The sequence below is a fragment of the Equus asinus genome, chromosome 15 (genome assembly GCF_041296235.1).
Source record: "Equus asinus isolate D_3611 breed Donkey chromosome 15, EquAss-T2T_v2, whole genome shotgun sequence".
Taxonomy (NCBI): Eukaryota; Metazoa; Chordata; class Mammalia; order Perissodactyla; family Equidae; genus Equus; species Equus asinus.
This window is the reverse complement of record NC_091804.1, coordinates 34,664,836-34,806,145: the sequence shown is the minus strand read 5'-3', so window position 1 is coordinate 34,806,145 and position 141,310 is coordinate 34,664,836. Positions and strand designations below refer to the sequence as shown.

Below are 141,310 nucleotides of genomic sequence, written 5' to 3'. Positions count from 1 at the left end.
GCAGATAGTGTGTGAATAATTGGGAGAAGGTGTGTATAGACCAGAGGGCAGGAGTCTTGGGGCCACCTGAGAATTCTGCCCACTACCCAACTCTAGTCCAAGCTGCCATTATCCCTCCCCTGGGGACTGCACAGACTGCCTCTGGGCTTCTCGGCTTCCACTCTTCTTCCATGTCATCTGGTCTCTATGCAGCAGAGAGTGACCTTTTAGGGACGTGAGTCAGATCGCATCACCTCCCTGTTCAGAAACTTCTAAGAGCTTTCCACTGCACCTAAAATAAAATGCAAGACCTTTCTCACGGCCTAGAGGGCCCCATCTGGTCCTGCCCCTGCCCACCTCTCAGAGGTCATCTCCATCCACTCTGCTCCAGCCACACTGACCTTTTTGCTCGTCCTCCCTTATGCTCAGCTTGTCCCCGCTCTGGGCTTTTACACTCGCCGGTCCCTCCACCTGGGTGCTTCCCCCAGAGCTCAGTGTGGCTGGCCTCCCTCATCCTCCAGATCTCAGCCTAAATCCACATCCTCAGGGAGGCCCTCCTTGACCCCCCAATCTGATGTTATCCCATCCCCAGTCCTCTCAAATTACCCCCTTTTCTTATTTTTATTTCACTCACACTTTCACGGTAACTTGTATTATTTGTAAAACACTTGACTGTTTGACAGCTTGACAGCACTTGACTATTTGAAATTACCTTTACTTCTTTACTCAAACATTGTCCGCCTGCTCTCTCCAGAAGATAAACTTCCTGAAGTCAGGGACTTTGTTTTGCTCACGTGTCCCCCCACGCCTTGAAAGGTGCACAGCACACGGTGGGCACCCTCCTAGTAGTTGCTGAGCGAGTGAACGAATGCATGTAAGTCTTTCGGATTGGTTCCCTCCGCTACACCTTTGCTGCCACCATCTCAGTATAGAGCTCACCACCTCTCACCTGGTCCAGCACTTGAGCATCTTCACGGGTCTCCCTACTTAAAGTCACACCCCTTTCAATCTGTCCTCCACGAAGCTACCAGAATGAGCCTTTAAACATACAGATCCGGCCATAGCCTTCCCCCGATCTCAAATCTCCTGTTGGTTCCTGTTTCCCCAGAAGAAATTCCAGTGGCTCAGTGTTTTGAGGCCCCCACCACTTGGCCCCAACCAACCACCATACTGTGCTTCCAGATGTGGGATAAGGACCTTCAGTGGCTGGCTGAATGATTTTAGAGATATAAAAGGATGGCATTAAGTGACACTACCCCTAAAGTCTGTCTCTTTACAGGTCTTACTTACTTCTGAAAACTCGAAGGAGAAAATCTCCACTACATAGCAGATGCCTTTAACATCTCTCTAAACACTTGTCAATACCCCATTTCAAAAAGACAGAGCAGAGTTTTTCCTGGACAATCCTATCCAGCTCCACCTTAAGAACATTGCTTTCTTTTCACTTTAATTTTGCAATTGCCTCATATTTACAGCAAATGGTACTGGTTTCTCATTTATGTCAGTGGTCCATGTAAAGAGAATGATTACAAATTGATTTAAAGAAAAATATTCAGTAAGGGAAGATACAGTGGTCCTCGGGTATGGAGAGGATCAAGGTGGCGTGTGCATGACTGCAGGCTGGGAAACTGGTGTCCGTCCTCCCTCCCATCCACGGGCTGTGCCTCCTGCTGCCTGCCAACTTGTGCTCCTTCTCTCTCCTCAGCCTCGAATGCACTTCTGTCTCTTCTTTGCTGTTCTCTGCATCCTTCTGAGGTGAGTGCACACCACTGCCTTTCCCAGACCGAAGGCTCTCTTCCTCCCTCACTCTACCATCTCACCAGCTGTCACTCTCATTCCTTTGGCTCTTAATGTTCAACTGCTTGTTATTTTTCCCTCTACAATTAAAAATTATAAGCTCCAAGAGGGAGGCACTGTGGGACTGGGTCTTTACCACCCCCGGGATGCTTGGCTCAGGGCTTTGCCCATGGACATTTGTCAAACGAGTAACTTTCCATGGCTCACACTACTTCTGTGCCCACCACGCAGTGGCTGAGTCCTCAGTGTCCTCCTCAATTCCACCATGGTGGCCCCTGGAGTCAGACATAGGCGTTTGAATCTTGGCTGTCACACCAGCTATGGATCTTTGGCAAGTCCCTTCCTCATTTGTAAAACAGAACAACAAGAATACGTGATTCAGGGGGTTGTTGTGGGGATTAAATTAGGTCCAGCCATGTTTGGTAAAGAGGAAGAGGTCCATAAATGTTGTCTTTGGCAACAGGATTTGGGTTTTAGCTCCACCATCATCAAACAGCTGCCTGGGATCCTCTGATTCAGGTCTCTTAGATCACGTCTTAGAATTTACAAATGACGCATCAATTGGAGAAATGTAGATCAAAGGCGATCTGGATCCTACAAAAGAGGAAGTAGGGCAATCCCACCAATTTGGGATGACAGGTCCTTCACACTGATGGAACTTCCTTTGGATCCTCAAGCAGCCTGTCACCCAGAGTCCCTTCCAGTTCTCATTCCCGTTCTTTGAGCAATGGGGCTCCATTTGGGATAATGCGGTAAGAAGCTTCCAGTATCACTGCTGGGGAAGCAACCTTTGTAGGGGGACTGAACTCCCAACGCTCAATGAGGCCACATGGGTTGGTAGAAGAAGTGTGGGTTCAAGTCCTGGTTCAACTGCTCATGAACTGTGTGCCTTGGACAAGTTCCTTCACCTCTCTGAACCTCGGTTTCATCACCTCTAAAATGGGGATAATGGGATTTGCTGTTTGTCACCCAAACTGATGTTGTTTTGCAACTGAAATGGAAATCAAACTTGAAGCTCTGGCCGCCCACGCTGAGATTTGAGATTAACTGGAGCAAAGGGCTGATGAGGTGGAGGAGCCAAGGGCAGAGGAATTTATGGCAGCCCAGGGTTTATGGTTTTGATATGGATTTATTAAGCACACTCTAGGACTGCAATAGCCTGCTCTGGCCCCCGCCCGCCATGTCCGTGCTGCCAGCGGCATGGACAGGCTTCTGTTGCAACGTTATGGAAACATTTCCTGGTGCTTGTGAGTGGAGGAAAGGGACAGGGGAAGGTGGGAGTGGCCTCAGGGACCAGGCAGGCAGCTAATGGGTGCTCTTAGGCTGGAGAACTTAATGGTTTCCTCTCCCTAGAAAGGGCCTGGCTGAAGAGTTCATACTCCAAGCCCCCAGAGGTGGGCACTGGGGATACCTTGTATACACAGCAGCTCTTACAGTTACTATTAGCTCATTCAGTTGAATCCTGACAAAGCCCCTGGAGGGAGGTATCATTCCCGTTTTACAGATGGTGCTCAGAGCGATGGAGTGATCTGACCAAGGTTACATTGATCACCAAGATCTGTGACTCCCAGACCAGAACTGTTGTCTCTTCCCTTTGGGAAGCTGAAGAGGTCACCCTGCTCCACCCCCATCCTTGACTGTCACCACACCTAGGCATCCCACAGTCCAGCCGTCAGTCTGCCCCGAACCACCCATTGCTGAATGCTGTGGTGTGCTGGTGAATGCTTAACAACTGGCTCTCCAGGGAAAAAGCCTTGATTTGCAGCGTTTGCCAGTTCTTGTGGTGTAAATACTCCCGCTGCCACTATCAATGTGACACTGTCCAACAGAGAGTTGGGAAAGGAGGGCAACAATCGGCTCTCACAGACCAGCTCCAGCACACCCCTGAGTGAACGTGAGGCTGTGGTCTGTGGCAGCCAAGGCACGAGGCCACCCACCTAGTTTATCAGGGGAAAGGACCAAGGTGGCTGCAGACCAGGCTGGAAATTCCCAAATGCATCCCTTGCTTTTATTCTTTCTTTAAACAACACTTGCTTTTATGAAATTTCCCTATGCCTACTTATCCCCCCTTGCTGGCAGGTTGACCCAGGTCCCTGGAAAGGACCTAGAACAGGGCTCTTGGACCCTGATGGTAGATGACAGACCTTTAGACCCTCTTACCAGTCTTCCAGATCTTCCCATCACCGCCTCTTATCCTCCTGCCTTCAAGAGGGAGGATTGACTTTCACTCTCACTACGTACTGAGTATTTATTTATTTTATTTTTTTGAGGAAGATTAGCTCTGAGCTAACATCTGCCACAAATCCTCCTCTTTTTGCTGAGGAAGACTGGCCTTGAGCTAACATCCATGCCCATCTTCCTCTACTTTATATGTGGGACGCCTGACACAGCATGGCCTGACAAGCGGTGCAGAGGTCCACACCCGGGATCTGGACTGGCGAACCCCAGGCCGCGGAAGCAGAACGTGCGAACTTAACTGATTTGCCACTGGGCTGGCCCCATACTGAGTATTTAGAATCAGGAGATCACAGTTAGATTCTCACCTCAGCCTCTCAAGGAAAAACCACCTCCTCTGAGCCTCAGTTTCATCTAGAAAGTGTGTGGGGGGGGGAATAATAATGTCTAAGCTGCTTACCTCTTGATGTGAAGACTAACACACAATAACGGATACGAAAGCATTTTGCACACTGTAAAGGCCCATCTGACTATTCTCATTCTTATTTCTATTACTCGAAAGGAAGAAAAGACACTCATCCAAGGACTTAGAAAACATAGGCGCCATTTATTTCGCTTTATAAACTTTTGTTAAAACACATAAGAGTAAGAAATGTTTTTTGCTTCTTTGCCCCATTAGGCAGCAGTGACGGGAGCTCAGGGGTCAGCAGAGGACCTAATGACATTCACACCTACAGGTAGAGGCTGACGGGATGCAGACCACTTCCAGAATTGCTTGACGTGAATTTCACAATTCATCCCAATCAGGGCAAATCACAGAGCAATTTGGCAGAAGTAATTGGGTTGGTCATCACAAGAAATCTAGGAGCATCCATTTCCAACCCTCCTTCTCCTCCGTCCACTCCCAGAAAAGCCACGTAGATTCTGGAAGCTTCTGAGAGCCGCCTAGAGAGGGGGTTGTCTCAGTGGAGGAATTTTAGGGCTTGTGCTTTTCAAGTCCATCAGATTTTATGTTTTAGGATCTCAACTCAGGTAGCAAAACAAAACAAAAAAAGATTTTCCAATGTGGTGTTCTCAGTTTAGAATCAGAAAAGTCAACTTCTCTTCATTTTGTTTCCTGCATTGCAACAAAATGATTAAAGTGGAATGGATGTCCTCCATGAAGGGTTGATTTGGGCAGAGGACTGACCCCCTGACCCAGAAGATTGCTATTGTTAAAGACACTGTTACCCTACTCCACCCCATGGGAAATTCTTATCTCAACACTGCTCCCATGACAGAGGCCTGAACGACACTGGGGCACGGAGTAGCAAAGATTGGGAAGGACCATGAGGACCAATTCCAGCTTGCCTACCTTGCTCCAGACCAGTTTGAGGCCCCTGGCTGGGATTTCTGGGGAACTGGAATGAGGTGTGGCTGAGGAAGGCTTGAGAGCTCTGAACAGGGGACAGTCTCTCCTGGGACTGGACTTGGCTTGGTGCGGTGGGAAGGCCCATCCTGACAGCACTGGAGATTTAGAGATTTCTCTTAGTCATACTGCCCAAATACCCTTCATGCCTCTTTGGTGAAAAAGAACACTCACCAATGATGGAATTTGGGGGCACTGGGGTGCTGCCCCCATCCACTCAGCAGGGTCAGCCCTGCATAGGAGGGGTAACCGGTCTAACTGTTCACCCTCCTATGTAGCACAGCTCTAGTCTCAGGACACATCCCTTTAATTCACACTGGCAAGTGGCATTTTCCAGAATTTCCCCAAAGCCACCAAGATTCTGCTTGGATGAGATGCTGGCTGTTCCATCCTGGGGTTTAATGGTTCCAGAATGTACTTTGAGTGTTCTCCCCAGAGCAGGTCTCAAACTTAGGCCTTCTTACCTCTCTCCTGCCCTCCCCCCCAAACTGTCCCACCCCAGAATGCCAGGCCACACTGGTGTGTCTCCCATGAACCAGACCCCTGATGCCCCTTCCCACAGACTTGGGGAGTAAAGAGAGAAAGGGGGTCCAAGGACTAGGAATTCTCCTTGTTTATCAGCACACAGGATTCTGGACCCTAACTGGACTTCAGCGCATCCTCAGGCCAATCTTTGTCCTAGGTGTGGGCAGGGCTCCTGAGAAGAATGAGGCTTTGGCTTCTGAGGTTGGTGAAGGGGGCGAGAAGTCCCTCAGCTTGATCACAGTGAGGACAGAGGGGTCCTTTCAGAGAAGATGTTCAGCCACCATGGTTAAGAGCTCTTGTTCTGATCCAGACAGACCTGGGATCAAGTCCTGACTTGGTCACTTACTACCTGTGTGACCTCCAGAAAAATCACTTAACCTCTTAGGTCTCAATTTCATCTTCTGTAACAAGCTTGGGGTAATAGGGAGGATGAAAGGAGATGACGCATGTCAAGTGCCTTAAGATAGTGCCGGGAATAAGGAAGAGCTTGAGACAGGCCCCGGGGGATAATTCTTCCTTGATGTCACTCCGACCTGAGGATTCTTCCACCCATCTTCTCCATGTCTAAGCCTCATCACTCTCACCTGGATTGCATCACTGGCCCCCATCTGATCTCCCTGCTCTCCCCCAACCTTCCAACCTCTGTCGCAATGCTGGCTTCAGCTTCTGAGGCTCGGCTCACTGCAAATCCCTCCTCTGCTTCTCACAGCCTTGGAGCCCAAATCTCAATGCCTCAGCTTGGCATTCAAGGCTCCCATGCTGCCCAGCGTGCCCACTCTGCTCCAGAAAACCCTGTCTTTCATCACCTCGCTCCTACACCCTTATTCTGACCTCTACACCTTGCCCAGGCTGTTTGCCCTCCTTGGCATGTCCTGTCTCACCTGCTCCACCAGTTGGAATCCAACCCATCCCTAAAGGCCTGGCGCATAGTCTGCCCCTTTCTGGATGCTTTCTCTGACCATGGCAGCTCCCTCCAAGCCCCTGCTGTCCACCTTGGATTGTTCTTGCATTGTTGAAGCCCTGCAGCTGCGTGAACTCCAACCTAAGGTCCCACCAAGGGTCCCTGAAGGGTTCCACCCCAGTCCCCAAAGAAGGGAAGAGCTGTGTGTCTTCCTTCTCAACAGTCAGTGCTTCAAAAATGTCCCTGGGATGACTGGGGGAATCGTTTCCAAGTCTTCCTCAGCCTCTGGGAGGCGGCTGTGGAGAAACTAGGACGGCTGAGCAAGGTGACAGGGGTGGGAGGAGAGGAGCACTGGAGGTCGGGGCAGCAGAACAGGGAGGGGTGAGGTGCCAAGATCTGACCCAGCCTTAAAGGGCTCTGCGTCTGGACACTGTGACAGCACTAGGAGAGAAGAAGTACTGGTCTGAGGGGAAGGGAGCTATGTTTAAGCAAGGTCCCACGTCGTCTCCAGGCAGCTGTCCTTTGGGGGTGAAGAAGTTGGGGGTAGATATGGAGGAAGGGGAAGGCAGTGGCTTCGGCAAGAGAAAGGTTGTCCAAGGCAGCAGAGGATTTTCCACCGGGGGTCTCTCCAAGTCAAAGCCCCGTCATCCAGAGCAGGGGATGCAGGGCGGCAATGGGATGCGACCCGCAGCCCAAGTTCTTGGGTTCTTTGCTATTTCCGTTCCTGCTCTGGGACTGCCCTGTTGTCACAGCTTCCTTCATTGGGACAAGTGACCACTGGGGCTCTCTGAGGGGGCTGGGGGCCCAGCAGAATCCCCGACCCCCAGCAGCTTGCTAGATGACTTCCTGCTTGGTGATGGTCGGCTGGGGAATGGCGGAGGGGGGCTTCACAATTGTGGTGATGGCTCCTGGCAAGAGCTTGTAGGGCTCAGACCCTGAGCCACCTGGCGGTGAGGGCTGTGGAGTCTCAGGGGTGGCTGGAGGGACAGAGAGACACACAGGAGTTGCTCAGAATTCCAGCCCCTTGGGGAGTAAACAAAGAGCCCTGGGGAAGCTCTTCCCCCTCTCTGAGACTTAGTTTCCTCTTCTATAAAATGAGAGCATTAAACTAGATGATGTCTAAGGTCTCTTACAGCTCAAACCTTCTGAGTCCTCAATCCTAAAGTCTAAGTTCCATGAGGTCTGGAAGGCTGCGGCTGGGCCAGGTTCTGTGGTTAGAGCCTTGTGCTCAGGTCCTATCAACTACCCCTCCTCCACTATTTGACGTGGAGATTGGGCGGCTTCTCCCAAACCAGAGTCCAAGTCTGACTCTCCCCAGTGATAACGGGACATGTGTCAGGAATACCCTTTCTTGGAGAGAAAGAGCAGCAGTTGATGAGACCCAAGAGTCTAGCTAACTGGCTCAAAAAATACCATTTCTTCCATATTTAAGAAGACAAGTAATGGAAACTCATCGGTCCCATTTCCACCACAGGTTTGGAAGGTAATTTTGACTATGACCCACTTAGCCAACTTTATTCAATGGCCACCTTTCCCAAAGAATAATCTGAATGAAATGCAATCTTATTTCGGTGGACCATCTCATCCCAATCATAATCTTACCCTTTGAAGAACTTTGCCCAATGACAAACATTCTTGTGAGATTTCACCTCAGAGGACAGTCTAGCCCATGCACATCCCCACCCAACGAATAGTCTCACCCAATCGTCTAATGGATAGTCTTACCCAGTGGGCAGCTTACTGCAACGACCAATTTTACCCAATGGACAACATCACCTAATGGAATTCTCACCCCAATGGACATCTTCACCCAGTGGGCGACCTCTTCCAGAGGACTGCCTCATCCCAAGGACAGCCTCATTCAGAGGAGGCTGTCAATCACCTCATTGAATAAACAGCCTTAACAAATGGACAGTCTCACCCCTCATTCCCTACCCTGGAGCACAGAGAACTGTGGTATCCCAGTTCCCATCTTCCAGACCCAACCTTCTCTTCACTCCCCTCTTAGGCCCCAACCTCACCCCTTCCTCCGTAGAGCCCACGTTGCCCACCTGCCTGCCCCCTAGGTCGGGGCCACTCACACATCTGTCCATTGCTGAGGTGAGAGGGCATTGTGTTGGCAACAATGACATTGGTGCCCATGTGTTCCTGCATCAGGTGAGGGTGCAGGGGGTGATGGGCATGAGGTGCATCACTGGAGGACCCTGCAGGTAGAGAGGGGACTCAGTCAGGATGGAGAGTTTGGAATAAGGACCATGGGGTCTTAGGGGACCATCTTCCTCAGGTGTGCCCAATCAAACTGCCCACGCAATATTGACAGTACCCATTGGGTACCTATTCCTAGGTTAGTAAACTGGGCTTACCATTCCTATCCATAGGCTTCATGAGGGTATTGAGAGGACCCAACAAACTAAGAGAACAAAAGTGATTTGAAAGAAACAAGGTACATATAAGGAAGCTCTGAGATCATTTAAATATTATAATGAGTAGTATATTGAGTGCATGTTAATATAATGGATTTAACCAATGGCTCTCAAAGCTCCTTGGCACACAAATCCTTCAACCATTTGGATGCAACTCACCTTTCAGTCTCGTCCCCGACATGGCAGCTTCAGCCAAATAGACCTACTTATATCATCTACTTTTCCTGTACTTCCCTCTCTCTATACTTCTGCTCGTGTGTTGCTTCCACTGGAGATGGCTTCTCTACCCTTCCCAGGTCCACAAGTCCAAATTCTGGCTCAGCTATTTCCTCCATCGGGAAGCCTCTCCTGATTCTCCCCACTCCAGTAAGAAGTAAACTTCTCCTTCCTGGTAATTGCCGTCGTAATTTATCTGTACCCCATCTTTTGGGAATAACCACTTGTGTCTGTGAGCATCACACTTACAGGCATATTTTTCTTCTCTTTTTGAGGGGCTAGCAATGTGTCTGGAGCACAGTCACTGCTTCAAAAAATGTGTCAGAGAGTGATAGTACCATATAGGATGTGGTTTCATAATAGGCCATGGTCACTAATATGAAGATGATGGAATCTTAGGGCTTGCCAGAAGCCTCTAAAGTACACCTGTTTCCATAATAGCTATCAATTATTGAGTACCTATTGTGTGTCAGATACTGTTTTATAGCACTTTTCATGTTTGACATGATTTAACCTTCACAACACTTCTATAGGGTGGGTACCATTATTATCCCAGTCTACAGATGAGATTACAGGGCCCAGAGAGACTAATTATTTTACCCAAGTTTACCTGCTAACAGAGCACAAGCTCCTTCCTGGTCCTGACCTCAATGACACCGGATTCATAATAACTCCATATTCATAGGGTCGAAGTGAGAATGAAATGAGTTACCATGTGACAGTGGTTCTCAACTGGGGATGATTTGGGCCCTTCTGGGGGACATTCGACAACATCTGAAGACACTTTTGGTTGTCACCACTGAAGAAGTGCTACTGGCATCCCGTGGTTAGAGGCCAGGGATATGGGTAAAGAACGCACACAAAAGCCCCCACAACAAAGAATTATCCAGTCCTAACTATCAAGTGCTGAGATGGAGAAACCTTGCCCTTGGCCATGACATCACCAGGAACTGCATCACCTCCAAAATCTCGAGTCCAAGCTTCCTCACTTAGATCCTCTCTCCTATTTTTCCAGCTCACTTCATCTAGTACCTTCCCTGCAAAACTTCTTCAACCCTCTCGAGGCTTCCAATTCACTGGCCCCCACCCCATATTTATTTCTCTTTTAGTCCAGCCAAGATTCCATCGCCCATCATTATAATCACGCCCTTGCAATCATCCTTCACTCCCTCATAGCTCCCCTTTGTAGTAAAACATTTTCAAAGGGTGGTCTACTCTCCCCACCTCTGCTTCTTCACTTTCCCACTCACTCAATATGTAACACCCCCCCCCCCCAAATCTGGTTTCTTTTCCCATGGCCTCTGACACTGGTCTCAACACAGTCACCAAGCGCCTCCATGTTGCCAAGCCGATGGACGCCTCCCTCATTGTCCTTTAGAATTTAATACCACTAAACGCTGTCCTTAAAACACACCCTTCTCTTGAATTTTGGCATTTCTCCGGCTTTTCTCCTTTTTCCCTGGCTAGTCTTTCTCCATCTCCTTCCGTGGTACCTAATCACTAGAGGACCATGGAGCTCCATTTCATCCTGAGCTTTGCGCTTGTGTTTCAGCAACAGACTCAAACATGCAACTGTCTCATTAATAACTCAACTTGGATATCTGACAGTCATCTCAACTTCATTGAGATCTCGTGGTTCATCCCTCACTACCATCGCCACACCCAGCCTCCAACTGTTTTTTCTCAGTCTTTCCCATCTCAGTAAATTACAGTCATGTGTCGTTTAATGACAGGGATACGTTCTGAGAAATGTGACGTTAGGTGATTTTGTCATTTGTGAACATCATAGAGTGTATTTACACAAACCTAGGTGGTATAGCCTACCACACACCTAGGCTACATGGTACCAGTCCTATGGGACCACATCGTATATGTGGTCCGTCGTTGACCAAAATGTTCTGTGTCACGTCACTATACTTCACCATCACTCTCGTTACTTAAAGCAAAAATTTCATCTTTGACTCAGCCCCTCCCTCTCACTCCCCACATATGATCAATCGGCAAATCCTGTGGGTTCCTCCTTCAAATAGAGGATCAAGTTTTTCTCTGCTGCTAAATTTCCAGTCATGCCCTGGTCCATGCTTCTATCATCCTCCCCCTAATTGGAGACAACAACATTCTCAGGGGTCTCCCGCCTCCACTTTGCTTGCCTGAAATTCACTTTCTACCCAACAATCAGAGTAGTTTGTTTAAAACATTAGTTTGATTTTCACTCTTCTCACAATAGTTGAAATGAGAATAAAATCCAAATTTCTGACCATGGCCTCCAAGACCAAATACTTACGATTTGGTTTCTGCCCAAAATGGTCTCTCCATCTTCATCTCATACAATGACCCCCATGTCACAACCTTATCCTTCTTTCTCAAACACACAAACCTCTCCTGTCTCAGGGCTTTTGCATTAGTTACTTCTGCCTAGAGTGTTTTTCTCTTGGCTTTTAAATGTTCTATTTCCTTTCATCCATCAGGTCTTAGCACAAAAGTCACCACTGCAGAGAGGTTTCCCTTGGCCAACCAATACACTCTATCTATTACCTGGTAATTTCAAAATCTGTAGTAACTCTCTTTATTTTCTACTTGATTACTGTCTGATCCCATGAGCCTTAATACACACACGCATGTACACACATGCACACACACTCACAGACAACCTCCAGGAGGGCAGAGATCTTGTTCTCTGCTGAATCTCCAGCACTTTTGATAGTGACTGGCACATGCTATGCTCTTGAATCAATGGACCATTGTCGCCATTTTCCTGATGAGGAAACTGAGGCTTGGCTAGATTAAGGGATTTGCCCAAAGCCATAGAGTGAGGAAGTGATGGAGCTGAGAGGTGAGCCTAGGTCTGTGTGAGGCTTGCCTCTTGAAGAGGCCCCCCCCCCAGCCCCCGCCCACCTCTCAGTCCCTCCTGGACCCGGCACGGACCTCCCAGCAGCATCTCCTGCAGCAGGTTGTCGATCTTGGCCATGCCGAAGAGCTTGATGAACTGGATCTGCTCAATCATCTGCCAGGTGATGCTCTGCAGGGTGGGCAGCAGCAGCAGGAGCTCGCCGAAGCGGCCGCGCGAGTCGTACTGGCGGTCGTTGATGTAGTCCTCCAGGCTCACCTGCACCTGGGAACGCAGCCGCTTGATCTTGCCCGGGTCGCTCAGCCCCTTGGCATCTGCAACAGGAAGGGGCGGCCAAGGGAGGGCAGCGGGGCCCAGCTGGAGCATCTGGGGAGTCAGGACCCAGATATCCCCTGACTCATGGGGCCCTGATAGGGGGCCTAGTGGTTCAAGGTCACACAAGGCATCCTCAGCAGTGTCGGGACAAGGATTCAGGGTCCTCAAGAACCAGAGTACACTAACGCAAATTGTAGCTTCCTGGTCTCAGGAAGAAAAGTGTTTCTGTCACATTTCCTACAATGCGGAACTGGGAGCGGGGAGTAGGGTACGGAAGGCAGGACTTTAGGAACATACCCCAGAGGGCACCTAGTAACCTCCTCAATACACATGGGGAAACTGAGGCACAGGGTAGGGAAAGGAGTTGGCCCAGGTCACACATCCAGTCGTTAGCAGATCCATGATGTGGACTTGGGGCTCCTGACTCATGGTTGAGGTCCCACTCTGCAGGCCTCGGCACATGCTGCTTCTGCTGCCCTAGAATAGCGTCTCCCCGCTTGCCTGCTCCCTTGCCTGTGTCATCTTGGGGTCTCAGCTTAGGCTTCACCTCTTCCAGGAAGCCTTCTCCATTCCGCCCTCCCAAGTCTGTATTATGAGTGTCCATCATGTCCCCAAATTTCTGTGGCTCTTTCATCACTACTGATCCCACAGGAGGTAAATGTCTCTTCCACTAGACTGTGAGCCGTGTGCGGGCAGGCGTATGTCTCTCTTGGTGTTTTAAATCCACCAGCTAGCACCACGCCTAATTAATATTTGTTGAATAGGTAACTAGATGAAGGGGTGGGTAGATGGATGGAAGGATGAATGAATGAAAAAAAAATCAATGGATAAATTCTAGATCCTTAACCTAGAAGGGGACGTAAGCGGTCACCCTGCACTTAATCTCAGCCTTTACGGAGGTTATGCATTAACTTCCTCTTTTATGGATAAAGTAAGTGGCAGAAAGAGAATTTCACCCACACTTCCATTCCAGGGTTCTCTCTACTGAGCCACATTTGTGCATTTTTTTATTCAGTCAACAAACATTTACTGAGCACCACTGACATGACAGGTGCTGTACTAGGTCACCCGCCCTCCAGGCCAGGTTGCTGACCTTGCCTCAGCATCACTAGTCCCGCCCATTTTACCTAGCAGCTACTATCTGTGCAGCCCTGTGCGGAGGACCACAGGGGATACGGGCCGGGCCAGGCTCTTGTGGAAACCAGAACTGCAAGTCTTAGCCTTCAGGAAATGAGAAATAGTGTGCGGTAGGTAAGAAGTGGGCTTGAGAGCTGGATTGCCTGAAGTTCAAACCCAAGCTCTGCCATTTCCTGGTTGTGTGACCTTGGCCCAGTTAATCAATATCCCTATGCCTCAGTTTTCTTATCTGCAACATGGGGATGATAACAATTCCTGTCTCACAGGTACCACGTTGCAAATAATAAGTGAGATAATCCCCATAAAATGTTCAGAATGGTGCCTTAGTGGAGCGCTCAGCTCCATAAATGGCGGTCATCTCCCTCTTCATTACTATTATTACTACAGGTGGTCTCCATGCAGGTGGGGCCTGGCACTAAGGACACTGCCTGGCACACAGTAGGTCCTCGCTAACATGTAAGGCGGGGAAGGAAGCAAGCAAGCCTTTAGAACCCAGGCATCTTGATATGGTGAAATGCAATCAGCTTTGCACAAAGACGTTGTGTAACATGCAGGTAGAGTCAGTAGATGGAAAGGAGAGAGGAGAGTTGAGAGCCGAAGGGAAAGATGGGGATGCAGTGTCTTCATCCTGCTAACGAAGGGTTAGGAGATACTGTCTACAGTGGATAGGACAAGAAATAAAGGCACAAGCGCATAACTCAGCGTTATAAAGGCAGTCCATAGAGACACCAAAGCAGCAATAAAAATATATGAAGAGGATGGGGGAGAAAAGATGGGATGGTGATAGAGAAGAGTGAAATCCTCAACTAGCAAAGGAGGGGAAATATGATCCAGGATGGATCAATCAAGAAAGAGAAGGCTTAGCATTTTATTTAGAGCTGTAGAGGTAACTGCCAGAAGAAACAGGTAAAGGAACCAGGAATGGTTCCCCTGGGGATGAGGTCTTAGCAGGAGCCTTGGGGTGGGGAGGACTGTCTGCATTTTAAGTAAGGGCAGGTATTATTTTGATAACATAAGGAAAAAAAGAAAAGATGAAAGGAAAGAAAAGAAGGAAGCTAGGAGGGAAGGAGAGGGAAGGAAGGAGGGAGGAAGGGAAAGAAGAAAAAGGAAGGGAAGAAAAAGGCCAAGCCTCCGGAGTCAGTGTGTCCTGTCCAGTCACATCAACCCTTTGAGCCTTGATTTTCCTTATCTGTTAAAGGGAGCTAATAAAAATGACCTCTCCAGGTTGTTGTCCTAAAGAGATGAGGTTGTGAACTCAGGGGACGTAACGCAGTAGGAGACATGTGACACAGGGTCTGGAGTCGTGGGGTGGGTGGGAGGTGTGGACTGTACCTGGGTCAAAGAAGATGATGGCTTTGAGGCAGGCGTACTCATTGTCATCGATCTGCAGCTCCTGGAAGGGTAGCACCAGCTCGTCGAGGATGCGCATGGACACCCGGCTCATCTCTGCCAGCTCCGGGCAGTGTCGAGGGACGATGTAGTCATTTCCTGCGTGGGTTGGGAAGGAGAGGGGATGGGGGAGCCACCTTGGGTGTACCCTCTCCCCTAGCTTTGGACAGACCCTGCCCTTTGCAGTTGCAGTGCAGCTGGTGCCCATGGGAGGAGGGCCCCACGGAGATTGTCATGCCCATTTTACAGACAAGGAAACTGAGGGCCAGATTAGAGGAATGAGTTGTTGAGAGTCATTGGACCGGGCCTGGAGCCTGGCTTTCTAGGACCCTTTCGCATCACCCAATCTCCATTCTCCAGCACGACCCACAAGAATGATGACACTCAAGGGCCATGGGGGAGGCACCGAAGCATCAAGGTGAAGGGCCAAGAGTCTGAAACTAGAAGGACCATGTTGAATTCCGGTTTTACCACTAACTAGCCAGATATATTTGGATAAGTTACTTTCTGTGCCTCAGTTATTTTGCCTGTAAAATGGAGATAATAGCGCTTACCTCAGGGTTGTTGCGTTAAAGGAGCTCATGTTTGCAAAGTACTCAGACTAACATCTGGCCCATAGAGTGATCTATATAAGTATTTACACAAATATTTAAATAAAATTAAAAAAATAAATTAATAAGATAAATAAATATTTAAATAAAAGTGCGTGAGGGCACGGGTGACGCAGGCTGGGGAGGCGCGCCATTCCTGGCTGCCTCTTGCTCCTACTACAGAAAGCACGGACTACACGGGCAATCCCGGGCATAACCCTGAATGTACTCTCACTTTCATGCTGGGAGCTTTAATCCCTTGTATCCATATTTCCTTGCACCTGAGTGGAAACTCCAAGGACAATGCCATTGTTCATCCGTCTCCCCCGCCCCTGCCTGCCACCATGGGAAGCCCCTGTGCCTGGGTGCGTTCCGCACTGTGCATGTTCTCCACAGAGCCCTGGCTGGGCAGGTGGCCTCCTCACCTAGAAGGAGAACATCCTTGAACACCATGGATCGCTTGGTGGCTCCGAGCAGCAGGTGCTCGCCGGCGTGGGCTCTGAGCAGGGCCACCTGAAAGAGAAGGGATGGTGTCTGGAGTCTGCACCCCTGGGAAGGCATCTGCACCCCAGAAAGGCTGCTCCCAGCCAACCCATGGACCCAGGCAAGGCAGCTTCATGCTTCCCTTGCCTTTACCTGCCCGGACTACAAAATGGGCACCAGAAAACTGCTGCCTCCCTCCCGTACGGATAAAACCAGGGACCTGGTAAAGATTCGGTAGGAACCTGGAAGGGGGGAAACACATGCTCAGAGCCAGGAAACCAAAGGCTGACTCTGTGCTTGAACTGCTGTGTCCTTGGGCAAGTTGTCGCTCCCCTCTGGACCTCGTTTGTGTGCCTGGAGAAACTAACAACATTCTGGCTGTGTTTTTTTCAGCAAAGGCTCAAAGGCTCTCATCAGACTATCAAGAGGATCTATGACCCAAAAAGTTCTGAAACTGTGGGCCCTGAATTCCTACCCATGGAACAGCTATAGAAGATTAGGAAGGGCATTTTATAAAAATGCAGATTCTTAGGCCCTATGACAAGAGATTCTGACTCTGTATGTATGGGGTGGGCCAAGGATCCGTATTTAACAAGCTCCCAAGTTGATTCTGATGTGCGGTTGTGTTTGCAAAATCACTGCTCCGGAAGATCCCCAGGGCATCTGCCCACCTAACATTGCAAGATTCTAGGATTCTGAGAGTGAGCGACAAGAATTTGGACTTGGATGTTGGTTCCCAAGGCAAAGGTATGAGCACTGGTTCTTGGCAGGGATGAGCTTGACAGACCCCTTCCCTCCAGAGAGGACAAAGCAGCCTTTGAAGACTGAAGCCCGAGGCAGGGACCCAGGCAGCTCACAGGAGGACATCACCTGCCCTTTCAGAACCGTCTGCTTTAGTGCTTGCATGAGGACCAAAGGACGGGCCAGTAAAAACAGCAGCAGGCTGGTGGCCTCAAGGATCTTATCTGCAAGGTCAGGTTAGGGAGTTTGGAGAGTTTTTAGCAGGCTAAACTAGGAAGTAAAATGCTTTTGTTCATTAATTCATTTGATTGTTCATTCTTTCAGCCATCAAATGTTAAGTGCCTACTAAGTGACAGATATTTTTTTAGACAGTGGGGACACAACAGTGAAAGAAAAGGAAAGAAGGGAGGGAGGAAGGGAAAGAAAGAGAGAGAGTGAGAGAGAAAGAGGCAAGGGGAGTGAGGGAGAGAGGGAGGAAGGAAGGAGGGAAGGGAGGGAGGGAGGGAGAGAGGAAGAAAGGAAGGTGAGGGTTATGTGACAAAGAGCGATGGGGCCAGAGCGACTGTATTAGATGGGAGGTCAGAGGAGGCCTCTCCAAGGAAGCGAACTTGTTCTAAGGCATGGAAGACACCTGGTACATAGTAAGCCCTCAATAAATATTCGTCTATTCCCCCGTGGTTAAACTTTGTGAGGACGACCAGGAAAGAGCAGAGATGGCCAACAGCCTTGGAAGTAAGGGTCGACTTTGCACGACCAGGACAGGAGAGGCCCAAGGATGCCTGTCACTGAGCACTTCCTGTACGCCAGGCACTGTGCAGGGCTTTCGTCACTTACCCCAGTGGCTCTCAAACCGAGAGGCAGAAGACCCGGAATCAAATCCCAACTCTGTGGCTGCCTTGCCCTGTGACCTTGGACAAATGGCTTTCCCTCTCTAGGTCTCAGTCCCCTTAGCCAATGCTACCCAGCCTTCCAGGTTTCACTGGATTGATGTCCAAAACAAATCAAGAAGCAAACAATCTTGGAGGGTGGTTGCTTGGGCAATGTCGGCAGATTTGGGGGTCCTCTGGAGGACCACGCTCCCACTTCTCCCAGGTGTGCCCCATGTGTCTCAGGCAAGAGGGGCTCCTTCTACACCATGAATGGGGAGCTGGCAACCCTCCTGGCCCCAGGTCCAGCCCCTTGACATGGTGGCTGTTCTGGGGGTGGGCAGGTGGGGGGTGTTAATGATTGTCCCGTGTTATTGGCCACCCATCACTGCTCTCTGAGAATGCTCTGAGCCCCAGCCAGGGAGGTTCAGGTGGGAAATCGAGGTTAACAATTGCTCAGCTTGGGGGTGTCTTGCTGCCCTGCTGAGCCCCTGAGAAGGAACAGAAGAGATTAAACATTAATGCAGACTCTCCAGGAGAGGGGACCAGGGCCAGAACATGAGGGGCAGGGGAGAAAGCGGGTGCAGCTCAGCCAAGGTCCCTGCCCCGTCATCCCTCCCAAAGTGGGGAGGCAGCCATGTGAGAGGGCGTCCCATCCAGTCCCGGGTGTGAGGGTGAGGACCAGCCGATCCAGTGGCTTCACAGCGTGTCCCACTGTGGCATACTGATTGGTATGGCTCCCAGAGAGTCTAGGCATCAGAGGAGTCTGAGGAGCCTGGGGTCCACAGAGTTCGAAGCTGCCTTGCCTGCGGGACTTCTCAGAAATTTTAACACGCTGACGTGCATTACCAGTCTTCTGCGCAAATGTGCAAAGCAGAGAAGCAAACGCACCAGGAGCTGATGTCAGGGGCATTGTCCGTTGGTGGCCCCGAGGCTCCCTCAGAGCTGAGAAGGTGGCCAGTCCAGCTCTCCTTTCCCAGACAGCAAAAATACCCGTGCCCTGGGCAGGAGCTGCCATTTGCAGTATGTAGACACTTGCCTGTCATCAGACCCCTCCGCCCAGCCCCTTTTCTCCCCTGGGACAATTTGGGTACTCCAAAGAAGGTACTTTAGGGAAAAAAAAATGCTAGGTTAAACCATCTTGCAGGGACACAAGGAAGAAACTGACATTCAGGGAGGCAGCAGTGGCCTGGCTCTGTGGAGCCACTCCATGACTCGATTTATGCTTTTCAAATGGTAATGTCCTCGGTTCTCCCAACAACTTCCTGAGGCTGATATTATAATTCCCACATTACAAATGAGAAAACTGAGGCTCAGCGAGAGGAAGGAATTTGTCCAAGATCACACAGAGAACCAGTCTTAGAGCCAGGGCTCAAGCCCAGAGCTCCTGATCCCTGGCCCTGGGCCCCTGTCAACATCCCCCCGGGAGAGCCGTCTGGTGCCGTGGTACAGAGGCCAGGAGCCTGGACTTTGGAGCATGCCTGCCTGGTTCTAATCCCAGTTGTTCTGGATACTAGCTGTGTGACCTTGAGCAAGTTACTTAACCTCTCTGTGCCCCAGTTTCCTCGCCTATAAGATGGGAATAATAATATATCTACCTGATAGGGTTGTTGGAGGGATTAAAGGAGTTAATACTTGTACAGTGATTTAAACAGCTGCAGGCACACATGAGCAGTATGTGTGTTTTGTTAAATAAAATCAAACCAGTCCAAGGCTATACCCCAGGTGGGCCAGCGGGACCCACCTGCCCAGGGCCCGCACTGCCCACAGCCCAGGTCCGCCCTCACCTGGTCGTCCAGGGGGAGCTCACAGAAAGCCGGGATGTACTTGGCCCACTCGACGAGCACCAGCAGCTGCTCCTTCATGGACTCGCACACGTCTGCGATGCTGGCGATCTTCTTGGCCCGAATGTCTCCGTTGATCCCTGAGACCGGGGAGGTGATCTGGGGGAGAGGAAGGAAAATGCTGGGGATGGCTGGGCCCTGCCTACACTCTCTGTCTCCTGCACAGAGCCCCCTCCCCAGAGAGCTTCCCTGTCTGGAGAAGGGGGGATGGGCTGTGAGTCCCTTCTCAGCTCTGGAGGAAGCTCAGCGGAAACAGACAGAAGGGAGGATGCTGAAGAAGGCAGATGTGAGGGAAGAGGGCTCATTTCCTCTGGGCCTTCACCTGCTCCCCACCTCCTCCTCCATCAATGCCTTAGAACCCCAAGGAACTCCTTGGCCCTCGAGGAGAAGCAGGGCAAAAATCATCATCCTCATCTGACAGGTGAAGAAAGCACAGCCCAGAGAGGTGTTGTGACTTGCCCAGGGTCACAAAGCAAGGGGTTGGCTGAGGCCCGTTTGCTACTCTGTCCACTACGCTGTTTCCTTGGGGCTAAGCTGATCTCAGGCCCTCGGTGAGAGCCAAGACTCTGCTTGGCCTGCAGAATGCAGGCAGCGGGATAAACTAGAAAGTGCCCCAGAGTGCCAGACCTGGATTCAAGTTCTGTCTTTGCTACTAAACTGGTTGCATGACACTGGACTCAGTTTCCCTTCTGTGATAGAGAAGGGTCCGTCTAGCTGCTGCTCCAAGGCCTGGCTGGGGAGGACAGGGGTGGAGGTGAGACTCCTCTTCGGCGTGAGGGTCCTCTTGCCCCAGGTGGGTGGGGTCACCCTGGTACCTGCTGGGACAGGACCTCGGCCTGTAGGAGCGCATTGATGGAGGGCAGGCTGCTGTCCTCATAGCTCGACCTGCGAGTGCTGATCCGGTCCCGCTCATTTTGGACGGCTGTGAGGAGGCAGAGAGAGGTGAGGAGAGAGGGCAGGGATGACGCGGGGGGAGGGCTGTCCTACAATGATGAGGAGTGGGTAAGGGGCCAGGGGAGAGCGTTCAACCCAGAAAGAGAGACGGCAGGCCTGTCCTGGAGCAAAAAACGCACTTGGAGGTGGGAGTAGGAGGGGGGTGGCCGGGGGCAGAGCCCAGATCAGCATGTGGGAATGAGGAAAGACGGATTCTAACCCAGCTTGTGGAACAACTTTCCAAGCAACAGAACTGCCCCCAACACAATGGGGTGGCTGCAGGAGTGGTCCACCTGTCACTGGAGGCATGCAAAGTGGTGATGACTTGGCAGAGGGCTTAGGGTGGGTCAATACTCATACCGAAGAGGGGATCTGTCCAGATGACAGATTTTCAAGCTCTGTTTTAGAAAAGGGTCCCTTTTCTTCCAGAAGAAAGTGTGTAAAGTAAGTAAAATGCATTGCTCTGGGTGACGTGGAGATGGCCCAGGGCTTCCCGCACTCTGAAGAAGAGGCCTGGACAAGGAGATCTGAAGGCCCCCACCCGCCCTGGTGGTCTCGTCCATCAGCAGGAGCTGCATGTTCCAGACTAACCTTCTCAGGACAGCAAGGGAAAGCTCTGTCTCCCTCTTGCCCCACTGCCGGGCTCTGTCCCAGGAACTCAGAGACCCGGGGCCTCTGTCCACCAGGGCCCCACACCCCGCTGTGTGTCGCCATCTGGGTGAGTCCTAGCCTAAGATGTGAGACGGACCTTCTGCTGCCCCAGCCTCGTCCCTTAAAATCCAAGAGGCCTCACTGTGGAATGAGGCTTTGCTGACGCTGGAAGGAGGGAGGACGAGGTGGCAGGAGAGCTGGGCTCCTCTCCGGAACTTGCTGCTCCCTGTCGGTGGTTGCTGGTAGGAATCACATCCTCTCTCTGGGCCTCAGTTTCCCCATCTCTAAGCTTTTCCCTCCCAAACCTGCTCCTTGGGAGCCTCTTGCATCTCAGGGACAGGAATCTGCTATCCTTCCCTTTCTCGCACCCCAAATGGTCAGGAATCCTTACAAAGTCGATCCATGGCTCCCACTCTGGTCTGGGCCCTGCTGTCTCTCCCCTGGAGTGGTCCGGGCCCTCCTCACTGGTCTCTGTCCTTCTGGCCTTGTCCGTACAGTTTGTGCGCCTCTCAGAGGACAAAGGGATTGGCTGAAACTGACCTCAGGTCAGACCCCTCCAGTGTCCCAAACCAGCGTTCCGTGGACGCACCCGGCCGCTCTCCCTCAGGGGCTTGGCCGCCACTGCTCCACTGCCTGGAATTGTCTCTCTCAAACGGCTTAGCTTCTCCTCCACCTCACTCCCATCTCCACCTTCTCAGAGACTCCCTCTCTGACCACCCTATCTGGTGTGGCATTTCCTCCCTAAGCTCTGCCTTTTATCCTGCTTTATTTTTCTTCTTGGCACTTACTGTAGAATTCTTTGTTCCTTCCTTAACTCTCTGTCTCTCTAGGAGAAGGAAAGATCCAGAGCCAGAACTTTGTTCCTCTGGTAGAACAGAGCCCAGCACACAGTCGGTGCTCAATAAATCCTTATCGAGTGAATGAAAGAAGGTGCTGGACGAGACGAGCACCGCTTCTTAGGAGGCGGAAGCTCTATGTCTCCATGGGACATTGACATCCCAGCCGTTCAACTTTCTCTTGATTTCACGCATTGTTGAAATCAGAGAATGAAAGTCAAATGATTGAAACAGAGCCCCGGAGTTGGTGGCATATAAAGAAGTCCCAGGCAAGCTGTCTCCTCTCCTGAGTCCCACCCCCTTGGACGGGCCAGCTCCCAGCCTCGCCCGCGGGCCCGCACCCTCCCCGCACCCTGCCGGCGCCGGCGGAGGCGGGCCGAATGAAAGGGCTGCTGTCAGCAGCTGCGGATTGGGCTCCTCAAGGTTAGGACGGCCTTATCAGCGCAGGGCGAGCTCAGTCACGGAATGATGTTTTCCAAATGTTTGCTCAGTATTAGCAGGGTCGGGGACCTAATGTAACTTCTATTGAACATTAACCGACCCGGGCAGAGGCGGAGAGGAGGATGAGCCTGTCTTCCCAGAGAACCCAGGATGGGGGCCTGCAGGGGGCTGGGCCAGATTCTGAGGAAGGGCCCATCAGGTGGGCGGCCCCTGGCCCCCCACCACCCCACACCTCCTGCACCCCGGCCCTGCTTCCTGGGCTGGGTTTCTGATGGCAGGAGCCGGACATTGGTCCTGGGTCTGGCTCTCTTCCTGGTCTCCTGTTATAGGAAGGAATTTGCGACCTACTTTTGGGCCGCTGACCCCCAGCTTTCTCTCCAGAGTCTTTGTCCCTTCAGGGAACCCACTTGTGGACACTATAGAGTATCCTGCGGCCAAGACTTAGAGGGCTGTGAGATCTGGAGCCCTTGCCTGTGGTCAAGAGGAAGTTTCAGGAATCTAGACCAGAGAGGATGCCTCCTAAGCTTATCAGTCCCGGGTTCAATCCAGGGAGCCTGGGGTCTGCTCAGCTCTGGGGAGTCTGAGTCTAGTCCTGATTCCACCCCTGACCCAATCGTGTTCCCTCTCTGGCTTCAATTTCCCCATCTGTAAAGTAGGGAGGGGTGGATTTGATGACCTCGTATACACCCGGCTGGTCTGCAAAGCCTACATTTGTAGCCCATGACTTCCTGTCCTCAGGGGCAACTTTTGGGTTTCAATTCTCAAATCCTCCTAAGGCCATTGAGGACGAGAAATGAAAAATTCCTTCCAACTCTCCTGATCACCGAAGCTTCCATGAGCATCTCTCTTGGCTTTGGGAACTTCCCGCCAGGCTGAGGAGGGTGCTGGGACTGCAAGACTCAGGGAGAACTAGCCAGACCCTTGCTTCCCAAGCCTTGACCACAGTGGCAATTGCTCCCCTGGCCTACCCTCAAAGCAACCAGGTGACTGCACGTGTCACGAACTTCCGGTTAACCCAGGCATGGAAATAAGCACCAACATTTACCAGCCCACACTCGCCCGCCCTCAGCCAGATCTCCTATCCTCCTGGCATAATGCCACCTTCCCCGAGCCAAGAAGCAATGGCTATTTTCAAAGCTGAGCTGAGGCAGAAGGGCCTGGGACTCTCTCTCCCCTCCCAGGAGCCGGGGTACGGGCCTGCTGCCTCCTTGGCAGCTCAGGAGAAGGACCAGGGGACAAACACACGTGTCCTGCTGGGCAGCGTGTACTCGTGAAGGGAGACCAGAGAGTACATAGCTAGACTCGCAGCGCTGGAAGGGCTCATTATCAACCCCCTCATTTTATGGATGGGAAAACTGGAGTCCAGAAGTGGCAGAAACTTCCCTGAAGTGACACACGTGAAAATGACTCTCGGTGTTTAACGAGAAACATTACAAAGACTGACCAGGTGCAGGATCAGGCCGCATACAGCCCCAGAAGGCAGCCAACTGCTCAGGGGGGTGCTGCCAACCCTTCTCCCACCCGCCTGTCACAAGGCCTGAGAGATTCATTGTCTCGAACCTAAAGTCACAGGCTGTTGGGGTAACAGAGTGACTGACTATTAGAACCATCGACTGTCAGGGCCTCGGACCGCAGGTCTCAATCTTTGTCTTGCCTCCCGTGTTCATGCAAATGTCACACTGCCATTCCTAACATTTCTCCCAACTTGGAGGTGAGAAGGGGTAAGAGAGGCCCCAGCCCACTGAAAACTGGGTCGGGGAGAGGTGGGGACACTTGCCCTTTGAGAAAGCCCCTCCCCACTTTGAGAACCACTGAGGTCTGGATGCTGGAATTGTGCCGAGAGCAGGAGAGGGCCTTGCAGAGCACTCCCTGCTTCATCCAGATCAGCGGGCCCAGGTCTCCCATCAGGCCTCATGAGCTCAAACCCAGGCCCCATAGGGACCAGACACAGAAGACATTCCCTAGGGAGGGGGCAGAGAAAATGGGGGCTCAGAGGCAGAGACAGGGGAGCAGAGGCTGCCCAAGGCGAGTTCCTCCTCCGGCGGCTAGGGGGCTGGGTCCCAGGTTCCTGCTGTGGGGTGGAGTAGGGAGTGTGTGTGTGTGTTTGTACAGTAGCAGACCAAGGGTTTGGCTGGTGTGCCACAGCTGCGGGCGAGAAGTGAAGGTCTGGGGGCGAGACCTGCCCAGAGCTGGGCAGGCTGTGTTTAGGGGAGAGGGAGATGAAGAGATCTGAGAATGAAATCAAGTTACTCGAGTAGCAGTTGAAGGATTTTTGCTTCCTGAGCTTGGACTGGGAAAACTTTAAGTGTTCCTCAGGTTTGCAGGGTGTAACGTAGGCAGCGTTGAGGTATCATCTACACAGCACTGAACTCAAGTGCACAGCTCTGGGTTCAAACCTCAGATCTTGCGTTGACCAGCTGTGCGGCCTTAGGCAAGTTGCTGAACCATTCTGGGCCTCAGTTCTCCCATCCATGAAAAGAGGAATAATACCGTACTGCCAGCCACATAGGGTTGTCATGGGGATGAAAGGAGCTATCAGTGGTGGAAAAGCCCAGCCCAATGACTGTTATCTGCTGGCAGCAGGAGGCCGCGCCAGACCTCAGTGTGTGCTGTGCTCCAGTCTTCCCCTTGTGCTCCCCTCAGGATGAGGCTGATGCCTTGTTCCCATTCCCTAGGACATGAACACTTTGGATCACCTCATACTGGAGAATAAAGACTGAGGAAGTGGGCACTTGCCCCAGGACAGGAAGCTCAGGAATAGGACTGCCCCCCTCCAACCACGTTTGCTGAGCCTTGGGGGGCGGGTACATGGACATTTGTAATGTCATTTTCCACACTCTTTCTAAGGTTTGAAATATATGCTAAGAAAAAAAACCCCGCCTTGGCTGCCTCGTAGTGGCGAAGGCAGGCGGGGGTGGTGGTTGCTGGGAACCCGAGTAGCTGAGAGTGGGAGCTTATCTCTTTGAATCTTTCTCAAGACCAAGCCCAGCCCCTCCCTATGGTCAGATTTCCAGGCCCTCCCTCCTCTCAGCCATTAGCCAGTCACCAAGTCATAAAGTCGTGGCCACAGTTGTAAATGACTGCCTGTCGGGGAGCCGTGGGTGCAGGTGGGGCCACGGGGCGGTGGGGGTGGGGGCGGAGGCTCACCTTCCTTCTTCATGCCAGCCCGGAAGCACTTCTTGAGCCTGCAGTAGCGGCACTGGTTCCTTTTGTCTTTGTCCACCACGCACTGCCGACTAAATCTGGGGAGGGCTTGGGATGGTTAGATGGAGAAGGGACAGCCCTCCCCGTCCCAGGACCGGACTAGAACCCCTGCCATCTGGCTGGTCACCAGCTTCCTTGCTCTAATGCTTCATCCCAGGAGTTTTCATGCTAACCATGAGAAAGGCGCCACGGACTCTCCAAGAGTCCAACTCAGTCCTGATAAACAGGCTCGGAGAGGCGACATGCAGCCCCAGATCACTCAGCCTGGTGGGAGAGCTGAATTGGGAATCCTTGCCCCTTGAGTCCCAGGGCCCTGCTGTTTCCACCAGGTCCTATAAAAGCTCAGAGCCCACAGTGGGCATTGGGTTATGGCCTGGAGTCAGTACTTGGTCCACATAAGCCACTCTCTAGAGGTGGATATAAGTAGAGGTAGTGCTCCTTAGTGGTTATGGGTGGAGCCCTGAGTGTCAGCTTGGGCTCTGCCATTGATTCAAGCTGCGTGACCTTGGGCAAATTCCTAGCCCTCTCCAAGCCACAGCTTCCTCATCTATAAAACAGGAATAATAGTAACCACCTCAAGGGGGGTTGACAGGTGAAAACGAGCTGACACACGATGGGGCTGGGCACAGTGTCTGCGCACAGCAAGTCCTCATAACTGACAACTGCTGCTTTTTTATTATTGTTGTTACTCAGAAAGGGAGATGCTCTCGAAGGAGGGATCCCAAGGCCGCGGGAAGCTCTTAGAATAGGTGAAGGGCCTGGAGCCAATCTTCTATTTGCCCCAGAAAAAGCACCAGGTTGGGGTGTGGGCCCCATCCTCTGAGGCTTCAGAGGAGGTTTGGTCCTATGCCTCATGGATCCTCATTTGCTTAATGGGAAGAATAATGATGGGCTTGTAGGAACAGTGAAATATACGTGAAGACTTCGTATGGTGCCTGGCATATAGTAAGTGCTCAATAAAGAGCAGCCAATAGTTTTATGATCAGTCAATGAGGTTCCTAGAATAACTGCTCCCATCTGAATCCACATGGCCCAAGAAACCAGAGGAGGCTTGAAGGCCTTGAAGGGCAGATGCCTCTGGGACCCAGTCAGGGAGAAGACAGATCCTGGGGAACATTAGCTTAAGCGGACCCATTTCCCAGCTGGAGAAATCAAGGCCCCCAGCAGGGGCTCCTCACCTGCAGGAGTACATGTGGTTCTTTCTCACGCTCCTCCGGAAGAAACCCTTGCAGCCATCACAGCTCGAGGCGCCATAGTGTTTGCCTGTGGCCCGGTCCCCACAGATGGCACACAGGGCGCTGACACCCAGGCTGTTGGGTGCATTGAGGTTGGTACCTTCTGATGGTGATGTGTCTGCACCAGAAGGAAAAAGAGTGAGGACTCGGGAGGGGTGGGAAGTCACCTCCCAGAAGCCCCCCTCTCCTGGTGGTTTAGATTCAGGAACCAATATGAGTGTTTTGGGGATCTCCCCAGGGCTTCAGCCTCAGCCAGACCTGGGTGCCATTCCCACTCCCTCAGTGACCTTGGGCAGGTCCCTTGGCATGTTGGAACCTCCATTCTGCATCTATATCTTAGGGATGGTTGTGATACTGACTTCACAGAGTCACTGGTGAAGGTCTGCTTCTCCCTGTGGTGGAGACTGCTAGCCCCAGCTTTCTCTGGGAAGTGATGAAAACCTGATCACCTCCTAGAATTCATCCAACCCTTATAGACCCTGATTGAGTGGGCAGAGGGGGCATGGAAGGGAGGAATACTCTCCCAGTGTCTGCCCAGAACCAGGTCCCGTCTCCCATTTCTCACGGAGTGACCAGGGCTAAATGGGTCTCAGCTTGGTACCCAGGGGTTCTGCAAACTCTCCCAGGGAATGCGAAGACTGCACCAAGGACAGTGGCCATTTGCCCTCCTAGGAGGGTCATGGTAAGGGCACTTCTCAAACACTTCCTGTACCAGAGGCAAAAGCTACCGCATGTATATATACCTGAGGAGGGAGACAAGAGGCAGGTGGCAAAGATCTGGAACCGGGAGCTGGGGGTCCTGGGTGCTATTCACTCGCCTGTGACTTTGGGCAAGTTCCTTTTCCTACTTCAATTTTCCCTGGGCCTCGGTTTCTCTAACTATGAAACTGGGGAGTTCAACTGGTCGGGTTCTTTTTAATTTTTTTGTTTTTAATCTCAGCAGCTGAACCCATTCTTGGATGCAAATCTTGCACGACCTCATGGAGAAGATGATAACCACTTTGGACCATCTCCCCAGAAAAATGCATGCCTATGCACACTGCACAAAGTCATCCACACACACGTTTTTTCACGGACACCCTGAATCTGACCTTGAATTCTTAGGGAACATCCAGCTAAGAACTGGAGAGGGGCTAGCGCTGTACTTAAGAGCACACGCTCTGTAGCCTTTCTGTCAGGGTTAAAGCCCGGCTTGTCCACTTCTTCGCCACGTGACACTGGCTGGGTTAGTTTACTTCGCCACTCCTTCATTCCCTCACTTGTCAAACGGGGAGCATAATGATTCCCTAGGACTGTTATGAGGATTCAGTGAGTCAATATGTGTGAGGTGCCTGGCACAGAATAAGCACTATATCAGCGTTTGTGAAATAAAAACTTTTCTGCAGAAGAAAGCTCTTGGAGCAGGTGACTTCCAGCCTCCACGCACACGTGGACACCTCCACATCTCATTTCTGCCATCACCTGGCTGAACATCTCCTAGACTCCCCAGGGCGCGCAGGAGCATGGCCCCCTCCACTTGGTGAATTATTCCTGGAGACGAGGATAATTGTTAAGCTGCATTGGTGCCCTTTCTCCCTCAGCCTCGCCTCCCTCGACCCCTGGGGAGAGCTGACCCCACAACTCCGGGCCATTCAAGTGGAGGTGGGGGGAAGGGGCTCCCTGGGCAGCATGGGCTGGGTGCTGCCAAGTGTATCATCTCACTCCTGGTGTCAGCTGATTGGCCCCACTCTCCGGGTGAGAACACCGAGGCTCAGAGAGGACAAGGGACTTGCCTAGGATCATCACACTGCTGTTAGGTAGAGGAGCTAGCTTTACCGCCCAGGTGTGCTGGATGACTCTGGCCAGTGCTGCCCTTGTTGGGGTGTCTGCTGGGGCCTCTGATAAACAAGGACACTGCTGCTGCTTCTGAATTGGGGACAGAGGATGGGTGGGGAGCTCTCCTTGGGGGCCTTCAAGCCACCAGCCCAGGATGTACGCAAAACATAACCCCAACTCTCAGACCACTTCAAACTCCAGCGGGGATGCAGACCTTTCTCACAGATGCTCGGAGTTCTTGAGATGACCCACGGAGGGCCAGGACCAGGTACCAGTGCTGAGCACTCAGGCACTGTTACCTTAATCCTCTGGTCGGCCCCGGGAGGCAGGTGCTATTATTTATGCCCATTTTACAGAGGAGGAAGCAGAAGCTCAGAGAGGAAAATGGCTTGCCGAGTTCCCACGGGTAGGAAGCATCTAAGCCAGAATTTGAGCCCAGATCTTTCTGGCTCCAGAGCTGGAGGCTGTCCTGTCTTTGGGACACCTAGTCGTGGCCTCTGCCTTGGTGCATGTGATTCCTCGAAGCTGGAGGTGCGCGCTCCGAAGTGGTGATGGAGCAGTCTGGGGCTGGGCGGTGGCCAGAAATGTGACAGCACACAGTGTCCCTGTGGGGTCACACGACACTCCGCCTAGGGCAGCAGCTCCTTGTTTACCATTTCCTGTGTGTTTTCTCCTTCGTTCTCTCACGTGACCCCCCAGACACTCCTAAAAGCCGGCTGGCCAGCAGGCCTTGGGTGAGTAAGCCCATTTTGTAGAAGACACAGAGGCCAGGAAAGGGGAGGTGATGTGCCCAAAGTTACCCAGTGAGTGGACGGCAGCGGCAGGTGGGCAGCTGGTGAGACTGCCCACGAGCAGCGCCCACTGACCACGGGCAGGGCACTCACCTCTTTCTGGCTGAGCCCAACTGAACACAAGCTTCGCAGCCCTCGATTGATGCTGCAGGGCCATGGAAGGAAGGCAGGTGGCAGGCTGACCTCGGCCAGCTGCCACCCACCTCTCCTCTGAGGCTGGCCTGCGACCAGTTAGGGCCCTTCCTCTCTAGAAGCTTCCTGGCTTCCAGGTCTCCTCCCTCCCCCACCTCCCTGTAGAGGAGACACCCCCCTCAGAGGTGCTCTGGGTGATGTGGGAGCAGATGTATAAACCTGCGGGAGATACACACAGGTGACAAATCTGCTCAGAGACAGCAGACGTTCCGCTGACGGGAATCTCATTCAGCGAATGGCATCGTCAAAGAACCTGCACATTGTGTCTGCAGAATCATGCACCCCAGAGAGCCCTGACCCCCAGCGCAGGGTCGTGCACACGGGTACAAACAGGGCACGAGAGAGAATGCCCAGGGCGCACCGACAAATCCGCATCCACAGGCACACACACTCCCTGCTGCTTACATGCACGAGCAAGACAAACACACGCACCCCAGAGACACCAGCAAACACACACCCACTCAGTGAACAAATGCAAACGGAAGCAGACACAGAACAGGCACACACAAATGAACACAAACATGCAAATAGTCCCAGGGGGCCCTTGTTTGCAACACAGCGCACCACCCATCTGCACGCTTACACGGAAACTCACGCACGCACTCCAGGTCGCCATCACACACCGACACACACACACAACACACACGCTGCTGATTGGCGTCCCATTTAGCAAAACTTCCCTGAGAGCTCCACTTTCTCCAAGTGGGGCGTTCATCCCAGAAGAGTCCCAAAGACACCTTGAAACACAGCTGCCCCTCCACCCACCGTCTCCAGGGACAGAACACACATTTCCATCTCTCTGGACCCAGGCCCAAGGGGTTCAAGAAGGGGCCCCATTGGCCATGTGGGGCCCAGTTACTGGAGCTGGATGCCAAGAGGGAGCTCACCATCATGTTCCCGCTCCCAGTGACACGCTGAGCAGGAACAGCTTTGAGGGACCGCAAGGACCTGGCAGGAATACCTGGGACCTACTTTTGCTGCAGATGTGCCCTTGCAGGCCTCCCCTCCCCCAGAATGCCTCTGGGCGCTGTACCTGGGCACATCTGCTTCACCTGGCGACACTGTGCTCACCTATAGGCCCAACCTGCCATTTTCTATCATTCTACTCCCAACCCAAAATTGAGTGCCAAAGTCCCACTCCTAGACCCTGGGCATACCTGTCCCCAACTGGCACACCTGCCCCCACCTACCATTGCCCATCGTCAACACCTGCACATTCTCAAACTCCAGAGTGGTGTAGGCTGGGTCCAGCGCAGCACTGTAGTCAGCCATGTCCATGTCGACGAGGGTTTTGGAGAGGCGCATCCTCCCCCTCCACACCTCAGCCACTTGCCCTGCCCAGGATGCCCACCTCAAAGGCTCTGGGCCGAGCCCCGGCCCCCGCCCTCTGCCCTCCCACTGCCTCCTCCCAGGTGCCCTCTCTGCCTTCCTGCGTTTCAAACCGTCCTCTGGGAGGATGTGCCGGGAGTCTTGGCCTAGCCTCTGCGAAGGGGTGGAGGCTCTGCCGGGGAGGGGTGGGGGTTAATGGTTAATCGGCTCCCCCACTGCAGGATAGGCTGGGCGGGGCCACCGGGATTTGGCTGTTTGTTGGTTTCTGGCGGACACCCGGGGTGCTATTACAACTGTTGGGGCCCTGACTCCCCTATGTTTGGTATGGATTCTGTAAGGCAGGCACGCCAACTCGCCAGCGCTCATTGGACCCCTGACTCAGCCACCCTCCAAGTCATGGCCACCCCAAGTCAGGCATTCTAACTGGGACATGCAGACGCTGATGGCCCACCTCCAAGATGCCCTGATTCAGTAACTTCCCAAATCATTGACTTCTAGCCTCAATGCTCTTGCAGAGATAAAGCTGCCTCATGGCTCCTGAACTAAAAGCCTGAATCCCAGGCCCCAGACAGCAATCTTCTGCATCCTCGTTCTGCGAGTTCCCTTCCAGTTTCCCACCTCCCCTGGGAGGGCCAGACTCACCTCCACTTCCCCTCCCCTCCTCCCCAAGGCCCCATCATGGCCCCCACCGGCCCCTACAGTGCCCAGCTGCTCAGGCCCAGACAGACTCCATCTCCCATTTCCCATCACATCAGCCTGCTTCCCTCCCTCCCTCATAGGATGGGCGGAGACAAGGCTGCAGCCCTACAGACGTGGATTTATGTCCAGGCGCCTACCACCTACTAATCGTGACTTTGGGTAAATGATTCTCCTCTCTGAGCCTCAGTTTCCTCCTCTGTAGAATGCACAATCAACCTCAAAGGGCAGCTTGAGTATTAAAAGGGATGGCACGAGTAAAACATCAAGCAGGGCCTGGCAGTGCCACCCTTCTCCTCCCTGAGCCCCCTTGGGTCCCTTTCTGAGTCCCTGTTTCTCTCTACCCACCTGCTCGCTTCAGAGGGTTCCATGGGTGTGCCCCCTGAGCAGGCGCACAGAGCCCCACACGCAGGGCCCCTTGCTTGGTTTAAGGCTTTGCACTTGCATAAATTCGTAATGATTTCTGCACAACAGGCCCTGCATTTTCATTTTGGACTGGGCCCTGAAAATTATGCCGCCGGTCCTGCCTGCCTTCAGCTCACGGCTCACCCTTTTCTTCTCGCACCCTGCAGCCCTCAGTGTCCTCTAGGCAGACAATTTTAAGAGCCCCCAGTCTAGCTGGGGAGCTAAGGTCGCAATGTAGAAGGTAGAAATTGAAGGCAGAGGCAGAGGACCCGAGGCCTGGGAGGCCTGGTAGCCTGTGCTCCTCTGCCGCTGGAAGGGCTAGATGGAAGGATTTGCTAAGACCGGGGAGCATGAGTGGGAGAATCAGTGAGATACTGAGTCGTGAGCGGGTGAATTAGTGAAACAGGGAATTAATGAGTGAGTGAGTAAGTGGGTGGGTGAATTAATGAGTGGGCAGTCAGCGGGAGAGGAGATGTGTTTGAAGGGTGTGTAGTGTCCGCTTCCTCATATTCTTCCAGTTATTCGAAGCCCTTTCTCTGCCTGCATAGCTCTGTTCTGCCCGCTCCATCTTCCTCCCGGAGCTCAGATAACTGGGGCCGGGGTAGGGGGAGAGATTGTTCTGGAGGAGAAGAGGGGCCGGATTTGGCGCCAGGAGACCTGGGTATAGAAGCCAGCTCTGTCACGACCTGGATACTGTTTAAATCGCAGCTCCCTCAGGGCCTCACTGTCCCCATCTGTCAAATGGGGGGAAGATCCTGGCCCAGCTGTTCGTTGGTCACGACAACACCCCAAGGGAGGGAGGAAGGGAGAGCCCCCCCCACAGCCCACACCCTAGGATTTGCTAAGGACCTGAAGGAGCAGACTCCAACGACTGGCGGGTTCCTCCTGTGGCCCACCCCGGGGACGTGTGATGCAGCTCCAGGGGCCTTGGGGGCTGTGCAGAGCCGGGCAGAGGCCCGACTAAGGGAGAAACGCAGAGGAGAAGGCAGGGCAGCTCTGCCAAGGGCCTCGAAGGGCTGACTCCAGGTCCTGCCACCTGCCTGGCATCTGTGACAGGCCACGCACAGCTACTCCTCTCATGGTCCAGCAACAGCCTGGCCTACACACATGGGGTCTCATGGATTCTCAGAGGCACACTTCCCCATTTCCAAAAGTGGAGGGTGATCTTTGGCATATCAAGATTTCATGAGTAATGAAAATGACAATTTTTCAACCTCTGTAGAGGATGTCTTAGATAGAATCAAATAAGGTCTGTGATCAACTGTGGTCAGCCATGCCGTGCCACATACATGACCCGTTACATACAAGAGCTACCAGGTGGACAGTCTGCACACAATGAGCTACTAAATACCCCAACCATGACATACATGCTTTGCCAAAGACACAACATGCATGACCCACCGCCTATGAGGCACGTTCCAGAAGCCCATACCCCATCCGTGTCCCACCCATCACAACCTACCCCATAAGTAAATCTATCCCCCATGAATTATAACTTGCATAACCTGTTACATACACCATCTATTATCCCCCTATAGCCGACCCCAGACAGTATGTTCTAGATACACGCCCTCCTATAAATGACCCATCACTTGTAAGGTCTACCGGCCCTGTGGTCTCAAGCAAGGTATTATTTCAGAGCCTTGCTTTCTCCTTCTGCAAAACGGGTCTAACCTGTACTTTGTTGTGAAGATTAAATGAGATAATACTGTAAGGTTCTCAGTATCCCCCTCCCTCCCCGAGACAATAAACCACAGACCTTGAGATCAGAAAGACCTGTGTCAAACTCCAGGCACTCTCAACTTCCCAGACTCTGTGACCTCAGGTTTCAACCTCTCTCAGCCTCAGTTTTGGCATCAGATAAATGGGTTGATACCTTCCTGACAGGGACAGTGAGGGCATTAAATGACAGAATGTAGCCATACCATGCAACAGCAATGATTATTGTCATTGGTGGTTGACTCCTTGACCCACTGGCCACATTGTCCATTGGAATCAGGGCCTGCGCACAGGAGAGCTCCTAGGGACGGCCTGCCCAGCCATGAACAAACCCTGGCCTCCGTGCCATCAACTCAGCGGCCTTTCTCTCTCTTTTCCCCACCCCCTTGGGCTGTCAGACCCCAGCTTAACATGTGACAGCTCCCAGGGGATGACAGACAACCTCACCTAGAGGTCTGGCTCCTCCGTGTTGTAGATGGAGGCGGCCTTGAGAAGGGAAGAGGAGCGTGTCTTGACAGCACTGTCCTGGGCAGCCAGGGGTTGGGGAGGGGCTGCCAAGGATCCAGCTGTGGGCAGGGCACTCAAGCCTCTGGTGTGGATAGTGGCGAAGGGAGCTGCCCCCTGGACCACATCGTTTTTCTTTTAAACTAGAATAATGGCTAATGTTTCTCGAGAGAGTCTGTGTGAGGCCCAGTGCTAAGAACCTTCCACTCTTCTCAGTTCATCTGCCCCACTTTTCAGATGACAAAACTGAGGCTCAGAGAGGTGAAGCGACTTGCCTAAGGCAGTACAGATCCTAAAGTAGGGGCTGTAACCTAACCCGAGTCTGACTTCCGAGCTTGAGGCCTTCACCCCCTAGACGCTGCCTCCCTTCCAGAATCCCAGACAAAACCTCAGAATTCTGGAGCACCGGGCTGGCAGTTCACCAGCACGTTCCTGCCGGAGATCTCAGGGCTCTGAGACGCACCAGAGCCTGGCCCTGGCCACATGCAAGTTCAGAGGCATCCTCCAGACACCGGCTCCCCTGGCCACCCGGCCTCTCCACTTCCCTGGGTGCTCAGCAGCCGGTATCTCTCCCCCCACCCCCCACCGGGGAGCGGTGCAGGAACCTGGGACTTATCAAGACAAAGAACAAAAGTCGTGGGGGAAAGAAGCCAAGAGCCATCTCCACTCTGGGGTAGGGCCCTTCAGTTTCGCCCCTTTGAAATTTCAAATTCCAGTTTGTGGACAAAGTCCTAACTTTCCCACAATATAGGTCCCCAACCACTGACCAAACTCCAGTCCAGACAGCCAGCAGGCCTGGGGCTGGCGGGGTCGGCTGCTTCCCTTGGCAGCTTTCGAGTTCCATGGGGAAGGGTCCTGGGCCAAGTGGGGTCTGCCAGGCCATCGCTGCAGCCCCATCCCACCCCACAGGGCCCCCTGCCTCCTGAGAGGGCAGCCCTCCTCCTGGAGGTGGGATCTGACGCTTGCTGGTACCGACAGAAGACACCAGGTAGGCCTCCTCTGTGTCCTGGGCATCTTTTCTCCCCCTTGAACTCCTAAAACGCTGCTCATACCACCCTCCTTACCCTGGGCACTGGCCATGTTGGCTTAATTCAATCACGACCTCGCAGAACTTCAAGACTGGAAAGGGTGTCTCAGCCAACCCAGCCATTTGGTGGATGCAGACACTGCAGGCCCCAGGGGAGTGGCAGCTGGCCGCGGGTTGAACCTGCGGCATAGACCCGGGGCCCCTCACTGAGCCCCAGAGGGTGGAAGGGACATGCTGAAGGCCATGCAGCAGTAGCTAGGGAAGCTTTCTTTGAACAATAAGACCGCAGCTCTGTGAGGACCCCTCTGCTCCAACGCAGCCCTCGAGGGTGCTGGCAGTGCCTTCTACAGACCCCGGATGGTGCAGTGTTTGTTTCAATGACTGACGGCCCCTGGTTGCCACGGAAGCACTTCCGAGAGGAAGATGAGGGAGCTCGGGGCTGAAGGCCAGTGGGTTTGGAAGGAAAGAACATTCATGTGGTTAACTGATAACTGAGCCTCATCCTTGGGCTCCCAGAAACCTCCTTCCTCTCTCTCCTCGGCATGATTAAGACGAACTTACCTGCCTGCTAATCATTGCTGAGCCTGTTGATTTTGCCTTAAAAAATTAACCGGGCATGAGTTTGCGGTTTGCCTCACCCCTAACCCCGAAAAGGCCCGGGTGCGCAGGAGGCCGCCGGGTTATGCAAGAGGCCGCTGGCCTCCCCACGCACGTCCAGGCCTCCTCCTCTGCTCTCCAAAGCGCGCAGGTTTTGCTCAAGAGTCAACAGTCGGCTTGTTCCCCTGCTCCGGGTCCTGAGCAAATTTGCTCTGTGACCAAAGAGAGATAAAGGCAGCTGGGGGCAGAGCTCTCCAAACAGGGATGCGAAGCGGCAGCTTTGAGTTTGGGATTCTAGAATCCTGCAGTGTCAGAGCCGGGAGGGCCTCTCAAACCGGGTCCTGAGGATTCCAGGAGCCAAGTGAGCGCACACCCGGACCCTGTCACCCCGTGTCTGCCTCTCAGATGTGCTCTTCTTCAATGTTTCCTTTGAAAGGAGGGGCCAGCAGCTGATGAGGCGAACTGGTCCAGCTTCCTCCCCTCACTCACTGTACAGACGGGGAGATTGGGGGGTGGGGTGTGACTCCTCCAGGGACAGGAGGTCATCAAGGTGTCCTGGGTCTCCAGGGAGGCTGGGGAGGACAGGGGCTCTCTCTGGGACTCCGCGACGTGTTCGGGACATTAGTGAACAGGACGGCACCAGAACGCCCTCCTCTACCGTCCCAGGGCTGCTGGGGGCAGAGAGGTGCCTGAGAGCCACTGGAAGGCCCAAGTCATAGGAATTCACCTGGCCTGTGTCCTGTGGGCCCTCTGAGGAGCAGCCACGAGCTGCAAACCAGAGGCTCCCGTTGTAACCCGTGTCAGCTGCATCCTCTCTCTGGAGGCATCAGGCCGTAGAGGAAGATGCAGTGCCCTACCCTGACTCTCTCGCCTCTTGGAGCCTCAGTTTCCTCACCTGTAAATTGGGAATAACAATACCTAACTCAGAGGGTTGTCATGAGGATGAAATGGAGTGAGGGACATGGCAGGATGACCATGACCAATGTTTATAAGGCAGTTTTGGGGCCTTACGTGTGTCAACTCATTGATCCTCACAGCCACTCTGTGAGGCAGGCAATGTTGTCATCACCATTTTATAGACCCGAGGCACACAGAGGTTGAGTCATATGCCCAAGCTCACACAGCCTACAAGAAACAAGAGCTGGGATTCAAACCTGAGCAGCTTGGCTCCAGAGCCTGTACTCTAACCCTGAGGCTTCCCTGCCCTTCCAGGGCCGAGACACAGTCAGTGCTCGATTCAAGCTGGCCAGTCTGCTGACAAAATATGCTCCATCCCAAGGCACATGTGGGCTTTGTGTGTGGTCTGTGAGGGCTGGAGAAGGCTCAAGAAGGAAGACATGCCTCTGAGCCAGAGTGACCAGGGATGGACTCCTGGAGGAGGTGGCAGGTGTCATCCTGGACAGAGGGAACGTCCAGAAGTGGAGAACACAGTGGGTGATGGAGGAAGGGCATGGAAGCCTCTCTGGCTGGAGAGCAGAGCATTGTGGGAGATGCTGACCACAAGGCTCAAGAGGTAGGGTAGAGAGGATGGTCTGGAGAATGAGCAGGAAGGAAGCCAGGAGGACTTGGGCCCGTGTGGGCGGGGCCTCCCTGCGCACTGCCTCCTGTCAGCTGGCTTGTGACTTCTGGGCTGAGGCTGTTGTCCTCCTGTTTATGTTCCCCCCTCCCGGTTATGTTCCCGACCTTATCTGCAGAAGTGACCTTGGGAGATAGATGGAGCCTGCTCAGCCCCTGTGGGGCCTGAGGGAGGATGGAGAGTCTCTGCCTGGCCCAGACCCTGGTCTTGGGGTGAGGGGTGAACCCACATCCCGGGAACCACCCTTGTTCTGAAGGGCCCCAGGGACTTGCCTGGACATCACTGAGGTGAAGTGTCTGGGAGTCATGAGACTCAGGCCAGGGTCACTGCATACAGTTGTACAGGTGGCTCACTGCACAAAGGTTCTCTGGCCAAGAGGGCAGGTGGAGGCGGAAATCCATCTCTGTTCCACTTACCCAGCCAAGCGCCTATGGAGATTTGCCTTCCCAGAGCGGGGCGCTTTTTACTCATTTTCACAAAAGCTCCAGGTGAGACCTGCCCTAGCTCTGCTTCCAGCCACTGTGTGACCTTGGGCAAGGTCATTCCCCACGCCTCCCCCAGCCTTGGTTTCCCATCTAAAAAGTTGTCTAGGCTGAAGCAGAGGTCCAACCCAGACAGTGAATTACAATCACCTGGGACCTTTAAAAAATACAGGTGCCCAGGCCCTATCACAGACCAATGACTAAATCTGGGCAGAGGGCTGGGCGGGTGCTGGCTGGGCATCCGTATTTTTCAAAGTTCCCAGGTGACCCTGATGTGCAGCTAAGACTGAGACCCACTGGAGGAGGGCTTGAAATGCGGAGCGGGAAAGGCCTAGATGTGCACCCAAGTTCAACAACTTCCTAGTCACAACTTGAGCAAGGCTCAGTTTCCCCATCTGTAGAGTGGGAACAGTGCTGGCTTCTGCGTGAGGTCAGAATGCCGATTCAAGGAGACGGTATTCTGAAAGTGCTCGGCACTGTGGCCAGCATGCTGGCAGCCCCCGGTTCTTGGTACCCATGACTATTCTTTTGCTATTGGCAAAATGAGCTTGGCCTAAAATAAAGGGCGTTTCCGGGTCAAGGATTCAGTCGCAGAGCCAGGGTTTCTCTGTTCCTGAGTCAAGTTCTAGTACGTGGCTCTCAATCTTGGCTATATACCTGTCGTATTATAGAGGTATGTGCAATGATTATTATTATTAGATTTTTTTATCTAATTTGCTAAAAATTTTAAATTTATTTTTGGATTGGTACTGCATTCCCATGGTTCAAAAATCAAAACTATAGAAAAGGCACACTGTCAGCAGGCTTGTGCCACCCGGTCTCCTCCACCACAGGGAAGCACTTCTCTGACTTTCTCTTAGGCTTGCCAAGGTTTCTCTCCGTGCCCAGCAGCACAGAGGATGCTGTCTGACCAGCCCCTCCCCGCCCACTGCTGCATGCCTTGCTCTGTTCATTGAATAGCATGGCCTGCAGATTATTACACTGAGTTGAGAGCTTCGAGGAAGGAGGGGATGTGGCCCCTTCAAAGGCGAGGAAACTGAGGCTCCGAGTGCTGAGTCAATGACGTTTGAACTCTCTCGACCTGGCTCCACAGCCCGTGTTTGTCCCCTGCCCCAGGGTGGCCTTCCAGGAAGCCTGGCCCAGTGAGCTTTGGAGCCCGGCCTAATGCTCTGCAGGGCAGGCCTGGCAGGAGTGGGGTGGAGGGGTTGTCAGGGTGCCCACTGTGTCCAGGCCCCGAAGTCACAGAGGGGCTGAAGCGTGGAATAAAAACTGTCCAAAGTCATCCAGATAGTGACCCAGTAAGAGGACGTCCCTTGGATGGAACAGTTAGGGCCTGGTGGCCATGCCCTCCAGCAGAGTGGAGCCTGCCAGGAACTCTCTGCCAGCCTCAGGCTGTGCGGGCGGCAGGGGAGGGCGGGGCGGTGGGGGGGTGGGGAGCAGGGGAAGCAGGGTGGGTAGGACAGGCCCAGGAGGGAAGATGGAGGGGACCTCACTCCTGGAGGTCAGGGAGGAGGATGTGGAATTCAAGGCCAACGTGGCAATGACAGTTTAACCAAATGTGTCCTGCTCAGGCCACCTCAGGCTTCCCTCTGGACTCTCAACCTGCTTCAGTTCACTGACTCACTGACTTTGGGCAAGTCACTTTCCCTCTCTGTGCCTCAGTTTCCCCAACTGTAAAATGAAGGAGATTAGGTAGCGGATCTTTAGGTTTACTCGGAGCACCCCTGAAAGACTCTGTGGGCTCCCCTGACCTTGTTGAGGTCTGGATCCTGCCTTGGTCAGAATGGCATCTGCCAGCCAGGGCCTTGGGCCTTCCTGGGTCGGGGGCTGGGGGGACAAAGTCTCTACACTGCTCCAAAATCTGGACTCCTCCCCTTGGTCCTGTGTCTCTCTTCCACCACCCCGTCCTCCTCTCGTGGTAGATGCGGAGTCAGGACCATACCTGGGGGGTCCTGGGGGAAGCCCTGGCCCCAGTCTGACATCCTCCTCCTGGTGCTACGGGGTCCCGCACAGTGGGCAAGCTCTTCATCCTTGAGGGAGCTCCTGCTGCCACACTGGCACCCAAGACCCGGCAAGGGCTGCCGGCAGAGTTAATCTCTTAATACTGGTCACAATGAGATTTCAGGGATGGGGGGAGGCGGTCTCCATGGAAACAGCGAACCCGAGCAGGACCCATGCAAAGAATTAGCCACAGGGCTCAGCAAGGGGGTCCTAGAGCCCCAACCCAAACAGAAATGGGGGACACAGTAGCCTGGACTCCTGGGTCCTGCTCTGGCCTCCCGTTGTCTCCCCTGAGGGCTTGTGACAAACCATACCCTTGCACTGCCTCAGTGTTCTGTTAAACTGGACGGAGCCACATCCACAGGGAGAGCCGCCCCCTTTCTGAGCCTCGGTTTCTTCATCCTCCCACTGGGGTGATAACCCTTAACCAGGAGCTCTCCTAGGAGCGTGCAGGCATCAGAGTCTGCCAGAACTGAGTGTGAAGCTCAGCTTTTCCCACTCAGACTATAAACCCGGGCCCGAGGTTTCACTTCTCTGAGCCTCCGTTTCCTGATCTCTACAACGGGCATGATAACACCACCCTGGCGTCACTGCTGTCTGACTGGGGGTGCTGGTGCTCAGTGCATGTGAGTCTCCTTCTCGCCTCTTTCTGACAGCCCAGCCACACGGTCCCCCAGCCACCGCAGTTTTCAGAGGCCCACAGCCTCTCCCTTGTCTCTCGCCTTGCACAGGCTTCTGCCCAGAACAGCCGTCCCACCTCCCCCTCCGCCTCCTCATCCTTCAAGTCCCATCTTTGTCATCTTCCGCCAGGTGGCCCTGGGGCTCAGGCAGGGTCGGGGCTCCCCCACCTCACAGCACTTTACATCATCACAGTTTAGTCCAATGGTGGTGACCGGTTATCGGGCTGCCTCCTCCACTGGACTATGCCCTGTTGACCCTTCTATTCCCAGGACCTGACTGGCACGGAATGAACTCACCCAACCCATCATTCAACATTTATTCACACCTTCCACATGCACGGTTGTGGGTGCTGGAGATGGAGGAAGGAAGACAATAGGCAAGATCTTCCCTCTACAGAGTTGCAGTTTTAGCAAATCAAAATACAGGATGTCCAATTACATTTCAATTTTAGATAAACGATGAATTTTTTTTTTTTTTTTTAGTATATGTACCAAATAACTCATGGGACACAATTATACTTAAAAAAAAAAAAACACTTGTTATCTCAAATTCATATGTAACTGGGCGCTCTGTATTGGATCTGGCCACCTATTCCCTTCCTCAGAGCTTATATTTTGGTGGGGAGGCACAGTGGAGACAGACAGTCATGAATAAAAAAGAAGCAAATTTCAAATAGTGGTTAAGTGCAGTGAAGACAGTGAAACAGCACGATGTGGTAGCGCCTGGGGATGGTAGGGGGCGTCCTTGGATAGGGTGAACTCCGAGCTGGTAACCTTTACCTGCATGGGACAGTTCTAAGCTCCAGTGAGATGTGAATTTGTAAAAGTCCTTTGAGGATCTTAAAGGGCGCGGTGGAGGCTGTAAAACTGGAGAGAAGGGCTCCAAGGCGGGCAGAGGGCGCCGCTGGGGGAGGGGGCTGCTGAGTCTCGCTTGAGAGATTCCACAATTTTGCAATTTGGATCTGGGCCGTCACAAACCTTCGCGAACCCGCAGCCCCACCCCTCGGTCAGCCAATGTTTTCCGCGGGGCTGGGAGCCAGAGGAAGGGGCCAAAGGGGCTGTGCAGAGAAGCGTGGCCACCAGGGCCGGAGCTGGGAGCCCTGACACCGTCCCTCTCTCACCCCAACCCCCGTCCTCGCGGCTGCCCTAGGGCGCAGCGCACAACCAGCGCCGCACAGAGTCCGAGGGCGTCCTGGAGGAGACGGTCCAGACGCCCCAGAGCGCCTCGCTTTGCGCGTCCCGGGCTCCTCCTAGTGGCCAAGGCGGGAACTGGCGCTCGGAAACTTCTAAATAGCCGTACGGGCTCCACCAATCACGGCGGAGGTCGTATTACGATCTCACCAATCACAGGCCCGGACGGACCACGCCTCTCCAGGCCCGCGAGGACCGCCCCGCGCCGTCACCAGCCGCAACTCGCTGGGCTGAGTTACCGGCGGGCTCACTTCCCTCCAATCACATGCCAGTACGTGGCCGCTGCACCAATCAGAACGCAGGATTTTCAAACAGGTTCCCAGAGGCGGGTACCTCGCTCCCATTCCACCGTCTAAGAAATGTATATTCCGACGCCCGAGCCCAGCGTGCAGGTCCCTCTGAAGAGGGTCCCAGGTTTTGTGCTGGCTCCATGTGGAGGCCCACGTTTGCGTTCAGGGCCATTTATGTTATCTTAATGTTTAATGAGAGTAATATCATTAAATATCCTCCCCTCATTATAAAAGTTAATGTGTGGGGAAGTATGACCTTTGGAGTTAGACACACCTGAATTACAGTCCACTTACTAGCCTTGTGAAGTAGGACCATTCGCTTCCCATCCCTCAGTCTTTAAAAGAGAGTGATAATAACACCGATAATACCTATGTCGTCATATTCCATCACCCCACTCCCGTCTCAGTTATTCTCGCCCAAATCCTGGGAGTCACTATCTTTGTGTCCTTCCTCCCATCGCTCCCAACTCATCAGAAAGTCCAGTTCTCGCCACCTCCAACAGCATCTCAAATTTTCATCATCTTTTCATCTCCCCCACAGCCAACCTTGTCTGCACCACCATCACCTCTCGAAGTCTGTGGAAGTCTTTTCACTTCTCTTCTGCTGCACTGGCTCCCCGACCACCCACTCTTCACCCAGGGCCAGAGAGAATCTTGCACAAACAGATTGGGTCAAGTCCCTCCCTTACTTAAACCTTTACAGCTTTCTATGCATTTATAATAAAACTCAAAATTCAAAACTCCCATGGACCGTGAGGCCTGCGTGACCTCGTTTCTGTATCCCTACATCTCCAACCTCATTTCATTTCATTCACCCCCGCCCCAGGGGCTGCAGCCACTCTGGACTTTTTCTTAGTTTTTCTTTCCTGTCTCAGGGCCTTTGCACATTCTTTTATCTTTGCCTGGAAAGCAGTTCCTTGCATCTTGGTATGGCTGGCAAAAAAAGATCTTTCAGATCTCAGCTTGATTGTCCCCTTGTCTGGGAGGACTCTTCTACCATATATATATATATATATATATATATACTTTTTTTTTTAAAGATGGGCACGTGAGCTAACAACTGTTGCCAATCTTCTTTTTCTCCCCCAATCCCCCCAGTACATAGTTGTATAATTTTAGTTGTGGGTCCTTCTAGTTGTGGCATGTGGGATGCTACCTCAACATGGCCTAATTAGTGGTGCCAACTCCTTGCCCAGGATCCGAACCGGCGAAACCCTAGGCCACAGAAGCGGAATGTGCAAACTTAACCACTTGGCCATGGGGCCGGCCCCTCTCCTACCAAATTTATACAGGTTTTCCCCATCCCTCACTCCTTTATTCTCTGTCCCTGTACCTGTTTTTTCTTCTTACTGCTGATCACAACTTGAAATTACAGATATGTTGAATTACTTGTATATTATCTATCTCCTCCACCCCCATTAAGGAGATGATCTTTATCTGTTGTATTCCCCAGGGTACACCTGACATCTTGACCAGTTTAAAATTAAACTCATAATAGGTGCTTAAAAGATATTTGTTGGATGAATGACTGAAATTTTTTTTTTTCCTGAGGAGGATTCATCCTAGGCTAATATCCATGCCTGTCTTCCTCCGTTTTTCAGTATATGGGCTGCCAGCACAGCACGGCTGCTAACAGAGCTGTATAGGTCCACACCTGGGAACTGAACCCAGGCCGCCAAAGTGGAGTACGCTGAACTTAACCACTAGGCCACTGGGGCCGGCCCTGAAAAGATTTTTGAGGAGAAACTGATATAATGGACATGAAGTGCTTGGTACATACTATGCTTTCGATGAAAATGATTTTATGCTTATAGTAGAAAATTTGGAAAATAAAATAAAAAGAGCAGATTAAAAATCATACATGCTGCTACATTTGGCAGGCTTCAGACTCTCATTGTTAACAAGGGTTTCTCGACTCGGCACTGTGGACATTTTGGGCTGGGTAGTTCTCTGTTCTGGGGCATCCTGTGCATTGCAGGACGTTTAGCAGCATCTCTGGCCTCCACCCACTAGATGCCAGTAGCACCCGCCTCTCCCCGCAAGGTATGACAACCAAGATCATCTCCAGACATTGCCAAGTGTCCCTTGGGGTTCAAATCAACCCACTGAGAACCACTGTGTTAGGCCTTTAGACTCATCGGAAATTTTCTCCCTATAATTCAGTGTTTCTCGATTTTCAGTGTCCATAGTAAGCATCTGCGGCCATTATTAAAAATTCAGATGCCTCAGCTCCCACCTCCAGGCTCCAGGGTCAACAGTAGGCCCTGATGTCACGTGTGTAATGAGCTTCCAGGCGCTCCTGATGCACGGAGCCCTCAACCCCGCTTTGAAAACTCCTCCAGGAAGCCTCCCTGATAACCAGACCTGCTGGGACCCTCTCCTCGAATTCTTCTCCTTTTCAAGTACCCCTCCCCGGACAGCTTTTCAAAGCAGTGACAGAAGCAACTCCCAGCTCAGCCAAAGGCCAAATGGCTGCCTCTCCCTTCAGGGAGTAAACCAGAGCTGACTGCAGAGTTCAGCTGAAGCCACTCATGAAATAACAGCACCCCTCCCCCCCCCCCCCACACACACAAACACACACCAACACACACCTCAACCACTGGAACCCCGAGGTGCTGCCTGGGAAACACAGCGGCTTAACAGGATGGTGATGTCAGACTGTCTTCTCCTCCAGAGACCAGAGTCCCTTCTCTGGTCATACTGGTCAAAGACGGTCAGACGAATCCAATGAGTCTTGACTCCGTCTACTTTTCCAGACCCATCTTCAGGCCCCTTTGCTCCTGGTCCAGCTGTGGGCCGTTCTGCTATCCCACTTCACTCCTTTCAGGCACGTGGCCGGATCCCACTTTCTTGCCTCCTTTGAAGTTAGATGTGACCATGTGACTTGTCTTGGCCAATGAAATGTGAGCAGAAACCTTCTGCGTCACAGCTGGGCGGAAGCTTCACCACCCGGCGCTGGGGCTGTTGCGGAAGCAAGTGTAGCTGTGGGGTCACCTGGATGAGGCGAGCACCCTGCCGCCCCACGACGGACTCATTCTGTAAGTGAGCGATCAACGTCGCTGTGTTAGGTGCTGGGACTTGGGGCTTGCTTTGCCGTCGCAGCATAGCGTCACCTCACTTGACTGAATGTGGTCTTTCCAAGGCTTCCCTGATGTCCCTGTGACCATTATTTTTGCCATATCTTTTTTACTTTTTTGAGGAAGATTAGCCCTGAGCTAACATCTGCCACCAATCCTCCTCTTTTTGCTGAGGAAGACTGGCCCTGAGCTAACCTCTGTGCCCATCTTCCTCTACTTTATATGTGGGACGCCTACTACAGCATGCCTTGACAAGTGGTGCCATGTCTGTACCCAGGATCTGAACTGGAGAACCCCAGGCCGCCGAAGCGGAACATGCACACTTAACCGCTGTGCCACCGGGCTGGCCCCTATTTTTGTCATATCTGAAAAACATCTATGCTAGTCTTTTTTCTTACATCAATTCACTTATTTTTACTTAAATTTGTTTTAGAAGGAAATGTTATTCCTACCAAATGAAACATCAGTATCACAAGTAGAAAACAATGGGAAAATAAACAGAACGAAATAAACCGTTATTTTATATCCCAACTTAATAGTGCTGCCTTTCAAAGGCTCTTGGCCCTTGGTCTCCTCGCTCTTTGTTAAAAAAGGAGATCCCTAAGTGTGTGTCAACCTTTTGGACCCCAAAAAGCTGGCTGAGATTGTCAGATGTTTGAAGGCGGCACAGAATAGAGGCTAAGAGCACAAATTCTGGAGCCTGACTTTCTGGGGTTGAATTCTGGTTCTGCTATGGACTAGCTGTGTGACCTTGGGTGGGTTACTTAACTGCTCTGTGACCGTTTTCTCATTGGCAAGATAGGAATGGTAATGATGTGTATGTCATTGGGATGTTGTGGCGATTATTTGTGTTAATATATATAAAGGGCTTAGAACTGACAGGTGGGGTCAGCCCAGTGGTGTAGTGGTTAAGTTTGCACACTCCGCTTCGGTGGCCTGGAGTTCACAGGTTCGGATCCTGGGCACAGACCTAGCACCACTCGTCAAGCCTTGCTGTGGCAGGCGTCCCACATGAAATAGAGAAAGATTGGCACAGATGTTAGCTCAGCAACAATCTTCCTCAAGCAAAAAGAGGAAATCCGGCAGCAGATGTTAGTTCCGGGCCAATCTTCCTCACAAAAAGAAAAGAGAAGAAAAAAAAGAACTGACACGTGTTAGCTATAAAATTATAGCAGGATCAAGATCCAAGTGGATTTGCAGAAATGTTAAAAATAAGTCACCTGGACAGTGCGGACGGGGAGAGCTGCCTTAGCAGCAGGACACATGACCAAATTCTAGAAGTTTTACTTGGTGGCAGCTGCCAAACCTCTAACCCAGTCTCCTGAGCCATAGCGAGGACGTAGTGCTCAGGTCGAAGGAGCTAAGGAGTCCTCTGTATTCCAGCCTTAAAGGACCATTCATGGACATTTGTGTTTGATTTCAATTTTAATAGGAACACTTAAAATCTTCCTAGGATGGGACAGGATGAGAACACCATGCCCTTTGGAGAATAATTGAAGATCTGAAAGAGTGCTGGGCGGGCAGCTGGGGAAGAGAGAAAGAGTAGCAGAGCAGAGCAGTCAAGACCACTGCCTTTGAAATATCAAAGGTGTCATTTACATAACTGTTTGACTATGTGAAAATTATAAGTTCTTCAAGCCTTCTTTGTTTTATCTGCAAAATAAGAATCAATCGTAGGACCTCTTCATAGATTGCTTTGTGGGGTAAATGTGATAAACCTTATAAATGAGGCACGCAGTTTTGTTACTTACTGAATTCAAAGTACTTTCCTTTGGAAAAGAGCGGTCACTCATTCTTATAGCCCCGGAGGACACACCAGGACCAACAGATGGATGCCACACGGAGGAAGGTTTGTGCTCAAAATGAGGACGATTTTTCTGTCGGATGCAGTGGTTCTACCAGGAAAAAAGCTTCTTTAAGTAGTGAGCATCCTGTCACTGGAAGCATCAGGCTCAAGCTAAGAGTCGGGGAGGATGGCGAGAGGATTCCAGCAGTGGATCAGAGGCTGAATCAAAGTAGCATCTCCCAGGTGCAAAAGTCTTAAGTAAAATATGATCAGAAACAAACTCAAGTTGGGAAAATGGGATATCCACATGCGAAAGAAAGAAGTGGGACAGAGTTTACTCCATATACAAAAATTAGCACAAAATGGACTGAAGACCTAAACAGAAGAGCTAAAGCTATAAAACTCTTAGAAGAAAACAAAGAGGAAAATATTCATGACTTGGACTTTGTGATGATTTCTTGCATATGACACCAGAAGCACAGGCAACAAAAGAAGAAAAAAGATAAACTGGACTATGTTGAAATTAAAAACTTTTGTGTGCCAAAGCACACTGTCAACAGAGTGAAAAAGGCACCCACGGAATGGGAGGAAATATTTGCAAATCGTCTATCTGGTAAGGGGTTAATATCTGGAATATAAAAGGAACTCCTACAACTCAACAACAACAAAAATAAGCAACCTGATTTTAAAATGGACTTTAAATAGAGATTTCTCCAAAGAAAATATACAAATGACCAAGAAGGGCATGAAAAGATGCTCGACATCACTAATCATTAGGGAAACGCCAATCAAAACCACAGTGAGATACCACTTCACACCCATTAGGATGGATATTATTTTAAAAAAACAAACAAACAGATAATAACAAGTGTTGGGGAGGATATGGAGAAATCAGAACCCCTTTGCACTGTGGTGGGCCGTAAAATAATGCAGCCACTATGGAAAACAGCATGGCAGTTCCTTAAAAAATTAAAACTGGAATTACCATATGAGGGGCTTGTGGCCGAGGGGTTAAGTTCACGGGCTCCTCTTCAGCGGTCCAGGGTTTCACTGGTTCGGATCCTGGGCGCGGACATGGCACCGCTCCTCAGGCCATGCTGAGGCGGGGTCCCACATAGCACAGCCAGAGGCACTCACAACTAGAATATACAGCTATGTACTGGGGGGCTTTGGGGAGAAGAAGAAGAAGAAAAAAAAGAAGATTGGCAACAGATGCTAGCTCAGGTGCCAATCTTAAAAAAAAAAAGAGAATTACCATATGACCCAGCAATCCTACTTTGGGGTATAGACCTAAAAGAACTCAAAGCGGGATCTGGAAGAGAGATTTTTACATCCTTTTCATAGCAACATTATTCTCGATAGCCAAAAGGAAGAGGCAACCCAAGTGTCAACTGACAGATGAACAGAAAAACAAAATGTGGTCTGTACACACAATGGAATATCATTCAGCCTTAAAAAAGAAGGGAATTCAGATACATGCTACTACATGGGTGAACCTTGAGGACGTTATGCTAAGTGAAGTAGGCCAGTCACAAAAGGACAAATATTGTATGATTCCACTTATATGAGGTAGCTAGAGCACTCAAATTCACAGAGACAGGGGCTGGCCTGGTGGCGCAGCAGTTAAGTGTGCACCTGCTGCTTCGGCGGCCCGGGGTTCACCGGTTCGGATCCCGGGTGCGGACCCCGGGTGCGGACATGGCACTGCTTGGCAAAAGCCATGCTGTGATAGGTGTCCCACATATAAAGTAGAGGAGGATGGGCATGGATGTGAACTCAGGGCCAGTCTTCCTCAGCAAAAAGAGGAGGATTGGCAGCAGATGTTAGCTCAGGGCTAATCTTCCTCAAAAAAACAAAAATTCACAGAGACAGAAAGTCAAATGGTGGTGGCCAGGGGCTGGGGGAGGGGGAGTGGAGAGTTATATTCTAATGGGTACAGAGATTCAGTATGGGGAGATGAAAAAATGCAAGAGACGGATGGTGGTGATGGTTATATAACAATGAATGTACTTAATGCCTCTGAACTGTACCCTTAAAAGTGGCTAAAATGGTAAATTTTATGTTATGTATATCGTACTACAATTTAAAAAATTTTCAGGAATGTATGAAATAAATATGCGGCATCATGATCAAGTTGTGTTTATTCCAGGAATGCAAGAATGATTTAACATTAGAAAATCAAAGACTAAAGGAGAAAAAAATGTAATTATCTCAGTAGATGTTCAAAAAGCAATTAGGACAATTCAACATTAATTGTGATTTAAAAATAAACAAAAATTCTAGCTTACTTAGAAGAAACTTTTTAAAACTTAATAATATTACCTACCAAAACCCTACAGCAGATGTTATGCTTGAAAAGGTCAAAGTGTTCCTTTAAAGTTAATAAAACAATGTTGCCCAAAGTGGCAGAGGCTGAGAGTTCTCACATGTCCTCTAGCCTTCCTGTCTTCCTCTGTAATAGAAGCTCCAGTTTTCATTTGGGCACATGGATGTCCCCCGAAAAGACTTATCTCAAGCCTTCCTTGAAGCTAGGTGAGACCATATGAATATGTTTTGGCCAATGAAATGTACTCAGAAATGTAGTTGTGGCAACTTCTAGGAACTTTTCTTAAAAGATAGCTGGAACACGACTTTTATTCCCTTTTCTTCTTTGTCCCTTGCTCCATCCTTCTGCCTGTAATAGGGATGTATGGCTAGAGCTCTGGCAGCCGTCTTGTGCCATGAGGATGAAGCCACCATGAGAATGGAAGAGTAGTGGCTTGGAGGAGCCTGGGTCCTCAGGACTGCTAAGGAGAAGAGCTGGCCATACTACTCTTAGATTGCCTGCCTCTGGATTTTTATATAACTGAGGAATAATCTTCTACCTCATTTTAGCTATTGCTATTTGGTGTCTCAGTTCCTCATAGACAATCTAAACCCTATCTGATATACCCATTATTACTGCTTCTCTTTGATATTTTACTGGAGGCCCCAGCAATGCAATAAGACAAGAAATTAAAAACAAATCTAATAAGAGAATTTAGCAAGGTTGGTGGTTAAATTTTCAAGATATGGAAAACATTTGTTTTGTATACACTAACATCAACAAATGAGAAGATTCAATTGAAAAATAGGGTAGCAATAAAAATAATAACCTATCAAGAAATTAATCTAACAAAAGACTTTTATGTATTAAAATTACTAAACTTTATTGAAAAACATAAAAGCAGAACTATATAAAAGAAAGACCTATATAAATGTATCGTGTTCATGACTGAAAGATTCATTAGGTAGAGAGGTCAGTTCTTCCCAAGATAATCAATAAATTCAATGAAATTTCAATTAAGAGTTCAACAAGACAAAACCACTTAGCACAATACTTGCAAATTTCGAGCACTCAAAATATGGTAGGCGTCTGTATTGAATTCCAGTGGAGGAGACAGATATGCCTTTGGTCTCCAACCTCTGTTCTGTCCTGTCTGACCTCATCCTAAAATTTAGATGAGTGAGCAAAGAGAATAGACAAGATGATTCTAAAGAACAACTGTCAGGAAGACGTGATCTATAGTGTGTAAAGCTATAGCTGCACTGTCCAATATGGTGGCCACTAGCCACATGAGGCCATTGAGCATTTGAAATGCGGCTAATTCAAACTGAGGTGCTGTAAGCATAAAATGCGCATCAAATTTTGAAAACCTAATACAAAAAAAGAGAAAACTATCTTATGAATTATTTTTATTCATTAGATGTTGAAATGATAATATTTTAGATGTATTGGGTTAAATAATATATATTATTAAATAATTTTAACTGTTTCTTTTTTGGACTTTTTTCTTTTTGGGGGGGAAGATTAGCCCTGAGCTAACATCTGCTGCCAATCCTCCTCTTTTTTGCTGAGGAAGACTGGCCCTGAGCTCACATCCGTGCCCATCTTCCTCTACTTTATATGTGGGATGCCCGCCACAGCATGGTGTGCCAAGCGGTGCGTAGGTTCGCACCCGGGATCCAAACTGGCAGACTCCAGGCTGCCAAAGTAGAATGTGCAAACTTAACTGCTGCGCACTGGGCCAGCCCTTGGACTTTTTTAAAATTAAGTTTTTTATTTGGGTATAATTGTAGATTCATGCACCTGTTTTAGTTTTTTTTTTTTAATTTTTTAAATGTGACTACTAGAGAGAGATAAGTGGAATCGTATAGACAGCCTAGAAACAGGTCTACTTATATTTGAAAATGGGAGGCAAAAGTGATGGCCTTGCATATCAGTCAAGAAAGGATGCCCTATTCAAGAAATGGTGCTGGGCCAACCTGTTATCCATATGAAGAAAAGTACAAAGGCATCTCTGTTTCACGCCACACACACAAATCAATTCTTATGGAATAAAGACCTAAAGATGAAAAATAAAACTTTAAAACTTATAGAAAATATTTAGTGTAATATCTTTATGATCAGGGCACTGAAAGATTTTATAGCCAAGATACGAAAAGCACAAGCCATAAAAGAAAAGATCATTAAATTTAATGACCTTATTTATCATTTAACCGAAATTTAACTGTATCACACTTGTAAACTTCTCTACAACAAAGAACACTCCAAAGAGAGTGAAAAGAGAAACTACAGGCTGATCAAAGATATTTTCCACTAATATAACTGAAAAAAGGATTTGTATCAAGAATAAATAACTCTGTATCAAATAACTGATTAAAAAATGTAAACAGTGCAGTAGAAAAATGGGCAAAGGATATGAACAAACCCAATAGGAGAGGAAATGCGAATTCTCACTTGACATTCACCATATTTCCTTTTTTTTTTTTTTTTTGAGGAAGATTAGCCCTGAGCTAACTGCTGCCAATCCTCCTCTTTTTGCTGAGGAAGACTGGCCCTGAGCTAACATCTACACCGATCTTCCTCTACTTTATAAGTGGGATGCCTACCACACAGCATGGTGTGCCAAGCGGTGCCATGTCCGCACTCAGGATCCGAACCGGCGAACCCTGGGCCACCGAGAAGTGGAACGTGCTCACTTAAGTGCTGTGCCACCGGGCCGGCCCCTCACCATATTTCTGAATCCAGCACTGGTGAAGCTGTGGAGCACCCAGAACTAGACACCACCGATGGAAGTGGCGGCTGGTGGGCAGGAGTGAGCCACTTACCGGGATGTCATCCAAGTGAGGACACCCATTGCCCGAGACTCCAGAAATTCCACGTCTATGTGCCATCCCAGAGAAACCCTCATCCACGGGGGTAAGAATGTTCTTTGTAGCATTGTTTAAAATAGTGAAAATCTGGCAACAACTCCGTTGTCAAAAACCAGAATAAATGTACTTGAGATATTCCGACACAGCATTTTCAATGACTCAGCTGGTGCTGCGGCAACCAGCCTGGGAAGATGCCACAAGCTGTTACAGGAGCGAATAAAAGGAAGGTGCTGAAGGATACGGACGACATACCATTTGAATAAATTTTCCAGATATGCAAAATAATATTATATATTGTTTACCTAGCCACATATAGTAAAAGTATCAAAACATGTCTGGTGACGATAAACAGCAAATGTTGACAGTAGTCACCTCCCAGAAGGGTGGCAGGGCGGTGGGATCAGGGAAGGGTCCAGAGGGGCTTCAACTCTAAGCGTAATGTTTCGTTTCCCATTAAAACAACGAGTGAACCCGATGAAAATAGGGTCACGTGGTAGGATTTGGCAAATCCGTGCAGTGGGTACATCAATGTTCACAGTATTATTCTCTGTACTTTTCTGCACGTTTGTAGTATTTCCTACTTTTATTTTTATTTTTTTTCTGTTTTACCTCCCCAAATCCCCCGGTACATAGTTGTATATCTTAGTTGCAGGTCCTTCTAGTTGTGGCACATGGGATGCTGCCTCAACGTGGCCCAATGAGCAGTGCTGTGTCTGCGCCCAGAATCCGAACCGTGAAACCCTGGGCCACCGCAGCAGAACGTGCCAACTTAACCACTCAGCCACGGGGACGGCCCCTTTCCTACTTTTAAAAAAAAGGAGAGGCGCTGGCCCAAGGTTCACAGGTTTGGATCCCGCAACGCTCATGAAGCCATGCTGTGGTAGCATCCCACATAAAATAGAGGAAAACTGGCACAGATGTTAGCCCAGCGACAATCTTCCTCAAGCAAAAAGAGGAAGATTGGCAACAGATGTTATCTCAAGGCCAATCTTCCTCACAGAAAAAAAAAAAGGAGAAAGATTATGAAAAAAATTTACTGTGTTTCTATATTCCAGCAACTGACAATTCAGTAATGTAATTTTAAAATATCTATAAAACTTTTTTTTTCTTTAACTCTAGGACTGTATCTAAGCTGTAGCATTTCTTTGAGGACAGGGAGACATTTAATCCATGCTAATGTTTTCATTCTGTGACGAGCTGATGTGGGCTGAGGGCAGCCTCTCTCGGAGTGCCCAAGGCACTGTCATGTGTTAGGGGCTCTGAGAAGTTCTCTGATAACGGAATTTGCAGAGCTTTCTTTAATCCAGCATTTTTCATACATCTAACAATAGAATCATGTCCCGAGTGGCCTTGCCTTGGGAGAGGCTGACCGAAGGACCCCCAAGGTGCCTTCCGATTCTCAAGGTCACCTTTCTAGTTCTGGCTCTGATGGCCAAATCATCATTCCTCTGGGGTCCTTGGCTTATTAAGATATTAAATGGGTGTGTGAAGGTGAGACTCTAAGATCTCTTACCTTTTTCCAGCTCTAAAACCCCATGTTGGAGCCCAGCGTAAGGATGACATTTCCACTTCATTTTTTATCTCCTCTCTCAATTAACTTTTTATTATTTGACTAAAGCAGGTTCATGGTAGAAGAATTAGCAAAATGCACAGAAGCAACATAAAAAAGAATTAAATTTACTCCACATGCCGCTGTGGGCCCTTTTCCCACAGGTATGGTGATAGCTAGCATTTATGGAGCACTTATGTGCAAAGCACTGTGCTAGTATAGTTCTAGTCTTATCTTTGTTTTACAGATGAAGAGACTGAGGGTCAGAGAGGTAAAGTCATGTCCGACAACACAGAGCTTGCGTGGCTCTAACCCACATCTTCCTGGCTCTGCGAAACAAGTTCTCAGCCACTGCCATAAAGGCCCCACCATGTGAACCGGGTCTCCATCACTGTCAAGATTCCTTTTCCTCCTGGCTCCCTAAGTCCTTCAGTATTCTCTCATCTCCCCAGAGAAGCTGTAGCCGTTATCTCTTCTGAAAACAAAGTGAGCCCCTTCACCATACAAGGACCCGTGTCCCTCCTTGAGAGTCAGTCTACGTTATCTCTAGAAAAACCATGACTTGCCTGGAGAAAGGAGAAAAAATAAGCCTCTCTCCACCTCAACTCCACCCCCCAAATCACCAGATTTGGGGTCAATTCTGAGGGGCTGGAGACAGAAGAATGGCTGTGTAATAAAGTTTCAACTTGACTATTGTTTTATGTGACTATCTGATAAAGAAAACACAATGGCTGCCAGATGGGGGCTGGGAGGTGAGATTTCCCAAGTGGAAAGTTCCAGAAGACAGGCCTGGAGCTCTGGAGCCTGGGTCCTCCCGACAGACACACAGGCAGCAAGGGTGGGGACACCAGAGATAATAGTGGGGTCGTGCAAAGACCCAGCGAGGGACATAAGCCGGAGAATGGGAAAGGGAGGCAGGAGTTTGCCTACGAAGCCGTGAGCTTGGTCACTGCTGTCGAAACCAAGGGGCTACAGCAGCACTGCCCAACAGAAGTATAACGTCAGCCACACAGGTGATTTTAGCTGTTCTGATAGTCCCATTAAACAATAGTAAATCTATGAATGAGGAGATTGCTCTCACAAATAATGAGCTTCCCCTTGGTCTTAGCCATCAGGGGTCCCAAACTCAAGGGCCCACAATACCAAGATAAGTATATGGAGCAAATTTCACACTTTCCTGTAAGAAAGACAAAGCAGCAAACATAATGGTTTATGTTCATTAGTATAACTTCAGTGTAGGACATTAAGGAATGGTGGGGACTGTGGCAAATTAGAGAAAGCACATACAGTCTAAATTAGCTCCAGTGGAGTTTTTGCCTCACGGGTATAGAGAATCAGTGTTGCTACAGCTTCCCATTTTTTTGAAAGGAAGCTGGAAATCTGGATATTTAAAAGTTAGTAATTAATTCCAATTTTATTAAAAAACAAAATTGAGTGGTCTGGATTGCAAACTGTGATCTCCTTTAAACCCTTGACCATGTTTTACAGAGGAGGAAACTGAGGTTCAGAGTGGTTAAATATTTTCTCAACTCACAGCAAAGACAACTGGATCTTCAGGTCATTTCTGCTACTTCTGCTAATAACCATTTGTTTTTTCACTATTCTTATTGAGAATTTACTAGGTTCCAGGTTCTGTGCTGAACATATGGCACCAAGAAGGAAGTACTATTTATGATGCCGGTTTTGGAGAGGGAAACCAGGGCTCAGAGAGGTGGAGTAAATTGCCTAAGATCCCACCGTGGGGCTTGAACCTGGGTCTGTGTTTGATTATAAGACTCTAGATGCTCCCTCTGGCTACCCCCTCCCTGAAGAACCTCAGAGACCAAGGAAGCTGGTTGTGTTCGCCCGGGGCCTACTCCAAAGGGCGGGGCCTGGGTGGGCAGCGTCCCTCACCTCCATGCTTGCTTTCCGCGGAGCGCTTCCATTGTATCGTTCCTGTGAACTGGCTTCCAGGCAAGATTTTGTTTGAAGAAAGAACGCCGCTCCTGTTGTTGTTTTTTTTTTTAATTTGAAAACCACTGATCTGCTTATGGCCCCTCAGGAGAGGAAACTGAGGCCCAGACCAGAGGCGGCAAGTGCCTGAGTTCCCTCTACAAGTCAGGACCAGAACTGGGACCAGAAGCAGGTCCTGGAGGCCCGGGCCTGCCTGGGAAGCGGCCCGCTGGGTGTGCCAGGGCCCCTCCGGCTCCTCTGGGCTCTCTCTGCGTCTCTCCACCTGCTCCGCCCTTCCTCACGCCTGTTTGGATAACTTTTTGACCTGTTCCTTCCCAAGCTCCCCCTGAGGTGTGGCTGCCTCTGCCGCTTGTCCCAGAGGATCCTGGGCCTCGGCAGTGTGGCGGCCCAGGCTTGGCCGGTCCCACGGCAGACAGTTGTCAAACAGCGGCCGTCTGGGCAGGGGGAGGGCTGTTTACCCAGGGCAGGGCCCAAGCAGAGGCTGCAGCTTCCTCCCCAACCAGCGGCCCATCCAGCTGCTCAGCGTACTGACTCAGCCGTCCCCCTCTGTATTTGCTCATTCCACAAATATTTATGGAGCGCCTACTGTGTGCCAAGCGCCGTCCTACATGCTGAGGCTCTAGCAGGCAACACCGTGGCCAGGTTCCCTGCTCTAATGGAGCTTACATTGGCGTGGAGGAGACGGATGATAAACAGATCAAGGCAGGCACAATTCCAGGGCTGCAGAGGATCACAGGACCCATAATGATGGGTGGAGGCAGAGAAGTCTTAGATTTGGGTGGTCAAGGAAGGCTGCTCCGAGTGGGGAACATTCGAGTTAAGACCCCAACTATGAGAAGAAATCAGTTATAGGAAGAGCTAGGAAAACGAGGTTCCTGGCAGAGGGAACAGCAAGTACAAAGGCCCTGAGGTAGGACTGTGCTTGGCCTGATTGAAAAATAGTAAAAAGGCCAGTGTGGCCGAAGTGGAGCAAGCAAAAGGGAGAAAGACAGGAGACCCAACAGAGGGGCAGACAGGAGTCGGATCCCGTGGGGCCTTTTAGGGAAAAGAGCTGGGGTTTTCTTTTCTGTATGACACACAGTGGTCAGAAGATGTCCAGCACAGATTTTAAACGTGATTGCATCCTGAACTTCTCCTGTAACTTTAACTCTGCTTTTTCCCTCTCTGGCTTTCTGTCCCAGGAATTTGTTCTTAAGTACATTTGAGGGTGTTTGAAATAGTGTTTAATTATTCCCTTTTCCATTTTAATTTAAAATTCTTTCAAAAGTTTTGTCAAAGCTGTATGGATATGCAATAGCAAAAATCAAATACTTTTACGAAGCTGATGATAAATAGCAGTAGTCGCCTGCCCACGCTTTTCTGAACCTGATTCCCACCAATGAGAGGCAACTACTTACAACTGTTTTAGTTGGGTTGTTCCCCCCCCTGGGGTTTTCCTCTGGATTTCTAAATATCATGGTTATACTGCTACTTCTTGATTTCTCCGTTTTAGATGGAATGTGTTAACTTGCTAATAGGAACGATCCTGTATAACTATTTCCCAATTCGGAGATAACTCAATACTTGTTGTTTCCATTTGCCTAAGCACATTACTGTTATTACTATTATTCACAGCTGACACGGGCTGTATAGGAACCAAGGCCTTTCCGTGCGTTATTTCAGTTACTCTTCACAATCACGCTGTACGGTAAGTGTTGGTCAACATAACAATCACACTAACACTTTGCATCCAGTGTAACCGTTGGCAGTTTGCGGAAGACCCTTGCACCCACCCCCTTGATCTGCAGAGAGATCCTGAGAGGCAAGCAGAACTGGCATTATTAACCCCATTTTCGGAGGAGGACGTGGAGCCCAGTATGACAAAGAAAATTCTACCTCTCACAGCGGGGTGCAGTGGTTAAAAAAAACCCATCTTCCAGCCAAGGTGGAAGGAGCTGGGGTCCCTGTGTGAGGGAGATTAACTCTCCTATCTTACATTTTGGGTTAGTTTGTTGCATCAGCTGGTGTTGCCCTTACTAACATAATGCTTGGGTTCGAATCCTAGCTCTGCCTCTCCTAGGCTGTGTGGTTTGGGGTAAGTTATTTAACCTCTCTGGGCCTTTGTTACCTCTTCTGAGAAGTGAGTATGATGACAGCACCTACTGCAATGGGCAATGGTGAGGATTAAAAGAAGTAATCTTTATAAAGTGCCGAGAACAGCATCTAGCCCGTGGTAAGTCCTATGTAAGTGATCGAATAAACCAGAGCTAGGAAATGAATGAGCCAGGACCCTGATCCGGGCCTTCTGATGCCAATGTCAGCATCTGGCCCAAAGCGCCGGACATTTGCATTCCTCTTTACAATTTTTCCTGTATCTGCCTATTACCCGTACCTTTATTTTCTGTTGTTATTTACTTGATATTTTTCTTTCCTATTAAAGGATATTTTATATTACTGCTTTAATATGCTAGTTATAAATTTTTCTAACACGCAGTAAAATGAATTCAATAAGATTTAAAAGTGTTTGTCCATGTACTACCTACAATCAGCTCCTCTACGCTGTGGGTACACCTGAGGAAAAGTATGCTATTTTTAAGTCTATAAAGAACCTTTGGTGGAGCCGGCCCCGTGGCCGAGTGGTTAAGTTCGTGCGCTCCACTTTGACGGCCCAGGGTTTCGCCGGTTCGAATCTTGGGCGCGGACATGGCACTGCTCATTAGGCCACGCTGAGGTGGCGTCCCACACAGCACAACCAGAGGCGCTCACAGCTAGAATACATAACTATGTACCGGGGGGCTTTGGGAAGAAGAAGAAGAAGAGGAAAGGACCTTTGGGAACATTCTACCCAGTGGCTTTTAAACCCTTTTGAGCACGACCCTCAGTAAGGAAAACATTTTATGTCACATACTTTATATACAGCGGCAATAAAGGGTGGCAGTCAAAACAAAGACTCGGGAGCCCAGGTGCCTGGGCTGGAAACTCAGCGTCCCCTCTGAGTGCCCATGTCACTTTCGCCGAGTGCCTCATCCTCTCTGTGCCTCCGTTTCCTCATCTGTACAATGGGAATGACAATAACAGCACCTCCGAGAAGGGTCACTGTGAAGAGAAGGCGTTAATATGTGCAAAGCCCTGGAAAGTGCTCTATAAATTTTTGCTATGATCACAACCCGCCCCCCCCCCCCGACATCCATAAACATAGAAATGAAACGAAAATTTCACACACACATTTACTCTTACTCCATGAGACACACTAGGGTGTTTTCTGTTCTATTTCACTTCATTAAAAAAAAATGATCATCTGTGAAATTTCACTAATTGTGATTTGTAATTCATGTTCTTTTCTATATGAACACTAGATTCAACAAAAATATTTTAGAAAATAGAACACGTTTATTCAAAGAAAAGGCAAGAAATGAAAATGAAGGAAACCAGTTGATTATGTGAACAGCAAATGTGCTGCTTGGCCAGCATCGTGAGGCTGTGGGATGCGGTACATTAACAAATTTGGGGTCCCAACAGCTTGGACGCTGCCAATCCATAATTTCTAATGATGACTATTGAATTGTACTCTAGAAATAATATATCTGCTTAAAACCAAAATTATGTGCTTCAAAGGCTTTTAAAAAATAACATGCAATATATTAAAGCAGAAAACTACAACTCTGGGCCGAATCTGGCCCACTGCCTATTTTTGTAAATAAAGTTTTATCGAAACACAGCCACACTCCTTCATGTATTCATTGTCTGTGGCTGCTTTTGTGCTGCAAGAGCAGAGCTGAGCGGTTGCCACAGATCGCATCTGGCCTGCAAAGCCTAAAATATTTACTATCTGGCTTTTCACAGGAAAAGCTTGCTAACCCCTATATGAAAGTTACAATTCAAAACCCTTAAGCTTAAATTAAATTTTATTCTATTTATATCTTATTTTATTCTATTCATAAGTCTAGCAAATTTTAAGAATTGCATTTTGCTTTGAAAAATTTCAAACTTACTAAAGTTGAACGAACAGTACCGTGAGCAGCGACACACCTTTCATCGAGATTCACCAGTTGGTAACTTTCTGTCACGTTCGCTTTGTTGCTATCTGTGTATCTATCTGTGCACTTTTTATTGAAATATTTGATGTAAAAAATCGTGTATTCATATTTGCTATACGTATTTGACTCTGTGTGTGTGTGTGAGTACATGACCCATGGCAGAGGTGGTCAACTGTGTAGCAACAAATTCATGCTCTGCCTTCCATAGTTTAGAATTATTCCTGGAAAATAGCTGCTTCACTAGGGACCGCATATCCCAGACTCCTTTGCTTTTGGCCAGGGCCATATGACTAGTTCTCACCAATGGAATATGAGTGGAAATGATAAATGTCGCCCTGGGCCAGGGCCACTTCTGGGGCCCCTGGATGACTATGTGACAGAGGTAAAGAAACTTCTAAGCTACAGTTTGGGCTCGTTTGTTGCATCAGCCAGCATTGCCCTGACTTATACAACCCAATAAATTGTGTGACCCATCAATGGGTTAAGATTGAAGTTTGAAACATGCTGGTCTGGTCCTCTGGTTCTCCAGACATTTTTTGAACAGTAGAGTCCTTTCATTAAATGTTTCATTTAAAAGTCAAAATGGAGGGGCCAGCCCGGTGGCCGAGTGGTTAAGTTCACATGCTTCGCTTCAGTGGCCCAGGGTTTCACCGGTTTGGATCCTGGGCGTGGACATGGCACCGCTCATCAAGCCATGCTGAGGCGGCGTCCCACATAGCAGACCCAAAAGGACTGACAACTAGAATATACAACTATGTACTGGGGGGCTTTGGGGAGAAGAAGAAAAAATAATAATAAAAATAAAATAAAAAGTCAAAATGCAGCTTCTCCGGTTGAACCAGAAGTTGTGGGGTGGGGGAGGCTAAGAGCCCGGTCTACCCGAACTCCCCCCATTGGCCTCAAAGTGAACCCCGGGCCTCTTTCCTGACTCCTAGGGCGCCAGTGAATATCGTGTGATGACTGCTGAGCCAGGGTCATGCCTCCGTTTCTCAGAAGAGGAGGCGGAGAGCCAGCTGGAGAAGCACTTGAATGAGTCACAACGGCCACCCAGGGCCAGAGCCATTTTCCAGGTCTGTGGCCAGGGCAGGTCTGTTCCTTCCAGTTCCATGGCTCCCATTTGCTCCACGCAGGCCCAGACTCTCGAACCAGGTCCCAGAGAACAGACCCCAGGGGTCAGAGGGCGTCTGAAGGCTTGGGACTAAGCTTTGTCCTGACTCTCCAGCCAGACAGTTGCATCCTGGAACAACCGGTTACCTATCCCTCGTTCATTTCTGTTTGTTCCACAACAGCTAAAACATGCCTAGCCCTTAGTAAGCATGCAGTCCCTTTCACATAGTAGGCGCACACTCTACAGGCACGATCATAACGACAACAGCTGAAATTTAGATATACTAGAATAGCAATAGTTACAACTTACATAGCACTTTCTATGTGCCAGATAGGTAGCACTTTACAGATACTGACCTCACTTAATTCTCACAACCCTACGAGGTAGACGCTATTATTATCACCCTATTTGGCAGATAAAGAAACTGAGGCACAGAAAATTAAATAATTTACACAGCTAGTAGGTAGCAATTTGAGCCCAGGCAGTCTGACTCCAGAGTCTAATCTGCTAACCACAAAATTATACAGCCCCTCAGATGCAGTAATAAGGGATAACAAGTGTAGCTAAAAAAAGTGAAGATTGGTCAGACAGACTAAATTTTCATCATTCATTTGCTGTGTGATGCAGGGAAACTTACTCAACAACTCTGAATCTCAATTTCCCCGTTTATAAACTGGTGATAGTACTTCCCAGCTTGATGGGTTGTCGTAAGGGTTAAAAGGGAGAAAACATAAAGTAGCCAGCATCCTACCCATTACACAGAAGCAGCTTATATGGAAACAAATTTCGTTCCTCTTCCCAGGCCCACCCTTGTGCTAGAGGCGTGTGAGTCAGGAAATATGGAAGGCACACTTCTTCCACTTCAGCACCGCATAATCTTTTTAGGAACAAAATAAATCATTCATGCAACAATGAGAAAAGTCCCAAGATAACTTTCAATAAAGGATGGAGTTAACTGCAATCGAACGTTAAGTAAAATCAGTGCAGTTTATGGCTAGGCTCTGGGCCTTTGCATATGCTGTTTCCCCTCCCTCACCTCTCCCGGCTGACTCCTGCTAAACTCTCAGGTTTCAGCTTGGATATCAGTCCACTCCTCCAGGGTCAAGAGGTCCCTGACCCCCTTCCCTCCTCCCAAGTCCTTTGTGTTCCCATAGTGCCCTATCTGCTCATATTGTGGCTCTCTGTCTTTGATTATTGCTGGTTTGTCCATCTTCCCCAGCAGATCGGGCGCTCTCCAAGATCTGAAGCCAAGTTTTATTCTCCCACATTCCCCCAGTGCCTAGTAGAATGCCTTGTGTACCATAAGCCCCCTGTAGTCGTTTGTTGAAGTAATGAACAAGCCAACAAGGAATTAATGAATGCAGGAGACTTCCAGGTGGAGGCAGGATGCATGCCGGGTATCCGTATCCTCCCTCTATAAAATGGGACAAGATAAGGCAATGGTTCTGTGCTTCAGCTGACGTGGATCCCCAAAATCACATAAGGAACTTAACGAAAAATTGAAGCTTCTTGGAACACAGCTCAGGAGATTCTGATTCACCTGGTCTGGGGTGGGGCCCCAAAATATGTCAATTTAAGAAAGTTTCCCATATGCAGCCAGGTTTGTGAACCATTGAACCATAGGCGCTGAAATAGAATTGAGGTGGGATGGGAAGATGATGTGGATGGAGGAGAAAGGGGAAAAGGGTGGGGGAGACTATGTTTTGGGAATGAAGGGTAGGAACAGTCATGCCTGATATCCGACATAGTCCCATAGCTGGCCAGCATCTGGGCTCCGATGCAACTTTAGGCCCATCAACCCTTCAGGGAGACAAAGCACTTTATGATACCTTTTCTCCTTCATTAGCTCATGGAATCCTCACATCAGCCAAGGTTTATTTGATACATGAAGAAATTGAGGATTAGAAAGCTGAAGCCAAGTGCCCACCATCGCACAGCTTTAAGTGGGAGAGCCACTTAACCAAACTGCTTCTGCCAACAGCCTCTGCTCTGGCCTGAGGCTGATGCCACTGGTCGAAGGAACTAGGCCTATGTACCCAGAGAAAATTAGGCTCATCTGGCACTTAGCAACAGATAACTGCTCTGATGGAGGGTTGTTGACCAGTGACCAATCATTCCTTGCCTCCTTACTTGTCCTGAGCACCTGCAGGTACTGCTATCCTAGCCCAGCCCAACCCGTCTCATCCATCCATCCATCCATCCATCCATCCATCCATCCATCCATCCATCCATCTTTTCATCTACCCACCCACTCATCACCTCATTCATCCATCCATCCATCCATCCACTCATCTATCCAGTTACTTATTCATCCACTTATGACATCCATCCACATGTCTCTCTATCCATTCCATACATCTACTTATCCATCCACCCACCATACCCACCCATCCACCCATCACATCTATTCATTAATCCATCCACCCATCCACTCACCTACCCATCTTCTCAGTTACTCCTTCATCCATTTGTCCCATCAATCCATCTCTCTTTCCATTGATTCCATTCCATTCCTATCCATTCATCCATCTACCCACAAACCCATCACATCCATTCATCAAACTATCTACCTATCCACCCACCGAGATATCCATTCATTCATTCATCCATCCATCTTCCCATTTACTCATTCATTAAATAAACTTCCATCAAAGTCTACATGGGGCCAGGTCCTGTGGTAGCCTGGAGTATAACAAGAAGAGTCAGACAAATACAGACCTGGCCCTCAAAGAGATTTGTGATGCTTATAAAAATAACAAACTCCCAAAGAACCAAAATAAATAATCCAGAGAAGCTTGTTGAAAGGAAAACAAGGGTAAGAAAATAAAGCCAGGAGTCAGGTTAGCACATGGACATGCACACCATAGCATCTTATCCTCACAGTTGCTAAGGGCAGCCCCAAATTTGGTGCTGAGCTAGATCCCCGCACCCAAAGCAAATACTACAACACAAGAGTCACAGTATATTCAATTGTAGCAGACGTTATCCAGCAGCTGTTCCTGCTTCTTTAAAAAACAGTAGTGCTCAGGGCACATTTGGAAAAATCTGGAGACATTCTTGGTTGGCACAACTGATGGAGAGTTGTGCACCTAGTCAGTCAAAGCCAGGAAAGCTGCTAAACATCCTACAATGCACAGGACAGGCCCCCTACAACAAAGAATTATCCAAGCCGATATATCATTAGTGCCGAAGTTGAGAAACTCATAAGAGAACCCCAATTTTGTTTGGAGCAGCGTTGTGCCAGACCCAGGAAAAGAACCTGGTTGGTCTAGGCTGGCTTTTCCATTTCTTTCCTCTAGCTACTTGACTTCCCAGCTTTCCTTGAACTGAGGAAGACTGCTAGGAGGTTTCCAGGAAAATTTTGCTTTTCGATAAAAGAAACAAGTGCTTTGAGGAAAACCGCTTCCAGCTTCAGACACTTACATGCAGACATGATGCCTTCTGCTGTCTGTAATGGGGCATATCAAAAACCAAAAGCCAACCCAATGAGCATGGCAGAGAGGAAGGGAAGAGCATGGATCTGGAGGACATTGTTGACCATTGTCATATGGCTGTTTCTTTCTTTTTTTGTTTTTTTTTTTTTTGAGGAAGATTAGCCCTGAGCTAACTACTGCCAGTCCTCTTCTTTTTGCCGAGGAAGCCTGTCCCTGAGCTAACATCGTGCCCATCTTCCTCTACTTTATACGTGGGACGCCTACCACAGCATGGCATGCCAAGCGGTGCCATGTCTGCACCCGGGATCCGAACCGGCGAACCTGGGCCGCTGAGAAGTGGAACGTGCAAACTTAACCGCTGCGCCACTGGGCCGGCCCCTGGCTGTTTCTTAAAACCTCCCTCAAACCACTCATCCAACAAATGCTTACTGAGCATTTATTCTGTGCCAGTCCCTGGGTGAGGCACGCCGGGCTGAACAAACCCTTGAAATCCCTGGCCTCACGGAGTTTATAGTCTAGTGGGGGAGACAGACACCACGATGCACATCAACTATTTGATCAGAGTAATGATGAAAACTACAAAGCAGAATCCAGGCTGCCAGGAATGCGTTGCAAGTCCAGGGATGGGTGAGTTCACCCAGTATCACCCCACCAAGATCAGCTCATAAAGACTGTCCCACTAAGGCTCAGAAACGTGAGACAGCAGCTGGGATGTATTTCGTGTTTCCTCTGTGTCAGGCACTGTTCTAAGCACTTGTGTATTAATTCGTGTGATCCCAACCACAACCTTGCCCTCCATCGCCTCTCCTGAGTCTCGCTAGGTACGATGTTCCTTACCCAGCAACTTGCCTCTGTGATTGCAACCTTAGGAGGCTCGTTATCCCTGTTAGAGAACTCCAGGAGAAGGGGATTTCCTCGAAGCCCTTGTTACTTTGATCAGAAAGTGCATCTTTCCCAGAGCCTCCCAGCAGACTCCCCTAGTTCATTTTACGGATAAAACATCTGAGGCTCAGAGACGGTGGGCCACACAGCCAAAAAGAAAAAGGGAAGATCCAGGATGCTAACCTAGATCTATTTTATTTAAAAGGCAGGGTCTGGGGCTAGCCCGGTGGCGCAGTGGTTAAATTTGCACGTTCTGCTTCGGCTGCCCGGGGTTCACCAGTTCGGATGCCGCGTGCAGACAGGCACTGCTTGGCAAGCCATGCTGTGGTAGGCGTCCCACATATAAAGTAGAGGAAGATGGGCATAGATGTTAGCTCAGGGCCAGTCTTCCTCAGCAAAAAGAGGAGGATTGGCGGCAGATGTTAGCTCAGGGTAAATCTTCCTCCAAAAAAAAAAAAAAAGGCAGGGTCTTTTAGCCACTCTCTCACTCTCTCTCTCAATCTCTCTCTCTCTCTCTCACACACACACACAACAAAGGCCCCACTCTCCGAGGATAAGAGTGTGCTATTTTGTTAACACGTTCTCCAAATCTGGCCATGGGAGCTCTTCTTTCTCCGCCCAGCCATAACCATAGCTCCATAGCTTAGCCAAGAGAGTCAGCACAGATGGACTGTGTCGGGTCTGGAGTCGGATGATTTTTTTTTTTTTAAATCCTGGACTTTAGTTTTCTCTTCCAGCTGTGGAGATAAAAACGTTCTTTATCTGAGACTACTATTGTGACAATTAAATGAAGTAATAGGCATGGAATATCCATTCGTCCAATCATCCATCGATCTATCCATCCATCCATCCATCCATCCATCCATCCATCCATTTAACCATTCATCCATCCACTATCCATGCATCCTTCCATCATCTATCCATCCAACCATTCAACAAATGTTTGTTGAATACTTGCTATATGATGAGTACTGCACAGAGGCTGGGATGAAGGAGCGTGAGAGGACATCCTACAAAGTGGACAGACCTAGGATACCGTGAAAGGCTGTCCGCTTATATTATTACTATATTATCCCTTGGGAGGAGCTCTACGGGGCCTTCTGTTCACCCCAGCCTATGCTTGTCGCCTAGGGCTTTCCTTTCCCAGAAGCTGACTGTCTGACGCCTTTGGGAAACAATGAGTCTTTCTCTGGCCACAGGGTTAACCAAGTCTTACAATTGTGTTTTAACCTTGGAAGAAGCACCTAAGGCAGGCCCAGCCCTTTAGCAATGCTATCTTGTCTGATAATCACACCACCCTCTGTGAGATAGGTCCTGTTGTTCTATTTACAGATGAGGAAATAGATTGAGAGGGGAAGTGACTTGCCCAAGGTCACACAGCTCAGTGAGGGATGGGTTCCCACACTGTCTTTGGTTCTTCAGCCTCTGCTGTTCCCACTGCATCACATACTCCTGCCTGATGGTTGGTCAAAGAAAGATCTCCTGGACCAGTCAGGAGAGCAGTCCCTGATTCCTCGAGCCATCCGTCCTCAGCTGATGATGACATTAAGTAATATTTGAGTCCTTACAATCTGCGTGGTGCAAGGGCTCGGCCCCTTGCTTTCCCTTAGTCCTCCAAGAAGACCCTAAGACACTCCACCTCCGCTTCAGAGAGAACGCAACCGAGACACAGAAATGTTGAGTAATTTGTCTAAAATCACAGAACTAGAACCGAGATCTGCTGGATTCCAGAGGGAAGCTCTGCGCACATGTGTGATTTGTCAGTCCATAAAGTACACCTAATCTTTAAAAACCCAAAAGGTGCAAAAAAGGTAAAATAAACATTCTCTTGAACCTCTCTTCTCAGAAACAAAACTCTGATAGCAGTTTCTTTGTGGCCTTCCACTTATGTTCTATGCAAACACAAGCGTGGGTACATGCACATGCATATATCCGTTTTGTTATCAGAATGTAAGATGCTGCACACCGTTCTTCTGCTTCCTTTTCTCACTTGATGTAACTTAGAAGTCTTTATCTGCGCACAGATCTGCATTTTCTTCCTTCATCAGCAGGATAGCATTCCATCCTAAAGATTCATCGTGCTTTGTTTACCCATCCTCTACTATGGGACATTTGGGTTCCTTCCCGTTTTGGAGTCCCCCGAGCGGCAGAGCCGGAGCCCTTCGCCGTCAGTGACACCCTCTTCTCTAGCTTTGCATCTAAGTTTCACACTTCTAGCACAAGAGCGTTCTCATTTTCCAGCGCCCCACACGGTGCGCTGCTTTACATGGCTTCCCCCTGCTGCATTATCCGAGCTAACGGCCCTCAACAGAGGGGCCGGCCAGCTCTGCCCCTGAGTCCCATCGCACATAGACCATGAGCCATTTCAAATACCTAGGCCCAGCAAGGCTCTCTGTGGGCTTCAGTTCGACCCCCGCCCCCCGAGGCAAAGTGGGGATGATGCTTCCAGCTCCACCTTTGGTGGAATTTTGAAAAGACCCCTGGGATGCATTTCCAGGAAAGTGGGCTCTGCAGGCAGGCAAAATAAGCCCAGCCCCTACCCTGGGACTGCCACAGCCCCTCCCAGCACTTTCCATACCAAATCCGCCAGGCCTCCATTTGGGAGCTTAATGAAGCAAATCCCATGCCTTGCCTGGGCTTCCTGCCCTTCTAGAGGAGCCCTTAGAGGGTCTTTGGTCCCCTTGGATCACATGCGAGGGTGTCCAAGGGTCTCCCAAACTTTTGTGCTCCCACCCTGTCAGTCCTCCCCCAGCCTTGACGGCTAGCCTCACTCACCATAAGGACTCTCTACTGGAGCGCTGAGGGGTGCATTCATACTGACCATGGCTGAGCCCACCCAGCCGGAGACCCGGGGGCATGGAGGAGCCGGGGCCCCACACACAGTGGCAGTGGGAGCCAGTCCACCAGGAAGGCAGTGAGTGCAGCCAGCTGCCACCGCCCGGTTATCTTATTGATTCTTCTAATCACCTAAGGTGGGTGGATATGTTAAAGAGTAACCAGTCACTTAGGGAACCTGCGGCTGGGGACTGTCACTGTTGCCATGGCAATGGCGACCTGGCCAGACCCGAGGTCCACTTGGGCCCCAGTCCTGCATTCTGGGGTTGGGGGCACCTGGAGCCAGATGTCGGGGACACCAGCCCCCCTCTCCGCTTGAGGGAGGGGACTGGCCAGGAGGGGATGAGAAGGTGAGAGTCCAATCGGGGTTGGGTTTTATGGCTCCAAAGAATGGGTGTGGCATGAGGCAGCAGGGAGTGGTAGAGGAGAAAAGGAGGAGGGTGGAGGACTGTATTTATTTAGTGCCTACTGGATGCTGGAAGTTGCATACAGGCATTGTCATGCTTAAATTCAATCTTGAGGTGAGGAAACTGACGCACAGGGGGAGGTTGCTTCTATGGAGAGTCACAGCTGGTACACAGAGGAGTTGGAATTACCAACCACAATCTCCCCTTCATCTAACATATATTTATTGAGTGCCTACTGTATACCATGCCCTGTGCTAGACTCCAGTGATATAGAAATGAGCAAAGTAGACATCATCCCTGCACCCACGGAACTTGTGGACTAATGGAGGAGATGGAATTAATCAGATAATCATTCGAAGATATGATTACAAACTGGTGAGTGCTGTGACGGATGGAGAAACACCAGTTCTGAGTCCAGGCGAATGGGCCCAAGGCACTCTGCCTGCTCCCTCCACTGGCCCATTGGTCCTCGTCTCCATTCAGAATGCAAGCTACTGCTGAAATCTGCATCCTGGTCTCTGAATGCAGAGCCCTCCTGAGTTTTAAGCGTCTTGCATACTAGACGCCCACCACCTGGCTTTTTGGGGAGCAGTCCCACTTCTTTTGTCCCAGTGTTGGCTCTCATGGCCTGATTTGGGATTCTGAGATCAAGGTCTCCATCATATTAGAGAGAGCTCAAATGAGAAGCAGGAAAACGTGAGACTCAGAAGAATCAGAAAACCCGAGCTCCACCATTTTCTTGCTGTATGGTTTTTGGTAAATTATTTCATTTCCCTATAGTAGCACCTACCTCACAGTTTGCTCCACTTCTAAAATAGCTAATTGGTACATTCCTCTCTGTCCATAGTCCCCTTGTCCCATTGTGCTTGCTCAGCCACCTCAAGGGGACCTCCTGTCCCCTTGATGGACAATGGGGTTGTTTCCAGTCCTCTCTTCCCTCTATTTTCTCCCTACCTGTTGAAGCTTCCTGTCTTCCTTTTCCTTCTGCCCAGTTTAAAGCCCACAGTCGATTATCTTAGTTTCTCTCTTGCTTCTCTCTCAGTTCCTTTCATTCTAACCGCCTGACAAAAACCCAAGCCTGGATGAACCTGAGTATCTTGCTTTCTCCCCGCCCACATGCCAGCAGCCAATCACTGCTGGAAAATAAGTAACTTAGTGGGAGAGACGGGGGCCACCGTGGATCCCCCATCACCAGCTTTGAAGGATCCCTCCACACTGCCCAGAACTTCGACCCTGCTTCTCTTTGCTTTGGTATTCCATACATCCATTTCAAATCTTTTCTCCCCTCAAAGCTTTTCCATTCTCATCCTCAGCAGGATGAGACTTTAACTTCTTCACAGAGAAAACAGAAGCCTGAAACCTGAACCTGCTTCAACTCCCCACACAAATTCACCCGCATTTGCACTTCGCTGCCCTCCTTTCGTCCGGATCCACCTGGGTCTGCGTTCTACTTCTTCCCACGGCTCAGGAGCCCCACGTGACCATGCGTGATTTCTCCTGTATATTCAACCTCTCCCTCTTTAGACTTTTAAAATCAACTTTATTGAGGTATAATTTACATATAATAAAATGGACCCTTTTAAAGTGTACAGTTTTATGAGTTTTGACAAATGTGTACGCCCATGTAACTATAACTCTAATCAAGATACTGAACATTTCCATTACCCCCAAAATTCCCCTTGTTCCTCTGCAGTCACTCCTCCCAGCACCTCCCACTCCAGGCCACTCCTGGTCTGCTTTCTGTCACTCTAGATTAGATTTGTCTTTTCTAGAATGTCAAATAAACAGAATCAGACAGCATTTACTCTTCTGTGCCTGGTTCCTTTTGCTCAGGATGTTTGTGACATTCATCCATGTTCATGTCCTTTTTTCTTGCTGAGTAGTATTCCACTGAATGGATATACTGCCATGTGCTCCCCTGCTCACCGAGTGATGGACATTTGGGTTGTCTCTAGTTTGGACTATTATGAATTAAGTAGTTATGTATATTCACGGATTAAGTCCTCGTGTAGACATATGTTTTCATCTCTCTTGGTTAAATTTCTAGGAAAGGAATTGCTGGTTGATATGGTACATATATGTTTAATTCATAAGAATCTCCCACACTGTTGTCCAACGTGGTCACGCCATTTTGCATTCCTGCCAGCAGGGTAAGAAAGCTCCTATTTCCCCCACATCCTCATTACTACTTGTTGTCAGTCTTTTTTAACTTTGTGTGATGTGATCTTTCCTTTTGCTTTAGTTTGTTTTAAACTACTTTTTTTTCCCCTGCATTTTCTCCGCTAATCCCTCCAGTACATAGTTGCATATATTTTAGTTGTGGGTTCTTCTAGTTGTGTCACAAACTACTTTTGTAAACAAAGATGTAATGCATTCCATGTGTTAAAAATGACAATTGTACAAACAGTATATAATGAAATATAAGCCTTCCTTCTACTTTAGTTTCCATATCTCACTCTATTGAACTTTTAAACAAATTCTTACATATATTTCCAGAAATTATACACATACACACATACTCACTGTTACGAAGTGAATTGTATCCCCCCAAAATTCATATGTTGAAGGCTGAACATTCTTATCTTCAACTCCCTATGGGGGAGTTGAATTGCACTCCCCGATGTGATTATATTTGAAGATAGGGCCTTTGAGGTTAAATGAGGTCATAATGGTGGGCTCCTGATCTGATAGAATTAGTGTCCTTATAAGAAGAGACATGAGAAAGCTCACACACACTCTTCGCCGTATGAGGACGTGGTGAGAAGGCAGCGTCTGCAAGCCAGGATGAGAGCCCTCACCAGAGTCTGACTATGCTGGCACCCTGATCTCAGACTTCCAGCCTCCAGAACTGTGAAAAAATAATTTTCCTCTGTTTAAGCTACCCAATTGACAGCATTTTATTATGGCAGTCCAAGCTGACTAATACATACACACAAATGTAAATGCGTATAAATACATGGAAACATTTATGTGTATTTTTCGGGAACATATTAAACATGCTCTTCTGCCCTTGCTCTTTTCCCCTTAGTGTCTAAGGGCAGCTCCACGCCAGAATCCCTACCTCATTCTCTGGAGTCGCTACACCATAGCCGTTGTGTGAATATCCCGTAAGTGATTTTACTAGTGTCCTATTGCCGGACAGTTGGGTGGTTTCCAGGCTTTGCCACCACAGTGAATGTCTTTGTACACGTCTTGATCCCCATGTGGGGAGCATATCTATCTATAGGACCAATCTCTAGAAGCAAAATCTTATCAATATTTAGGTACACTATATCTCTTTTGCTAAAAAGAAAAAAACTCCCTCAATAGCATCCCTCCCCATCTCAGCTACTACGTTACCTCCTTCCTCTCTTGCTGCTGAACTTTTAAAGCTGCTGTCTACACTAGCTGCCTCTATTTCTCCCATCTCGTACCTATCACACTACCTCCTTCTGTCTGCCTTCTGTCCCCCATGCCCACACACCACTGAGTCTTCACTGGCGAGTTAGAATGACTCCATGCCTAAACGCCCAATGGACATTTTACTAGATCCCCAGCAGCATTTGACAGTTGTCCCCTCTTCCTTTAAATGACCTCTTCCCTTAGCATCCATATTATTAGTCTTCCAGTTTTCTTCCTTTTTAATTGTTCTTTTCTTTTCTGTCTCTTGGCATTACATGCTTCTTTACCTGTCCTTAAATACCAGAGTTACTTGGGGCTTAGTTCTAGACTTATGTCTTTTTTTTTTCACTCTATTATCTCTCGTCCCATAATCTCATTCATTACCACTGTTTCAATGGCCATCCACATACCCATGATTCCCAATTGTGTATCTCCAACCTAGATTTCTCCTCTGGAGTCCGGATTCATGTATCCAACTGCCTCCCAGAGACCTCCACTTATGTGTTTCACAGACATCTCAAACATAATATGCCCCTAATTGCAGTCCTGTTCTTGGTTTCCATCCACACCCCTTCCCCCGTCCCCCCATCTTGATAAATTTCACCCTCATCTACTCCATTTCCTTCACACCCACACCCAGCCATTACAAAGTCCCGTTGAAGTCTGCATCCTAAACATCTCAAAAGTGTATCTGCTCCTCTCTGTTTCCAGTGCCACCATCTTAGTTCAAGCCATCTTCATTTCTCACCTGGATTACTGAAACAGCCTTTTTCTCAGATCTCAGCGTCTGCTCTGGCCCTGTCAAAGCTATTCCCCTTGAATGCAGGCAGAACTATCTTTTCAGATGCAAAGCTGACATGTCACTCCACTGTCAGATGCTTGCTGTGCCTCCCCATTGGCCTGGAGCTAAGCTCCAAGAGTGGTTGGCCCCTGCCTTCCTTCCCAGGGTCAGCTCACTCGCTTCTCCCCACACCCAGCACGTCTTCTCTTAGTCCCTGATAGTGCCATGTGCTCTCTCCCCCAGCTTTCCACCCACATTGTCACCACTGCCTCAGAGCCTGCCCAGCTTCTCTTCATCGAAAAACATCCCTCTGCAGGAAGACCCAGGTGACTACCCACTCTAGTTTAGATTGTGCTCTTGTAACTCCCCATTCTTCTCCAGGTGGCGCTTACTTCCATTATAACAAAGTATTTGTATTCATCTTCTGTTTAATGCCTGACTGTCCTACTAGAATTATAAGCTCCAGGAATACAGAAACACTATAGATCTCAGGGGTTAGCAAACTGTTTCTGTGAAAGGCCAGATAGTAAATATTTTAGGGTTTGTGAGACATATAGTCTTTTGCAACTACTCATGTCTGCTGTGGAAGCATGAAAGCAGCTGGGGACAATACGTGAACAAATGAGTGTCGCTGTGTTCCAATAAAACTTTATTTATAAAAACAGGTGGTGGGCCAGATTTGGCTTGTGGGCAATAGTTTGTCCACCCTGATCTGTGTATTAATGGCAGTGCTCAGAGCTGGCAGTTTTGTAGCACCTGATCTAAGTGCTTTCCACGTATTCATTCATTTAACGTTTTGAACGACCTCCTGAAGCAGATCCTGTCAGTGTCCTCCTTCGCAGATGAGACTGAGAGGGCTCAGTAACTTACCCAAGCACACCCAGCCACTGAGTCAAATTCTTCGTACCCGGGCAGTCTGGCTCCAGAGTGTGTGCTCTTCACCTTCTTGGTTGTCGAATGTATGAGCAAATGAGTGACCAAACAGGATCGGAGTCTGAATATCTTGAAAAAGTGTAAAACACTACAGACGTTTAAAAGCTGTTGCAGATTTCTTGAGGCCAAAGATGCCCTTCAGTTGGAACAGCAGCCAGGACACTGCATGCACCCCCCTCCACCTGACCCCTCAGGCCCAGGTCTCAGTGTCCAGGCAGGGCCAGCGGGAGCCTGTCTGCCTGGCTCATTTCTCCTTCGGCCTGAGCTCTTCTCAGAGGCAGTTTCAGAAGCGCGGAGCCGGGAGGTCATCTGGAATTCCCACCCTACACCGGCACCTTTTGCTTAATTCTCTCCACCTTTGTCTAGTCCCTGAGTTTCTCCCTTATTAGCTGAGAGGCAGGAGAGTGAAAGGGTTAAGACCTCAGGCTTTTGAGTCATATAGAGCAGATTCAAACTGAGCTTCTTTAGTCTCAGTTTTTACGTCTGTAAAATAGGGATACGAACAGTTACCTAACACTTAAGACAGCTGTGATAATTCACTGAGATCAAGTGTGTGCTCAGCAGTTCATCAATGCCCCTGGTTGTTGTTCTCACCATCCTCGTACTTGGACACAGCAGGGCAGTGTGGGGCATCAAAATAACACAGGCTTTAGGGTCGGATGAAGCTGAATTCCAATCCCGTGTCTGCTCCTCACTAGCTATGAGACCTTATGCATGTCATTTAATCCAGGGGTCATGTGCCACTTAAATTTCCAGAACATTTTGGGGAATTGACATAGGGTTGGCAAGCCCTTTTTTTCCCCAATACAAGAACATGGATAGTTCTTTAAAAATCTAATATTTCTTGTCAACATTATTTTATAAATGAAAGGACATTTTAATTCCTCCCTCTCCCCTAAAAAAGTAGGAAGGATATAATCTGAGAACAAAGAACTCACAACAGTGTCCTTGTTTCTCTTATTTCACTCATTTCCAGCCCATTTGGAAAGGGGAACTCACCCTAAGCCTCATTTTTCTCATCTGTAAAATGGAGTAATAATACACCCACATGCACATGTGCCGGTGGGCCCGGCACGAAGTAGGGGCTGAGGGGCTGGTAGCCGCTACCCTGGTCGTCCCCTGGAGCTGGCTTTCCCCTCACTCAATCTTCCCCTCCTCAATTCCCTTCTCTCCTCTTTTGATCCTCCTAGAGCTGAGAGAGGAAGGGGCCAGAAAGAGCCACTACGTCAGATCTCAAAGGACTTTATTGGAGGTGGAGAGGGGAGCGTTGACACGCACAGGTCATGCCTAGGCGGGAACGACCAAGAGGGAAGAAAACTCACTCTGTCCGGGACAACAGAGACACCCTGGAGAAAGGAGCCTGTTTTCCATCTGGGTCTCTGAATGGAGCTCTCTCCAGCCAGGGAGGGAGGGGGCCCCAGCTGGAGGGCAAGGTCTGAGGGAGAGATTTTACTATCTCCGGAGACAAAAGGACTTTTGTGTGTTATGGTATCTGGGTGGGGTGGGGTGGGGTGGGGAGAGGGGAAATGGCTTATGGGAATGAGAAAGATTCTACTGGAGAAAGAGAAAGAGAGGCAGCGAGAAAGAGAGAGTAGACAAGTAGATGAAAGAGAGAGACCAGGCAGAGAAACAGAGTGAAAGAAAGAGAAACAGGTCCAGAAAGACAGAATTCCTTCAGGCCAACTTTGGTTTTCCACTCTCGGTCCTGAGCGCTCAGGGAGGTGCTCAACAGCCTGGGGGGGATGTCAGAGCCTGAGCTCAAACCGAGATGCCGTGGCAGGTAAGCTGTGCAGCTCTCAGTAAGTCATACCCCTTCACTGAGCCTCAGTGTACCTATCTGTAAAAGGGGACCTGGACCCTGTGGTGGCTCTAGTACCATGCAAATTGGAGGGGGTGTCCAGAAGCTAATTTCAATTACTTTTTAAAAGTTTTGACGTGAAATGTTCTCAACTCAGGGAGGGAACTCAGGTCCTCAAAGGCGGCCCAGAAGCTGGCTGGCTCTTACTGAATGAATGAAGGGAGGTTTCAGGCCAAAAGACTGTTTAATAAATCCTTTTCATGGGATGGACAAAGACTTGTGGGCATTAGACCTGGGAGTCACAAAACTGCCGCAGCCACCGCTCCGTCCAGCCCTGGCTCTCTGAGAACTGAGTAAAGATGCAGGCTCTTCCCCAGAGGCCAGAGAAAAGAAAGATGTAACCGAGGAAAGAAGGAGGCAAGAGGTCGTTTTCCTCTGGCACATGCTGGACATTTAGGAACTGGAATCAGGACGGGGGAAAATCCAGATTGGAGGAGTGAGCCAAATTATTCCTTGACCCAGTCTCTGGGGAGGGACCTTTTGGAGGGTGAGACCCAGCCCGAGGCCCGCCGAGCCCAGGGAACATTCAGAACCACTGGAGCCTGTTGGATTTGAGCCCAGAGAAGCACATGTTGCTGTTGCAGCTGCCTTGGTAATTGGGGGGACACGCAGAACACGGGCTCCCCATCTTGTACGGCGCCTCGCCAATCCAGTTGCCCCTGGAAGAGAAAAGGGCCCAGGGAGACAGGGTCGGGGGACAGAGGAGAGACACGTGAGCAACCAAATCTCAGCACCACCATCGACTGGCTGTGTGACCTTGGGCGTCACGTCAGGAAGATCCGAGTTCCGATCCTGGATTCTGCCACCTGCCAGCTGGTGACGGAATAAGCCATTTTATTTCTGAGGCTTGATTTTATCCTCTGAGTAAAATAAATAAAAATGGTGTCTGTAAAAAAATACGTGAAATGGTCTGTGAGCAAACACTGTGACTTTTAAGAGTGCTGTGCAAAACAGAGCTAGACGTGAGGGGATGTGCCCACGAAGCGATATCGTGGCCGCTGCAGTACGTTTACTCCTTCAGTGGCCTTATCCCAGATCCATCCTGTCTGCTCTTGAGTTAATCCTCTCAACGGACCAAGGCCGTTTGTGGGGATGGGGGACAGGGAACGCTGCTGAATGGTTACAGAGGTTGTGTTGTGGAGATGAAAAAGTTTTGGAAATAGATGGTGATGATGTTTGCACAACACTGTGAATGTAATTAGTGCCATTGAGTTGTACACTTAAAAATGGTTAAAATGGCAAATCTTATGTTACATACATTTTACCGCAATCCTTAAAAATTAATACTGTAATACACTAAAACCCACTGAATTGTACACTTCAAATGGGTGAATGGTATGGTGTGTGAATTCTATCTCAATAAAGCCGTTTTAAAAAAAAGAAAACCTTCATCACATTCTGCTCAAGAATTTTTAGTGGCTTCCCATTGCCTACGCAGAGATTGGTAAATTTTTTATGTAAAGGGCCAGATAATAAATATTTTGGGCTTTGAGGGCCAAATGTCTCTACTGCACGAAAGCAGCCATAGGTAATATGCAAACAAATCACATGGCCGTATTTCAATAAAACTTTATTTATAAAAATAGGCAGCAGGCCAGATTTTGGCTGCGGGCCGTAGTTCGCCAACCCCTGGCGTATAGAATCACATCTGCGTGTTTTCGGTTAGGCATTCCAGACTGCCCTAGCAGCACGTGGATCCAACTTACACACATCTTCCCACAGCTTTCTTCTCCATCCCAGCCCACAGATTTCTCTTTGTCTCTCTTTCTCTTCTCAAGGGCTAAAATGACTCCTCCAGCTGTTTCTTGCTCATGGCTGCCTAATAATCTCATGATTGGCCTGTAGCAGTAGTTATCTTTGCAAGTCCCAGAAGCTTATTTTCTCACACTTCAAATGAACACTCTCTGTGGGCAGAAATGGAATATTTTTTCTCCAGAAATGGTTGTTGAATGAATGTGAGTGAAGTCAGCCAAAGGGCTTAGAAAAGTACATAGTTCCGGTTTCATATGGGACTCATTCATTCATTAACACTTCCAGAGCATCTGTGGGACATCAGGATTTGTGCCAGACGCTGTGAGTCCACAACTTTCAAAAGGTGGAAATTTGGGAGCAGGGAGAGTGGGTGGTGGAGATACCCGGGGTGATGGAATCAAACTGGTTCTTTTACTATTTATTTAACCACTTGGAAAAAAATTCTACTGCCTGAAAAAATAAAGCCTTGAAATTACTGTAGTAGAAGGATAAGAAATGAATAAGGTCTATTTCCTACCTTCAAAAAGTTTATAACCAAGTTATAATCACGGCCATCACTCACTTAGCATGTACTATGGGCATCTATGTCTCATGATCCTCCGTGAGCCAGGTAGTGTTCGCCTTATTTTAGAAGAGGAGACTGAGGCCCATAGAGGTAAAATGACTTATGCACAGTCCTCAGTGTGCGCATGGTAGGGCTGGGAATCAAACCCAGGTCTGGTAACAATAAGAACCAATACGTGTCCTGAAATTGCTACGAGCCTGGGGGCATTACCTGGCTCAGCTCACTTAGTTCTGTCAACAACTCCATGAGTAGGTACTATTTTATTCCCATTTTCTAGATGAAGAAACAGGCATGGAAAACTTAAGTTAAATCTCAAATTCAACCCCTGACAGTCTTGACGCTAGAGCCTAAAAATCTTAACTATACTGTTAATACTCAATGCTGCAGAAATTTGATATATCAGCAAACAAATTGGAACAGCCCTTTACGTTGCTTGTAATGGAATTTGGTTTGTTGTATTTTTCCGTGCCTGATAAAGTTGGGCTGCAACACGACATTTTGTTAATAGAGGTCAAGATCTAATAAATACATGTCTTAGCTTGAGGTTTTGTGTTCCGTCTTCCAATGACTTCCAGAACATCAGGACGGTGTGGGAGACAGAACAGGAGACTTGGCAACAAAAGACGTGTTTCAAACAGCTCTGCTACTTGTTGACTTTGCGACTTTTAGTAAATCGCTTAGCGTCTCTGATCCTCAATTTCTTAATCTGTAAAAAGGGGAAATAACTTTCCCAGTGGCCCTCCCTTTTGCCTTCCTTCTCTCTCTCTCTTTCGTCTCTTCAATGAGGTAATGAGGTGAAAGCATTTTGTAAATGGTCAAGGGCTACTGGAGAGTAAAAGGTGGTTATCATTATGTAAATTTGACTTTCTAAATGTCATGTTTACTTAGAATTCGTTCTTGTTTTTGCATAAGAATCTGTAGTATCTGCAAGTTTGTATACTGTGCGATGGTTGGGAACTGTCACTCCCCTTTCTCCGTGTTTCCAAGAGACTCTGAATGCAGACCTCGGGACCTCTCTTCCCGCAGCTGATTGGAGAGGCTGGGAGAAGGAGCTGAGCGGGCTCACTCCATCCTTCCTGCCTTTCCTGCCTTTCCTGTGCGGTCTGCCTGCCCGAGGGGAGCATGTGCTCTTGGCTGCTGTGTGTTTTGCGCTTAGAGAGGCTGGCACTGCACCTGCAGGAAGAGGCCTGTTGTCGTCCAGTGCTGCCTGTCAATGGCTGTGCAGGTCTGATTCAACAGTGGGATATTTGCAAGCCCGGCTGGCTGGCAGATCTAAGCTGCATTTTGTACTATTGACTTCATCAGGGAGGCTGCCTATCCTCCTGCCTCGGTCCTCTGTCTATCTCCTAATCAATTCTGAAACATCAGAAACTTCAGAAAAAGGATTATTAACCAACTCTCTAAAACTACCAAATTGTATGGTATTGAGGTTACTTAGAATGGAGGAAAGTAGGGTGTCATGTGTGTCCTCCTTTTCTTTGAATTCTGCCCACTCCACCTCAGGATCCACCCTCCTGCCCCGGCGCCCCCTCTGTCTCGGCCCCGCACTTACTTAATGACGTAGTTGCAGACCAGGTACACCGCGTGGCGCCAAGTGCGGCCCCAGACCTTGATGCTGCCGCACGTGTGGAGGGCACAGCCCAGCCGATTGGAGGAGGCCCACACCATCTGAGAAAGGACCGACAGGGGAGGCTGTGAGAAGAACTCAGTGGGGCCCAGGTTCCTCGGGGCTGGGAGGCTCCTGGGCTTGGTTCAGGGTGGATGCATTAGCTGAGGTCTTCCTGGAGGAAGCAGTCTATATTGCTAACTAATATTTCATCTTATCATGAGTGATATATGCTAATATTTTCTATACCATCCTATCAGATTTCTTTCTCTTTTTTTCCTTAGTGATCAGCATTTGAAAATCATTGTGTTGGAAGTGAAAACACAAACTTTGGAGTTAAACAGCCTAGGATCAGAGTCTCAATGTCACTGGCTGTGTGACTTTGACCAAGTCACTTAACCACTCTGTGCCTTAGTTTCTTCTTTGGTAAAATGGAGGTAATAATATCTCATGGATGTCAGGAAGGACATTTGGTTTAGGTCTCACATTTCCTGGAGGGTCTCAACTTTAGATTTTGACATTACCTCCAAATGAGTCACAGAGATACCGACAGGACTGAAAGAAGACATCTGTCATACAATTGGAAGTTTCTGCCTATTTCTTGCAACATTATATTGCATGGTGTTTTTACATATGTTAGCATATTCAATATTAGCACTCAAAATATACTACACTTTTTATAACCTCATTTTGGCATTTATTTTTTTAAGATAGTAGGAACCTTAGAAAACAGAAAATACTAGAAAACGTTTGGACCTATTGGATTCGAAAGCACTCTTGAACTTGTCAGACCGCACATCTTCATTTTGGGGTCAGACAATCTGGTCAGCCCACCTGCGACACTCAAAACAAGACCCAGTTCAGCTCCATTCAACAGACACACGACCTTCCGGGAACATACTTATTACGTAAAGGGAAGTCCACAGGAGCCTCTTGTTTTCTTTCTTTCTTTCTTTCTTTTTTTGAGGAAGATTAGCCCTGAGCTAACATCTGCCAATCCTCCTCTTTTTGCTGAGGAAGACTGGCCCTGAGCTAACATCCATGCCCATCTTCCTCCACCTTATATGTGGGACGCCTACCAAAGCATGGCGTGCCAAGCGGTGCCATGTCTGCACCCAGGATCTGAACCTGCGAACCCCAGGCCGCCAAAGCGGAATGTGTGAACTTAACCGCTGTGCCACCGGCCGGCCCCTCTTGTTTTATTTCTAATTAGTCTTCCACCACATTCTTTTTATTCTAAGGTACCAGGCTTTGTTCTCCCATCGGTCCATAGTCCCAACAAAGGGGTACCTGGGTGTAGTGGGAGCAGACGGGCCCACTGCAGCGCCAGGGGCAGCGCGGGGTACAGTCTTTCGGGGCCGGAAACAAGTAATGGCGCTTCTCTGCAGACCAAGACTTCACGAGGTCCACCACCGAGCGGTACCTGGGGAGGCAGAGGAGACAGAAGATGCCGGGCGGGAGAAGGGAAAGCCACTCTGCTGCCAACTTGCTCAGTGACCTCGTTGAATGACTGAATGATGGAGTGAAGGGAGGACGGAGGGTCACTCACCGGCCAGAATGGATGGAGAGGTTCTGGCCCACGTATCTCATCAGCTGTGAGGGCCCGTGGGCCCAGATGCACTGGGTGGCCCAGGCCTCGGCAGACCTGGCCAGGCGTTCATCCCAGACCTGGGGAAAGAAAGGTCGTGAAATTCCCCAGGGAACAACCACCACCGTCTCAACAGTGTAGAGACGCACATACACATGGCGCCATTGCTCCCCCATCTCCTTGGAGCCCTGCCACAGATCTCTTCTACAAATTAAAAGACCGAGGCTCAGAGAGGCCAAGGTCAACAGCAAGTCCACACCAGAGCCGAGATCGGCACCCAGCTCGTTGACTCCTAGTCCGGTGCTCTTTCCCCCTCACTGGACTTCAAGCCTGGGGCTCTCTGCTCTGAGTGGAGTCCCAGGGTATTTGTCCAGGCGTTCTCAGCAGTCTCTAGAAATGACTGAGTCCTGGGGAGATGGGAAGATGACTGACGTCTTATTTTATTTGTTGTATTTTTTAAGTGTGTTTATTTTAACATTAAAAATTTTAATTCAAAATGGTTTTTTTGAATAGTGAAACATGCACAAATTTAATACATAAGCTGTTCAAAAGAGGAAAAGTGGAAAGCCTCTCATTTCTGTCCTCTATTGTCCTTCCAGCCACCCTGCCCCCAGAGGCAGCCATCACTGAGCTTCCTGTGTCCTCTTCCAGAAATACTCTATACTTGGACAAGCATATATATATAGTTTGTACAAGTATATATATGTAGTTTTATATATAATTATATATGATGTATAGAAATACAAATATCAAATAATTGTACGTAAGATACATAATTTCTTTTGACAAGTGGCAGCATGCCAGACATTCCATTCTGTACCTCCGCTCTTTTCACTTACAAGACAGGTTATCTTAGTGATTATTCCACATCAGTACACAGAGAATACCCTCCCCATCCTTCTTACTGGCTTCATAATTTTCCAATATATGAATGCCCCAAGTTTTATAACCTGAAAATCATCACTTAAAAAATACTAGTTCCCTTCCCCTCTGACTTCCTGGGACCCTCTGAGATACTATTTGCTCATTCATTTCATTTGTTTATTCAGCAAATGCTGAACAACATTTCTAGGCACCGAGGACTCACGGTCTAACAGGGAAATGAGACCTTAAACAATCATTACAATCCTAGCGGGTGTGAGAATGTGAAACAGGGAACCAGAGCTTTCTTGGGGATATGAGAGAGAAAGGGCTTCTTGAGCAAGGCGTGTTTGCTCAGATTCCTGCCCCAAGGGCAGAAGCCAGCTAGTGAAGAAGAAACGGGGGTCCCAAAGAGAGGTCAGAACACCTCCCCAGGGTCGTCTGACTCACACTCTTTTAGGGAGTCCAAGGAATGTTTCCTTCATGCTCCAGAGGGCAAAACTGAGGGAAGGGCCATGCTAACATGAGACCCACACTCACTGACCCTCCCTGGGGTCCCTGGTGAGACATCTAGCTCTCTCTGTTCCATACTACATGCAATAATTAAACACCTGTTGGGATGAGCGCCTTGCACACACAACTGGTGCTTAATAAATGTGTCATTGTTTGAGAAATACAGGGCCTTCCCTGTGCAAGGTGCTGTGTTAAAAAATGAATGAGTCAGTCAGTGGACGAATAAAGGCCCTCCCCACGTCCACTGCCTCCATTCCGGTTCCTCCCCCCCGCGCCCCTCCCCCACAACACCTTATCACTACCTGACGCTATTCTCTATATTTTGTTGTTGATGTTTGTTTTCTGTCATCCCCACTGAAACATAAGCTCCATGAGGGAGGAGAGCTCGGCCCTCCTGTCCTCAGCTGTGTCCATGAGGCTTAGCATGGCGCCTGGCTCTGAGCAGGAGCTAGTCCATAAGCAAATGGACCTGTTGCAAGAGGATTTTCAGACTGTTGAGTAGCACACGTTTGTCTGGAGGGGGCGGACCGGCAATCTCTTTTCCTAAAGGGATCTGTGGGTGGGCTGGGAGCCTATCTCTCCAGGCTGGTTTGGGACAATAGTCCGAGGGAGGAGCTGTGATGAAGAGAAAGTTTCCCTCCTCCACTCTGGCAGTCTGGCTTCTGGGGGGCTGGGGTGAGAGCCCCCGGCCTGTTTCTTTGATGGAAGACATCCCAGCTTCCTCCGCTAGGCAGCTGCCTGTTTTCCTCTGCCTGAGACCCCCAGGTACAGTCCCCACCGCTCCAAACGCTACCTCCACAGGCTTGCTGAGGACTGTCCATCCCGATGTGTCCATCAAACCCCCGGGGCAAAGAGACAATGGCACGGAAAGCTCCAGCCACCCATCCCCTGCAGGTCCCCAGTGGGGAGCCAGAACTACTGGGCAGCATATTGTGTTGGTTAGGACCACAGCCTTTAGCCGCAGGCAGAGCTGGGCTGGAATCTCAACGGGGTGACCTTGGGCAAATTCATTGTCTGCATCTCAGTTTCTTTATTTGGAAAGTGGAGATGACGATTCCTACCTTGAAGGAAAGAGGAGACCTGCCTAGATGCTCCATAAATAGCAGTCCTCTGCCCCTGCCTCCCAGGAGGACCTACGCAACCACCTTCATTTCCTCATCTGTAAAATGGGCAGACAAATTCCTGCCCTTTCCACAGGGCCCAGACAGACACCCAGATACTGGCTGGTGGGGCCAGGCTGGCGGTGGTCCAGCCCTTCCAGGTCACACTGAGTTGACTGGCATATGCCGGAAGAGGCACCAGGCACTCACCATATACTCCATGTTGGCAGCAGGTGGGTGCACGCTGGCCCGGAGGTGGTTGTGATAATCCAGTAAGGCACTCATGTCCCGGGCAGAGATGTGGCGCTTCCGCCGGTAGCGGGGCACCCCCAGCCCGCTCACGGGCCACACAGCTGTGCCCTTGGTCCGGGCCAGTGCCAGGGTAGCATCGGGCACCAAGGTATTCACTGTCTGGCCCACCCAGAAGAGCAGGCCTGCCAGGCCCACGGTGCCGGGCAGCAGGGACATAGCTGGCTGGAGAGGTCACGTGTCTACCTCGTGCAGTCAGAGCCGGCTGCCTGGAGGGGGCGGGCATGTGGGCACCAAACCCTGAGTGTTTTCCAGCATTGCCGCCCCAGGGGATGCTAACCCTGGGAACTTGGCACAGACCTCCTGACTCAGCTCTGGTCCAGGTGCCCAACACCCCATCCTCCCCACCGCAGTGGACTGAGTGGATTGGGCAGCCCAGACAGTGGCTAAGCCGGACCAGACCCTGGAGTGAGACGGTGCTATTGGGTCAAAGCCAGGACTCCATCCCACCAGCCCCGGAGACAGACACCACGCCTCTCCCGCCTGGACACCCTCTTCACCGATCCTGCTCCAAGTGGGCTCCGTCCACCCTCTCAGCGGGGCAGGGCCGACCTTCCCCAAGGCATCGTGCGGGGGAAAGAACCAGATGGCAGAGAGTGAAAGATTCAGAGAAAAAGAGGCAGAGAGAGAGAGAAAAATGAGAAACTGAGAAAAAGAAAATGAGAGAGACTAAAAAACTGACTGAAAAAAAGAGATACAGAGAGAAGGAATGAAAGACATAGACAGTAGGAAGCTGTAAGAGAGACTGAGAGACAATGATGGGGGAAAAAAGAGGAAGCACATGGAAGAGACAGAAATAGCGGTAGAGAGAGAAAGACAAAGAAAAAAAAAGAACAGAGAAGACGGAGAGAGAAACAGAGCTGAAGAGAAGAGGCAGAGAGAGGCTTGCGGGGGACCAGGCAGCAGGCTCCCGGGGGGCGCATACCCAGGACGGGCAGCCCAGACGGGTGGCAGGAGGTGGCTGAGGAGGCAGGGACCTCTGCAGACACCCCAGCCTGCCTGGCAGTGCGGTGATTTTAACGGTCCCCTGGGAGCTGATGGCATCTGACGTCCCGGCCCCACAGCCCCCTCCCCTTCCAGCCAGGCCCAGCTTGGACCGGAGGCTCCGCCTGCCTGTCTGTGGGCTCGCCTCTCCCCCCTCTCACCACGCCTCTGCTGTTCCTGCGTCCACCTGGAGTGTGCAGGGTTGGGCTGGGCTGCTGGTCAGGGTAGGGATGCGGCAATGGCAGGCACTCCAGGATGAAACACCACCCCCTTGTCAGGAGACCCCAGATCCAGAGGCCTCTCTCTGCCTTCCAGACCCCAACGTATTAAGGCCACCTTTCATCTGAAGATTATTTTCTGACTGTTTTCTCTACAAAGCTCTCCAGCCTCAGAGTAGGCAGTTAATATGGCCCCATTTAATGAGACCTACTCCGTGCCAGGCCCAGGCTGAGTGCTTTACACACACACAAGCTCAGCCAACCCTCAGAATCAGATGTGATAGGTCCCCATTTTATAGGTGAAGAGACCGAGCCCCAAAGAGGTGCAGGAATAAGCCCAAAGTCAGCCAGCCTGTCTGCAATAGAGCCAGGATCCGCACCCAGGTCTGAGCCCAGGGCCCTGTGAGTACGTAAAAAGGATGCCATTTTTGTAACCAAACCAATCTAGATGCACAGGAAAAAAGCCCGGGAGGATATCCACAATCAACACCGTGTAGCCTAATTAGTAATTAAACCTGTGAATCTGGGCTCAAATCCCCATTATTTCACTCACTGAGTGCCCTTGAGCAAGTCACCCAATCATTTCGTGCCTCACCTATAAAATGGGAGTAATAATGGCACCCACCTTACAGCATTGTTTTAAGGATTAGATGAACTCACATCTGTGGACCGCTCAGAACAGTGTATGCTTTGTGTGTGTGTGTGTGCTTGTTTGTATACATGTACTTGAGCGAGTATGTGTGTGTTTATATGTATTGTGTGTGTAAGCAGATGGGTTCATGCATGTGCATATGAGGGTTCGTGTGTCAATCCTCACACAATCCTCATAGATGCATGCATGAACACGCAGATGTCTGTGTGTGTGTGTGTGCTGTCAAAGCCCAGTTGGTCTCTGAGTTGCTGAACTTCTGGGTTAAGAAAGAGTTTAATTTCCTCCTCTCTGATTACTTGTATTCTCCGCAAACAACAAGCAATACTTTTCTGATGGGAGGAGGCAGACTTACAAGAAAGGTGTTACAAAAAAAAACCAAAGTTGAAGCGTTTGCAACCCTCCAGCCTCCTCTTCCAGCGACCTCCAAGCATCCCCAGGCAGAAGCCAGTCTCAGGGCGCCAAGCTGAGCCCTGGCCCAAGTGGCAATGCAGGGCTGGGGGCTGGAACTGGGCTACCGGAGCGGGGTCCTCCCCAGACACATGGAATTCCCGCCCCAGGCGGCCGCCCTGCCTCAGCCTCCGCGGCCCAGACAGTGCTGCTGCCAAAGCACACACCTTCCCGCTGGAGCGGCTTTCCCCAGCCCAGGCGGCTGACCGCGGGATGCTGGGGCTGGGGGCGGGGGGGGGGGGTGGGGGTGGGCAGCAAGGGATGGAGGTTGGCGTCCCCAACCTCTACAGGGCTTTCCCATTACACCAGAGGGACAATAGGGAGGGGCTCCAATCTAGCCGCATCTCTGCCTCCAGTATGCTGGGTGTCCTGGGGCAAGTCCCTATCCTTCTCTGGGCCTCGGACGCCCCATTAGAGAAACTGGACTAAGGACTCTTCTGCCTACGGCTGGGCTGGGATCCATGACACACCTGGGGGAACTCTGCAGCCCAGGGGAGGCAGACACAAACAACCGTGGCACTTAGGAACCCAGGAGTGTCAACAATTATTCCCTGCTCTCTCAGATGCTTGACGCGAGCTTCTCCCATGTAACCGGCACTGGCGTGGTTCAGAGCATCGCACCCATGACTCACTGGTCCTCACAGCCGCCTTTGAGGGAGTAACCCCAGCCACTGCACAGACGGGGACCTGGAGGTACAAGGAGCCTCAGTGACTTGTCCTATGACATGGAGCTTGTTTGTGTGGTACCTGGGGTTCTGGCAGTGGACATCCTCGCACATATACAGAATGCACACGCATCCTGGGTGCACACACCACACTTATATTCACACAAGCATTTCTTCCTCCCACAAATCACAGAGACAGCTCGTTCCCCCAGCCCCTCAGATCCTTCCTACTTACACCCTCTGGTGCCCTTACCTGAATATCCAGAAACCCACTCTTCACACGTCTAACCATATTAACACGTATAAACGTAAGTATCTGTTCTCAGCACAGCACTGCTCGAAGCACTTTACACGGATGAGCCCATTAATCTTCAAAACAACCCTATTATTATCATCATATCCATTTTTGTATATATGAGGAAACTGAGGCACAGAGAGGTAAGTCATTTGCCTAGGGTCACACAGCCAGTGGGTGGCAGAGGTGGGATGGGCACCCGGGCAGGCTCGTTATGCTGCCTCTCCACAGAGACAAAGAGATAGACACAGAGAAAGGCACAGTCCCCAAGTCCAGCCGCGCAGACAAAATCACCCCCTCCTACCCCACACGTTCACACATCCACAGAAACCCAGATATTGCACTGGTGACAAGCACACAGCGATGCCCCTGGCCAACCCCCGAGTGGGAGTTTCTCTGCTGTCCTCCGTGACTAGCCCTGTTCCCAGTTCCCTTTGGCAGGTTCCTCAGTGGATAAAAATGTTGGGAGGACAGGAAATAATCCCGGGTAGCCCAGATTAGTGCCCGAGGCTGGGGTCTCACTTTAGGGTAGGGACACTTTCTCATCTCCGAATTTCATCCCTCTGGATTCAGCTGTCGCTCTATTCTCATCCCTACCAGAATTCTCTCTGGACTTGGGCGAGCGAAAGGGAAATTATTCTGGAGAGTAGAAATATTCAAGTCAGTGTAGCTCAGTGGCTATAGCTCTGGATCCAGACAGCCTAGGTTCGGGGCCACCTCCATGGCTTACTAGCTGTGTGACAGTGGGCAAGTTAATTAACCTTTCTGTGCCTCAGCTTCCTCATCTATAAACTGGGGCTACCTCACGGCATTGTTGTGAGGACTAAATGAGTTAGTACATGTTAGACACTTACAATGTCTGGCACAGGGCAAGCAGTCAATAATGTTAGCTGTAATAATCGCTCACAAGAATAATAATAACAGGCAACATTTCTTTAGCATATCCACTTAGTGCCAGACACCAAATGCTTTATGGACAAGATCTCATTTAAGCCTTGCTCCAGTTCCAGGGGTCAGGTATCAGGATCCCCATTCTACAGACGAGGAAGTAGAAACTCAGAGAGGTTAAGCAACTTGCCCAAGTTCACAGAGCTAGTCCCGGTGCAAATTGGATTCCAACAGGTCTCTCTGATTCTCATCCCAGTGTTCTTTTCGCCCAGTAAAGTTGCTTTTAAGAGGAGACTGTGAAACAGGAGCCTGGTGCTTGAGAGATGAGACGGAGAAAGCTGGAAGGCCCTTAGAGATCTTTTAGGTCACCCTTTCATTTGCCAGTTGAGGAAACAGGTTCAGAGAGGTTAAGGGACTTGTCCAAGGTCACACAGCAACTGGAAAACCAGTCCTATGTCACTATGCGACCCAATCTATGTCACTCCAAATCCAAGCACAAAGAGGGAAGGAGCTGGAAGGAGGGAGCTGGAGGGAAGGGAGCACATATGAAAAATAACAGCGGTGATACAGACTCTTGAAAACTCTTCCCGTCAAATGCTCCAGGTTCTTCCAAAAGACAAACTGTAAGAAAATGAAAGGGATGGAGGGAGAATCAACAGACTTAGAAGATTTTTTCTACGGACGAGACTAAACTCTGCTGTTTAAGGATGTGCACTTGGGCGATAAAACTATAAAGAAACATCCAGAAACACTTCAAAGTCAGGCTGTAATTGGGGTGGGACATTTGAGGGGCTGCTATTTTTTAATCTGACCGGTGGTTACAAGGGGTTCACCTCATTGGGTTCCACATTTATTTTATGTGACTTTCTGTATTTGTGCTTTATTTTATAATAAAAAGGATTAAAAAAATAACAGTGGTAGTGATTTATACAGTGACACCTTCCATCTGTTACCGCCTTAACCACACATGAGGATCTTCATCTTCTTTGAACAGTTGAGGACACGAAGGTTCAAACAGGAAGCCAGCGTGCCCACAGTCACACAGCAAATAAGTCTGGGAGCCAGGCCTCGCCCCCTGTGGCTTGGTATGTCTCCACAGCACAGCGGTGGCTGGGCTGTCTGAGCTGCCGGTGGTAGTTCCTGACCCAGCAAGGGGAGATTCAGGACAGATTCAGAGAAACCAGCTCCTCCAAAAACAAAGCCCACTCAGACGCACCTGTGGGCTCCCCAGTCTGACCCCCGCTCTCTCGGGCCCCAGAGAGCAGCGTCCACTCTCTGGCAGATCATCCAGGGGGAGGCAGGATGGTCCAACAGCAGGCAAGGACCAGAGCCGTGGAGTCAGACAGCTCGGGAGGACCCGATGCAGGTCACAAGTCTTCTCTGAGCCTCACTTCCCTCATCTGTAAAACGGGAACGATGTCCATAGGTGCTACCTTATCTGGCTACTACGAGACATTCAGTGAGATATGGAAAGTGTTAGCCCGCAAAGCAAGGTTTATTCAGCGTCAGCTATTAACCCCCCCAAACAGAAACACTGTGTGATTCCACTGACAAGATGCTCAAGAACAGGCAAAACTAACGAGGGTGGTGCAAGCCAGAACCAGGGCTCCTTTGGGGGTACCGACTGAGAAGGCACCAGGGAGCTCCTACTGAGGGTGCGCATCTGCCTTATATGTTGATCTGGGTGGTGATTACATGGGGGTACACGTGAAAATTCATCTAGTTGTACACTTAAGACTTCAGCATTTAACACTGTTAAACCTTAATAAAAAATTTAGACTAATATAGGGTTTAAAAAAAATCTTTGCTTGAGTTCTGTCAACAAGTACAGAATTAAAATCCTACATAAGAAAAAACACACACACCAACAGAAATACTCCCTTCTTATCTCCCCAAGACATATTTCCTACCCAGTACACATAAGTACTCTCCCCAGTACACCCACTAAAACCCCCAACCCTGCACACACAGCCAAAGGGCCCGACAGCAGCACAAAGAGAAGCCTCTGTCCAACAGAGCAGGCACATCGCCACCCCTCAACCCCACAGCACATCCGTCTTCAGTATAGATGCTTTTCCACTCCGGGTGCCTGGAAACACACCCTACATGCAAACACACAAGCAGACACACACAGACCAAACCCACAGACCAAACTGATTCAACGGGCAGATTTGTGAGTCAGATGCGGGTGAGGGTCTTGGCCCCATCACTTCCTCACTATAAGACCTGGGGCAAGTCAGGTGTTTCTTTGAGCCTCTGTAAAATGGGCCCAATAAGATCTTCTCTCACGAAAGGAAACAAAATATAAAGGAAGACCGAGCGCAAATAAGCTCTTTGAGAGACAGAGCCGTGTGACTCGCCTCGGCATCCTCAGGGACTCACGTCATGGCGTTGTTGGTTAAACTTGCACATGTCGTAAAGGAAACTTGTGTGTGTTGTCAGTTGTCACCAGATTAATCTATAGATTCAACGTGATCCCAGTAAAAATTCCAGCAAGCTTTCTGGAGGAAGTTGGCAAGTTGAGTCTAAACGTCGTGGAGAAGAGCCAGGGCCCGAGAACTTTCGAGACACTCCATTAGTCAGAATGTTCATAATATGTGATGATTAAGCAGCAAACAGAAAAAGGAGTGGAGGGTGAAGCTGGGACATAGGGGTGAGGGGGCGGGGGAGGTACAGCAGGACAAGGAGAGGGAACAGCATGGGAGACAGCTCTGAGGCTGGAGGGAATTTGGTTCACCTGAAGAACTGAAAAAAGGCAGGCTGGGGAAGAGGCAGAGGGTGCAGAGAGGGTAAGAGGCAGGATGAGAGATGGGGTCAGAGGTGAGCAGAAGCCATTTTTGCAGGCTGGAGGCCCTGAACGTCACCCAGCCACAGGGCTGGAGAGGACCCAGATTCTCCTGCTTTGCCCAGTGCCCCATCCTGGCACCCTATGGGAGCATGGTGCTGGGGGCTGGGAGCGAGGTGGGGAGAGCAGATGGGTCTTAGCCCTCCAGGGAGAGGGGGCACATCATCGCAGTCCCACCTCCTAGGGGCTGAATTTCCACGGACCCCCAGAACTCTGAAACCAAGGAGTTGCCCCTGAGGGGTCTCTCCCTGTCTTCCTCTGCCCACGAAGGATTCTGAGCAGGGTGTTCGCACGGCTGAGCCAGGGAACCCCTCCCCTTCCTGGGTGTCCGAGAGGACCAGCCCCCTCCCAAAACAAGGAGGGGTAACTAAAGGGTGGGGCTGGCCAGCGCGCAGACCCCCGAGGGGCGCGCTGGGGTCAAGGCGGTGCCCTCAGGGGCCGGGGCCGGAGGACTGGGGAATCCGCGACCCGGTCCAGCTCGGACAGCTGCACGGCCAGGTGTGGCCGGGGAATCTGCTGTGTCGCCGGCCCGCGCAGCCCGAGCGGAAAAGGCCCGGCGTCAGCGCCCCCGCATTCCTGCGCTGGGTGGGAGTCGGCCCGCAGCCGTCACCCGGCGGGGACCGGGGCCCACTGGGCTCCCTGGGCGGAGTGAGAACTGAGCCAGACTCCCTATCTGGTCCATGGGGACGGTGACCCTTTGCCCTGCCTAGCTCTCAAGCTACGATGAGCAGCCAAAGATGAGCATCTTTATCTTAGAGATGACCACTTATTGTGCACCCACTGCATGCCTGACATCCAGCAAAATCAGGTTTCACTTGCTTATCCCGGCACACTGTTCTTCTTTCTCAGGTGAGGAAATGAGGGAGATAAGTGACTTGCCCTGGGTGACACGGATCATAAATCCTGAGTCTAGGCTTGAACCCATGTCTGTCTCTGTTCTGAACCAAAATGCTCATGGCCCTAAACCCTGTCCACCGTGGCTTGGTGAACTCTGCAGAGCGTTGTGACCATGTGAGTGTTACCGGTGGCAGGCAGGTGAGGTCAGAGTGGCCCTCACTAGACCCCAGAGTCAGTGTGGGCTCCTGGGTAAGCGCTTTGCCCCATGGGGCATACCAAGCCTGGTTTGAATCCCAGCTCTGCTGGATGTTGGCTGAGTTTCTTGGCCTCTGTGTGCCTCAGTGATTCCATTTGTAGAATGGAGTAGTAACAGTACCTACCTGTGGGGTTGTGAGAATGAGAGTCACGCACAGTAACGCACCTTGCACAGTGCCTGGCACTTAGCTAAGGCCCAAGGAAACAGCGGTTTTCTTAGAACCAGGCATTTTGTTCCCAGTTTGGTGTTCCATACATGTACATAAATACATATAGCATTTCATAAATTGTGAAATATAACAAATGTGCAAGATTTGTAAAATATAGAAATATAGTTTAATGAATTTGTTTGTTTGTTTGTTTTGGGTTTTTTGAGGAAGTTTAGCCCTGAGCTAACATCTGCTACCAATCCTCCTCTTTTTGCTGAGGAAGACTGGCTCTGAGCTAACATCCACGCCTATCTTCTTCTACTTTATATGTGGGATGCCTGCCACAGCATGGCTTGTCAAGCGGTCTGCACCCAGGATCTGAACCAGCGAACCCCGGGCCGCCAAAGCGAAAGTGTGAACTTAACTGCTGCGCCACTGGGCTGGCCCCTAGTTTAATGAATATTTTTAAGCAAACATCTGTGTGGCTACCCCTGGTACATTGCCTACACCACCAACACCCTGTGACCCCAGTGCCCTCCTCCATCCTGCAGGGAACTGCTGTCCTGACTCTGATGCTGGGAAACTCAGTTCCTTGCTTTTCCTTCTTCCTTCCAATTTTCCCAACACTCTTTCAGGCAACAAGAGCCCCCTCCTCCCAGGCCTCAGCCCTGTGACTGCCTGAGACAGGAGGGTCTGGGGTCTGCAGGAGACAGCCGCCAGAGGAGGGAGTAGGAGTGTCCTCCAGCTGCTAGGGGCAGTTTAGGGTCCCGAGCGGCCCCTCCTGCCGCTCGCCCTGTGGCCTGCAGAGGAGCAAAGCTGCATTCCTGCCCTGCTGCGCCAGCCCTTCAGACCCTGTCCCCAAACGCACCCAGATGATGGGCAGCCTGGGGTTGTGTGTGTCGGGGGGGGCACCGCCAGTGGATACAACCCCCTCCCAGTTAGGCAGTCAGGCAGCCTGGCCTCGGGTAGACACCGGCTTTGCTCAGCTGCTCACCCCAGGGAGTGGCTAGCCATCCCCTCCGGCCAGAGAGAGAGGTGGCTGGAGGTTAAGAGTGGGGGAGGCATGGCAGAGGAGAACTCTGAAGGAACGCCTTGGTGCTGGGGATGAATACTGCTCTCTGGCCAGGAGCTGTGGACGAAGAGGGCTGCCCCCCAGGAGAATTACTGGGCTGCACACCCGCCCCCCAACCCAGAGTGAATTATTTCACTCACACCAGCCAACAAAAGGGCACCTGCTGGTTGCTTCTCCTGGAATGACCGATTCCCACTGTTGCTCTGGACAACCCCAGGCCCATCCTTCAGACATCGGCTTAGACAGAAGTCGCCTCTTCCAAGAACTCTTTCCTGGCCCTGTGGGGTCCTCTCCTCATGGCTCCAAGCGTCCTCTACTTAACCCATTAACATTCCGCCCCTCCATCGTTCAGACTTTAGGGGCCGGAAAATCTCTTTCACAGCGATTTATAAGCTCGGGAACCTCTTAACGTTTGAAAAATGAATAATTTCATCATTATTATTTTCTGTTGTTTCTCTTCTATTTATAAAGAAGTAATTTAAATTTAAAAATAATCTCCTTTACATTAGCATATTAATAACAATCCTTTAACTTATTTAACAACAACAAAATTTTTTTTGAGTGTTTCGTAGGTGCCAGACACGGTTCTAGACACTTAGGAGGCATTAGTGAGCAAAACAGGCCCCATTCCCTACCTTCTGGGGCTGACATCCAAGAAGGGGAGACAGAAAATAAACAAATGAATAAACAAATTACAAAGTACATTTAAAAAGGAATCTTTGATGATTCTCCTAATCCATTAAGACCTCCTACCCACTTTTTGCCATTTAATCAAGTGATTCTGAAGGCCAATTTACTTTAAAACAGACCAAGATCATTATCAAAATAAAGATCTCTTTTCCAATGGAAATAGTCACATTTGTTCTGGATTCTACCCCAGCAGAATTGAATCTCCTTATGAATCAGTGGCATTAGAATGTAATGTGGTTATAAAGAAGAGAAATTCTTTATGAGAAGGCAGCATCAACTTACGTTTCCTTTTCTTTAATCTTTAGTTGACATAGATTCACGTCCAACCCAGGCAAAGCACAATATTAACCTCAGATGATTTCTGTGCAACCATTCCACGAATTTAGTGATTTCCACATTTTCCAAAAAACTCAAACTTACTTGTCCAAGAGAGTCTCAGACCAAGATAAATTCTATAATTTCCAAACTGTTGCAACAAAAGTCACATATATATGGGGTCTGCTTATGAAAATGCATTTAGCATTCAATAAGGAATTGTTACTTTTTTGTAGCAGACATATTTTTGGTTACAGTTTTCCATTTCTGTAGTTAACATGAAGCCATGTGCTTCTGTAAAATCTGACTCTAAGAAACCTAAAATATAAAATTCTGAGCAAAGGTCAAAATTGTGATAACCTGATTTTAAAATTTTAAACCTTATCAGATGGATTTTTGGAGATTTAATTAGAAATCCTGCTGAATATTTACTTTACTTATTTATTTATTTATTTATTTATTTTTTAGGAAGATTAGCCCTGAGCTAACTGCTGCCAATCCTCCTCTTTTTGCTGAGGAAGACTGGCCCTGAGCTAACATCCGTGCCCATTTTCCTCTACTTTATCCGTGGGACGCCTACCACAGCATGGCGTGCCATGTCCGCACCCGGGATCTGAACCAGTGAACCCCAGGCCGCCAGAAGCAAAACGTGCACACTTAGCCGCTGCGCCATCGGGCCAGCCCTTTACGTTATTAAATTTTCTTTTTATGAATATCTGCAAAGTAAGTCTTTTCTTTAATGAACGTGACTCACCAATATTTCAAACCAACATTTTTACTTCCACATTACTTATGATATTTTAACTCTGTCCTCCCTTCTTCATTTATTAGTTGAGATTTTTCTTTAACAAGAAACTCATCTACTCTTTGGTTATTGGTGGTTCAGTTCATATAAGAGAGGCAGGAAGAATGCTTGATTCTTTCCCTTTGTTTATAATGAGTTGATTCCTCCAATGGTGCCCATTACCTTTTTTTTTTGGTAAAGATTTTATTTTCTTTTCCGTTTTCTCCCCAAAGCTCCCCAGTACATGGTTGTATATTCTTCGTTGTGGGTCCTTCTAGTTGTGGCATGTGGGACGCTGCCTCAGCGTGGTTTGATGAGCGGTGCCATGTCTGCGCCCAGGATTTGAACCAACGAAACACTGGGCCGCCTGCAGCGGAGCGCGCGAACTTAACCACTCGGCCACAGGGCCAGCCCCTGCCCATCACTTTTTAAAGTACCGTTATGAACCTATATCCATCCATTGCAATTATTATTCTTATTTATGCTCAAACTGTCCCATCTCGGCCTGTGGGAGACTTTGTTTTTTATTTATTTATTTATTTTTAAACTTGGCACCTGAGCTAACAGCTGTTACCAATCTTCTTCTTCTGTTTTTCTTCTTCTTCTTCTCCCCAAAGCCCCAGTACATAATTGTATATTTTAGCTGTAGGTCCTCTGGTTGTGGAATGTGGGATGCAGCCTCAGAGTGGTCTGATGAGCGGTGCCATGTCCGCGCCCAGGATCCGAACCAGCGAAACCCTGGGCCGCCAAAGTGGAGTGCACGAATTTAACCACTTGGCCAGGGGGCCGGCCCCTGTGGGAGACTTTCAGTTGGCTCCTGTGTCCTCCTGAAATGACCTTAGCAGTCTTTGATAGCTTTTAGCTTCCTTGCTTTCTGGTTTGACAAGCTGGTCCGGCCTCATCTTGAACATTCTGCCTCAAACCTGGAAATTGTGTTTTTCAAGGGTGATAAATCTGTAGTTCTTAAGAAAACTCACCTATCCAAAACACTGGCGGGCCTAGCATCCGGCCCCATGCTTGGTGCATAGTAAAGAGTTAATGCATATCAGCTGGCTGAGTAAACCAATGATTATCACCTTCGCTGGATTTTAAGTTCCCTGAAGCCAGAGATCATATACTTCTGACAGGTATTTGTTGAACAGGTAAATGAAGGCATGAAAATCAACAAGGAGGTGGTAGCGTTGAAATCTCAAGAGGGCAGAGCCCTGACACTTGTGGTCCTCTGTCACCCTCTGGTGGGGAGGCAGGGCCTCGTCCTCCAGGGCCATAAATCGTCAAACTACAGACCCCCCCACCACGTTAATTAGCTATACAGTTAACCAGTGGGCTGTGCCCAGCCTTTTTAGCTGAATTTATAATTGAAGAGAATTATCAGAGTGCCTCACACACACTAGAGGCAAATTCTGTCATGAATTGTCATAAAGCTATATTTATAGCTATATCTATGTCTCTATTGGCATTATACACACACAGACACACACATATATATGTTCATTTAGCCCTTGTGGTCTAGCGGTCAAGATTTTGTGCTCTCACCACCACAGCCTGGGTTCGCATCCTGATCAGGGAACAACACTGCCCATCTGTTGGTTGTCATACTGTGGCGGCTGTGTGTGGCTGTGATGCTGAAAGCTGTGCCACCAGTATTTGGGATACCAGCAGGGGCACCCACGGTGGACAGGTCTCAGCAGAGCTTCCAGAGTAGGACAGACCAGGAAGAAGGACCTGGCCACCACTTTGGAAAAATATGGCCATGAAAACCCTATGAAGAGCAGCAGAGCACTGTGTGATACAGAGCCAGAGGGTGAGAGGATGGCGCAAAAAGTCTGGGCAGGGTTCTGCTCTGCTGTGCAGAGGGTTGCTAGGAGTCAGAATCAACTCTGCAGCACTGACAATAAATCCACTCGCATGCTACAGATATATTTTTATGTGTCTACTCTATCGCAACCAGTGATTTGTTGATAAATGTTTAACAACTAGCTCTCTATGGGAAAATGTACAAGTATATACGTACATAAGTTTGTTGCAAATGTTTCTTAATGTGAAAAATGTGTAGCACATAATTTATAAATTACATAAAATATATGATACTCTTTATTGTAAATTCTGTATGGTGAAATGATTCTCACAAATGCTTTCATTGATTTTTGCTGGACTCTTCTATCCATAGCCAACCTATAGTTTGAGTTCAACCATGTTTTGACAAACGAAGTTGCATCCCAATCTAGATCATCAACAAACCAAATAAAGCCCTGATTTGTAGCAGTTGCCAATTTCCTGAGTGGAAATACTGTCACCATGGCTGACTTCAAGCTACCAATGTGACATCACTGAACACGGTTTGGGAAGAGTCACACAGTAGCATACTTTACAGATGCAATGGATGTAAGTAACCCCGAGAGCATAGATAATAATAAAATATAATAATTAGGAAATGATGATTTGGGGGTAATTATTTTGAGTTTGTTAGTTTATATAGTATAATTTTTTTTCCGCTTTATTTCCCAAATCCCCCCCGGTACATAGTTGTATATCTTAGTTGCAGGTCCTTCTAGTTGTGGGATGTGGGATGCCGCCTCAACGTGGCCTGACAAGTGGTGCCATGTCCGCGCCCAGAATCCGAACCCTGGGCCGCCGCAGCGGAGCGTGCAAACTTAACCATTCGGCCACGGAGCCAGCCCCTATAGCATAATTTTTAATAATGGCTGTGTTTGAGGATCAGTTTGCAAAAGTCTGGAAATCTAACAGTCTGCTCTCACAGGCCTGTATGACCTGGCTCCAGCACACCATTGGACTCACAACATAAATATGCATTTCCTAAAACGGGTTGAAATTAAAAAAAAAAAAAGATGAAAACTTCTCTAGAGACTTCACTTTTTCAGGCCTGGGTTTAACCCCGTCTTTGAAAATCTCCAGGGATGAAGCTGAAGCATCTCAAATGGAACAACCCCATTTCCTTCCTACGGAAATAGAAATCTGCAGCTTTCAGGAGGTACATTTCTGATAGTTCCTCTGGGTGATGTCTAGAGCTCCTGTCACCCAGCACCCTTTCCACTCTTCCTGAGGTGGGGGATCAGCATCTGGATTTTGATCGGGGGAAACTCTTAGCTAATAATGTCCATGCACCTCCCTGTTCTTAACATGATGCAGCTACGGAAGTAATAACTGAGCACCTGACAATCTTCAGGAGATAAAGATGGTTTCAGATACTATTTACAAGCTGCCTTCACAAATAACATCTTTCTGGCTATGGAGTTTCTATTCCCAATTAGGAAAAGCCAAATTGGTATAATCACCACTGTATTTTGTTTTTTAAACCTAGCTTTTTGAAGGCCTTGCTACAAAAGACCTCTAATTGGATCAACACAGTTTATGGATATGAAGATCATCTTGAGATGGTTTTAAGGAATTAATACTTTTATTCTCGCTAGTTTATTGACTCTCTACATAAGAGATTTTAAACATTAGTCTATTACAGGCATAAATCAGGCCAGTGGTTCCCAAAGTGTGTTAGCTACCCTTGGTTTAGGGATGTGAGGAAGCTGGAGATGATGAATATTTCAATAGACACGTTTTATTTGTAACAGAAGAAACATAACCGGCATGCAGAATCCATGATTCCATGGATGCTTTTGCTTGCCAGGCTATTCAGTAGGTGTCTAAGTTCTAAACGTGTATCGTTTAAAGAAAAATGTTAAGTAAATAATAGTGCTGGTGGTATATGGACATAGCAAAAGCAGTTAAGGTGGTTGTAACGGGTTGAATGGCATCCCCCCAAAAGACACATCAAAGTCTTAACCTTTGGTACCTGGGAATGTGACACTATTTGAAAATAGGGTCTTTGTAAATATAATAAAGGGTGTCAAGATGAGATTATTCTGGATTTAGAGTGGACCCTAAATCCAATGACTACTGTCTTGTAAGAGACAGAAGGAGAGAAGACACGCAGAGATACAGAGGGGAGAAGCCACGTGAAAACAGAGACAGAGACCGGAGTGATGCAGCCACAAGCCAAGGAATGCCAGGATGGCCGTCAGTCACCAGACGCCAGGAGAGACCCATGGCTGGGCTTCTCCCTCGGAGCCTCCAGAAGGAACCAATCCTATCGCCAGCTTAATTTCAGACTTCTGGCCTCCAGAGCTGTCAGAGAATAAATTTCTGTTAAGCCACCGAGTTTATGGTCATTTGTTATGGCAGCCCGAGGAAAGGAACACAGTGGTGAAAAAATGACTCAAGGCCGGGAAACACTGAATTAGACACTCAGCCCTGACAGGGGATGAGAGCGCTTGACTCTGTGATGAACTGAGTGACTCAACACCCTCATCTGATCTCATTAACCCCCAGCGTCCAGCATTTTCACTCAATACAGTTGTTTTTAAAGTGAAAATAAATCTTATAATTTTGCAATAATTATTTTATGTATTTATTGTCTCATGTCCCTATACCTGGACCACCGTAATGAACCTCAAGTTCCTAAACTAATTCTTGGGGGAGGCTGATCTCCTCTTGTCTCCCCATTTTACAGATGAGAAACTAAGGCTCAGCTGGAGGAGGTGTCTCCAGGAGAGACTAAAAGATGCTGTACCACGGCTCCTGTTCCTACGGTGTGACATTTATTCTTCCCCATCTCAAGCAAACACTCCCGCAGGCGCTTTTTCCCCCGGATCAGAGGAAGACACAGTGGCTGAGACACGAAGCTGCTGCGTCGCCCAGCGGCCGGAGGCGAGAATTGAGAGACAGGGGCGCTGCAGAGGCCGCGAGCGGCCAGGAGGGGGAGCACGCGGGCTCCGGGGCGCGCGCGCGCGCTCTTCAGGGGTGGGGCCCGCGGGCGGTGCGCATGCGCCCGAGAGGAGGTGCCGGCGCCGGCCGGGCGAAGGGCCAGACGGTGTCCGAGAGGGCCCGGGAAGGCGGACGGTGGCCGACGAGGTCCGCGAGGACGGCATGGAGCATCTGGAGCGCTGCGCGTGGTTGCTCCGGGGGGCGCTGGTGCGGGCGGCCGTGCGGCGCTACCTGCCCTGGGCGCTGGCGGCCTCCATGCTGGCGGGCTCCGTCCTCAAGGAGTTGTCCCCGCTGCCCGAGAGCTACCTCAGCAACAAGCGCAACGTCCTCAACGTGTGAGTGCGCCCCGCTCCTCTCCCGTCCCCGCCGCGGCCGGCCCGCTGTCGCCTGGCTGCCCCGAGGGGCGAGTGGTTGGAAGGGGAGGTCCTCCCAGTCGTGACATCAGCATCTGCACGAGTGTCGCGACTCAGGGACCCCGGGATGGCTGGTGTCGCTCGCAGTTCGTGTTTGCACACCCAAACCAGACAGCCTGAGCTCGCCTGGGCAGGGTGTGAGGAGCAGGGTTGTGTGTGCGTGTGGGGGGGGTGTGGGTGGTAAGGGGGAATGACCCAGCCTGTGTCGCTGCTCCCCACCTCCCCTTGGAGTTAGGAGTTGGCCCCTGCCCCGAGGGAGATGCCACCTCCCTCCTGCCTGCCTGTGTCATACCCCGCGCCTCCACCCTAAGCCCGATCCCCCCAGCTTGTGACAGAATCCCATCTCCACCTGTGAAAGACCTGCCTTCTGACCCCCACCTCCCTTGAGAGCCTTGTCCCTACCTGTGACATCACCCCCGCTGCAAGATAGTCCCGGAGGAGTGGAACCCTCCAGTCCGTGACCTTTCCCCTGCATCTCCGTGGACCTTCGCAGTCCCTCAGAGGCATGGCAGTGGCCCAGGAAAGCAATGCCAGCTGGGTTCTTTGAGACATCTCCTTAACTCCGCCCACCCACTCCTTTTTTTTTTTTTTAACTCCTGAATTTTTAAGTTTATTGCATAAAAACACTGTTGCAATAGTAAAGGGAAGCTCTGAAAGATAAAACTTCTGCCTTGGTGTGAGCCTAGATTCTTCTGCCAAATTATGGTGTCAGCGGTGTCTCCCCAAAGTCAGCCCAATTTTGGTTATCTTCTTAAAACCATGGCTTCTCTCCTAGGCAGCTTCGCCAGATGCCTGACAGGTCCTGGCTCTGGCCAGTCCTTTGCATAAGTGGTCCCAGGGAAGATATCAGTGACAGGCCCTTGAGTGGGGTCTGGGAATGCTTTGGAACCCAGGAAAGAATCCCTCTGTCCTTGGCCCACCTTCGTTTCTTAGCCTGCGCTAAGAATAGATTATGAGTGGTAGTAGCCCCGAGTCTGTTGCATGTGTGTTCACGGCAGGTCCCCGGCTCAGCCACCTTTGGTGAGCACAGGGAGGCAGAAAAGGCAGCTGCTGCTTTATCTGGCCTGGGTGAGTGAGAGCCAGGCAGCCTGGCAGACAAGTCCCTGCTGTTTGTGGGTAGCCGTGGATTCTGGCATTTTGTTCCAAGCCTCTGTGGTAATTATTGGAAGGGAACTAGTGAATCGCTGGCTCTGGAAGGGATTTTAAAAGTCATTTGGTCCCCTCAGCTCTATGTAACAGCGGAGGAAGCTGAGGCCTAGAGAAGGGTGGTAGCACATCAGAGTGAGGATTTGAGCCTGGGTCTCTGAGCTTGAAGTCAGGCTCCGTTCCAAGATCATTTCTGCCGTGGAGGAAAGAGCCGTGGTGTAGGAAAAGCGTGGGCTTTGGGGCTGGCCAAGCCCTGGTTTCATCTGTGCTTGTGGTTGTGTAAGTGCGACCCGGGGCAAGTTATTGAACTGTTCTGAGCCTCAGGTTCTTTATCCATTAAATGGGGCAAATGATACCTTCCTCCCAGGGTAGCTGTGAGTGTTCTGTAGGAAGGTGAAGGTGAGTGAAGGCTCCTGGCATTTGGTAGATGCTCGGGTATCATTACTTTCCTGAACAGATAGCATAGTGCTTAAGATCACAGACCCTGGATTTGAATCCCAGCTCCGCCACTTACGTCCTCCACTTTGGGCACGATACCTCTCTGTGCCTCAGTTTTCTTCTCTGTAAAATGGGGATAATAACAGTACCTACCTCATAGAGTTGTTTAAGGATTAAATAGTTGATACGTTTAAAGTACTTAGTAAGTGAAGTTGCTTTCTGGAGCTTTTATCCGCTTTTCTCATTTTCCCTCCCTTGCGAGTCTAGACCTGAGCCGTGACATTGTTTCCTATCCGCCATGTCTCCTGTCTTCACTTCCGCTTTCCTCCTCTGCCAGGTATTTTGTCAAAGTGGCCTGGGCCTGGACCTTCTGCCTCCTCCTGCCTTTCATTGCCCTCACCAACTACCACCTGACGGGCAAGGCTGGCCTGGTGCTGCGGCGGCTGAGCACCCTGCTGGTGGGCACGGCCATCTGGTATGTGTGCACAACCCTCTTCTCCAACATTGAACACTACACGGGCAGCTGCTTCCAGTCGCCGGCCCTGGAGGGCGTCAGAAACGAGCACCAGAGTAAGCAGCAGTGCCACGGCGAGGGGGGCTTTTGGGATGGCTTCGACATCTCAGGCCACTCCTTCCTGCTGACCTTCTGTGCCCTCATGATTGTGGAGGAGATGGCGGTGCTGCACGAAGTGAAGACGGACCGAAGCCACTGCCTCCACGCCGCCATCACCGCCCTGGTGGTCGCCCTGGGCTTCCTGACTCTCATTTGGGTGTGGATGTTTCTGTGCACGGCCGTTTATTTCCACAACTTGTCCCAGAAAGTGTTTGGCACCCTGTTTGGTTTGCTGGGCTGGTACGGGACATACGGGTTTTGGTATCTGAAATCCTTTTCCCCAGGACTGCCTCCCCAGAGCTGTAGTTTGAATTTGAAGCGAGACAGTTACAAGGAATAAAAGAGAAACAAAAGGGGTGATAGCAGGTCAGTGACTAATCTATTCTCATTTATTTTTCTTAGTTATTTGACTAAATTATTGGTCCTACTTCAGAGAGGAAGCTCGTCAGGCAGTTTTAGGGGGTGACGGTGGAGTCCGAGGAGGGAGTTCAGTCTCCAGACTTCTTGGCGACGTGACCCTGTGTCACAAGCACCACCATTTCCAAGCAGGCACTTTGCATCCCTGGCAAGACTTGACCTTAATCTAGACCGTCCCTTTTGTCCCTGGAGGGCAGAGCTGAAGCTCGGCGAGAGGACAGAGTCAGGAAGGCCTCTGTTGTGTGGCCGGAGGGGAGGCCAGGGCCTTAGGACTCCTCTGCTGCCATCATTCTCCCTGACTCCTAGATGTCTTCTGTTTAACGGCTGTTTATGCTGTTATTTACCAGTATTTCTCTCTGGTCAATTTTGCATAAGCATTTATTTCCAGCAGGGTTCTCTATAAAACAGCCAGCCACCTGAAAGACACTCTCTGGTTGTAGTGTTTGTTTCATCCGTGGAATGTTAAATCTTCCAGCTGGCTCGTGATTAGCTCCCAAAACTGTTAACCTGGAGTGTCTCTGCCTCTCAGTACTGGATGATTTTTATCTAAGGAACATTGATAATTTTCTATCCGTGTTGTCTATTCTATGTTGACTTTTGGAGCAATAATGTTACCTTTTTTCTTAGTGAATGCTTTATGGTTTTTAATAACAACTATGGCATTTGTTCTTTGTCAACAAAACTGAAAATAACTCCCAACTCCAGGGCTGCACTTTGGTACGTGTATAGAGTGCTTTGAGTTTTTTTTAGAACACTAATTTACTTTTTATAAACCAATGTCTTGGCTTATAGTATTCAATTCCACCTCATGGGGCTGTTTCTCTGTTAAGAGTAAAGCTGGAAAGCGGACATTTTAATAATAACTTGATGAATCTTAAGCTGAGTCAGAGTAATTTTGCAAAATGTCTGTTTGCACTGAAACTTTCCTGACCACACATTGGTGGCATAGACTCAACAGTGCCTCAGAGTCATACGACAAGGACACTGATCAGTCTGCCGTGGCCCAAGGCATTGTTACCTTTTGCACAAGATTGTGGTTAAGTCAGAAGTGAAGGAAAATATCTTCCATTGCCTCTGATGGCAAGAAGCCAAGCTGTTTGCAAAAATGTCCTTATTAAATGGTGGCATGACTTTGGCTTCACTCTCTACCACCAAGAAAACCAAACCAGACCTGGGCCTCTTCAACTGACCTTGAAATCGACCTTTTGTTTCTCTTGCAGCTCCTCTCAGTTTCCATCCTTGTCCTTCTGTGGCCTTCACTGTGAGTGTGCTGGGAAGGGTTAGAAATCCTGTCACCTCCCACCACAAAGGCGTGGTTACATGCTCCCTGTTAAGATACCCCTCCCCTCTCCCAGCTGTCTCAGTAAGCCTTTCAAACCAAGCCCCTTGCATTTTGGATAATCATCCTGGAAACTTCTTTGATGTCCCTCCCCCCAGTCAAGCCTGATAATAGCATTAGCTGATAAGCACTACACTTGACTGGCTTAACTCAAGCTTAGGCTGTTAGGAGCTTGGGGTCGGAAAATCTTCAGGGTAAATTGTATTTCATGTAAAGATGTATTTAAAATATGTAGTTCGTATCCTGTCAGGCTGTGGGTTGACTTGTATTGATCAAAACGTGAGATGTGATATGTGGTACCCAAAGTGCAGAAACACCTGCGGTGAGAGTGCAGAGGTGTCGCCATGGTGCTTTGGGAGCACTGGCAAGATGGGACAGGCCCCATGGGGACTTTTGTCCCCTCTGGAGTTTACATCCCTAAACTGGGGGTGGCAGTGGGGCTGGGGTAGGTGGTGGGGCTTGTTGAAGGGATTGACATCTCTCTTAAGCTTCAGGTTCAGCACCAAAAGGCAACAGGCACAGGGTGGCTTCAGAAGTTCATTCGTCACACTTAAGTCTCCAGACGTCTCTCTCCTGCAGGTCTGAATCAGGCTCAGCGGTGAAGGAACTCTGTGGAGTGTCGGGTAGCAAGCCTTGCGTGTTGACTGTCTTCCACCATTGCCGGTTCCGTCCTGGCCCCCTTGCCTCTTTCTTGGGAGCGTGCACTCTCTCCCTGCGTGGGACAGCATGGCGCAGCTCAAAGAGTTTGGGCTTAGGCTCTCGTGAGATGTGGGCTCAAGTCATGGCCTCACGACTGAGAGCTGTCTGACCCTGGGCAAGCTTCATTTTCCCCCTCTGTAAAACGGAGGTGATCCTGTTAGGATTGAGGGAAACTATGCATGTGAAGTGCCCAGCACATGTGCTTAGCAGGCCATAATCCTCCGCCTGTTTTTCTCGACTAAGCCTTTAGAAATTTTTGACTCCTCTGGAGAAGGCAGGGAAACTAACACCTTCTTTTGAGTGCCGTTTGGGGTCTGGGTCTCCCGTTGAAACAGGCTTGTTTTGTGTTTTGAAGAGTGTCTGTTGTCCCAGGTGCTGAACAAGAGGCTTTTGAGGGCTTCTGTGACCACAGAATACTGCCGTGCTTGTTTCCCTCTCCACGTTGAGAGGTTTATTCACTGACGCCTCGTTTTCCACGTGCATCTGTCATCGTCTGAATACCAGATTGTGTTTAGAGAATGGCTCTTGCCACTGTTATGTGCACACAGATTGTATGTAAACAAGCAAATTAAGTAAACTGGAGATAATGAAATCCCACATTCCGGCATTTCGTGTGTTCCTTTCTAAAACCCTTAAGAAAGTCCGGAACCAGTAAAGCTCAGCCCACTTTATGAAAGTAGGGTAATTCTGTCTTGAGCTACTCGTTATATAGAGGCTGTTCCATAGCTGTAGTTACTCTGATTTTTTCTCCTAAATCCTGTAAACTAAACGTGTTCAGTCATACATTTCTTAGCTTGCTTTACTCTTCCCTCCATACCCGCGTCTTAGAGTCCTGAGGTCTGGATCAGCCAGATTCGGGAGCAGTTTTCTTGGCAGAAGGAGAAGGGGTAAGCCCACGGAAATAACGCTGAAGAGCGCTTACAGAGTTCACTCCGGCAAGGTCGTCTTTGAAAGTGCCGTGTAGCCCCGGAGGCCTGTACACACATGAGGCTCTTTTGTGCTGTTAATGCCCACTCATTTGTCAGCCTGACCTGCTTGGCACCTCCAGGGAGTGTGTGTCGAAAGCTCCATGGCCCAGGATTAGGATCTCCTCATTCTGCAAGGCTTCCCTGTACAGATTCCTCCAGCAGCAACAAGCCCTTCTGGAGTTCATGCTGTGAGCCAGCAGCCGGGCTAGGCTGGTAAACTCCCTCCCTCGTGGAGTTTATGGTCCAGAGTCCATCCCTTCAGGGTTTAAGGTGTGTGCTGGGGTTGCAGAGGTGAATTTGATGCATCTATGTGTTCAAGGAATTTTCAGTCTTGTGGAGAAGACCCATAGGACCAGTGTCACTGTAAAGTGTTCTGAGCGCCCAGGGCAAGGTGAGGGCCTGAGAACAGGGAGGAGGCAAGCACCAGCTGCCCTGGGGTGTTGGGGAGTGTTTTTACTGAACAAAGCAATTCTTTTGGGTTTTGAAGGATGAGGAGGAGTTCAAACAGGTAGGCAGAGAAGGGAATCCAAGGAAGCGAGAACAGCATGCGCAAAGGCACATAGATATGTTCCCATGATTTTTGTTCAGATATCCCTTCTTAAGAAACCTAACTTTCCCATCGTTTTCAAGAGCAACGGAGATTGAAGAAAGGCAGACTTAGAGGGACTGTCGATGGAGATCATGGGCGCACCCTGCTGTAATATAAAGAGCACTCAGCTAGAGGTTGGCATACCGTTCTGCCACTGCTTTTCCTGCTTTTCTGTGTGACCTTGAATTAGTCACTCAACATCTCTGGGTCTCCATTTCCTTATCTGATAAATGGTGGGAGTGGACTGGATAATTTCACCAAATCGTCTAGCCTATTCTGTTTCTCTGTTCTGCTTGATGAAAAGTTCCTCCCAAGCTGGTTGTCATTTTTATTTTAGGAAACAACCCGGAAAGAAGCTCATACTTGGAGCTGAGGTGGCAGCTGGTTTCCCAGTGAGTGATGGAGAAACTGACCTTGGGGTGCACTTTACCACCCCTCCCCGTTTTCTCTGCATTGACAGCCTGGTGTAGTTCAGACCTGACTGCCTGGGTTCCTGTGGACTCGCTGGACACGGGGAGCTGAACCTTGCTCCCAGAGGCATGGACTGCAGAAGCCTTTAAAAAGTCGCCAAAATCAAAACTTCTTTTCCTCCCCAAAGCCCCAGTATACGGCTGTATATCCTAGATGTGGGTCCTTCTGCTTCTGTGTGAGCCGCAGCCACAGCAGGGCTACTGACAGACGGGTGGTGTGGCTCCACGACTGGGAAGTGAACCTGGGCTGCTGAAGTGGTGAGCCCTGAACTATAACCACTAGGCCATCGGGGCTGGCTCTCAAAACGTTTTCGGTAGCCATTGAGGAGAAGGTAGGTTCTGTCACAAGAAACCCTGTGCGGTTACAAGAAACCTTCAGATATTGTTCCAGAAACCCCTAACACAGTCTCTGGCGAGTTTTAAAGTTGAACACAGTGCAGAAAACGGGTCCTCTCGTACCTTGGGAGGAGGGGCCGGTAAATTGGTGCTCCCTGTTTAGATGAAAATGTGGTAGTAGCCAAACTTAAACTGTGTGGACCCCACAGTCTCAGTCTGGGGACCTGGGTTATGGAAATGCTTGTAGAAGTGGGCAGAGTGTACGAAGATGTCATTGCAGCTCTCTGCAGTAGTGAAAAATTGCCAAGAACTCAAATGCCAGTCAGATAGATTATGGTAACTCTATATTAGAAATAAAATGCAGTCGCTACAAAGAATAAATGATGTTCTATTTAGCAGCAATCTGGAGACAGAAAGACGTGGGTTTGTGCTGTGACTGACGGTGTGGCCTCGATCCGGTCGGTCTCCCTGAGTCTCTGCTTCTGGTGTGAGATGGCGACGATGGGCCTCACCTGCTTCAGTGTTTGCTGCCCCGGTAGTTGAGGGCACCGGCGACCAGGCACAGTGCAGGGCAGTGTTAATTTGGAGAGACACGGTCCTGCCCTCAGCCGTTTACAGTCTAGCTGGGCACAGACAATGAAATGAGCAACCCCACACTGCGCTGGGCGGCAAGAGCAGAGTGTCCCCCAGCCTAGCCTGCCACTGTCACAGCTCGGGCAGAGATGAGTAGAAAAGCAAAGTGGGGAGGTTAACATGGACTCAGTCAGATGGCCCGGTTCTAGTTCTGGCTCTGCTGTACTCGCTGGTGTGTGACCTTGAACAAGTTCCATAGCCTCTCGGCTCAGTTTCCTCATCGGTAAAATGGGGATAATATAAATACCTTCCTCCTAGACTTGTTATGAGGATTAAATGAATTGATCCTTGTGAAGTGCTTGGAACAGGACCTCGGATATGTGAGGTGCTATATAAATGTCTTTCAAGTACACGGTAAGTCCCTAACGTGCCATCTTTACCATAACTTATTTTATTTATTTTTTATTTATTTTTTTTGAGGAAGATTAGCCCTGAGCTAACATCTACTGCCAATCCTCCTCTTTTTGCTGAGGAAGACTGGCTCTGAGACAACATCTGTGCCCATCTTCCTCTACTTTATATGTGGGACACCTACTACAGCATGGCGTGACAAGCGGTCCATGTCCGCACCTGGGATCCGAACCGGCAAACCCTGGGCCGCCGAGAAGTGGAATGTGCGAACTTAACCATTGCGCCACCAGGCCGGCCCCCATAACTTACTTTAAAATCAGGAAAAAGAACCCCCATACGTGTTGGTGTTTCGATTTGATCGACTCAGAGGTGGTTAAAATGCGCAGTCAGTGGATGTGGAAGGCCGCGGCCGTGTGCAGTGACCTAGTGTGGGAGTGGAGTCTGGGACCGCAGTCTGGGCTCAGGGTGAACCAGGGGATGAGCAAGCGCGAGGGAGGCGTTTTCCAGGAGAGCTGAGAGGAAAGGACATCCGTGTGTCTGTGGGGTCCTTTGGGCCAAGGTTAAGTAGATCCTGCTGCTTGAGACGCTGTCCGCTGACAGGCGAGCTCAGGGCTGCTGACCTGGTTTCCAGGCTGCTTGTGTTTGGGGACTGGTCTGGGAGCCCTCTCGCAGAGCCCTGCCGCTTCCCCTGTCTTCTCTGCCAGGGTGTGGCTGTTGGAGGTGGCTGGAGGTGACTGAGTCCTGGGAGGTGAGTGGGCGGAGGAGCCTGGGAGCCACCCCTAATCAGCCTCTGAATCTCTGGAGCAAAGTTATTAGGGTCCTGTCCAGACAAGCTGTTGTCACCCATGTCCCAACTCCACTCCTTTCATCCCTTCTTGCCTTCTATTTGTATTTCCCGTGCAGGTTGCCTCTGCTGGATACCCACGCCCTCATGTGCTGCTGGGGAGTGATGCAGGGGTGAGTGGGTGGGGGCATAAACTGACTCTCATCTGGAGTTATTAGCAGCTTTGAACTAGAGCAAGCAGACTATTCAAATCCTGCCTATCAACTCCTCAGCTGTGTGATCTTAGGCAAGTCACTTTGCCTCTCTGGGCTTGTTACTCATCGATGAAATGGGGATAATTCTTTCTACCTCACTGATTTGACTGGCTTAATGAAGTCATGGATGGGAATATAATTTATAAGCTTTATAATGTTGGGCACCTATGAAGGCAGCTTGTTATTGAAGAGATTGATTTTGCCTGATGAATGTTTCTCTCAGAGGCCTGGGCACTGTAACTCCTACATGTCCCCAATAACCCTGGAATGACTTGGTGTCATCAATATAATAAAAAAGTGCAACACAATAAAATTGATACCAGCCAGCATTTGTTCTGAATTTTTAAATCTGGTGCTTGCCATTTTTACCAAGTCTTCTCACCTGTGGTCCCCAGCAACCTAGGCTTGGAGAAAACAGGAGGGGCTTTGGCTTCTAACGCATTTGGCTTCCTATCCCAGCTCTGCCACTGTGTTAGGCAGCTATTGCTGTAATAGTGCTTTGTAACAACCACCCTTAAACTTGATGGCTTACGACAACAAATGCTCACAGGTCAACGGCACCTCTGGTGATACGGTGAGCTCTGCTCCAGGCAGTGGGTCAGCTGGGCTTGGCTCCGGCTGACAAGCTGGGTTCAGGGCTGTTCCACTTTCAGTCTAGGGTTCAGACTAAATGGGCGGCAGTTCCCTGGGGTGTGCTCTTCTTATGATGATCACGGGCACCCAAGCCTCAGCCAAACCACACAGCACATTTAAAGCCTGTACACGCATCACATCCTTCCACCAGCATTCCACCTGCCGGAGCAGGTCACGTGGATAAGCCGCACTGATGGGGCAGGAATAAACTCCACCCCAGTGGGAGGTGCTACCAAACTGCATGGCAAGGGCTGTGACGTATGATCCTAGTAGGGAATCCAGTGATGCTTGTACTTTGTCTACTTAACTCTCTGAGCCTCTGTTTCCTCATCAGTGAAACAGAAATCTCTGCTTTGCAGAGTTAGACCTAATTTATGTAAATTTCCTACTGCATAGTTAGTACTCAATGGATGGGAGCTATTATCAGCTCCATTTTAGAGATGAGAACACCGGGGCCTTTAGGTGGTGTGGGCCCAGGTTGCTAGAGAAGGACCACACAGGTCTTTGGAGATATGTTGGAGTGACGTGGGCGATCGATTCTGTGACTTTGGCGGTGAGGAGCCGATGAGCTGAAGAAGGTGAGGACAGCCCTTACCGTCCTCCCCGACAGGGACCTTTCTGTGAGTGGTCAAGGGACCCTTCTTAACAGTGTAAACTTGGGGGTGCCCGTTACCACAGTCCTGGTGGTGGCGGTGTCCGTCTTCCTCACTGGACTGAACTCTGATGCCCCACGTCCTCTTCATCCCTGGCTCCCTGGAAGGCACCTCGTAGAAGGCTCGGCAACTGAAGGACTCTGAGTAAGTGTTTGCACACTGACTCTTCCTGTCCTCCACGCTCTTCTCTCCACGACATTCCGAGAGACAGAATGGGACCAGCGAAAGGACTTTTGGCTCACCCACAGTGGGATCCTGACCAAACCAGACACCAGCCCATGCAGGGCCTCAGTTTCCCCATGTGTGGAACAGGCAGGTAGGGCTTCATGCTGTCCTGCAACCTGGACTTTCTGAGTCATTCTCATTCACAGTTACTCCTTATGACAAAGGCTGCTGGCTGGCCACCACGATGTGTTCTCTTCTTCCTCAGCAACGGGCTGCCCAAGCACAGACCACCTTTCCAGCCTCCTGTGCAGCTGGGGGAGGCCCTGTGATTAAATTCTTACCCCGGGAAGTGAGAAGAAGTGACGTGACTCTCTTCCAAGGCTAGGCCTTGAAAGGTTGGACTTGTGCTCTTCTGTCCTACCTTTCTTTCCTATCAGATAAAACCTGGGTGTCGCATGACCATGCAGGTGGAGACAACGCCCTGGAGGAAGGTGGAGCGACAGCGTGGAGGGAACCTGGGGCCCCGAATGAAGGCAGGGAGCAGACTCCGGGCCACTCCACCACTCACCCAGTGATGGGAGAAAGCTGAGCTTTTACTCTCTTAAGTCCCTGATGTCTTTTCCTTCTTGTTAAACAGCTCCGCGCTCACCCGAAGGATTCCGCACTCCCCACCCCCGGTACTCCATCTCCTGTATTCCCATTTCTCCGGGCCTGACTTCCTTGCTCTCTCCGTGCAGATGCCCTTGGAAAAGCTGCAGTGTGTTAGGCACTTGGCAGAGACACAGCTCACTTGGGCAACAGTCTTTCTGCAGGTTCTAAGGAGAGTTACCAGCTCTTCTAACAACCAAAGACCCTCCCTGTCTCCAAGCCGAGGTGGGGCTTCTCTGTCTTTGCTCTGGGTGCTCGTCGCTGAGTCTTGGCAGGACCAAGAGACCTCCCCTCTTCCTGCTGGTCAGTCGGCCCCACCCCCACCCCCAATAACCCAGGTCAAGCCTTCGCTTATCACTCCAGCCAAGGTTGCTTCCCATCCTGCTCCCTGAGGTCCCCTTATCTTCAAGCAACATTGCTCATTTCTACAGCCCCCAAGGCTGGAGGCTCCCTGGGGGCGGGGACTGAGTCCTATTTAATGATTCTGGCCCATGGTAGGTGTTTCAGGAGCATCTCGTTCGTTCCGGCTGCTGTAACAAAAAATACCAGAGATTGGGTGGCTTCCACAGCAAACATTTCTCTCTCACCGTCTGGAGGCTGGGAAGTCCAAGATCAGGGCGCTGGCAGATTGGGTGTCTGGTGAGAGCCCGCTTCCTAGTTCATAGACGGCCGTCTTCTCACTGTATTCCCACGTGGTGGAAGGGGGTCGGGAGCTCTTTTATAAAGGCATGAATCCCATTCATGAGGGCTTCACCCTCATGACCCTTGGGAGTTAGGATTTCAACATATGGGGGAACATGGTGGACACGAACCTTCAGCTCTAGCGTCGACGCATTTGTGAACACATCCTCCTCCTTCCAGTCCTCCCGCTAGGGATCCAGAGCTCCTTCCCCAGCAGATAGAAGAGGTCGATGTGGCATCCTCCCAGCTCAGAGCCTTGGGTCCCCCAAACAGCCATCAGTCATCTCTCCCTTCTCTCCAGGGGTGAAATGGTCAAAACTGCCCTGACTTCATGTGCAACCTTGGGCAAGTTACTTAGCCTCTCTGAGCCTCAATTTCTTCCTCCGAACCAGGAGTATGTTACACTGGCTGCCCCTTCTACATCTTAGGGTAGCCTCAAGAGTCGAGTGGACGTGAGGGTGCTCCAAGTGCTACAGTCATTGCCTTGGGTTGGCTTCCTCAGAAGCAGACTCTGAGATGCGACTTGCACGCAGGAGGCTGACGGGGGCATGCTCTTGGGAACCGCCCCTGTAAGGGAGTGAGAGAAGCAGGACGGGCAGGGGCATCCTGAACTGTGGTGCAGCTGCTACGGAACCTCAGCTGATCCTGTGGGGAGCTCTGGATCTGGGATGCCCCTTCAGAGATGTCCGAAAATGAGGCCGGGGGCAGACCTTTCTTTCCCCATATCTACCAGTCGTGGATGCAAGCTGCCCTCGGGGAGGTGGAATAACCTTGAGTGCAGCAGCTCCCTTCTTGAGGCAGTGCCCTGAGAGGGACTCAGCTGTGAGCCGTCAACCGCCAATTCCCAGCAGCTGGGGGAACACCAGTGCCTCGGCCCTGGAAGGGGACATATAGGTGGCACACCACAGGATCCACTACAAGAATGAAATTAATGACCCATGCATCTGTATCAATAACCATAACAGTAATAATCTATCATAAATGTACAGCAATTAACAGTTTACAAGGTAATTCACAACCATCATGTTAGTTCCTCAGAGCAGTCTTTGAGGTAAGGAGGGTGTGAATTTTTAACCCTGTATTTGAGGTGAGGGACCTGACGTTCAGGTTAGTGTACTAGGCAATGTCTCTAGCTCCACCCTTACCCTTCCACGTGCACCTCTGTATCGCAGGGATGGGAAGCCTGCAACGTACATTTCTCATCCTGCTTCCCTTTGGGTTCTGCTGTGGTGGAGGTTAAAGTAGGTGAGAATGGGCAGAGCATACATCATTGAGTCCATCCCAACATTCTTATCTCCCTATTTGGGGAGAAGGGCTCTTCTGTAGGTCACAGAAAGCTTCCGGGACTTCCCCCCCAACACAATAGTTACCATACTGTATGGATGGGTCTGGGAGAAGGATTAGGTTCTGTTGTGAGCTCCATCAGGTGGTGACTCAAACTGCAGTTTTATCCGATGTGGTTTCTTCATTCAAGCAAATCAACCCAGTTTCTGGCACTTTGTATTCAGCTCTTGGTCTGGAAAATGTTATTCTCTGTATCAGTTGGTAAGGACCACCAAAAGCCGTTTGCCTTTACTTGGCAGGGCAGCTGGGCATCTTTGCTTTCTTACTGTGGGGCTGTGTCAGCTTTTCTGTTCTCTGTCATAACCTAGTCTGTAGAGACCTTGATTATCCTGATGTCCCCATAACAAGACACTGATCCACTACATTGATGCATCCTGCTGTACCCGGGGAGCAGGAAGTAGCAAGCACACCGGATGCTTTCATAAGACCCAGGCATGCCAGAGGGTGGTATATAAACCCCATGAACATTCAGAGGCCTGGCACCTTGGGGAAGTTTCTGGAGTCCCAGGGGTTAGGAGATGTCAGGCTATCCCCTCCAGGTCAAAGACAAGTTGCTGTACCCACCACAAGAAAACAGCACGACAAGTGGTGGCGCTCTTTGGATTTGTGAGGCAACATTACGCCCATTTGTGTGCTGCTCCAAACCGTTTACTGAGTAGCCCAGAAGAATGCCGGTTTTGAATGGGTCCCAAAGCAGATTCGGGCTGCAGTGCAACATACTCTGCCGGTTGATCCTTATGGCCCAGCAAATCCAAAGGTGTTCAAGTTGTCTGTGAGATAAGTGTGCTGGTGTGGAGCCTCCAGGAAGCCTCCGGAAAATCTCAGTGCCCACCCCCAGGATTTGGAACAAAGTCATGTCCTCTTCTGTAAATAACAATTGTCCCATTGAGCAATGGTGTCCGGCTTGCTGCTGGGCCCTGGTAGAGACAGTACATCTGACCACGAGACACCACGTGACTGTGCAACCTGAGCCGCCCAGCATGAGTGGGGTGTCATTCTGATCCATCAAGCCATAAAGCTAGGCATGCACGACACCATTCTATCATCAGGTGAAAGCGAAACAGCTCAGACTGTGTCACCTATTCCTGCCACATTGTCACGCCACCTCTCCCTCAATTAACACCTAAGGCCTCGTGGCAAGTTCCCTATGATCAATTGGTAGAAGAAAAAACTCAGGCCTGGTGCTAACTGGAAATGGAGGGTTGCAGCACTGCAGGAATGCCTGAAAGACGCTGGAGAAGGGGAATCCTTTCAGCGGCCAGGACTTCAAGCAGTACATGTGTTTGTCCACTTTATCTAGGTGGAGATGGAAGTCCAGAAATGTGGATGGTCACATATTCATGGGATGGATAGTGGCTGGCTGATCAGGAACATGGAAAGAACAAGACTGGAAGGCTGGTAACAAGGAGGTTGTGGGAGAAAGCATGTGGATTGACCTCTAACAAAGGGCACAGAAGGAGAGGATATTTGTGTTCCATGCGGATATTCCTCCAAAAAGTACTCGCTACAGAGGAGACAACAAATGGATGGACAAGATGACCGGTTCTGTGGATGTAGGTCATTTCCTTTCTATAGCCACTCTAGTATGTTTTTAATAGGCTCACATACAAAATGGCCCTGGTAATCGAGCTAGAAGTTATAAGTGAACACAACAACATGGACTGCAAGACTGATTTAGCTAATACTACCAACTTGCACAGAATTCCTGATATGGCACCATTCCCCGTAGGACTACCCACCTAGTGGCAGGCTGATTACATTGACCTCGTCCATCATGGAAGGAGCAGCACTGTGTGTATTCTGTATATGGATTTGCCTCCTTTGACCACTACATCCGTGAATACCTTGGTTCCAGTATTGGTATTCCATACAACATTGCTTCTGACCGACGAATTGATATTAGAGCAAAAAAAAGACAGCAATGTGATTATACCTATGGAATTTTCTGGTTTTACTATGTACTCTATTATCTAGAAGCAGCTGGACTTAAGGAACATTGAAATGGCCTATTGAAGACTCTATTATAGCAGCAGCTGGGAGACACTGCCATGTCGGGGCGCTGTCCTACAGGATACAGTATATACTTTGTACCAACCACACACAGTGCTGTTTCTCCCACACCCAGAAAACGTGGATCTAGCAACGCTGAGGTAGAAATGGAAGTGACTTCTCTCACTATTGCACAAAATAACCCATTCACAAAAATGTTGCTTTCCATCCCTGGAAGTTTGGAATTTGATGGCTTAGAGCTTATAGTTCCCAGGGGAGGAATGCTTCTACTGAGGAATACGTCAATTGACTTAGAGGCTGAGATTGCCGCTCAGCCATTCTGAGCTCCTCATAACATTGAAACTACGGGCACAGAAGTAGGTTATTCTGCTGGCTGGGGTCATTGGTCCTGATCACCAAGGGCAAATTGAGTTGCTGCTACAGTGATGGCATGGAAGTATGGGAGCTCTGGGTGCCCCATAGTGCGTCCATGTCCAACAGTAAAGGATTAATGGAAGACGACAGCAACCCAGGGACCACCAAAGTCTGAGTCATTGCAACAGGTAAAATATCCCAACCGTGGGGTCCTGGCTGAAGGCAAAGAGAACACAGAATAGCTAGTGGAAAAGAGAGAAATTATCAACATTGACAGTGGCCTTGGGCTCAGTTGCAGCAACGAGGACTGCAGCAGCCAGGAGTATTTTCCTCCTTGCGTATTTTGTGTGTGCACATCGTATGTAAGGAATGCTGGTGATGGTTAAATTTACATTTTAATCTGTGTTTACAGTATATTTGGGTATACCTGTGATCTCTAGAACTAGGAGAGGCATGAGAAGACAACCCAGCATCATCTGGAGTGATGTTGCTGACTGACGGGGCTCTGTGAGCCTCATTTTTGGAGAGAAGGTGAGCATGCCCTCGTTTCAGGAGAGCAGCTGGTCCTGTGAGGATTAAGCATGATGTTATTGTTCTCGAGTGGAGCTGAATTATGAGTGGCAGGGTCTGTGTGGATGTTTGAGCAGCCAAAGGAGTGGACAGTGCCAGGGTGTCTCTCGTCTCCGAGTTCCACGCTTGCCCTGTCTTGTCCCTGGCTACTTTCCCTTTCATCTTGATGAAAAAATGGGCAAAATTATTTTTGCAAAATAAATAGAACTATGCCTAAGGTTCCACAAATTATACTCCTGGTTTAATGTTCTTTGGGCATTTTAACATGTTTTTTCCTCTGGGAAATTGTGGCGGCATGTGCCCGGGGTACCCCCTGAACGTCCATGTACAGGTTGACATGAGCAAATGGTTGTGGACATGCTCTGTAAACTGGGAAGCCCTGTGTCCAAGCGAGGTGGGCTTACGTCAAGGTCAGAACTTCGCAAAGTCTGTCCAGAAGCCATCCCCACACCCAACAACTTGAGACCTGAACTCAACTCTGGCTTGCTCTTGCAGGGCACTGAGTCTGAACCTCAGGTCTCCACCCCAATGCCCCCAACTCTGGCAATGAGAGCTGGATGGACAACGTAAGTTTACAAATGAAAAGCAACTGCTCCTCCTGGATGCTTTATTGGGGGCTCTCCGTGGTTTCTAAGCATGAGTGGCAGTGACACCTGGACCCTCTCCCAACATGCAAAAGGCACAGAAAAGTGAGACACAACCAGGGTGGGCAGTGTGGATGCCGAGGCCCCCCTGTGTGGTTTGGTGGGGCACAGGGGGACCCCCCACGAGTGATGGGAAGGTGGGAATTAACAGAGATGGCTTGGGCAGAGGTTGGGAGAGGGACTGAGGCCCATCCACCCCCAGACACACCCCTGCACTCGGGCCGGGGCAGACCTGAGAAAAGGTCAACATGACTTTTACTGAAAGTCTGCCTCACGTGGTGGGAAAACTCAGCTCCAGGTGGGAAGAGGATGATGGATGCTGCCCTCAGGGATTACTGGTAAAAGTGCCAAACCAAACACACTGGCCAGATGAGGAGGAGCAGGAGAGGGTGTGCTCAGGGTGTGGGTCCCAGACACGGCCTGGTGGTTGGGTGCCACTGCCTTGGCTCGAGCCAGGGCTGTCTCAGTCCAAGTCCAGGAGAAGAATGAAGCCCCTTTTGGTCTTCAGGGGTCTCCCGTGGGGTCTCCGGGTCTCCAGCCCCACCCGGAGGTACCACTTAGAAGAGTCGAGTCTTGATGTTGGCTTTGTCCTGCGGAAGAGTTCCCTGGGCAAGAGGGAAGGGGAGGCGAGGGGTCAGGCCCTCCGAGCCCCCAGCACCTCCCAGAACCTGGGCCCTGGTGGATGAAACGGCCCGGGACTCACCTCAGATCCTAACCAGTCCCCACAGTTCCAGCTTGAGACCTCGAGTCGAAAGAAAAGGCATTCGTGTTTTGTTTCTGTTCTCTCTCACACACTTACTCTCTCTCTCCTTTAGTAGGAGCCGTGGCCTTGACTCACGGCATTGACGACGTCTACTTCTAAACTATGGAATGTTTTCACATTGACGATAGAATTACTCCGAACAGGGGGCGGGGATGGGCTGTCCAGTGTTCGTGAGACAGTGCGTTACTGAGAGCTCGTCAGGAATCACACGGCACAGACAGCGACCGTCGGACTCCGAGCCCGGGCCTGGCTCTAGATGTATTTTTTCTTGAGGTACCAATAGGCAAAGTAGCCCATCCCGCCCAGGGAGCCCATGAGGAAGGACGCCCCAAAGAAAGATGGGGGTTTCCGCTTGACCAGCCGGAACGCATTGGGGATGACGGCCGACAGCAGGGTGGTGTGGATGTCACCGAGAACTTTCCGGAAGGCAAAGCGCTTCTGGACCCTCTCAAAGAAGGACTGCAGGTTGGGCCGGCTGCCGTCTTCCCAGTATTTCTTGGACAGTCCCAGGAACTTGAGGCGGTGCAGGGTGGCCCCCAGGAGGACGTCAGCGAGGGTGAAGGCGCAGCCACAAAGCCACAGCTCACATTTCTGCCCTAGAGTGGAAGGGGCGGGGCGAGAGGGGTCAGCTCATCTCCCCCATACACTCACTCCTCCCTAGCCAACTCCTCTGGCTTTTGTCCGCCTGCCACAGGGTTTCCCCAAGGACATTCACTCCTGATTCTTGCCATATGCTTATACTACCTCTATTATTATTATTTGTCTTTAAATCAACTGACATATTAAGTGCAAATATGTGTATTTAAGCCCTAGACTCATATATCTGACTGCCCATTTTACGGCCTCACTTGGGTGTCCACCATGCATTTCAAACTCGACACGTCCCAAACTGCACTCCTGATCATCACACTCATCCCGTGTCAGTAACAGCTCCTCCATCCTTCCAGCCGCTCAGGCCAAAGCCTCGTGCCACGTCGAATTCTTCTCCATCTTTTATACCCCACATACAATTTGTCAGCAAGTCCCAGAAGCTTTATCTTCAAAATATATCCACGGTTTGATGTTACCTCCACTGTTACCATCCTGGTCCCAACAACCATTATCTCCTACCTGAATTATCACAACGTCCCCTTAAATGTGTCCCTGCTTCTGCCCTTGACTCCCTAGAGTCCATTCTCAGCACGGCAGCCAGAAGGATCTGACTTAAGTCGGATCATGTCACTTGTCTCTGCTCAAAGCCCTCCAATGGCTCCCTGTCACATCAGAGTAAAAGCTGAAGCCCTTCCAGTGGCCTAGAGGCTCTATGTGATCTGGCCCCAGGTGCCTTTCAGACCTTGGATTCTACTTCTCCCTCCTTAGCTCACTCTCCTTCAGCCACACTGGCCTCCTTGCAGTTCTTCATCCCAGGCACGTTCCCACCTCAGGGCCTTTGCACTTACTGTTTGCTCTACCTGGAACAATCTTCCCCCACATAACCACGGGGCATACTCCTCCACCAGCTTCAGGTCTTTCTTAAATGCCATCTTCTAGGGGGCTTCAGTGACCAACCAATTAAAGTTGAAACCCCAATCCCAGCCGTTGCTATCCTCCTCCCCTGCTTGGTTTCCCTCCATACGACTTACGCCCATGATTAGATCATATATTGTGCATTGTGCCCATTATGTTTATTGTCTGTCACCCTCTACCAGAATGGAAGCCCCATGAGGGCAGGAATTTTGGTCTGTCTTGTTTGCTGCTGTATCCCCTGCAGCTAGAACAGTGGCTGGCTCACTACCTCCTTACTGAACGATGAAAGAAAAAAGAAACTGTATCATTAACAGTATCATTTGCCACAAACTATATGCAATGATAAAAGTATACCAAAAACAAAACAAATGCTATTAAACGCCAGCTGGATGCTACCGCCCATCAAAAATCTCCGAGCCCAAGACTTGTTTCGTTTATTTATTTGTCTGTTTGAAGAAAGGGGCAGATATTAACATGTAACCCCTTTCTAGGGGTTGACTGCTAGCATCATGCTCATACTCTTTCTTTAATCGAAAGAATTGAAAAGAGAATAATTCTCACTACTTGGTTTTATGTTATTTATGGCCATTGTCATGTGCCATCTAAAATTAGCCTGCGTATTTAGGAAACACTTGTTTGTGCAACATATTTCTCCTAGTGGTTTATTTAGACTTGAAATTCTGGAGCTCCTTTGCTCTCCTGCATCACCTCAACTCTCCCCACTGACTACACGTCAACACCCAAATTTCTCTGCCTGGCTTTTAAGCACTTTCAATAGTTTAGCTCCCAGATACTTCTCTAATCTTGACTTCTCATGAACTGCCCACTTGCCCACACTTCCCCCCTGCAAGCAAGCCTGCCCATTTCAGCCTCTGAGCCTTTGCCCCTGCTGAACCCCATGCCTGGAATGCCCCACACACACTGCCTGTGAGGGCTACTTTCCTGGGAAGCTTGCTTCTGTGCCTTTGAAGAGGTGTCCCTTTCAGTTCAGAAATTCCATGAATTGAATGCCCTCCACCATCAAAGCCTGAGCACCCCCCCTTCACTGTGTGTCCTCTCGTTCATTCGTTTACTCATTCATCCAACAGATGTCTGTCTAGTAGTATGTGCCGGGCATGAAGACATGATAAGATGCAATGTCTTTCCTCAAGAGGCTCGTGGCTTCATGGGAGGAGGTAAAGTGTAATGAAGGTCCTAATCAGAGGTTTGTTCTTGAATATGCAACCTTCAGGATGCCCATCAGACATCCAAGGGGAGAGGATGAGTTGGCAATTAGAGTACAAACACCTAGTTCAGGGGTGTGTCATCCACACGGAGGTGGGAAGACACCACTGAGGGCATGAGTGTAGACAGATCTGAGCGTAGGACCAAGGGCTGAGCTTTGGGGCTTCAAGATTTAGACAGTGGGCAACAAGGAGAAACCAGCGAAGGCGCATGAGAAGGAGCAGCCTGTGAGGTGGGAGATGACCTGGGAGAGTGTGGTGTCCCGGAAGCCAAGATAAGACAGTGTTCCAAGAAGAGAGCGCTCCGCTGTGTTCAAATGCCACACAGAGGTCAAATAAGAGGAGACCTGAGAACTGGTGATTGCGTTTGGCCGCTGGGGACCTCGCCAAGAGCAGCTGGAGTGGATGCTGACAGTGAAAGCCCGGTGAAAGGGAGATCAAGAGACAAAGAGCGGAGAGGAATTGGAGACGCTGAGCAAAGATCACGCTTTCAAGGAGTTTTGCTGTAATGGGAAGGATACGCCAGTAGCGAGAGGCAGGTCAAGAGTGTTTTTGTTAAGTTGGGAGGAAAAAACCCAGCATGTTGATGGGAATTATCTGGTGAAAGAGGGGAAAGGATTCTACAGGAGAGTGGGGAGAAATACCGAGAGTGGACGAGCGCGGATGGCATCTAGCACACGAGGGAAGCGGCTGGTCCTGGCTAGTTCAAGGACAGTTCACCCTTGATAAGAACAGGGAGAGCTGGGTACCGTATTTCATCAGATGTAAGTTCCCGTCAAATGTAGGACATCCATTCCAGGGAGAAGAAGTGATGCCACTTAAACTATTGATTGTGAGAAACATTCCCATTTCAGAGATGCTAAGATGTGATGTAACAAAGAGGCGTCTCAGAATTGATAAGATACGGTGTATGTATGAACACTAATGCTGGTGGGTGGGTAGCTGTGGGGTCAGCTGTGAAGATCTCCTCCTAATGCTTTGATTTTCTCAGTGATGTAAAAAGAAAGTGTCAGTTCAGAGTGAGGATGTGGGGGAAGCGGCTGGAGGGTTGAGGAGAAAGGAGAAGGTATTAAGTAGTCATCCGGAGAGGGGACAGTGGGCGGCCTGGGGCGGCAGGAAGGCCGTCTAAGGCTGGTGATCATGAATGCAGAACAAGACCAGCCAGCACCCTGGTGTGTTTCTCCAGCCACCTTTAGGTTCACAGGTGCAGGCGCTGAGCAGGTGGAGAGTTGGGTTTAACCAGGTTTGAGGTTTTGCAAAGTACAATGAAGCAAGAGGAGGGCAAGGGAGTGGAAGGCGCAGGCAAGGCAGTGCCCACAGGGACGGGTCAGGGGATTACCGCTAGGTACTAGGTCCAGAGAGAGGTGAGATCACGATGGGGGTGAGGAACAGTGAACGGAGGCAGGATCAAGGATGGAAGTCCCAGGTCAGACTGGGTGAGTGTAGACAGCTTTGAGAACAGGACCAAGGACTGAGCATGGGGCACACCAAGGTTTAGACATTGGGCAACAAGGAGAAACCAGCGAAGGTACATGAGAAGGAGCAGCCTGTGAGGTGGCAGACGAACCAGGAGAGTGTGGTGTAGTTTCCTTAACCCTCACAACAACCCTATCAAGTAGGTGCTATTATTATAGATGAGGAAACTGAGGCACAGAGAGGTTAAGTAACTTGGTCAAAACCACACAGCTAGTAAGTGGCAGAGCAGAGTCTGGATTTGAACCCAAGCCATCTGGTTCCAGAGTCTGTGCTTGTTTACATTAAGCTGCTTCTTTCCACGTGCAAATGAACACAGGCAAATTCACGCCTCTCCACAGACACCCAAGCCCCTTTGGATAGGCGCATTCTTTACTTGGGTCTGTGTGCAGATCTGTCTATGTCTGCATCATGCATGGTGTGTATGTTTACCCATGTATGTGCCTGCTCGAAACCACGCAGCTGACCGTGCACCTGCACGTGGACATGCGCCCATGTGGGCATCTGGGTCGATGGGGTGTGGGGATTCCAGCATGTATAAGTGGAGTGTATGCCCACATCCATTTGGCTGTTTGCCTGCAGACAGATGTTCACAGCATGAATGCGAGAGTCACTATTCAAGAATGTCCATGCCTGCGTTTGTATGTACGTGGACACGTGTTGCTATCTGGCTGGCATGTCGCCGGAGGGCCTAACCCCTTCGGTTTCTCCTCTCCTCCAGCTGTGCGTTCTCTTCCCAATCTGCAGCCCTGGACGAACCCCGTCTTGAGCCCTCTCTGAGTCTGCCAGCTGAGTCTGCTGCAGACGATTACACGGACCACTTATGCTTTAAATGCATGACCACAAAGCCCCAGAGGGCACTCGGCACGGCCTGGGTCCTGTAACAGCTCGTGGGTCAGCTCACTTCCCTGCTCCCTGCAGAGAGAGTCACACATCTTTCATCTTCCCTCCTCATACCTCAGCTGATGATGTCACCTCATGCTTCATTCAGAAAACAGGAGCCTTCAGACGGGAAAGCCCTCACTCCCACTGTGAAACCCACAAACCAGGCACGTGCATCTGCGTTCTTCCACCCCACAGGCACAATGGAGGGTGTGACCTGCTTGCTCTCAAGGGCAGTTCCCCGCGTCCGTCTGAGGCTGTGCATCTTTCCTTCGCCTTCTAGATCTACTCTCCTCCTCCTCCACGCTGCTCTGTACCCAAGCAGGCCGGCTTGATGGATACGCCAAAGGGCTCCATGCCGTCTGGCTCCAGTGGGGTTGGTGACTGGGGAGCAGAGGCAGGAGACAGGGGGGCGGGTGAGAGTGAGGTCAGAGTCTGTTTCCTCTCTGTGGGTTGCCATGGGCTGGCGGTGTCCCTGACTGAAAGTCACAGCTCCTGTCAGGTGGCCCTCTCCACACGCCTTTCTGTCCAGGTTCCTAAAACTGCTCCCACCCTCACCACCCCAGGCCCGGGGGACCGTGCTTTTCCTGTCATCCCCCTGCATCCTGCCCACGTATTTGTAAACGGTCCCTTTACCAAGCCCTCTTCAACTTACCCAATTTGAGGGTGCCCTCTGTTTCCTGTGGGCACTCTGCCTGAACCACGCCCCTCCTGTCCTCTCACGGACTTTGCACCATCGGTCCTGCATCACGATATCTCCTGTCCACTGGGCCTTTTCCACCAGCCTGAAAACACACTCTTGTTTCTCCTGTCTCAAAATCCATTCCTCCCTTCACCCCACATCCTTCTTCAGCCGTCACCCCATTTCTCTGTTCGCTTCTACAGCTCAGTTTCTCAAAAGGCCTGTCTACACCTGCTGTCCTCACTCCTCACCTCCCATTCACTCGGCAGCCTTCTGCCCCCAGGTCTCAACGGAACTGCTCTTGGCAAGATCACCACCAACAGCCAAGGGACAAAATCCAGGGGACATTTTCCTGTCCTTGGTTTACTCAGCCTCCCAGCAGCACTTGACACTGTCCTCGCTCCTTAGAACACAATCCTTTCTGGGTTCCTCTGGCACAAGGGTCCTCACACCTCACTGGCCACTCCATTGGTTGGCTTTGCCAGCTCCTCTGCCTCTACCCCCCCCTCAATGTGGGGGACCTCAGGGCAGGCGTGGCAGTTTTAAGATACGCCCACAAAGTACTTGATACTTCTCTCCTTGGTGGAGCCCAATTTCCCTCTGTGACACTGTCATGCCTCCCAGCCCCGGGCTCTGCCCCACAAGGGGAGGAGTGGAGGGTGTTAGCATTCCCCCCAGACAGGTTTGGGGCTCCTGGTGGGTGAATGAGGTACAGAGACCACGTGAGTCCAGCCAGTCAGAGCTTTAAAACCCACAGCCACCTCCGGGCCTCTGCTGCCTCCACCAGCCCTGGAGGGACACAGGACTGCCCACATCTCTCCATCGTGAACACCCCCAGTCATCTTGCCATGGGGCAGTGCAATGCTGCCTCCTCTTGGAAGACCTCAGGACCAAAACAGAGTGAGGTCAGGAGGCTCCCAGTCTCAGGATCATGAGGAGTGTGTGTCCACAGCTATTTTCCAGGACCACCAACTCTGGCCTCCATCCAGGTTAGACCCTGTGTCTCCCTTGATTGTAGCAGCAGCTAATATTCCAGAATCTTCCATTCCATGTGCCAGGAATGTGCTGAGCCCTACATACATTTTCTCATTGTTCCCCACAACAGCCTTGTGAGGCAGGCCTGCCTTCTGTCACCTTTCACAGAACAGAAGAAGCACCAGAGCTAGTGCTTAAGAACTCAGACTCCAGGAGCCAGGGTTTGAATCCAGCCTCTACCACTTGTATCTGTGTGACCTTGGGAAGGGTACTGAACCTCTCTGTGCCTTAGTTTCCTCATCTGTTAAGTGGAGGTACTCATATTACCCATCTCCTAGAGTTGTTATGGGGATTAAATGAGTTGAAATATGTGAAACACTTAGAACAGTGCCTGGCACACAGTAAGTGTTGTTGAATATATAAATTGTTATGCATTGAATTGTGTTCCTCCAAAATTCGTACGTGGAAGCCCTGACCCCCAGTATCTCAGAAGGTGACTGTGTTTGGAGAGAGGGCCTTTAGAGAGGTGAGTTGAAGTGAGGCTGTTCTGGCGGGCCCTAATCCAGTAGAGCTCGTCTCCTTACAAGAGGAGGAAATGTTGCCGCACAGACACCGGGGCGCGCACACAGAGGACGGACCCTGGGAAGACACAGCAGGAAGTGGGCCATCTGTAAGTCAAAGAGAGAGACTCCAGGAGAAACCAACCCTGCCCACACCTTGATCTCAGACTTCTAGCCTCCAGAACCGCGAGAAAATCCAGCTCTGCTGTTTAAGCCACCCACTCTGCAGCATTCTGTTACGGCAGCCCCAGCAAATTCACACACGAACATGTAAGACATGCCTGAGAATTAAGGTCACCCTGTGAGGGAATGGCAGAGCTGGGACTCTGCCTGACCCCAAAGGCCAGTCACAGAACCCTCAAGCCTTTTGGCCCCTGGGCACTCTTCTGTGATGGCTCCCCTCAAGCAGCCTCTCCGACAGAAATGAGAAAGTTCCTCCTTGAGATATGTGTTATTTGTACTCACTTAGCCATACCATGCTTTTCTCCAGAAAAGATCGAAGGCAGCTGGCTTCGGTACACATGACAACGTCCCTGTTCAGGACTTTAGGCATCTGTGCTTGCCTTGTGCTTGAGGCCTCAGCTGTGAGATCCTGGAAGGACACTGGACCCATCCAGAGGGAACTCGTTCTTGCCTTAACTATGCCCTTTATGAGCTGTGTGACCTTGAGCAAGTCACTTCATCTCTCTGAGCCTCTGTTTTCTCATCTGGAGAACGTGTGTGCCTTTAGCTGTCAGATGTATTAAACTAGTATATTCCAGGCAATGTGCTGAGTGCCTTTAATTTTTACAAGAGCCCAACAAGATGGGGTTAAGGCTTTAAGTTGTATTATTATCCTCCCATTTTACAGATGAAGAAACTGAGGCTTCAGTAGGGAAAGCAACTTGTCAAGTCACATGTACAAGCAAGAAAGCTGGAACTCCAACTCACATCTGTCTGACTCCAACCCATCTTTTAGAGCACCATGCTCCCACCTTCCCATATACAGAGAAGTGGGTGTGTGTGTGTGAAGCTGTAAGTGGAGCAGTGCCTGTTGCGAAGGCCCCACACATTTGCACTGTTGAAGAGACAAGACTAACAGGCCACCCAAAACAGAGCAAGATGGGAAGGTCCAGAGTGAAATCTGAAGAAAGGCAGTGGCAAAGATGGTGAGTAAAAAGAAAAAGGAGCAGAGTGGCGTGGAGAGGGTGCTCCAGGCTGGAAGAGCTGCAGGAGCGAAGGTGGGAATGAAGCTGGCATGCCCAGGGTCCAGAGAAGAGAGCTGCTTGAGAACAGGAAGAGTCAGGGTCAGAGAGTCTGGGTGAGCTTGGATGTCTGACTGCAGCATGAAGGAGCCATAACACAGCCTTGAGCAGGAGAAAGGTGAGATGGTGTGGTGGGCAGGGGTTACAACCACCACCACCACCACCAGCACCACCAGCTTCACCAACCTTTATTAAACACCTACTATGTGCTCAAAGCTGATCTAAACACACTACGGTGTTATTTCATGGAATGTCTCAACATTTCTCTGAGGTAGGTCTTCCTACTATCCCCACTTTATAGATGGGAACCTGAGGTCCAGGGAGGTGAAGTACTTGACCATGGTCACTCAACCAGTAAGTGGCCAAGCTAGGCCTGACTCCATAGCCCATGATCCTAACCACCTGGGAGGTCCTCTTAGATCTTTGGGGAGAAAAGAGGCTGGGACGGGCAGGGGCAGGGTGGGCTGAGTGGGCTCCAGCACCCACCTACCCCAGGGCTGGCACCCACCCTGGTTCTCGAGCTTCCTCTTCTCCAGCTCCGCCTCGATCTGGTCCAGCACCATGGCCAGCTCCCCGAGGATCTTCTTCAGGTAGCTCACGTCGTCGTGCTCCAGGATCTTGGCCTGGGGGCAGGACAGGCAGGAGCCAGAGGAGCTGAGTTGCCCTCAGGAGAGCTGGGATCATCAGGGATGGAAGGATCTTGGCCCAAACCCCCTTCTTCAAGCCCAGCCTCCAAATATCCCCTCAAGTATAAAGGTTGCCGCACTGTTAAAAAGCACCTCCGTCTGGCGCTCACCATCCTGTGAGCTTGGCTGTCCTGGCAGGATCCCTCACATCAGGCTGATGTACTCATACACCAGCTGCCGTGAGAGTTGGCTGAAAGGGGCTCATAACTGCTCCTTCTCCAGAGCATTGCTCTTGGCCAATGAGGAGCTGCCCGGAAATACTTGCAAGGTTATCCCCACCCCTCAGCCACCTGCCAGGCAATCTGTAGGCGATGACCAACTGATATAGGGGTATAAAACGCTGGCCCCTTGCCTCAAGGTGGATCACCTTTGTGGTACCACTTATGCTCCAGAGCTTCCTGTGGGACTAGGTGAACTTGGCCCCCTCCTCTTTCCTATCCTTCCCATCCTTACTGGGTTCTCCTCAGAGCGCTCCCTCAGTACCACACTCACCCAAGAACCTCTGTCCAGTGCTTTGCTTTTAGGGACACGACCTCAGACAGGAAGGAACTGAGGCTCCAGGAGGACAGTGGCCTCCCTGAGGTCAAACAGCCAGTAAATGACAGAGGAGACAGGATTGGAAAAGCAAGCCGGAAGTGTTTCAATTTCATGTCATCAGCTGATCCTCTACTTAGAACCCGCCTCTCCCAGTTGTTCTCGTCCATGGAAAAGACGGTGGGCAAGAGGGAGGGGAGGCCCGGTGGCACTCACCATGAGCTTCTTCTGTTTGGAAAGGTAGGGCTCAGAGAGCTGGGGCTCCTCTTCATGGTCTAATTTCATGAGGTCTGTGGTGGCGTTGGCTAAATGTCCTGGGGAGAGAACAGGAAAGGTCCCATTCTTCTGATCCCAGTGCCACCCCCAAGTCTTCCCCCCCAAACCTGGAGTAGGTCCCATCCAAACATTGGGAAGTTACAATATTGACAGCGAACACTTAGTAGGCACAACAGGCCACATCACAGGGATGGGTGAGATGCCATCCTGCCCTCGGCTCAGGCTAGTGGGACAGACAGACACACAAAGACATCTCCATGACACAGCAGATCCATCCGTAATGAGGAGTGAAGAGAACGCTGTGGGACCCAGAGGGCCCCTGCCTGGGGCACAGGCGTCAAGAAGCCTCACTGAGGAGGACACTCCACTCTTGGGGCTGAGTAGGAGTTTGGCAGAAATGGATACGAGTCTCAACTTGGTTAAACTCATACATCAGTGAGTGTCTCCATCAGCCCCTCTCTCGAGCGAGGAAACAGGTTCAGAGGCCACGTAACGTTCCACGCTCGTAAATGACAAGCAGGCTGTGAACCTGGACCTCTCTGATTCTCGGTCTAGCGCTCCTTCACTGTACCCAGCAAGGAAAGGCTTGTTTAACGCAAGAAAACCTGTAAGAGACATTCTGTGTCTTGAAACTTCCACTTCTGTGAGGCAACTTCCCTGAAGATTTAGGGACTCGATGACCCGTCTTTCCTGGGAAAACAGGCCTTGATGCCAAAAAGGCAAGGGTGACAGGGGTGGGTCAATGGTGGCACTCAAGGCAGCACCTTGAGAACTATTCTTAATGGGAGAAGGGAAGGGGCCTATAATCTAACTTGGAAAATCTCTGACTTTGAAAGTCAAACTGTGGGTTTTACAAAAGGAGGTGGAAATATTAATTGGGATAAGATACCGGGGACTTTTCCCTCACTGGGGCAGGGTTTCTCTGGAATTCTTGGCCGGTATGTGGGACATGGCGGGTCAAGTGTGTGGCGGTGCCCCAATCTTGCCTGCCGCTCCCCTCGGCCTCAACTCCACTGGGTCATCCCTTAGGCTCCTCGAACACATCCTGGCCTGACCGACCTCATCATCTTCCCCGCTCCATCTGCTCCTCCCCTGCGTTCTCCCCACACTGTGGCACCCCTCCCCAACGCCCGGCCAAGTCCGAGGCCTGGGGCTGTCCTCAACTTCTCCTTCTCCCTCCTCCCCAGACCAGATAGTCCCAGGTCCTGTTGACCCTTCCTCCTTCCTCCTTCTCATCTTTTTTTTTTTTTAAGATTTTTTTTTTTTTTTTACTTTTTTCTCCCCAGAGCCCCCCAGTACATAGTTGTATATTCTTCGCTGTGGGTCCTTCTAGTTGTGGCATGTGGGACATTGCCTCAGCGTGGCTTGATGTGCAGCCCCATGTCCGTGCCCAGGACTTGAACCAACAAAACACTGGGCCGCCTGCAGCGGAGCGTGCCAACTTAACCACTCGGCCACGGCGCCAGCCCCCTCCTTCTCATCTTTGACGTCTCCCTTTCACCCCTCCGACTGCCCCTGTTAATATCTTGCCTGGATGATTTTGACTCACCCTGTCGCCTGCACTGACTCCCCTCCGAGCCCTTCTCTCTACTTCTGCCAGAGATCCTCCTCAGATGCACACTGGACCATGCCACCCCTGCTTAACCCCCCCCCCCCGGGTCCTCACTGTCCTCAGATGCCCAGCAGGATCCATGTCCTCTCCCTTCACTGGCTCCACCTTTCACTGGGTCCCCCCAACTGTCCCCGTGCCCAGATGGTAACATTTCAGCCACTCCAAATGCTTGACATTCTCTGAATGCGCCAGACCACCCCAGACCTCTAGGCCTTTGCTCACATTCCTTCTTCCTCCTGGAAGAGCCTTCTCCTGTATTCCTAAAAGTCCCCTCCAGATCCAGCTCAAGATTGTCTCCTCCACCAAGCCCTTCCTGATCCTCTAGGAGGTCTGACCACTCAGTGCCTTTGTCCTCCAGTGTCCATTGTACAGATTTCTGCCAGGGAATGTAAACACACTAATCAGAGCTGCCACTGCACAGCTCCATTCACAGTGCAGTCTATGTGAATAGCGCCCCAGTGGACTTGTGCAGTGCACAATCTGTACTGATGTACATGAAGATTTTGATACTAATGTACTTATCTCTGGATGTATATGTCTTCCATTAGAATTTGAGCTTCTAGAGAACAGTGGCTATGTCAGATTCATCTCTGTTCCCTTAAAACCCAGTACAGCCACATGTTCCTTAATGACGGGGATACATTCTGAGAAATGCATCATTAGCCAATTTCATCACTGTGCGGACATCATAGAGTGTACTTATACAAATCTAGATGGTATAGCCTACTACACACCTAGGCTGTATGGTCCTAATCTTATGGGACCACCGTCGTATATGTGGTGCATCATTGATCGAAATGTCGTTATGTGGTGCATGACTACACAGGCCTGGTAAAGACAGGAGCTCAGGGAGTGCTGGATGAATGAATGAATGAATGTAACGAGTGAGTGAGTGACTGCAGTTGTTCAGCTTCTGCCCTCTGGGTTCTCACCCCTCACCGCCCCATCTCCTGGCCTGATACAAACCCGGTGAACACACTCCAGACCTTGCAGCGTCAGGGCGATATTAAGTCTCATTGATGTTTTATGACTGTGAAGGTCACACCTCTCTTGCCAGTCACTGGGGCTGCTCACATGGCTCTGTTTAGACTCCGGGAGGGCAGACTAGGCCAAGGAAAGACTTTGGACTGGTTGGGAGGCCACCGCAGGATGATTTCTGCATCCTGTGTGGTCCCTATCCCCCACCCCCAGCTGGACTGGGGTCCTGAGACCCTCTCTCCTCAGAGGGGAGAGCAGGCTGGGCCCGCTCTGGAGCCCCGACTGCCTTCTCTGCGCCTTCAAATGGCTCAGGACAGGATGGGGGAGCACCTCCGGCCCCCAGAAGCACTTAGGGGCTGCCTCCACCTGGTCCAGGCCACCATCACTGCTCACCTAGATGACAGCCAGGACGTCCTGACTGCTCACCCACTGTCCTCTGGTTGAGGGATCTTTGTGAGACGCAGGTCTGATCATGTCACTTCCCATCACCGTTTGTCTCTGCTCTCTGGAGGCAATTCCAGTTCTGCCAGACCCACTCTCCAGACTCCCCCACCCCTCGGGCTACACGTCAGCCACACTGAACTTCCTTCGGTTCCCAGAACACACCACGACCTCTCCTACCCGCGAACCTGGAAGGACTCCCTCTCCTTCCCCCTCTAATTCCTGGTCATCCTTGGATGTTGCTGCATTTCAGAAGCCTTCAATGACCCCAGGGCCTTGGATGGGCATCCCCTGTGGTCCCCTTATCATAACACTGGTCCTAGGTCAAACATTTTTGTATATAAATATCAAGTCATTATGTTGTACACCTGAAACTAACATAATGTTATATGTCTGTTATATCTAAGTAAAAAAGTTTCAATCAATCTTGTTTTGAACGGGTTATACATACGCATACCTTTTTAAAAATTCAAGCAATATTAAAGACTGTAGAGTGAAAAGGCCACCTCTCTCCTCTTAGTCTGCAGCCCCTTACTTCTGCTCCCCCACAGCAGCCACTACTGGCAGCTTCCCACGCATCCTTCCAGAAACACTGTGTTTGCAGGCACCTGTGTATCCATTTAACCCCCTTTTAAATATATTAATGATAGCACACTAAGTGTATTGTTTTGCCCTTTACTTTATTCCTAGTAACTAACATATCTTAGAGAGCATTCCATATGCTTATTACTTTTTTGTGTATGAGGAAGATTGGCCCTGAGCTGACATCTGTGCCAATCTTTCTCCACTTGTATGTGGGATGCTGCCACAGCATGGCTGATGAGTGGAGTAGGTCCAATCCAGGATCCGAACCCATGAACCCGGGCCACCGAAGTGGAGCACACAGAACTTTAACCACTTGGCCATGGGCCTGGCCCCCATATGCCTATTTTTTTTTAAAGAGATGCACAGCATTCCACTGTATGGAAATACGAGAATTTATTTATCCACTTCCCAACTCAGGGACAGCTGGCTTGTCTCCAGCTTCTTGCTATTCCCACCTACACTGCAATGAATGTCCTTGTACACACTTCTAGGCACCCACGTCCCGTGTAACTGCAGGGTGATCTCCATGTGTGGGCCTTCTCCTGTTTGACACAGAGTGCCAGACTGCCCTGCTGAGAGGTGGCTCACTTCGACTCGGTCCCAAACTGCCATTACCTGGTCACTTGACTTTCTGCCTCCACAGAACTGTGACCCTGTGATGGTAGAAGCTGTGACTGTCCCCAGCCCACTGCCCAGGGTCCGGGTCGTAGGCGACCTCATAAATGCTGTCGACTGAATGGGGACAGGACAACATAGACAAATCCTGAGTCTTGTTCAAGTGCGCTCTAAAGGGGCAAGATGGAATTCCACGGGCTGCCCCTGCCTGCCTTTGAACCTCAGCCTCACTCCTTTGAGAGGCAGGAAGCGACCATTTTCTGAGCACCTATTATCTACTTAGAGTCGTCACGCCTCGTCTGTCTCTCGGCCCCCATGGCGTCTGCACAGAGCCTGGAGCAAAGTCTGTAAACTGTCGTTGATGGATAATCTGATTTAATTCAACCCCCGTTTACTGGGTGCTGGAGACAAAAGGATGAACTAGGCTGGGGGCGCGTCCAGGCTGGCAGTTAGGACAGTGCACGAGCGACACTTGAATCAGAAATCAGAGACCCCACGGGGGGGCCTCACCATCTCTTGGTGGCCTTCCTTGGTGACGCAAACCCTGATGTCACTCAGTGCCCTGGACTGCCAACCACCGCCCTGACCGCCCTGGGCCCCCACCCCAGGTGTCTGGGGCTTGGACTCCTGTGTGGAGGTGCCCAGCTCCCCACAGACAAGACAAGCCTCTGCACGGGCTGTCAGGACAAGAATAGGGTCAGGAGAGGGACTGAGACACAAGCTGCCGGAGGGAGAGAGACATAGTTCGAGACGGGGTGAACGAGATGGAGGGCCAGAGAGAGAGGTGGAGAGAAAGCAAGCCGGAGGCAGAGAGAGAAAGAGAGAGATGCACAAAGGTAGGAAGAGAGAGCCGGAGGCACCCAGATGGGGAGAGAGGGACAGAAAGGGATAGAGAGAGGCAGAGACAGGAAGAGGGAGAGAAGGACTAACAGGAAGAGGGAGAGTTAGCGAGCCGGAGCGGGAGGAAGGAGAGGAGGGAGGACTCCTCTTGAAAGGGAGGAGGTGGACAATGAAGGGAGTTCGTGAGCGGGCTGCCGCCACGCGGGACTCACTGCGGATCTCGGCCGTGGCGTACTTGGGGATCATGGAGTCGGTGGTGAGCTCCGGGTGCAGGATGCAGCCGTGCGTGTAGGCGTCCATGGGCAGCGCGTCCAGCAGCTCGCGGTACTGCAGCACCCGCGCGTGCAGCGGGCTGCCCGCCTCGGGCATCAGGGCCACCACGTGCTCTGCGGGGCACGGCCGGGCGGGGCTGGGCGGGGGCTTGCCTCGGCTCCGCCCCCCTGACTCAGAGGCCAGCCTCTGGCACCCCATCTCCCGACCCCAACGTCCTGGAACCCCAAAATGTCGCGGCCCAGAGGTCTCGACCCCTCACCCCAACCTGGACTCTTGAGATAAAGTCCCCACCTGGCTGGCTGACACAGGATCCCATGGTCCTGGCTGCCCACCTCTCCTCACTGGACCCCTGCCAAGCTGTCCCTTGAGGGGACAGCTGGGGGTCTGGGCCCAGAGTTGCCAGACTTCAAGAGAAGCTGGAAACCTGGATATTTGAAACTAAACTCTTTGGGCTTTAAATGTTGGTAACTAATTCATGTTCTTGTGACACAGCACATGTCTGGACTCTGGTCCCCTCGCGGCGCTGTTGGCAGCCTCTGCCGTGGGCAGGAGCAAGGCTGCAGGGATGGAGGAAGGGGACACAGGGGTCTGGGGAGTTCTGGGGTGTCTGGGCCCTGTGCATGTCTGCAATGGTCTAGGGTATCTGGGCTCACGTCTGTGGGGTTCCCGGGGAGTCTGTGGCCCTGACTATGCTTACAGGGTTTCGGGGGGCTGGGCCCTCCAGGTGCCTGCCATCCCTGGAAACCTGGGCCCTGTCTGTGGGGACTTAGAGGGGGTCTGGGTCTCTCTCATGCGTGAGGGGCTCGAAAGGGTCTGTGGTCCTGCCTGTGACTCCAGAGCTTCTGGGGAGAGGCTGGACCCACAGTGCTCCTAGGGGGTGGCTGGCCCATGCTCTTTCCCTGGAGTACTGGGGGGAAGGTCCGTGGGGTCCCTGGGGATCTGTGGCCATGCTGGTGGCTCTGTGGTTCCTGGGGGCATCTGAGCCTCCCCGTGGCTCCTTCTGGGGGACCCTAGGCCCTGCCCATGCCCCAGTGGGTCTCCCCAGGTTTCCCGAGGTCCCGGGACCTGTGTGAGCCCGTGGGCCATTGGCGGGGGCGGCCATACCTCCCGTGAAGGTGCGCTCCACGTAGTCGATGATCTGGTCGTAGTCGCTGATGATGTTGTCGCGGTGGATGATGACGGGCACCTCCTCGCCCAGGTTGAGCCGCATGAACCACGGCTCCTTGTGCTCGCTCTGCGGCAGGCTCACGTCCCGCTCCTCACACGCCAGCCCCTTCTCCGCGATCACCAGCCGCACCTGCAGGCGCCAGGGTCAGAGCGGGGAAGGCGGGCGGACACACGGGGGACACTCTGCCCAGGCGGGGTGGGGCGTGCGGGGAGGGAGGTCAGAGGTCACACACAGGAGGGGACACTGTTGCTTCCAGCCCACTCTTGGGCCCCTGGGAGGGGGCGGATATCTCCCAGGGGCCTGGGGCCTGGTGGCAGGAGGAACACAGCCCTGCTCTGGGGACAAGGGGCAGTGCTGCCTGCTGGTCACGGGCTGGGTTTCACAGCTGGAAATACCTGGGGTAGGATTCCTGGCTCTGCTCTGTGAGTTTGGGCAGATTCCTTAAACTTTCTGAGCTTCAGTTTCCCGATTTGCAAAATGGAAGTATTGGTAGTACCAACCCAGTGCCTGCCGTCCAGACGTGGCACTCAATTCGAGATTGTCATGACCACGACTGAACTCGCGGCCTGGCCTCCAGGGTGCATCTGGCCGGGAAATTTGCAGAAATTCTTATTATCATCATGATCAATAGCTAAATTTCTCGAAGTACTTGAGAAACAAAGTGAGGTGAAAAATAATTTGCCAACATCGCTCGAGCCCTTTATTGTCCCCAATCACCTTCCTGTCCTGGAGTACTTCATGCTGCACCCTCACAGCTAACAGGAACACCCTCTCTGTTCCGTGGACTGTCAAGGTGAGGGGGGAGGTGATTAACCCCGGAACCCCCAACTCTCGTTCTCAGATTCATTTGCTCCATTAGCCAAAAGCTAAGGGGACTGTCCTGCAGGCGGGATTCCGGTCCTGGCCCTGGCTCTGCCACAGCAGTGCTGTGTGACCTTAGAGCTATCACTGCCCCTTCCTGAGCCTCCTTTTTCTCATTCATAAAACGACGGGCTGGACCCCGTGTTCATGGAGTGCCTGGCAGCCCTGTGTGAGCTGATGCCACATTCACATGTGCAGGGGACAGGCCTGGCTCAGGGCTGTGGGAAGGACCTGCTGGCTCTGTGTGACAGAGGGGGAGGGGCTGTGGCAGAGAGCACACCAGGGATGGCGCCTGTTGGGTCTGGGCGTGTGAGTGTGCGAGTGTGAGTACATGAGTGTGAGTGGCAACTACGCGAGTAAGCAAATGTCTGTGTGTGCATATGTGTGCCGGAGTGTGGGTGTGTATGGAGGAGTGTACAATTGCGTGTGAATATTCAAGCAGCGTGTGAGCGCATGTGCATTAGTGGGGGTGTGAGCGTGTGCCTGTGTGTGTTGGTGTGAGCGGGCATGAGCGAGGCCGTGTGTGTACACGTGTATCTGAGCATCCTCGCGGGTGTGCCTGTCCCTGGAGGAGCCCAGAGCAGCCGAGGCTGGAGTGAGGCTGGAGTGGGCCATCGTCTCCCCGCCTGTCCCACATGTCTGGCCTTGGGGACAGGGCACCCCTGCCGCCCCGCCTCTGCCGAGTGGGGCCCTCTGAGGGGATGGAAACAGGGCCCAACCAGCCCTCGGCTCTGGCAGGCCACCTGCCCCCAGAGACCACCCCGGGCCCTGCCCTGAGGCTCCAGTGAGGGTGCCAGCGGGGCTGCTGCCACAGAGGGGGCGTCTTCAGAGGCAGAACAGCCCTTTGGAGGCACCTCGGGGTCACGCCTGCTGGCGGCCAAGGAGACTTTCTCCTTTAGCGGAGCCGCAGGCCAGAGCCATGAGCTCTCCTGTGAGGGAGGGGGTGCGGGAGGAAGCCGGGCCCAGGGGAAGGGCACGCCTCCACCCAGGCCATCTGCCACCTCTGCCTCCTGGAGCTGGGCCAGACTTAGGAGTCACCACTCTGCGTAACAGACATCATCTCTGGGCAAACGCTCTTTCCTGCAGGTGCCTGGAATGTGCCCACTGGTGCTTCATCCTCACTGTTAAGCACGGTCCCTCCTCACCCGGCCTGTGTTATGAGGCAGCTGTGCTGGGCTTGGTTGGCATCTCTGTCCAGCCACTTAGTTGCTGTGTGACTTTGTAAAAGACACGTAGAGTCTCTGAGCCTCAGTTTATTTATCTCAAATACCTTATTTTTTAATTAACAAACTTTATATCTTAGAGCAGTTTCAGATTTACAGAATCAAACACCATTTTTATGTAACACCTCCTGGCTTACAAATTCGTCACTTTTCAACACTTATTTATCAAGTATCTACTCTGTGCCAGGCCTTGTTCTAAGTGCGGGAGACTCAGCAGTGAGTGAAACAATGTCCCCAGGGAACTGACATTCTAGTGGGTGCAGACAGATGATCAGTGGAAATGATATGGTATGTCCAAAGATGGTGAGTTCATCAGAAAAAAAAAAAAAACAGAGCAGAGTAAGGGGATCTGGGGATGCTGGAGGATCAGGTGACAATTCTAAATAGGGCGGGCCATCAAGGCATACCTCTCTGAGAAGGTGACATTTGGGCAAAGGCTTGAATGAAGTGAGACAGTGGTCCACACACGGATCTAAAGAAGAGAGTTCCCGGCAGAGGGGACAGCCAGTGCAAATGCCCTGGGGCAGAAGCATGTCTGACATGTTTGAAAAGGTCACGTGTGAGGAGGCCAGCATGGCTGGAGCAGGGTGGACAGAGGAGATGAGAGGGGAGGCGGTCAGAGGGGTTAATGCCCAGGGGCTTTTTAACTCCAAGCCCCAGGGGTCCATGAATAAACTCAGGGAGTCCTTGAAGTAGGATGGGAAAATTGCATGTTTATGTTCAGGCATCTCACACCGACATTTAGCATTTTCTTCAATTATGCGTGTAGGCGACAAAGCATGGTCGTGTTAGCAGTGCCTGTGATGCTGTCACCACTAGAGATCTGATACTGTCATCACTTCACAGTTGTGGTAGCTACATGCAGCACAACTTCAACATCACCACGGCTGTCAGCCCTGCCCCTGGATCGCTTATATAAGGGGTTAATACAAAAACATACATTATTATGCAACGAGTTTGTTTAAAAATATGTCAATAGCTGTCCTTCAGGGTGACTCGTTTCTCTTCTAATCTAAGAATCCTAGGTGTTTCATTTTATTCAGTTAAAAGCACTATTCTGAGAAAGGTCCAGAGGCTTCCCCTAATTGATGAGGGGTCCATGACCCCAGCAGGGTTAGGGTCCCGCGGCAGGGCCGGGCGCCACGATGAGGACCCTGGCTTTTCCCTGGAGGGACCTGGGAAGCCGGGGCAGGCTTCTCAGCAGAGGAACAGTGAGCTCTGCAGCTCCCGCCTGTGGGCCTCCTGGAGGTGGTGGGGGGCCGGGGGCAGCACGGACAGGGCTGGGAAGCCACTGCTCAAGAGCTTGTAAGGCCAGGGTGGGAGGTACTGGAATCACACTTATTTTACAAAAGAGGAAACAGGCACAGAGACAGTAACTTGCCAAAGTCACACAGCTAGTAAGTAGCAATCTTTTTAAAAAACTGGCTGGTGTGAGGACAGAAAGATGCTCAAAGGGCTGGGGGCCCACAGAGGTAGGGAACTTCTTTCTGCCTGAGGAGGGAGGGAGCCAGGACTAGAAAGATCTAGTTCATTTTCCTGTTGAGGAAACTGAGGACCAGAGAGGGTCAGGATTTACCCGAGGTCACACAGCCAGTACTGGTCACACAGCCAGTACTGGGAGTGCCAGCACTAGAATGCTGGTGTCTTGACTCCCTGCACTTTTTGTCCCTCCCAACCTCATCCCCTTGAAGAAGGAGGCTGGGGCCAGGAACAGCCTCAGATGCACACTAACACCTACGCCGGGCACTTAGAGCCTCCTCTGACCCCCACGGCCCCAAACATCCCCTGTGATGGTGCCTGAAATTTGCTCAGCATCCAGGTTTTTCAGGGCTTGTGTGAAGTGTGTGGCTGGGCATGACGTCATTCAGCCTTCACAGCTGCCCAGGTAGGTACCGCGCTGGCTCCCAGACAGACGAGGGAGCTGCGACTTGGAGAGGGGAAGACACTGGCGCGAGCCACAGAGCTGGGGAGTGGCAGAGCTGGGTTTGACCTCGTGTCTGTGCGTGTCAGGGCACTAACTGGCACTTGCCATGTGCCGGGTGCAGCTCCAGGTGGTTTATATGACACAACTGCTGAATCTGCACAACGCCCCTCTCCGGGAGCTGCTGATTATTCCCAGCCTACAGACGTGATAACTGAGGCACGGAGGCGAAGCATGCTGCCCAGGATTACCCAGCTGCTCAGTGGTGGGGCTGACATTGAGCCCCCGGCACTCCGGCCCCAGAGTCTGGGCTCTGGCTCCCTCTCCATCCTGCTGCCCTTTGGCTCTGCAATGGTCCTCAGAGGCCCCATGGAGCCACCACCTGGTGGGCTGTGCTCCTTTCTGCTATTAATAGTTCGTGTGCCATTAAGGACAGGCTTCTCAGATGCTCTGCAGAGGGGAACTGATCCCCGCGGGCCGGCAAGGCCCTTCAGGACTGAAGGGAAGGAAGGAAACTTGCCTGCTAAGCTCCTACTACGTGCCAGACACTTAACATATGTCCATGTCCTCTCAATCCCCCAGGAAGTCTGCAGGGTGGGATGCAAAAGTCCTTTTTTCCAGATGAGGATATGAAGGCACAGAGAGGTAAAGTGACTTGTCCAAGGTCACACAGCCAGTCAGCACTCAAGATGAGACTGGAACCCAGGACCATCTGACTGCAAAGCCCATGCCCTTTCCACCAGGCTACACTGCCTCTAGAACTCACCCTGGGCCCCTGGGCAGGGGGAAGGCCCCGGCAGGGAGGCAGGAGGATGCTCAGGCTAGCTTGGTCAGAGGCTTGGTCACATGGGTTCCTGGTGGGCAGTCCAATCCCTGACTAGGGGGCCACCTTAGGCTTGAGCACAGGCTGAATGGGCAATATTCCAGGAGGCCCCCTCGGGGGACGGAGGTGGGAGGTGCCATTCTCCTGCCCCCTGGCCAGTCCCAGCCCCTGGGTCCTGACTCCTGAGGTCCTGAGTGGGAGGAGATTCTGGAATCTGGAGGTCAGTCTGATTCATCTCCAAACCCCCAGCAACTTGCATTGAGCCTGGCACGCAGTAGGCGCTCAGCATGCACGTGTAGAAGTCATGGGTGAGTCCTAGCGTGACCTTGGTTAACCTGACCCCTTCTTTCCTAGCCCTTTAGTGACATCATAACACCTATTATTATCAGAGCCTTGACCTCGTGCCAGGCACTGCCATCAGCACTTTTTGTGCATCTCATTTCACCCTCACAATGGCCCTCCGAGGAAGGTACTTCCACCAGCTCCATTTTACAGGTGGTAACACTGAGGCTTTGGAGGGGCAAAGTGACTTGCTCAAAGCTCCACAGTGAGTTATTGGGGAAGATGGCCCTCCCACGGGGGACCGCCTGGCCTCAGAGTCTGTACTCTAAACTGGGGCTGCTCAAAGAGGGGCCAGCTTCATCAGCATCACCTGGGAGCTTGTCGGAAAGGCACATCTATGCTCCGCTCCAGACCTGCTGAGGCGGAAGAGCCGGGCAGGGCCCGTCAGTCTGTGTTTAACCAGGATCATGCAGCGGTGCTAACGTAGGCTGAAGTTTGAGTACTGCCAGTCTAGAACACTAAGTTATACCGCCTCTTCAGCAACCCTCTCAGCAACCCTGAGAAGGGGTTGGAAGTAGAAAAAGTAGCTGTTGTTATTATTCCATTTTCCAGAAGATGAAACTGAGCCTGGATCAAAACCCAAACCCAAGTCTTTTTGCTCCAAGGCCCTTTCTCTTTAAGGGATCTGTTTCTCCATCTGGAAAATGAGTGAATGGAACAAAAGGATCTTCCAGGGAGGAAGGGTCCGGGGGTCAGGAGGTGGGCGCCGCTTAGGCCATAGCAGGACCGGTCGCTGGGCCCTGGCCATGGTGCTGAATCCGTACCCCACAGGCAGGACAGCCACCCAGGGTGGGAGATGCGCCCCTAGAGCCGGCCGTCTTACAGGCGCAGAGCCTGGCCCTCACCCCGAGGAAGCGGGAACCCCGATAACTCAGCACCAGGCTGGATCTTCAACTGCCCTCCAGCTCCTCTGGGTCTGAAAAGGGGCCGAGGGGCCCCCTGTGCCTTTAAGAGCAAAACACAGCTCCTACAGGGCCGAGCCAGCTGGTCTGAGGAGATGGGTTAACTCCTTCCTTCTCAGTGAAGATGAGGGGAGATGGGAGGAGGGCTTTGAAGAGACCCTCCAAGCCCCAGCCAGAGGAAGGCCCCCCTGCCGGGCAGAGGGGCAGAGAAGGTGTAACCTGGAGCACCTGTCTATCAGGATGGCTGCGCTGAGGGAGGGCCTGGGACGGGACCAGCGGGGCTGGAGGCTGGACCCCGGGAAGCGCTCCTCCTCCCTCCCCACGGCAGCCGCCCCCTCCAGCAGGCCGCCTTCCCAGCAGTTCCCATTCCCTTCCCCTTGCCTTTGTCTCTCTTCTCAGCCCTCCAACAGAGCGGGTCTTTCTGGGAGGGAAAGAGGCAGAATGGATGGTCCTAGAATTGGGGACGACGCTCCAGTGGCCCAAGACAGGGCCAGTCACCTCCTGGGAGACAGCCTAGCATCCCCTGTCCTCCTGGCCCCAGAAACCCCAGATTCTACCCTCCAGTCTTCACCAGGTCTCAGACCCCCTAAGCTCTCCTCCATCCCCTCCCCCAAACCTCCCAAGCACCAGGCGCCTCCGGGTCCCCTGCTCCCTCCGGGCTCTACCTTCTGCGAGCTGAAGGACTGGGTCCAATGGTACAGAACCAGGCTCTCCTTGGGCCAATGGGCGGGGCTGGCCGCCTCGGGCGCGGCAGGGGCCTCCACCGGCCTGGCCGCATCGCTCTCCAGCGCCGAGATGGGCCACCAGCTGCAGTTGGTGGGGGTCAGGTTGTTGGGGGTCGCCATGACAGCCCGGAATCAGAGGCAGGAGAGAAGGAGGCTCCGGCGGCGGCGGCTCTCTCGCCGAGCATCACATGGCCTCGCCGAGCCTGCCCCTCTCCCTCGCTCCCGCCCTCCCCTCTCCGTGAATGTCATTACTCACTGGGCGAGTGGGGGAGGGGCGAGGGGATCCCGGGAGCTCCTTCCGTCCTCTTCCCCTTGGCCCGCCCCTGGCCAGTCCCAGAAAAGACACCAGTCCTCCCTGGCAGGCTCCGTGGAGGGCTGCAAGGAGCCATGGGCAAGTGGGCCATGCGCCCCAAATAGCTCATATCTGGCCGGTCACCTGCCGAAGATTCCATCATTATAAATTCATTTT

General features: G+C 50.4%; 4 protein-coding genes and 1 long non-coding RNA gene across 14 annotated transcripts; 2 read left to right on the top strand and 3 right to left on the bottom strand.

Annotated features, from left to right (window-relative positions):
- Positions 1-4,538: 4,538 nt before the first annotated feature.
- HNF4A (hepatocyte nuclear factor 4 alpha) lies at positions 4,539-68,142 on the bottom strand. 7 transcript variants are annotated; one of them, XM_070485973.1, is made up of 10 exons: positions 67,988-68,142; positions 26,881-27,055; positions 25,646-25,740; positions 20,453-20,559; positions 19,581-19,736; positions 16,129-16,216; positions 15,057-15,212; positions 12,320-12,586; positions 8,837-8,989; positions 4,539-7,762 (listed from the first exon to the last, which is right to left on the bottom strand). In XM_070485973.1, the coding sequence occupies exons 1-10, from the start codon at positions 68,034-68,036 to the stop codon at positions 7,620-7,622; spliced, it is 1,389 nt and encodes a 462-aa protein (XP_070342074.1). In that variant the 5' UTR covers positions 68,037-68,142; the 3' UTR covers positions 4,539-7,619. The 7 variants fall into 7 exon arrangements, with proteins under 7 accessions (XP_070342074.1, XP_070342076.1, XP_070342075.1 ...); XM_070485975.1 differs by lacking the exon at positions 67,988-68,142 and adding an exon at positions 35,453-35,808 and having other exon boundaries at positions 12,350-12,586; XM_070485974.1 differs by lacking the exon at positions 67,988-68,142 and adding an exon at positions 35,453-35,483.
- LOC106834340 (uncharacterized) lies at positions 35,162-54,509 on the top strand. 2 transcript variants are annotated; one of them, XR_011494651.1, is made up of 3 exons: positions 35,163-35,376; positions 51,899-52,316; positions 54,067-54,509. It is a non-coding gene; the product is annotated as an uncharacterized lncRNA (long non-coding RNA). The 2 variants fall into 2 exon arrangements; XR_011494650.1 differs by lacking the exon at positions 54,067-54,509 and having other exon boundaries at positions 35,162-35,376; positions 51,899-53,284.
- A 6,635-nt stretch (positions 68,143-74,777) lies between the features above and the next one.
- R3HDML (R3H domain containing like) lies at positions 74,778-100,689 on the bottom strand. 2 transcript variants are annotated; one of them, XM_044748286.2, is made up of 5 exons: positions 100,392-100,689; positions 80,880-80,998; positions 80,621-80,753; positions 79,277-79,392; positions 74,778-76,066 (listed from the first exon to the last, which is right to left on the bottom strand). In XM_044748286.2, the coding sequence occupies exons 1-5, from the start codon at positions 100,539-100,541 to the stop codon at positions 75,934-75,936; spliced, it is 651 nt and encodes a 216-aa protein (XP_044604221.2). In that variant the 5' UTR covers positions 100,542-100,689; the 3' UTR covers positions 74,778-75,933. The 2 variants fall into 2 exon arrangements, with proteins under 2 accessions (XP_044604221.2, XP_014701405.3); XM_014845919.3 differs by lacking the exon at positions 100,392-100,689 and adding an exon at positions 83,603-83,900 and having other exon boundaries at positions 75,804-76,066.
- On the top strand, positions 99,207-105,238 carry FITM2 (fat storage inducing transmembrane protein 2). Its single transcript, XM_014845920.3, has 2 exons — positions 99,207-99,911; positions 101,911-105,238. The coding sequence occupies exons 1-2, from the start codon at positions 99,739-99,741 to the stop codon at positions 102,524-102,526; spliced, it is 789 nt and encodes a 262-aa protein (XP_014701406.3). The 5' UTR covers positions 99,207-99,738; the 3' UTR covers positions 102,527-105,238.
- Positions 105,239-115,931: 10,693 nt separating this feature from the next.
- On the bottom strand, positions 115,932-141,093 carry GDAP1L1 (ganglioside induced differentiation associated protein 1 like 1). Of its 2 annotated transcripts, XR_011494649.1 has the most exons (7): positions 140,782-141,074; positions 133,981-134,173; positions 132,816-132,989; positions 127,473-127,570; positions 126,545-126,659; positions 117,432-118,087; positions 115,932-117,333 (listed from the first exon to the last, which is right to left on the bottom strand). XR_011494649.1 is itself a non-coding variant. In XM_014845922.3 (6 exons), exons 1-6 carry the CDS (start codon positions 140,959-140,961, stop codon positions 117,744-117,746), a joined length of 1,104 nt encoding a protein of 367 aa, XP_014701408.1. In that variant the 5' UTR covers positions 140,962-141,093; the 3' UTR covers positions 115,949-117,743. The 2 variants fall into 2 exon arrangements, 1 of the variants encoding a protein (XP_014701408.1); XM_014845922.3 differs by having other exon boundaries at positions 115,949-118,087; positions 140,782-141,093.
- Between the last annotated feature and the right edge of the window lie 217 nt (positions 141,094-141,310).

Coding starts and splice junctions, on each gene's coding strand:
- FITM2 (XM_014845920.3), top strand. CDS start 99,739: ATGGAGCATCTGGAGCGCTGCGCGTGGTTGCTCCGGGGGGCGCTGGTG. Junction 99,912..101,910: donor AAGCGCAACGTCCTCAACGT/GTGAGTGCGCCC, acceptor CTCCTCTGCCAG/GTATTTTGTCAAAGTGGCCT.
- GDAP1L1 (XM_014845922.3), bottom strand. CDS start 140,961: ATGGCGACCCCCAACAACCTGACCCCCACCAACTGCAGCTGGTGGCCC. Junction 134,174..140,781: donor AGTCCTTCAGCTCGCAGAAG/GTAGAGCCCGGA, acceptor TGGCGCCTGCAG/GTGCGGCTGGTGATCGCGGA. Junction 132,990..133,980: donor GGAGCGCACCTTCACGGGAG/GTATGGCCGCCC, acceptor CGTGCCCCGCAG/AGCACGTGGTGGCCCTGATG.
- HNF4A (XM_070485970.1), bottom strand. CDS start 31,040: ATGCGCCTCTCCAAAACCCTCGTCGACATGGACATGGCTGACTACAGT. Junction 27,056..30,925: donor GGTGTTGACGATGGGCAATG/GTAGGTGGGGGC, acceptor CTTCTGGTGCAG/ACACATCACCATCAGAAGGT. Junction 20,560..25,645: donor GGCTGGCATGAAGAAGGAAG/GTGAGCCTCCGC, acceptor GCCTCCTCACAG/CCGTCCAAAATGAGCGGGAC.
- R3HDML (XM_014845919.3), bottom strand. CDS start 83,860: ATGTCCCTGCTGCCCGGCACCGTGGGCCTGGCAGGCCTGCTCTTCTGG. Junction 80,999..83,602: donor CTGCCAACATGGAGTATATG/GTGAGTGCCTGG, acceptor TTCTTTCCCCAG/GTCTGGGATGAACGCCTGGC. Junction 79,393..80,620: donor TCTGCTCCCACTACACCCAG/GTACCCCTTTGT, acceptor GTCCTTTCTCAG/ATGGTGTGGGCCTCCTCCAA.